Genomic DNA, 114,301 nt, shown 5'->3' with positions numbered 1-114,301 from the left:
TCCGGATCTTCTTGACCCGGTTAATGGTTATTAAAAAAAACTAATGTGCTACTTAAGTGGTTCTGTAGCATGATGCACTGCACTTAAATATTGACACTATTGGTAATTATCTAAGACCAGTCTGCTCACTTGGTGCATCTCAAAATTTGAGCTCAATCGGTCGTCGAAGTTGCCAGACAATAATGAAAGAAAAAACACAAATTCAAAATCGGAGGTCTCGAAAGAAAATTCTTGGAAAATTACTTCTTTCTCGAAAACTACGTAACTTCAGAGGGAGCCGTTTCTTACAATGCTGTATACTATCAACTAAGGTTGTCTCATAAACTCTATGTTGACTCTACTCACACCACGCGGATGCCGCGTGTGCTTGACCGACTTCTGGGTCATTTTGAAACTGTGTTCCGGGTTTTATGCTCCAGATTGAAATAGGCGTCCGGCCCCATGGAACCCGGAACCTGTGTTAATTCTCACACGGAGCGTTGTTGGATAATACATGGGTAGGTTTTTGTAGAATACAAGGTAAAATAATAGTAAATACATGTATATGAAATATTGATTCATACGATGGTTTAAATTGTACTTGAATCAAGTAGTATAAAGAACTGATTATTTGGCAAAATATAGGCCTGAGTATTTAATAATATAAACTACTTATTTAAAGGGAGGGTAAGCTTTATTTTGGTCTATTGATGACCTAGCTATACGATGCTGTGCAGCTGTTTGTAATGCACACCATTTTGAGAAATGATTCCTTTAAAAAAAAGAATTATATGGTTTTAAAGAGAGATAAATTCACAAACATTTCAATCTGAGAAACGTTTCTAATCGTGCCTTCCAAATTTACGGATTATTGCTCATGTATGGGCGAACCCGCTTTGGATTTTTGACCATCCCAAAAACGCAACTACCTTTTTGAAAAAGAAAAAAATCTCAGTCTTGTTTTATTATATAGGCCCCCTATATCTACATTTAAAGGGAAAACAAGTCATACAGACCCCAAAACCAACGGTATAAAAATTATTTGTTTGTGCCTTAAAAAATGTAGGCGATTTTGCTCGTGGAACCCCCTACCATGGAAGAACAAGAGAATTATAATGATGCAATATTGATGCAATTACCTTAATGCAATAGCAGCTATGCCTCCACCAATAGAAGCAGTTATTGTAGCAGTTGCAGATCTGTTGGTCAGACGTAAATAAAACAAAAACAAAAGACAAACACAGGAAGTTAGATTGGCATCATATCATCATCATAATAATAAATTGAGCACAATATCAAAAAAAAAAAAAATTCTGGACGTATAGAAAAGAAGAAAAAAATATGCAAAATTTTCTTGTTGGTGGATTTGGTTATCCTAAAGAGGTTACCAAACGTTTGCGTTGCATGTTTTTATATCAATTTTACACAATTTTATATTAGGTCATAATGTTTGTGCCACTTCGTTTAAGCTGAAAACACCTTTAACATATTTGTATTCAAAATATGACCCTTTTGTCTGGTCCAAACAGGAAGTTCAAAGTATAAAAACAAGAGAATACATTGAAGGGTATTTTCTTTCTTAATAAAGTACGTTACTTCAGAGGGAGCCGTTTCTCACAATGTTTTCAACAATCAACATCTCTCGATTGATTGTTCCCAAGTAAATTTGTATGCTAATAATTTGTTTTAATAGTAACAAATAGTGTCCAATGCCAAAGCATTACTACACGGAACAGCTTGTGTTGTGTATTGGACAAACTTTAGGGTTCAAGTTGTGACAGCTACGATGTCTCAATGTGCTGATGGTACCATAAACTGTAGCTTTAAAGACACTGGACACTATCGGTAATTGTCAAAGACCAGTCTTCTTACTTGGTGTATCTCAACATATGTACAAAATAACAAACTTGTGAACATTTGAACTCAATTGGTCGTCGAAGTTTTAAGATAATAATGGAAGAAAAAACACCACTGTCACCAGAAGTTGTGTGATCTAACAGATGCAAAATCTTACTGTGGTCTCGAAATCAAATTCGTGGAAAATTACTTCATTCTCGAAAACTACTTCACTTCAGAGGGAGCCGTTTCTCACAATTTTTCATACCATCAACCTCTCCCCATTACTCGTTACAAAGTAAGGTTTTATGCTAATAATTATGTTAAGTAGTTACCAATAGTGTCCACTGCCTGTTGTAGGTCAAACAGCCGGCTCGGGTGATTTGTATTGTCATTTAAACCGTCATAAAATAGTTAACAACGTGTAGCATAATTTGATAGCTCTCAAATTAAATATCTGTATTGGTTTGCATAAATAAAACAACTGCTCGAGGGGCGTTGAAATCAGATGGGCATTTAATGATCAATCTGAAAAGTAGGCCCAACTAATCAATAATTTGAACAATTGGGCTTATTGTGTCAAACACCTGCGTACGATGAGGGAGGAGATTTAACATAAACGCACTTTCTGAACCATAGCCTATAAAGTCATTTGGTGACCCCAATTTGACCTTTCTTCAGATCAAAACAGAAAGTTCAATTAGAAAATGGTCAGTTTATAAACAAAATATGGAAAGGGTACGGTCGACACAAGGGTTCATACACCCTATGGTTTAATGAGAATGAAAGGTACATTGGTTGGGCAGATTAGGTTGACAATCAGTTTTATAGTACGACGCTTAAAGTAAAAAAGGACAAAAATAAGGTCAAAATGTAATGTTTGAGTGATCAAGTTTTCATCGCCTAGTATTTTGGAACGTGGGTAATTATCTGCACACACCTGTCCTGGGAAAAAAACCGCCACACACCGGGGTCGACCCAGGGAAGCTAAACGAACGTACCCTGTATTATTCAAGTTATGATAGCCATACGTTGTCACATCGTTTTAACGTGTGTTTTGACGGTTTGTAAAACTGAGAGTAAAATGTTGTGACAACTTGTAAAATTGAGAGTTTTTGTTTTCGACGACGGATTGTTCTGCGACGGTTATCAAGACTGTACGGCGTCATCTGCGTTTTGATGAAAACGTCAAAGTTTGGCTGAAAACTACTAATACCGTCGCAGTAGAACCATTCGTCGTCGAAAACAAAAACTCTCTACACAAAAGTTGTGAAAATGTATTTTTTCACCATTAATCATCTTGAATGGTTCAAACAGCTGGTTTGGATGGTTTGTATTGTCATTTATTATAGCTAACATTTATTTTTGTTACACCACAAACGTTGTTAGCTTACAATTTAATTGTCTTTATAGGGAGGCATACAATCTATCGAGGAACGCTGCCACCAGATGGGAAATCTGGATAATGATAAATCTGAAAAGTACAAATCAATAATTGCATTAAAAGTGACTTATTGTGTCCAATAGAAGCGCACGATAAGCAAGCAGATTTCAATGTGTTTAAAAATCTAGGCTATACAAAAGAAAAATCTGAACCAAATGTCACAGATTCATCTTTGTTAAATGTTGTAGCTTATGGCACATTTTCAGTTTTTAAGAAAACGTGAATGTTTATACTAATCTATGTCCCTGTTAAAAGCTCATTGAAAATTACATGTCTGTAAACATAGGATTAAACAGGTGCGACCCGGCGCTTGGATACAAGGAAAACAAATTTTGGTAAATTAAAAGAAAACACGTACCTCATCAGAAAATGTGTACTAAAGCATAGTTGGCTTGCCTTTTGGTCGTATGTGCGGCACCTAAATGTAGGCCGAGCCCTAGATGTAGCCCCGACCTAAATGTAGCCCCAAACATGTACCTAAATGCAAGGTCCGGGCTACATCTAGGTACATGTTTGGGGCTACATTTAGGTCAGGCTACATTAAGGGCTCGGGCTACATTTAGGTGCCGCACATGTGTGCAACAGAAATACTCTTTACATAGAAATGGCCGCCACTGTCAGGAGAAGCCCACTGTACAAAATGACGATGAAAGTAAACAAAAATACGTTGCTGTACATGAAAAAAGCCCTAGCCTAAATATAGCCCATAATCATGTAGCCCTCTGTAGCCAATATATCGTATACCTAAATGTGACCCAGACCTGTGAAAATTACATGGAAACAAGGACTAAATTTCACACTCAAAGGAGACAGTTTTGTGGGTGCATTTGATGGCTTGTCTATACTCGGGACCGACAAATAATTATGCGGTTAACTTCGGAAACAAAATAAACACGAAGCGAAATTAAATTATTAAAGAGCCAATAAAGGATGATCTCAATATGTCAACTATTACCTTTTTATGGCCAAATAGACATCGCAGATACAGGTTAATAACAATTTTACTCTCAAATTTGCATTTAGTAATAAATAACTCGAGTCCAAAATGCAGCCGGCCGCGCGGCTTTTTCAGCCGAGAGTCAAAAACGGCTTATCTATTATAATGACCCTGGACGCCAGTGACGATCCCCTATTGGTTTTGAACACAGTTCTCCAGCTTTGGCATTTTCACACCACATAGCCGCCAATGACGTCACGATTCCTTTATCGCGCGGGCTTGTTTGAACCCACGTTTTTCAGAAATTCGGCTTGGAGCGTTCTGGAGAAAATCCCATTTTTACCATGTTTAACGTGAGGTAAGAGACTCGTTATATTTTGTATGTTTCCTGGATGGACTGCAGCTGTTAGAAAACTGTAATATCTATATATTTGAGATCATCCTTTATTGGCTGTTTGAACACATGCACTCAGATCTTGCTGCAGAACTGAAATGCCAAAGAGCATGCACGATATACACTTGCTTTTGAGCACATTATAAGGAGACGAAAAAGCAGGGGATCTAAGAACATGAAGACCTATGATTAGAAAATCCATCAAAAACAGGTTTCACGTTTCACTTATACATCCGAGATTTACTGCAGGGCTATGTTTGGCGTTGATGAAACACTATACCTCATAGGGTGAGTGAACGTGGGAACGTGTTGAAATAGGTTGAATTGACCTAACGGCAGGTTGTCTACTTCACCGATGTCATTCCTTTTCAAATAATTAAACATAATTTTGTTTCTTTCACGCGCATCTGGTTGAGGTTATTTTGTTGCATTTATGACAATAATAAAATACTTGTAATAATTCTTTAGGAGAAATTAATAAGAATACATGTGCAAACATTAAGCACATACACTAAAGATTAACAAAATTATAATCATTTACAAGTATTACAAAACAGAAACAGGGCAACACCAAGTTTTAAAAACCAAGTCAAACCCTATACTCATCAACAGTGAGTCCTAAGCTCACATAAAAATGCTGATAAGGTGAAACATCTAAACATCAGTAGGCCAAGGTTTTCCGGCTACCAGCAACATGGCAGGGGATGGAACATTAAACAATCCGAAACGGATTGTCGCACACTAAAAAATAATACAATTGAGTCATTAAAGCTCTTGGCTCATTTGCGTTTGGGCTGTTTTAGTTTTTCAAGTAATTTGCATGTTCGATTTGAATATTGTCTCATTCAATGACGTGCTTGATCACAAGTAAGCACATATATTTGAACTCCTCACACTATCAAGAAAGTTGAAATATCACATGAGTCGGTTTTGCTTAGTAACATAACAGACGGTGAACACCCATACACAATTCTGATTGGATGTGTATGGCACAATGTTACCATGGTTTGCTCATCTGGAAGTTGCTATGTAAAAGCTTGCATATCATGCTCCAGTAAACTATCCAAAGATATCAACAATTCGGATAACATTTACAGTGCTCCGTAATGATGCCACCCATTAAATTTACATAAGAATCTCAACAAGTCCGATAGCACTTCCAGTGCACCGTAGATAAAAAAAAAAAACGTAATTGGACAACCATACATATTTTGGATAATTATTAATTGCACAGGGAACAATCTCTTAATCAGTTGTCTTACATTGTGTTTCAAATGCTTCCCATGAATTGCACTTGATTGTTTTATAAACTGCTCATGACTGTGTTGTCACAGTCACATCCATTATTTGGTGTGTTTTTCCCCCGTGGAAGTTGACCCCGATTAAAGAAACTGGACACTTTTGGTAACTTAATTTTCAGCATAAAAACTGACTTGGTAACGAGCAATGTAAAAGTGTTGATAGTTAAACACATTTTGAGAAGCGCCCCCTGAACTTACATTATTTTTGAGATAAAGGTAATTTTCTCACTTAATTAATAGACTTCAGCTGAAACCTTATTTTATGCATCTGAAAGCACACAAAGTAATGCAGCAAGGGTGTGTTTTGTGTAACTATTCTCGTGCAACTTTGATGACCAATTGAGCCCAAATGTTCACTGGTTATGTTATGCATATGTTGATACACGTACTGAGAATACTGGTGATAACTATCAAACGTGTCCGGTGCCTTTAAGGCTAAGGGTTGTCTGTTAAGGCATACTTCCCACTCCAGGCTGTGAGTGATATTTCATTTTGCCACCCGGTCATCTCGATAGCTCAGTGTCGCCGTCTTCGTCTCGAGCACTAAATCTATTTTGAACTGCGCGCATTTTTTTCTGTGTGGAATGTAAAGGGGGTAACCTGTCAGCCCAGGAGTAGGTGGTAAAGGCCCCTGGAAAAAAATAGATTGTAGCCCACACCTTGAAGTGGGCTTCGATCAGGCCTTTTGTGTTTTGCGACTTGCATTATTAATAAAAAAGGGAACAAAAATTATATATATATATAAAATTGCCATTCTCAAAAGTTGTCCTGATTATTTTTGAAGCCTTCCCTTTTTAAAATCGGTTTTGAGAGAGAAAGAAAAAAGGAAACATTGGATAGCGCACTACGACTGTACTGACAAATTTGATGTCTAAAAAAATGCAAACCGGGTGGCAATCTCAGTGTGTACACAATCGCTAACCAGGGATCTGCGAGAAAAAAATCTAATCACAAAACTATCATTCCAATTTTCTCATGTCACGGCTTGTTTTTCTTCTTCTTCTTGGTAAATCCAACCCTATCCGATGAGACGGAGATTGGTCTGCTTATTGCTATTGCCGCTCTCCAATGCCGCACGATTATTGCTTTGGGATTAGATGCGTGTTTACACCTGTTGGCTTGTTATTTAGTGCGACGTTGACGTTTTGGGTGTAAGGCAAACAAAATCCGCAAATTAAAAGAAAACACTTCATCAGAAAATGGTTTTCTAGCAGAGTTCGGGTCGTGCATCTGATATTAAGGATCCATTTCTTTTACCGACTAAGCCTGTGAGAGTGTCATGGTTGCCTTTGTGAGGAGGAGCTCGCCATACAAAATGACGATGAAAATGACTTGTGTTTTACCTGAATGTAGCCCGATCTACAGATTGTACCCCATATTGTGTGCAAGCAGTACAGCACATAATCGTACATCTAATTGTAGCCCAGGTCAATATTTAGCCAAAATCGTATACCGAAATATGACTGGGTCTAATTATCCCATATTGTGTACCTTGATGCATCCCATTATCGTATACCTAAATTAAGCCCACTACTAAATAATTGTAAGCATGAAAGTAGCCCAGGAATAAATGTTGCCCATATAGTATACCAGGCCTTAATGTAGCCTAATTATTTATAATGTATACCTTAATGTATCCTTAACCGTACATCTTAACGTATTCCGGGACTAATATCAACCATGATATCGTCGTATAGCTAAATGTAACCCCGTAGTATATACATAGCCCCTGCCTACAAGTAGCTTATGCGTGTGCCTTTATTATGGAGTCCATGCCTAAAATGTAGCCTACGTATTGCACACCTTAATGCAGTCAGACTTAACATAAATGTGGACCAACCCCGAACCTTAGTGTATTTCGTAGCTACCTGGTGTGGATTTCACAAAGAGTTAAGACTAATCTTATCTCGAGTTAGGACGAGTTACCCGTAATTGTCAGAGGAGGCTATTTCTATAGAGACAACTTGGGGTCAACAACCTTTCATTACAGGGAATACTTCGTCAGTTCACTTGGTGCTTTTTTTCCTGTCATCGTCTTCCTAAGAGAATTCTCTGGTGGCTTTTCTCCCACATCACTTACCGGAGAATCCTAAGCCTCAAACCCAGCATAAATAAATAATAAATAATAAACAATGTTTTGCTATCAGCGGCAATTGAAATGTTGATTTTTTTTTTATCGCTTAGAACAAAGATCGTATACCGTAAATAAATGCTGGAGATGGACAACATTACCTCTATCTAATGTAAGAAAGTAAACGTACAACACGTGCGCCTTTTTGGTGAGCAGCAGTTTTGCTATAGCATGGCAGCAATGGTTATTGTCTGCACCGTATGCTGCATTTAAAGAGTTGATAAATGAAATGGCATCCATTATAGTGTAGTGGTGAAACGTCACTGATAAATTTGTGAGTTTGTTTTCAATTTTTCATCCATATTGGAACTGGAAAAATTTACCTGTTTGCTATAAGGCGTCAATTTCACACTTCACATAACAGCAAGCGTAGTCTATTTGCACCTTTTGGCGCCATAGGTTCTTTGGCTTAGACTGCTCTAATGTGCGTGTAAATTAGTTCGTGTGGCATGGCCAATATTGTATTGTTTCCAGTTCAATTCCATTATATATTTATTCCCTGTCGGCCGATTTAAGCTGCCATGAATCTGCACTGCGAATATTATAATGATTCAGTGTTGAAGGTGTCGTAAAAAGTGACAATCTAGTCTTATTTTAATCATTTTTTTTAAGGACAACTTTGACTAGATAAATGACTACTGCTTGTCGCAAAGGTGCAATACTAGGAATGGTTGACCCACATCCAGTAACGTATAAACACTCGTAGCCCTACCCATTGAACCGTGTGTGATTGCGTTCACGCCAGTTAGTACCACAACATCAACACCACGGGGGAGGGGAACTACATGGGCAATTAAACTGTACATGTGCAAAATAACATCAACTTGCATACCTTGAAGCTAATACCCACTTGTTCTGGGAGATGCCGTACGTACTGCCGCAGTTGAAACCCAGCCAACCCCACCTGTTAAAATAATAAGAGACACAGAGAGAGGGAGGAATAGAAAAACAAGTTCCAAATGTTAACGTACATGAAGTCCAGGAGAAAAAATTAAAGATCGTACAGCTAGAATAGTCACGTAAAATATCTGCCCCTGTTTATTGAATGCTGATAGTTTGTGAATATCAATCATTTTAAATTGAAGCCAGCTTCGTGGTTTTCCATGCAGTGGTTTAATTTACAATGCTGAAGGTAAACCGTACCGGCATTGTAGTTCTACACTGCAAATACTGGGTTGTTAAAATTGACACCATGGGTCTGTCACAAAGATACCGTAATAGAATCAAAACCATAAGACAAACTTCTGCCAACACAATTACGTTGATATGTTGACATCAAATGATGGTGAAAAATTTACTATCTGGAACCCTTTTCAGATTGTGTATTCCAACAATAATGGATCATTCTTCCTGATCGACTTAACCGCTTGGATGATCTCAAAAACGTTACTGAGTCTTTTGAAATAAAATTTCACAGATTGGTCTAAGCTTTCGATCCAAACCGGTCCTTCTTGTCAGAGGTACACGTCTATATTTATATAGGGTTAAAACAATTGGGCGGTTACACAAACCACATTGCATACCTTCCCTTTAAAGACCTTGGCACTATTGGTAATTGTCAAAGACCAGTCTTCTCACTTGAGTCTATCTCAACATCATGCGTACAATAATAACCTGTGAAAATTTGAGCTCAAATTTATCGTCGAAGTAGCGAAATAATAATGAAGGATAAAAACACCCTTGTCAAACGAAGTTGTGTGCTGTCAGATGCTTGATTTCGAGACTTCAAAATCAAATTCTCAGGTCTGAACCATCTCTAACAGATTCATGTATTATTCAATTGACTATTATGATGGGACTTGTTTGTGTTAACTTTGCCCATCTCCAAAATCAAATGCCTTAGGTATATGCGTTCGTGTGAATATTATTGCAAGCCCGGCTTTGAAATAACCACCAAGAAATGTGATCTCATGTGTCAGTAAAAACAACGAAGACTTTTATCGAGAACTATTGCCGGGAATTCAGAGCACGTTTGTGTCGGGGCTTGTTATTACCCGGTCACAGGTAACTGGTGTGATTGTGTCTTTGATGATAGATGCATGGAATGCTGCCACACAGTCGGAGTATGTCTTAAAGACACTGGACACCTTTTTGTAATAAAGACCAGTATTCAAACTTGGTGTATCTCAACATATGCATAAAATAAAATAAACCCGTGAAAAATAATACTCAATTGGTTATCGAACTTGCAAAAGAAAAAAAGAAAAAAACACCCTTGTTACACGCGTGCTTTCAGATGCCTTAAAAACGCCCGAAGTCTTTGAATAACTGAGTGAGAAATACCTCTTTCTCAAAATCTACGTTACTTCAGAGGGAGCCGTTTACTCACAATGTTTTATTGTATACACAACTCGTCACTGCTGATTATCATATAAGTTGTTGTGCTTAAAATTGTTTTCTGTAATTACATATTATTGTCCAGTGCATTTGGATGTTTTTAGGGCAATCGCCTTTGGAAAACCAAAAACGGGGGCAAGTTCGGGCAGCGACCATTTTTGTCAATCACTAGTCAATGTTCTATGGCATACCTATGCATGGATAATACTACCTGGGTACCAGGCAAAATCACCAAATGGTCGACTCGAGTCCCTCACTCATACTTGAGACAGGTAGAATAACAGCCAATGTCAGCCATTTTGAAAATTTAGAAAATTTTCGTTTTATTTGAATACCTTTTTGTTTTGAAAAGGACAATTAATATGCGAGGGTTTTAAGCCAGGGTTTTATACATTTTTCGTGATATGCCACTCATATATAAAATTTCATGCTTGTAGCATTAAAGGAAACACGTTGGCTCGGATTGGGCTAGTTGGTCTTGAAAAACGGTTGAAACAGTTTGTTGTGAAATGCAAACGATTAGAAAAAAGATAATTTAGAAGTAGAAAATAATGATCCTACGGCATGGCTGACAACAAGTAAACACCTTTTAAGTTTGGCGTTATAACACGCTATTAGGGCGATATAACACCTATTTTACGGCGTTATAATTGCACGGTTTCAATTTCCGTCGCGAAGAAACAGCCGACCATGTTAGTACGCGACGTACATGGAAAACCGTGCAACTATTCTACTTTTAACACATCTTTCTATCATATGCATTTTATAACAAATACGGTTACAAACACTTTTCAAAGACCAACTCGTCCGATCCAAGGAACGTGTTCCTTTAAACTCCCAATGTTCCCCGTAACCATCTTACTCTAACAATCTCGTAATTTGAAACAAATAAATAACAATGCCGGTTAGTTATAGTTCAAACAAGGAAATAGACAAGGAAATAATTTTCATAATGATCAATGAATATTGGTGGACAGGGTGAACGACATGGGTTAATTAATAAACATCACATCAGAAAGTGGAATAATAATAAGCGGACCCTTTTTTCAACTCGCAAGTAGAGTGCTAATGAGGGCGCTAGCCATAAAGCTGGTGGTAATGCATTTTTAAAATGGCGCAACAAACTTAAGTGTTGGGATACTATTTTGCATTTGAAGAAACAGTTCACTTCAAAGTACTACGGTTGTGGAAAAGGATATAACTTTTTATCCCAGAAGTTTGAATATAAAACGCTTCTCAGATCGTGTAATCTATGTTGGCCCTGAAAGGACATTGAACATAATGTATTTACGTGAATATTGACGTCAATATTCATGGGACATCATTCACCCTGGAGTTTCAGCGATATCTCCGAAACACGACCACCATTTGAAATGCAAAGTTCATTGGTAAATTGTATGTATCCAAATCCATTATTGTATAGGATTAAGCCGAAGAAATTACAATGCATTTAATGTCTTCGCGGTAGGATGGTTGGAAAAACCTGCCCGTTGTCATGGATACAACGTATTAGCATACCTTTTGTCCGAAATTGTTCTGAAATATCATCCGCGACGGTCTCAAGATCAGAGGTAAAGCAAACACGTATTCGTTTTTAATAAGGCAGTGCAATTGATCCTGACCATCTCTAGCTATAAGATAAGCCACTAAGCATGTGCTGTACTCTGTGTCCTTTGCATAACGCACGAGTAAGAGGTGAAGTGCCCCTCTCTATCCCCAGCATGAGTTTTCAATGACATGCCTCGGAATGTTCAAGACATAAATCATCTTGAAAAGATACAAATTGAATTTAACTGAGTTGTTTACACGTCAAGTATAAAAAAAAAAAAAAAAAAAAAAAAAAAAAAAAAAAAAAAATCTTCATATATAGCTTTACTTACCAAAGCATGAACATTCCAAATATAGTATTGGTAGGTGAGCCCATAGCTGGTGTCTGTGCACCAGGTTCAAATCGACCAGTCCTCGGCTTCAACATTATCGTCGCTATTAAACCCGTGACTCCTCCCACAAGATGCACTGCCCCCGCCCCAGCTATATCAACCACGCCCATGTTCTTCAACCACCCAGCGCAGTCCCACATCCAATGGGCGGGGAAGCAATATACCAGCGTGTTAAGGAATGAAAAGAGAATATACGCCTCGAGTTTGGTTCTCTCTGCCATGGCACCACTGACGATCGTGGTGGCTGTCGTCGCAAACGACGCATGGAAGAAGAAATGCGAGAAGAGCTCCCCGAATTTATCCGGGTCGCTCTCGTCCACGAAGAACTCCCCAACGGCCACGAAGGGGTTGTTCGAGGCGTGGTCACTGCCGCGTTTATCGAAGCTCAGCCCGTACCCGAACATCCAGTAGGAGATACCACCGAACAGAACATCCACGGCATTCTTTACCATGATGTTGACTTCATTCTTCTGCGAGACGCTGCCGGATTCGAGGAGCCCGAACCCGGACTGCATCGTGAAGATGATGAAGGCACTGGTGAGGACCCACGTTGCGTCGTCCCAGGGTGTCTGCATGTAGACTGGGTCCCCATATGGTACGTGGGTCGAGTTCTCCAGCGAGGCAGGTAGCTCGGGAAACGTCCTCAACTCCGATGGGTTGGGAGTGGGGACCGCGTGAGAGAGATTGGGGCACGATACGGACATAATATCCGGTTAGATTGAAATCCGTGATTCGAAATCTATAGGGAGAGAAACACAAAAACAGGTCACACATTAACCACTATGCTATCGTTGAGTTGAATGATTTACGTACGAGTTGTCTTAGGAACGTTTTTCTCCGCTACAGTATTAATCAAAGACATACGACAAGTTTGAAGAGGATGCATTGCTAAACATTAACTCAGCCGGTGACATTGACAAGCAGAAAAAAACGAGAAAAAAAAATTTTCCCGCGCGAATCACTCAAGCATTCCTGCGTTACTACCGACAAGAAAACATTTGTAACTGTTTACACTGGATGGTTTCTGCCCAATTTTGCCTGTAATTCCACGACTCTTGAATAAATTGCACTAAAACCAAGATAATTCTCTACTCTCTTAAAACTTACCAAATTGAATTAGGTTTGTTTGGCTGAACAGGAAACGCTTTCAGTGTGTGGCAGCAACTGCATCTGATAGTCCATGACTGTTGCATTTCGTCCAAAGAGCACGTTTACCTGAATTGCATGTTTCATTATTTGACGAACCCAACGGCTGTTCTGTGTTCAACATGCCGAAAAACAGAATTTTTTTTTTATTCAGGGGGTTCGGAAAGTTGGAAACAGTGGTTGAATTTAAGGGCATGGAGTAAGGGGCGTGCGCGATTCATGTGCAACCGAAAGGTTAAAATGGATTTATATTAATAATTGTTATGTTTTTAATTCAATTTCTGCTCATTATTCTTCTTCTTCTTAAAGGCAGTGGACACTATTGGTAATTACTCAAAATAATTATCAGCATAAAACCTCACTTGGTAACGAGTAATGGGGAGAGGTTGATAGTATAAAACGTTGTGAGAAACGGCTCCCTCTGAAGTGACGTAGTTTTCGAGAAAGAAGTAATTTTCCACGAATTTTATTTCGAGACCTCAAGTTTAGAACTTGAGGTCTCGAAATCAACCATCTAAACGCACACAACTTCGTGTGACAAGGGTGTTTTTTCTTTCATTATTATCTCGCAACTTCGACAACCAATTGAGCTCAAATTTTCACAGGTTTGTTATTTTATGCATATGTCGAGATACACCAAGTGAGAAGACTGGTCTTTGACAATTACCAATAGTGTCCACTGCCTTTAAGCAGTTTGATAAATGAAAACAGGTAGGCGTTCTATTCTAGGTAGACCCGCATTAAAGGCGCTGGATTGCCAAACACAAGAATTCTCACATGGTGTATCCCAACATTTGCATAAAAGAACAAATTTGTGCATTGACTTTGTCATCGAAGTTTCATCGAAGTTACATGAGAATAATGAAGAAGAATAAACACCATTGTTGCACAAATGTTTGTGTTCTCTCAGATGCCCACACAAGGCCCGAAGTCTTTCAATAACTATTTGAGTGAGAAATTACCACTTTCTCAAATACTAATGTTACTTTAGAGGGAGCTGTTTCCCGCAACGTTCAATACTACCCACAGCTCTCCATTGTTCGTTATAGTTTTATGCTAACAATTATGTTAAGTTAGCAATAAAGAGTGCCTTAAAGAGAACGAGGGGTGGCGCAGAATGGAACGTCATTGCTGCCCCAGCGGCCGTTTTGTTATTTCGTCACGCCGTTTTGGTTTTGACATTTCTATTTTGGTAATCTCTTCTGATAGTCTACAACACTTTCTCTAGCAGGGATATAGCTATTTATTATTCAATCTGCTTTTTTACCATTAAATGCGTGTATTTTATGACTTGCTTTTTGTATCTCACCATTTAGCGACGCTGTTGTTATTATTGTTTCTGCGGGTCTGGCAAATTCATTCAAATTGTCTAACATTATATCAATGCCATATATTTGAATCTGACGTAATTGCTTTGCAGTTGGAAACCTGTTAAATTTTGATGTTTGGATTCGTAAGCCTATGTCTTCAAATCGCATGGCTCGCTCTTTCCCAAAAGGATTCATTCATTTAATTATATATTTTTGTATTTTTTTGTATGTGACAAATTTATGATGTATACATGTACTTGGTTTGCGGTAAAAGCATGTGTGTATCTACTTGCCAGGTAAAGTTTGTTCTTTTTGTCTACTACCGCGGAGTAGATTGTTCGGGTGTTCGGGAGACTTCTCAGTTCTTTGATACCTCACGATGCCATGCTTCAAATCCTATAAATTTATGATGATGTTTCGAAAGAGCAAAAAACATACCCAGACTTTCACATTTGAAACGGGACAACGCAAAAGATGCATAAGTTGTTTGTACTTAGTTGATGAGACAATCTCGCCGAAAATGTTTCCAATTAAGCTTGTAATTAAATTAGCTTTGGCGATTTTTTTTGTAAATAGTCGTAAATTAAAACCCCAGAAGGTCATGTATTATTGTACCCTCTATCGAGGTACATGCCTATCATGGCATTACATCTCCCTAGCTATATGAGATCATTAGAGGTCAAGTTACTTTCTGGATTGTGCTTTTCTTTGTTTTTTTAACCATTCGGCTGTTTTAATGGTTTATAAGTTTTTATGCCCATTATTTTTTTGAGTAATTACCAAAGGTAGAGACGATGTGACCTGTGACATTACATGTTTTAAAAAGAGCCACAAGTCCTGGACTATCTGCAGGCAAAATGTGTACAAATCCTAATGGAAGAAATCATAAAATCTTGTATTTTTTTTTATGGAGATTGCACTGTCTAATTCTTATCTACTTTTGATATAATGGAAGGGAGCACATCTCAAAACTTGTCCAGCTTTTACTTTCATAACTCTTAGATTAAAGTGGAAATTATGACACAAAATGTCAACTTTCCCAGCATATGACCTGTGCAGTAATGTGCTTGCCAGAATACTCAAAGAATGTACAAGGTCACACTTATTGTAAACAAAGCTCACATGGTCTACACAATACCTTTAATTCACCTTCCCCGTTCTCGTTCTGAAAACTATCCCCTTCATTGTTTTTGGGGCATTCAATGAAGCAATTTCAATTTCAGACGTCTTATGAACTCATGCATCAAATACCCTTTCAATGTTGATTCGCAAAGAACACAGCAGCAGTGGCGTAGAAAAATAATCACCTTTTACAGAATCCGCGGTATTTGATATAACCGATGAACCACTCAAAGAGCGGGAATGAATGTCAAACTAATGGATGGGTTATACCCCGGGGCAGCAGAAGTTCAAATTGGTAAACATCCTTGCCAATTATTGAACACAATAATGGAAGACGTCCAATCTTCTTCTTTTTTAATCAGCCGCAGCAAAATTTTAGCCTAGGTCATTCGTAGCAGCTTTCATTTTTGATGATGCGACTTCCACTTCCATGTTCAAAAATAGCAAATTGAAACTCACTAAATAAAGGCAGTGGACACTATTGGTATTTACTCAAAGTCATTATTAGCATAAAACCTAACTTGGTAACGAGTAATGGGGAGAGGTTGATATTATAAAACATTGTGAAAAACGGCTCCCTCTGAAGTAATGTAGTTTTGGAGAAAGAAGTAATTTTCCACGAATTTGATCTTGAGACCTCAGATTTAGAATTTGGGGTCTCGAAATCAAGCATCTGAAAGCACATAACTTCGTGTGAAAGGGCTGTTTTTTCTTTCATTATTATCTTGCAACTTCGACGACCGATTGAGCTCAATTTTTCACAGGTTTGTTATTTTATGCATATGTTGAGATACACCAACTGTGAAGACTAGTCTCTGACAATTACCAATAGTGTCCATTGTCTTTAAAGCCATTGGACACTTTCGGTAAACAGTATTGTCCAAAGGCCCACACTTCGTGTATCACAACTTATATATAAAATAACAAACCTGTGAAAATTTAGGCTCAATCGGTCTTTGGAGTCGGGAGAAAATAACGGGAAACCCACCCTCGTTTCCGCACGTTTCGCCGTGTCATGACATGTGTTTACTATAAATCCGTAATTCTCGTTGTCGAGAATTGATAATTCTTTCAATGTTTTCTCAAAAAGTAAAGCATTTCATGGAACGATATTTCAAGAGAAGTCTTTCACCATTAGCTTCTGTAAACCCTGTAAGTTAATTTGTAAATCTGTGAACTTTTATTATTTGTTCTGTTCCGAAACTGTATAGATGGCTTTAATTGTTAAAAGGCAACAGCCGTTCGATTGTTTTAATTCTATATAAAATGTAGATATAATAAAACTGACTTGTTAACATTTCATTTCAGAAGGTGGTTACGTTTTTGAGATATCGCCGAAAACCAGGAGCGAATGTGCACGGCAGGAGGAAGAACAGTCATTTGGAATACACAATCTGAGAAACGTTTCTGACAGTATCGTTTCTCAGATTCGAATTCCGGAAGTGCAACAATTGATATGCTTTTAAAGGGAAGGTACACGTTTGGTAATTACTCAAAACAAAATATTAACTTAAAAACTGACTTGGTAACGAGCATATACATGTAGGAGAGTTGTTGATAGTATAAAACATTGTGAGAAACGGCCTCCTCTGAAGTGGCATGGATTTTGAGAAAGAGGTAATTTCTCACTAAAATAATAGAAAGACTTCTAGTCTTTAATTCCTATTTGAAAGCACATGCACATTCCACACTCTTGTCCCACAAGGGTGTTTTTCTCTCATTTTCTCGCAACTTCGATGACCAATTTAGCTCAAATTTCCACAGGTTTGTAATTGTATGCATATGTTGGGATACACCAAGTGAGAAGATAGTCTTTGCTCGGCCGAATGTAAGCAAAACAATCAATCCTGTTTAAAATAACAAGTTCAACATGATCACCATATAAGTATATTTTCAAGTGTAATAATATTTACAAACGGACTGTTTTGCTTTGCATTTATGGATTTCCATAGTTTTCTTACCTAGTTTGGCAAAAACTCAGGCGTGTAACGATGCGATAGAAAGGTCTAATCAAAAGCTGTGTGCTTTTAGTTTCATTTCATTGAATCTGTGTCAGGATGACCCAGAAATTGATGAAACTGACGCCGAGTCCGAGCGGAATTTTGTTATTTCACTGGAAAGTTGTCTGCCTCTCGATCGCCCCTCAAATAATTTATATGCCTACCCATAGAGCTAAATCACCCAGTTATATATTAGATTTCTGTCTAGACAAAAATTATCCATCTGAGAACGTCTGATATCCATTTTTTTTTTTTTTTTTTTTTTTTTTGGGGGGGGGGGGTTGCAATTTTTGCCATTAGTTGCGTTTGAAATGTTTTTCTCTTAACTAATTTTGACACAGATAAAAGATGTTCACACAAACAACATAGTGTGTAAGAAATGCATGCAATCATATACACAACTGCCTGTGTGCATGGCTGGTTGACGTGATTTCGGCTAATATCGGGGGCCCGACTGTCAGTAATTATTACTTTTAGTTGTTAATTAACTACCAAGTATTGCTTGCAAGCTACAGCGATTAAGCTTACTTATGAAGCATTCTTAACTTGTATATGTCAGATATACACAATAACAATTAATTATTTGACTTTGCGGATTTTGCTCACCCAATACCTCACGTGAAAGCTCATTCATTTTCAAAAAAAAACAAAAAAACATATCCATTAACTAACTAACTGTTGGGTTTAATTCTGCAAACCAACCTAACCTTGCACCTTCTAAAGGTAGTCAATTATCTATATCCCAGTTTTTGTAATATAATATAAGATAATATCATACAATATACTACTTGCTAAAAATGAGTTTTGCCTAATTGCATTCGTCATGAAGAGGTTATAAAAAAAAACTGCAAAATAGATTGGAAATGAAGTGCACTTTCACATAAAATTATTCCAAAGGTATTCCAATAAGCGTTACCTAATACTCACATTCAATTGAAAGTGTATCTTACATGGTTTTGTGTATAATGTATTAATATTATTTGAAACTGTGAAACTGTATTTGCATCAACGTAGAGCCCAAAGTTGCAACTAAGTTGCCCAAATTTGCCCAACATGCTGGGGCCTTATTTATGAAGGCTTCATAGGCCTTAGTAAACATGTACGTGTTACTAGGTCGTTTTTGCGAGTTGCGCCATAAAGGCCTAATTTTGTTTTGAAATGTTTGCCTATTTTGCTTTAAATATAAATATTTGACAGAATATAATCCTAGGTCATGTTGAATTAGAATGCACCCAGTAGAGCCTAAAATCACAACTGAAATAAAAGTGTTGTAAAATCTGATAAAAATGCTGGTTTGCTTTTACTAATAATTTTTGATTTAATTGTTTTGACCTATCAATATTTTCCAGACTAAAGCCGCGTGTGTTGGGTCAATCATGCACGTAATCTAATAAAAAAAGTACGTGAGGCTTTACGAGTGTAAGGATCAAGGATGCGCCATTATTAAAGGCATGTTAGGGTCAAGATTACAGGTTTAAGAAAATACTTTATCAACCAGCAATTTTATCAAATTTGTGCCAATGTGTTGAAAACAATTCATTTTAGTTTTACCAGCATTTTATGAAATTTTGGAAGTTCGGAAAAAAGGAATAGGTCGGAGTTTTAAAAGTTTACAAATCCAGCGCGCATGTATAAAATCTGGGACAAAATGTTCAAAATCGCAATGGTTAAATCAGGCATTTTTAAATAATTGAACAAAGAATTGGACCAAACTTGATAAAATGCCTGAATTGTCCCTTGTGAATTTTTCAATAAATGACCCGAATTCGAAAAAAAACAATGCTGGACTTATCCAATGTGATTTTTTCAATCAAGGGCTCGAAATTTGACAAAAATACTTGTGATTAATTGGTCAATAATTGGTTCAAACTTGATAAAAAAAATGCTGCAGAAACCCCGTTAGATTTTTCCTCTTATTTGCACAAATTTGATTAAAATGCCGGACGTACCCCTTGGGCTTTTTCAATAACTGGTCGAAACTTGGTAACAAATGCTGGACTGTCGACTTGTGATGTTTTCAATATTTTCTACCGAAAAAGATAATTGACCTAAATTTGATATAAGAAAAGCTGGACTTACCCCTTATGATTTGTTTCTTTAAATGGTCCAAGTTTGAAAAAAAAAATGCTGGACTTACCCCTTGTGATTTTTTCAGTTATTGGTCCTAATTCAAGAAACATTCTCGACTTACCCCTTGTGAATTTTCCAAGCCCGAAATTTGATAAAAATGCTGGATAGTAAAAGTTGCTATACTTTTAATATAAAAATGCTGGATTAACTTATGTGATTTTTTTTTCAATACTTGGCCCAAACTTGATATAAAAAAACCTGGATATTACCCCTTGTGATCTTTCCAGAAATGGTCAAAATTTGATCAAAAAAGCCGGACTTACCTCGTGTGATTTTTTACAATAAATGGTCAAAATTTGTTCAAAAATGCTGGACTTACCCCTTGTGATTTTTTCAATAAATGGTCAAAATTTGAAGAAAAAAAAAAGCTGGACTTACCCCTTGTGATTTATTCAATAATTGGCCCAAACTTGGTTGAAATGCTGGACTTACCCCTTGTGATTTTTTTTCAATAATTGACCTAAACTTGATTAAAATGCTGGACTTACCCCTTGTGAATTTTTTTCAATAATTGACCTAAACTTGATTAAAATGCTGGACTTACCCCTTGTGAATTTTTTTCAATAATTGACCTAAACTTGATTAAAATGCTGGACTTACCCCTTGTGAATTTTTCAGGTATTGGTCCAAACTCAAGAAAAATATTCGCATTACCCCTTGTGAAATTTTCAAGCCCGAAATTTGATAAAAATGCTGGACTTACCCCCTTGTAATTTTTTCCAATAATTGGCCTAAATTTGATAATAAAAGTTGCTATACTTTTAATATAAAAATGCTGGACTTTGCCAAAATTTTATTAAAATGCTGGATAAACTTATGTGAATTTTTTTTCAATACTTGGCCCAAACTTGATATTAAAAAACCTGGATATTACCCCTTGTGATCTTTCCATAATAGGTCAAAATTTGATCAAAAAAGCCGGACTTACCTCTTGTGATTTTTACAATAAATGGTCCAAATTTGATAAAAAATGCTGGACTTACCCCTCATGATTTTTACAATAATTGACCTTACCCCTTGTCAACTTTTCAAAATACGGTAAGAATTTGATAAAAAATGCTGGACTTACCCCTTGTGATTTTGTCAATAAATGGTCCAAATTTGATTAAAAAAGCTGGACTTACACCTTGTGATTTTTTCAATAATTGGCCCAAACTTGGTCGAAATGCTGGACTTACCCCCTTGTGATTTCTCAATAAATGGTCCGAAATTTGATACAAATGCTGGACTTACCCCTTGTGATTTTTCAATAAATGGTCAACATTTGATAAAAAATGCTGGACATACCCCTTGTGATTTTTTTTCAATAATTGACCTTAACTAGATTAAAATGCTGGACTTACCCCTTGTGATTTTTTCAATTATTGGTCCAAATTCAAGATAAATTTTTGACTTACCCCTTGTGAATTTTTCAAGCCCGAAATTTGATTAAAAATGCTGGACTTACCCCTTGTGATTTTTTCAATAATTGGCCCAAACTTGGTTGAAATGCTGGACTTACCCCTTGTAATTTTTACAATAATTGGCCCTACCCCTTGTGAACTTTTGAAAATACGGTCAGAATTTGATAAACAATGCTGGACTTACCCCTTGTGATTTTTCAATAAATGGTCAACATTTGATAAAAAATGCTGGACTTACCCCTTGTGATTTTTCAATAAATGGTCAAAATTTGATAAAAAATGCTGGACTTACCCCTTGTGATTTTTTTTCAATAATTGACCTTAACTTGATTAAAATGCTGGACTTACCCCTTGTGAATTTTTCAGGCCCGAAATTTGATAAAAATGCTTGACTTACCCCCTTGTGATTTTTTCCAATAATTGGCCTAAATTTGATAATAAAAGTTGCTATACTTTTAATATAAAAATGCTGGACTTTGCAAACATTTTATTAAAATGCTGGATTAACTCATGTGATTTTTTTTCAATACTTGGCCCAAACTTGATATAAAAAAACCTGGATATTACCTCTTGTGATCTTTCCATAAAAGGGTCAAAGTTTGATCAAAAAAGCCGGACTTACCTCTTGTGATTTTTACAATAAATTGTCCAAATTTGATCAAAAATGCTTGGCTTACCCCTCATGATTTTTACAATAATTGGCCCTACCCCTTGTGAACTTTTGAAAATACGGTCAGAATTTGATAACAAATGCTGGACTTATCCCTTGTGATTTTTCAATAAATGGTCAAAATTTGAACAAAAAATGCTGGACTTACCCCTTGTGATTTTTTTTCAATAATTGACCTAAACTTGATTAAAATGCTGGACTTACCCCTTGTGATTTTTCAATATTTGCCCAACTATGATTTAAATGCTGGATTAACCCCTTGTGATTTTTTTCAATAATTGGCCCAAGTTTTATATAAAAAAAGCTGGACTTACCCCTTGTGATTTTTTCAATAAATGGTCCAACAGAAAGACACCAACACAATTATATTTTTTGTGGTATGAATTTATTATTAACTCAATTCCTTGGCAAGAAAACTATGTGTTTGCATCATTTGTATTTACTTGAATTTGAAAGCCCTCTGCCACTGTAATTGTCAATAAACGGTATCAACACTTAATGTGACCCATAGGCATGATATTTGGTTCATGAAAAAACAAGAGTTTTCAGTTAATGTTCATGTGCATGTACCATAGACCTTTTCGCAAATACTGGGGCGCGCGCGTAAAGCTTGGAATTAGATGCATTGTGGTCTAGCTGGTAGCAAATTTGATTCATATATATCCCACAATGCACCTCATTCAACAGTCTGCGCTTGCGCATTGGTATTTGCGGTAAGGTCTATAATGGTATCACCTTTAATCAAAACATCTTCCAAGGGTAAAATGTATTTGTAATCAGACAAAAAGGCCTAACTGGAACCAAACATACCTGAATTTACAAACCTGTGAAAGTTTAAGTTGAATTGATCATCAGAGTCAAAAAGAAATAGTGAAGAACACACCATTTTCATTTCACAGATTGGATTTCGGAGTAAGGACATCAAAAGTTTCTAATAAATGTAATATTTCGGGCAAAAAATAGAGGTCATCCACTATGACCATCTTCCATACCATGAAAGTTATGCGCAAAATGTGTGACAACACACTTTCACCTTCCAGAATTCTTATACAGACCCTTTAACAATGCATTGATGTAACACATTCCCTCAAAACTTCATAAATAACTTTGCAGCAAAACCTTCATAAATGATCTGGTATTGGTTAGCTGTACAAACGCATGAATAAAAAAAAATACAAATTCATAATTTTTGTTTGAAATATTAAATTTCTCTTTCCACATTAGAAGCCCATCATCGTCCTTATGACCTTTTTCTTTCGGACGGTTGATGATAATCTATAGCTCGGAGTTCTCTGCGAGTCTGGCGCCCTCTGAATACCAGACATGTCCAGGGTCTGACTCAGACCCCCCATATCCAGAGATTCATCTTGGCAGTGGGTTGATATTTGGGATGAGGTGAGTGGCTGGGGCGTTTCACGCCCTCGTCGTCTCCATGGGGTGTTGAAAGGGGTGCTGTCCATCTATAGTGACATGTGGGATAAATGAACGGAGAGTAAGATTTCACTTGGCTTGAACATGATAAGTAAGAAAAAAGAAGCTTCAGATGCAACTTTAATTTCAATAAAAGTAAACCAGACTTTATATGCAGCCTCGATGCGCCAGAGGGTTTTCTCCCCTCCCCCCCCCCATGTTGTCATACTTTAACACACTATTTGTGTCTTTAATGTGTCCTTGGAATCTCAGGAAATCTTTAGAGCTTTCTTATTTTTGGGGAGGTGGGGGGGGGGGTAGTAAATGTATACCTCTCAACACTAGGAAAATAGTGTGTTGAAGTATGGGACCATGGGAGGAGCATAACCTCTGCCTCATATCGGGCACGGTACATTTTTATTCAAATGAATGTTGCCCCTCAAGCTTCTTGCTCTAGATGTAGACGTCTACAAGGAAACTACCCAGTGAAAGTTTTATTTAAAGGCAGTAGACACTACTGGTAATTACTCAAAATAATTATCAGCATAAAACCTTACTTGGTAACAAGTAATGGGGAGAGGTTGGAAGTACAAAACATTGTAAGGGTGAGAAACGGCTCCCTCTGAAGTGATGTAGTTTTTGAGAAAGAAGTAATCTTCAACGAATTTGATTACGAGTCCTCAAATTTTGAATTTGAGGTCTCGAAAACAAGCATCTGAAAGCTTTCAACTTTGTGTGACAAGGGTGTTTTTTTCTTTCATATTTATCTCGCAACTTTTCACAGGTTTGTTATTTTATGCATATGTTGAGGTACACCAAGTAAAAAGACTGGTCTTTGACAATTACCAATAGTGTCCAGTGTCTTTAAACACGTGGTTTCGTTTTTGAGACATTGCCGAAAATCCAGAGTGGTACATGTGTATGTCCATGCATAAAGAAACGTATCCGACAGTAAAGTTACCCAGATTCAAACTCAATGGGTTAAAAACTGATCCTTTTAAAAATCACATAATTATATGAGATACATGTATGACGTTTTACCAAACTGAGATGCCTCTGACCAAACTGAGTTCACCCCTTGTCCAAACTGAGAAACGGCCTTTGGCCACACTGAAATGCGACCTTGTTGCAGTACACACCTGACTTTGTGAATACTCCACGCCATCGTTGACCTCCTCCTCAGTGCCATCCTGGTACCCGTGCATCCATGTCTTGTACAGTAGCCGACTCATATCATCCTGGTACTCCCTTGGATAAATCCTCCATGGTAATCCGTCTTCCTCCTGGCCGTCGTCGTCAAACAAACCTCTTCTCCGTTTGAAGGGTTTTGATACCTTTTGTAGATTAGATTGTTGGGCATGCCATGAATCCCTACGCACTGTGAATGAAGATGTATGTAATATAGTTACCTGTAGAAGGTTCAGCTTCATAACATCCACATTTTTGAGAACCAAAAAAGAAAATCACAGAGCAAAGTTTTCAGGAGAGTCGCGTAAATCTGTTGTACATCAGAAAATCATTTTTGTGAAATTGTTTTACTCATTTCTTAAAAACTTCAGCACTTCAGCAAGTAATATTTTAAGGGAAGCTTTCTAACCATCAATATCTTTACTCTGTGAAAGTTTAAGCTAAATCTGTAGCCTCTTTAGTTTTGTGTCTAATAAAAAGTACGTAAACTCTTTAATAAGTATCATCTTACCATCTTTAAGATGCTCCTCCAGCTGGCTAGCATCGGATGTCTTGATGCCACAAGATGGACATATCAGGTTGGAGTCTCGACTGATCTGAAAGTCTTTGGGTAAGCAGATCTGACAAGCTTTGTCTGGTTGTGCAGGACGGGTCATGGAGTTAAAGACTAACTCAAATGGGAGAAGAAAAAAAAAAATCAGATCATTAGCAAACACAATGGTTTCTTAATTGAATAATATTTACTTAATTCAAACCAATTGCACTACAAGTTTCTAAACTGAACAACAATGATTCTGAACAAGTGCACATAATATAAGTTTCCAATATGAGCAAAAGATTTTTTAATGCAGACCAGTGGGACATGCAGAAGCTTTCAAACTGAGCATTAATGACTGAATTTAGACCATTACATAAGAAATCAAGTTTCCAATATAAATAAAATAAACTATTCAAACAGAATAATAAGCTTAAAATTAAACTTTGGGATGTGTCAACAGAGGTCGTCCTAAGTTTTACTTGAAAAGAAAAATTAAGGGCAACACATGGTTTGATGACAAAACAAAACCTAAAGGTCAGCGTGTCTTACGATAGCCTTGCTCAAGGCAGTCGAATTATTCACTCCGAAAAAAGACCGCCGCTGTATAAAAACCCACCCGAATTCACTGTGCGTAACATCGCACGACACGATGCCCCCGTACACTATCCGCATGCGGAGGCCGTCAGGCCGACAGCCTTGTAGGGTCTGTGTTGAAGCCACTGACCTCATTACTATAATAAGTGAAGAGTTCCCATGGTCAGCTCATTACCATAATGCCCGCGAAAGACGAGACGTGTTTACATCACACACCACAACCACGGACGCATGGTAGGGTCCAAAGGTCATGATAAGGGAAGTGCGTGATTGGACGTCAAAATGAATAATTCATTTGCCTGACATCCTGTGTTGTCTGATAGGTCTGACGAAAGATATACATATTGATGGGCTGCATATCCGAGAGCCCCCACCATTTTTTTCCACTTGTGGAAATTTTTCCATACAACACATTAAACCCGGAAGTTACAGACCCGACAAGGCTGTCGACCTGACGGCCTCCGCATGCGGTTAGTGGTACGAGTGCGGATGACTTGTGTGCACAGCAGTCGTACGATGTGACAGTGTGTATACGGGTGGGTCATGCAGTGTGATCGCACGCACAACGCACAGGGTATACGGGTGGGTTTACAGCGGCGTCTTTTCGGAGCGAATAATGCGACTGCCTTGAGCAAGGCTAGTCTTACGAAAGCATGACGAATAGTCTCCAATTTTTTAACATAATTGGAATGTTGGGGGGAGGGGGGGGGGGACTTACATGTACTCTTTTACTGACAAGATTTTATTGGGAAAAAAAGAGAATATGGTTGATCACAGCTTAAAACTTGCATGTGTTTATGGTTCACTTTAGTCTTGGTAAAAGACGTTCTTGTTGAGTTGGTCAACCTCTATGGTACCACTCAACACTACATACGTCGTGACTATTCCACTAATAGAGGATGCTTCTGTAAGCCGCAATCTTGCCTAAGTGTGGTAGTGGGATAATAATAATGTCAAAGTCTTATAATTATAGCGCCCGTATCTACCAACAAGGTACTCAAGGCGCTTAGTATATACATGTACGTTTATACAGAAAGAGAGGTTATTATTGAAAGTTATGAATTCTGAGACCTAATTATGTAGCACCTTATAAGGGTTTCTGGCTACAGCCCTCTCAGCAGCCACAGCCAGGAGCACAAGGGCAAACCCCTCCTTTTTTTGATAAATGCACTGGGTTATTTTACATGCGTTACATGGGACCAACGGCTTTAAGTCCCATCTGAAGGACGAAGCAAAGTGTCTTGCTTAAGGACACAAGTGTCACGGCTCAGGATTCGAAGGACACAAGTGTCACGGCTCAGGATTCGAACCCAAACTCAGAAACACCAGAGTTTGAATGTTGTGCTCTTAACCGCTCGGCCACGACACTTCCACTTATCTGGAAGTTTCCGGCAGCGCCCCCTATCATTCGATAGTAAAGTGCGCGTCGAGGAGAAGTGGAGCAGGGATCGCGAAAGTTGAGTTATAGTGAATAACAACGTCTTGCACCAAGACGTAAAGACTTGGATCACTCTTTGTCTTTTACCAACTCACCATCAATGGTAGTTTCGACATCAGCTGCTTCAAAGCCGATAGATGTCTGGCTTTTCTTAGCCTTGCTCTTTTGCTGACGTAGCACACTCGCTATCCACTCTTTACAATTCATCCATGAGTCCTTAGTGAGTTCAACTGACGGACAGCCTGGCCCAACGGATACCGTCTTGTCTTTTCGATCATTGCTTCTATCTTTCTGAGAGAAGACCTGGTAGAAAATGTCACCGGCTGCAGTCAACTATCAAAAATATTTGAAATGCATAAAAAAGAAAAAGTTAGAAAATAACATTGAATTTGTCTACCCTTTAATTTTTTCTCAAAGAAAATTTGGCTAATTCTCGTCGAGACATTATTTCCATAAAGTAGTTTATCACGTGACCAACAAAGGGCATACCGTCAAGTTATCAGAAAAAGGGCGAGAGCATTGATACATAAATTTGTTTTCAAGAAAACAGAGAGTGAATGTTTCATCCACTGTTCTGACATTCATACTTCATTGCAGGAAACTTAATTGTTCATGTGAACGGGAAAACAAGTCTGCGGGAGATTTGTAGCTACAAAAACGTTACAAATAAAGCAACACTTTTTCAGGCTTACTGGGGTACCTCAAAACTTTTACAGAGATTTGAAAACTAATTTATAAGACTGCCCATTTGTGGTTAATGTAGATTTGCTTTTTAGGCAAGTGCAAAACAAACAAGGTTAACAACCTAAAGGGCTTCATACAGTCATAAGAAAAAAACATTTAAAATGAAAACAACTTTTGAATGATCATGGAGCTGTGTTGGCACATTATTGTCCTCCTCTGAAGCGAAGTGGGCCCCATTCCATGGCTCTGCTAACCGCTGCATTCTGCGCTAGATGTTAAAGCGAAGAATACCTACATTTGTAGTTATGTGGATGACGCATGCGCACAAGGAAAAATTCGCTGCTAATTCGCAAAATACGCTTGATCTAGCGCCAATTCTTTGGTAAGCAGAGTCATAAAATTGGGCCCTGGATAAGAAATAATTATATGCCTTTACCTGGAACACGGTAACCCCTGGTCTACCTTTCTCCCATGGCTTCGTCTTAGCAGCGCTAACACCAATTAGAGATCTTTGTAGACGTGTCCTTATAGGATCAAGGTTCTGTTCGGGGTACTCAGGTAGCATATCCAACCATCCTCTGTTCAGGGTTCAAAAAAAGTTCTCATAAATTAAAATAATAATACTGAGTTCTTGTATTATGGCGCTTTATCACAGCCCTAGGGGTGTATAAATTAAAAAACACTTATTATTCGTTTTGTTTGCAGAGCTGTTTTCGAATTGTGAGACTTATTTACATAGCACCTTATAATGGTTTACAAGGTGCTGCAAAGCTCTCAGCATTTACTACCAAAGCACCGGAAAAAAAACTGTTATCGTGATAAGTGTAATTTGGTTCTTTTACATGCATTACCAAAAAAAGAACAATCTTAAAGACACTAGACACTGTTGGTAATTATTACTAAAAATCAGTGTTAGTATACAAACTTACTTGATAACAAGCAATGGAGAGCTGCCGATAGTATAAAACGTTGTGAGAAACGGCTGCCTCTGAAGTTACATAGTTTTTGAGAAAAATTGATTTCTCACTAAAATATCTTAATTGAATTTGAGACCTCAGCTGAGGTCTCATATTTAAGGCATCTGAAATCACACAACTTGTGTGGCAAGGGTGTTTTTTCTTCCATTATTCTCTTGCAACTTCAATGACCAATTGAGTCCAAATTTTAACAGATTTATATTTTATGCATGTGTAGATACACCAAGTAAAAAGACTACCGACACTTAAATATTGTTTTCTATATTTTGGGGAAGGGCGGTTTATACGCAGGGCGGTTTATAATCCGAAAATTATGGTAGTCTTTGACAATTACCAAAGGTGTCCAGTAAGCTTGGGCGATATCACGATATTATCGAACATCGCGATACTAACTTGGAAACGATTTCGATATCGGATCGATTTGTTTTTAATCGAAATATCGATATATCGCGATATCAATTAAATATCGCAATATCGGGATGTATTTTCTAGGTGAGACATCTTGCACCCCATAGGTTTGGAGTAAAACCAGAAGAACAGGTCATTAGAACACCTCTCTTATGCTGTGACTGTCTCTTCTACAACTTTCACTGGGAGTTTGAGAACTGATGATGTCAAATTTAATTAATCGCGATTATATCGAATATCACGATATATTGTCCGCGATATATCGTGAATAAAATAAATCAATATCGCCCAAGCTTAGTGTCCGGTGCCTTTAAGGACAAAGCATTTTTTTGAAAGGATCTTGGCTTACTCTGTTGAAGACACCTTCCAAGGGAGGGACGTTGATTCTGGTGTTTGTCCGTTCAGATCTGTAAAAAGTAAAACAAATTCAAACAACTGATTCAAATATCACAAGCCTGTTGTAAACCTTTTTGGTGAAGGGTCTGGACACAACCACTTTCCAACTAGGTCTATAGATCACATTGAATACGACATAGCCATTCAAATACCTGCCCTACAACATCGGGTCTGTTAGCTTGTGTGTACGTGTGCCATAGAAATTAAACCAGGAAAGCTGCGTGCTTCATTGATGTAGGTGTAAGACACACATATGGCCTGCCCTACAATATGGCCACTTTCATAGCAACAAGGGGTTACTCGATACGATCTATAGCCAGCCTCTGTCTTTATACAGATATTTTCATGGTAAACAGCGGTAAATGTGCCACCAGTGTGTCATCCTATAAAAATGTTTGAGTGCGGATTCAGGCTTTCTGCTTCTTCTCTCGCATACACTCTTGCTTTGGTGGGATGTAGAACAAAGAGCCATTCCAAAAGCTTTACTTCATGTAATGCATCTTTTTGAAACTTGCATAGTGCATGTCTCCCCTGTCCATCGATCAAGCTAGACTTGATTTTAAGGGTAAAGAGAATAGTTTTTCCAGAAGAAACAAACACCAAAATTGAAAAAAAAAATTATTGGCATCTTACCATTACATTGAAAACAATGGACTTCTCTTGACCCCTGACTGGCCACTAGAATCAGATCATCAGTATGTGCATCCGATCTCAAGGGTGAAGTCTTGGTGTCCGATGTCACAGCATGGGGTACAATATCCATATAGTTCGGAGGGGTCTGCAAAGAATGGCACCACTGCAAAACCTGCACCGTAAGAAACAAAATAGATTAACTGGTGTGTTGTGGAAGAGTCGTTTGTGGAAACGCACTGCCTTTGAGCTCTGGGCACACGTATCATGACTGCCGTGGGATTCGAACCCACTCTGTTGCTGACAACACCAGCTCTTGGGTCTAGTGAAAGCCACATAGCTCTCATACAACATGCCACAAAAGTTAAACATCTCTTCTCGTTTTCTATTCATTCTGTTATTGGCGCTATTAAAGCCATTGGACCCTTTCGGTAAACAGTATTTTCGAAGGCCCACACTTCGTGTATTACAACTTCTATATAAAATAACAAACCTGTGGAAATTTAGGCTCAATCGGTCATCAGAGTCGGGAGAAAATAACGGGAAAACCCATCCTTGTATCCGCACGTTTCGCCGTGTCATGACATGTGTTTAAAATAAATCCGTAATTCTCGCTAACGAGAATTGATATTGTTTTACTGTTCTCTCAAAAAGTAAACCATTTCATGGAATAATATTTCAAGAGAAGTCTTTCACCACAACCTTCTGTAAACCCTGTAAGTTATTTGTAAATCTGTGAACTTTTTTTTTTTTCTGTGCCGAAAGGGTCCAATGGCTTTAAGGGTGATTGATGTTGAATGTGTAATGAATATAATATAACAAACAACAACTCAACATTTTGATCAGTATGCTCTTATGTCTTTATGGTGTTCCCGCAAACCTCTCTAGATTGTTTCTCCACCATGCAAAGGATTAAATGACATCTCCAGAGTACAAAGGAGAAAATCCTACTCATATGCACAGTGTTACTGCAATCCTCTCCACCATGCAAAGGTCCTTATTGGGCTTGACTAAAATTGCCCAAGAGTCTAACTTAAAGGGAAGGTACACGTTTGGTAATTACTCAAAACAAATATTAACTTAAAAACTGACTTGGTAACGAGCATTGGCGAGCTGTTGATAGTATAACACATTGTGGGAAACCACTCCCTCTGAAGTAACATATTTTTTAAAAAGAGGTAATTTCTCACTAAATTATTAAAATACTTCTTGCTAGAAGTCTTTTATTCCTATCTGAAAGCACACAAACTTGTCCAACAAGGGTGTTTTATCTTTCATCATTTGAACACTCCGATGAACAATTAAGCTCAAATTTTCACAGGTTTATTATTTTATGCTTATGTTGAGATACACCAAACCAAGTGAGAACACTGGTCTTTGACAATTACCAATTGTGTACCTTCCCTTCAACTGCTCTGTTCACCATTCCTGAAACCTTTAGCGGAAATTAAATCCAAGGTTAATCTACTGATCTAAGGCTACAAATCCTAATTTATTTAAATTCACTAACCGCATAATTTGGAAATCTTTCGTCCAAGAGCAGCATAAGGTCTTGAGTTGCAACAAAATGGTAGGATTGGTTGCTAGGGTGTTGCTTAGCAACAAACGCAACCTGATTCTTGGGCAGAGTCTTGGATTCGAGGGACAGGAGGCAAGAATCTTGTCCAACTGGTGTCTAGAAACAGAAAGGTGATAGAAAATGAAGACGGTCATTACTGGAAAGCTCCACTGAAGGATTTAAGAGTTTGGGCACAAAAACTTGGAGTTTTAACGAGTTACATGTTTTACCAACAGGTGGAATGTTTCTAATAATTTTTCATCACCATTTAGCGGTCGCAACCGAGATTCCATGCACAACGTCACGCCAGAGGTGTTTATCCCTCATTATGTTTGGAAGGTCCACGATTTCAGCCTCTGTAATAATTTTTACTCCTACTGGTATAATTCTGCTTTTTGTTTTTTAATTTGTCCATACAATTGTACTCGTTTAGTTTTTTACTAGTGCCATGTTCAGCACTCTCGAGCATGTATTATTAATTATTATTATTATTAGTATTATTATTATTATTATTATTATTATCAAAGCATACATCCTTTTCAGTGAGTCAGTGTGTCAACATTGAATTACTTGTGTCAACTTAATGGATGAGCAGGTTATCTGCCTGGGGCATTCAGCAGCACCACTGGTTTGTGCATAATCAAAATAAGTTTGCCGATTAGAAAAGGAATTACATGGAGATGACAGGTGCGAGTTGCCGCAGGCGAAAATAATCTACATTCTTAAATAATTTTTATCAGCATTCTCAAAGTCACCTGGAAGTGGTATTTTTTCAAAATAAAGCTTTTGTCACTAATATATGTGTTTTGATGAGTGGAATGTGAATAAACAGTTAAACTAAGGTTTTAAAAAATCAGTTCTTATGTTATTTACAAATTTAAGAGTAGACCCCGACCCGAGAGGGCGCTGTTCGTGACGTCAACCGAGCAGACTTTGCCTGTAATGCGTAGAGTAAACACAATTGCAAAGTACATATACGGACCAAGTCCTGAGTTTGTACGTTTCAAAAAAATTATAAATTGTTTTTTTTCGGCAATGCCGACCAGGTGAATTGCTGCTGAATGCAGAAAAACACTTTTTGAAATGTACCAACTCACGACTTGGACGTACATGTACTTTGCACGTGTGTTTACTATACGCATTGCAGGGGCAAAGTCTGCCTCGATTGACGTCACAAAAGGGGTAGGGGGAGTCAGCCCCCCAAACAATTTTATATATTTTTTAAACATATAAACTGTGACAAACAATTACTTAAAAAAATTGTGTTATTGTTCGTAAGCATATACTCTTATGTTTGAAAGAAAAAAATTATATTTCCAGGTGACTTTAATAATAATAAGAAGAATAAATTGATTTATAAAGCGCTTTTTACTAAAGCAATTTTAAACAACTTTTACAAAAGCTCTTTATGATTTTTTTCAAGTGTTGTGGTTAGAAACCTTAACACTTTCAACATTTCTGATCATACAATTGTTGTCCAGTTGTCCTACCCTAGTGTCCACCAGGTCAATGGATTTTCTCTGCTGCGTGACAAAAAGTCTTGGATGGGCGGCATAATGACATCGACATGGAGATGGACTCTCCGACTCTAATGATGGGGCGCTCTTGATGCAGATAACTGGCCTGTATCGACATGGTTCAAGGGAAGGTATAATAATGATTGGTTACCTCTCTTGCAATATATGGCAATACAAACATTTGGTTAAGAACCCTATGTGCTTCGTGCTATGACATAGTGAGTTTTACCTCTATAAAGATGGTGGCTTGATGCCATAAATGAAGAAAGTCTTTACTCAATTTGTTTGTTAAAGCAACATTGGCATCTTGTACTTGAACAGATTTTTGTACAACAAGCAGGGAGATATTTAACATTAAATTCAACATAACAGGGAACAAGTTTTCCACAATCAGGGAGATTTTAGAATGTGTCCGTCAGAACATGAAAGATTGGTTTAAATTCATGGAACTTTGTGCAGAGTGAGGGAGAGTTGGCAACTCTGTTTGTTGTACAGTAAAGAAGTTCATTTTAAACACAATGTTAAAAATATCCACAAGTGGCAGCCAAGTGATTATTTAAACAAACCAACCAATATTCTTATATTATCAAGAATTAATATAAAAAAAGTGTGAAAAAATAAATGTCCAAAAAGCAAAAACAAACATACATACCCTCTTTCTGGATGAGCTAGCTGAACTCCACCAGTATCTAATCCCATTACGCACTCACCAAATATGTAAGGACTGGAAAACAAAAGACAAGTGTTAGTCCATAAAGGTATCAGGGAGTTGATAAAACTTGAAAATAACTTTTATTTCTGCATATTTTTATCTCATCTTTGTAAATTCAGAAATAATTTTGCCTTGGGCCACAAGTTTTGACTGATTTTAAGAAACCAGAATAATAAATGGGAACAAATCGGATAACCAAGTAACTCTACAACTGGTCACCAACCCATTTAAATTGCTACTTAGCATGCTTAGACCAGGCCGCCCTAGGAAAACATGGACAAATGTAAACACCTCTCCGGACTGGGCACTGGGTGGTCTGAGGAGGAGGCAGAAGTGGCAGCTCAAGTTGGTCTATTTGGAAGCTTCTTACAGTCAAGCAACCGGTGCAGAAATGCATGATGCTAACCAATGATGATCATGATGATGATAATGACGATTCATAAATACCTCAGACAGTTTCAGTAACCGTCCTGAAAGTGGAGAGCGAGTCACGTGGGGGTGTTTAAAAGGCTGATAATGACCAGCTGGAGCTCTGTTTATAACCGGTTGTTTCTGGATACTAGGCGCTAGTCTTGGTGCAAGACGTTTCTCGTTACGGGCGATGCAGGTACTGTTGGTGAGTTGGCCGCGCTGTGTGTGAAAAGAGAATCGTCTTGCACCAAGACTACTACGCGCACGAAGCATATCCGAAGACTGTCGCAGTCATAAAAATTTGACACAAGCGTACAGAGCTTGAGGGCGTCGGAAAACGGATAAGTTTTACAGAGATTCTTACTTTTAATCAAAAAGACAATAATGAAAGGGAATAAGGAGTAGTGACTCGTTCTAAAACTGACTGGTTTTAAACGGCTGTTTAAGACCTTGTCGCTACACTTTTATTCCGTTGTTAATGTTGAATAGGTTTGTGTTTTACCTGAGGGCAACGGATGCAATCTTCTGCTGGGAATGAATGAGGTTTGCCACTTCTGCTTTCACTTTGTACTCTGCTGGTGTTAAATTCAGCATACAGCATGTGTAGTTAGTTCGGATGCCAGCCATGATGCTTTCTGTACACCGTGTAAATTATTATCATTACATGTTTATTTAAACAAAGAAACATTTGGGTGGGCCCTGTACACTTCAAAGACACTGAAATCTTTGTTATTGTAAAAGACCAGTGTTCTCACTTGGTGCTTCCAAACATATGCATACAATAACAAATCTGTGAAAGCTTGACTCAATAGGTTGTCAAAGCTGGAAGAGAATAATGAAAGAAAAAACACCCTTGTTAAGCAAATTTGTGTGCTTTCAGATGCCTAAAAGGCTTAAGGCCTGAAGTCTTTTAATATTTGAGTTAGAAATTACCCCTTTCTCTAAAACTAAATGTATGTTACTTCAGATGAAGTAATTTTAAACTATCAACAGCTCTCCGTTGCTCGTTACCAAGTAAGTTTTTATGCTAATAATTATTTTGAGTAGTTACTTATAGTGTCCATTCAGTGCCTTTAAAGACAGTAATTCGATTGAACAACAGTTTAAAAAAAATAAAAAATGTGTAGCTCCCTCTTTGGCAGACGTGTCGTGGTCGAGTGATCTAGGTCACTGGAGCCAAGCTCTGGTGCTGTCAGCAGCAGAGTATGGGTTCTAAGCATGGTCATGACACTTGTGCCCTTTAGCAAAGACTTATACAAAATTGCTGCGTAAAAAGTTTGGAAGGTCGTTCATTCCGCTCTACTAGCCAGGCTCCTAGGGGATGATACCCATGCCTACATTCTTTAGGACTAAAACACATTTCTGCATGGCAAAAGTTTGTTTTTATATGCAAACTTGTGTGCTTATAACAGCTCTTTGACAAAGATTCCACTAGGGTTGAAATTGTAAACCAATCACAGCTTCTTGCTTATTTTGAAATTTGTCTGCATAAAATTCAAATCTGTCTTCTTCACCAACCTCTGTATGGAAAGCCAACTGCCTCAATCTGTCTGAGCGGCGCAGAGACCGCAAAACTGGACTTTGGAAACTCCAGTGTGGAGTAGATTGGCAACCTCTGAAGAGGCAGAGCTTGAACATCTGTTATAAAAGGTCAAGAGTTAAGAACAACTTGCTTATACGGTATTTAGGTTTGAAGCTAGACAAATTATAGCAATGGGTTCTAAATCCAGGTGAGCAGATCAACAAAACTGGATCAACAAAAGCGGTACCCACTGCCTAGACATACTCTACACATGCTCTACACATGCAAGGATTCGTGGCTTTGAATCCCACCCGAGTAATATACCTTTGATATTTTTACACAGAACTCAGGAAAGTATTGATTATACAGTGCAGTGCTGACACACATCGGTGTATGGGTAAAAACCAAAGTAAATAACACTACTCAAGTTAAACTACATAGTGCTGAAGTGCATGATTCAGCCATGAAGCTAGGTTGGAAAACTGTTAATGTTATGGGGCCATGCAGTAAGTTGAATCGCCTTTTACCTGTGTTCTTTCTCTGTGACATTAGATACTCCTAATCATCAGCTATGTCAATTCAATGCAGTGCACAATATTTTGATTTAATCTTAGGGAAATCTGTGCTGGGTGGCACTGTGTATTTTGCTCAGATTGCTGGGCGAAAATGTTGAGTTCTGGGCAACCGCACCTAGCGCCGCCCACTGAGGCTACAATGCTGCTTGATATATTACAGAGTGAAAATGAGATAACAGTTTATTTTGTTCCTTCTTTTGATACAATGATTGAAGCTCTGTCGTACTTGAGTGTACCAGACCAAAACCTTGGTGTTCCTGACCAGTATAGTGTTGGTTTGAGTGCTGGTCTTGACACCTGTGTCCTTGTGGCCGCAATATGCAGCCAGTTAATACATTCATAAGAAGTGCGTAATACTCTTTATTATTTATATTAAACTATTGCTGATCTAACAGTTTCATAATTGGCACAAGAACATAAACAAATTTGTCAGTCTCCAGCATTACTGTCCAAAACGTTAAGTCCACTGGTTCCATTGGAACCACACATCAAACGAGAGATTTAACACATGATGTTACCACAAACATCCCTGCGTATATCATAAAAGGATACTTAGAACTTCTAGCGTTGGCCCACTTGGGTAGAGCAATAATCCCTCATGACCCGAAGAAGGGGGAAGGTTCTGGTAGGCTAGACACCCTCCGTAGAAATCTTGATCAATGTACTGAAACAAAAAGAAAATTTGTAATTGTAGTGGGATGTCGTGGCTGACCAGATACGAGCACCGAATTCAAGCTCTGGTGATTCTGTTAAGCAGAATGTGGGTTCGAATCCCAGTCGTGACACTTGTGTCCCTGAGCAAGACACTTCACAATTGCTTTCAGTAGATTTCTCAGAATCAAGTTTTGGGATAAAACGTGATATCTTTTGTCACCCTTGTCACACGAAGTTGTGTGCTTTCAGCAGATGCTTGATTTCAGGACCTCAAAAACTAACAAGCCATTTGCGTGTTAGATTTGAATAATGTCTGGTACAATCGTGCGCTTGATCACAAGCCAACACTTAAATTTGAATTCACAAGCATGACCAGACTATAGTCTGTAACTGGTGATAAAGCACGTCATTGTACCAGACCACATTTACTAAAGTGGTCCTGTAGCATGCACTGTAATAGACCGTATCGAATAACCCTTTTGTTGCTGTGAAAGTGGCCACCTCATAGGGCAGGCCGTATGCGCGTCAAAACAACTACATCAACTAAGCACGCATCACGCAGAGTGGTCCATGTTGTAGGGCAGGTATTTGAATGGTGACGTCATATTCGATACAGTCTATTGGTTGCCTCCGAGATGCCTGTTAACATTGCCACGTATGACAAAGCCCTAAACCCTGCATGGACTTCACCTACCTGTTTCTCCATGTTGTCCTGGAACTCTTCCTTGAGTAGAGACAGTAGCATATTTGGATTGACGTCATAAATGCTAGAATCCAGACGGTCCAATAGTTTCGGCAAGTTGGCTTCGCTTTTCATTTTACTCAAACTTAAAACTGGGGCAGCTTTCTGACGTCTCCGAAACTAATGAAACAAGTGAAGGAATGCAACTGTTACTTTTTTCAAAAATGCTATCTTTAAGGTGGGGCGTTATGGCCGAGTGGTTAAGAGCATCGAATGCAAGTTCTGGTGGCTAAGTTCATTGGGGTGTGGGTTCGAATCCCAGATTGACACTTGTGATCTTGAGCAAGGCAAATGATTCTGTTCAACTAGGGTAAATGGGTATGTGAGGGCTGAGGTGGTTCTCGTGATTGATTTAGCTGAGTGCACTACATACTTGGCAGCACAGGCTGTATACTCCTCCCAAGGAGCCGAGATAGTTTAAGTAATGAAATAAATGGCCTAGTGACCAGTGGTTAGAATGTACAAGTGCCATGAGCGTCACTGAGTGACAGATTTGAGCGCTACATGTATATAAGAAGCCACTCTTATTATTACTATGGGCAACTCTGGTTCTGGATTTCAGCTGTGTCAAGCTGACCAATCAGTGGCCAAGCGGTTATTGACAGATGATGGAGGAGTGATCAAAGCACTGTAACTAAAGCACTGGTGTTTAAAGGAACACGTTGCCTTGGAGCGGACGAGTTGGTCATAACAAAAGCGTTTGTAACCGTTTTTTTATAAAATGCATATGGTTGGAAAGATGTTTTAAAAGTAGAATACAATGATCCACACAAGTTTGCCTCGAAATTGCGTGGTTTTCCTTCTACTGTGCGAACTAACATGGTCGGCCATTTATGGGAGTCAAAATTTTGACCCCCATAAATGGCCGACGTGTTAGTCGACAAGGTAAAAGGAAAACCACGCAATTTCGTGGCATGTTTGTGTGGATCATTGTATTCTACTTTTACAACATCTTTCTACCCATATACATTTTACAAAAAACGGTTACAAACGCTTTTCAAAGACCAACTCGTCCGATCCAAGGCAGCGTGTTCCTTTAAATAATAACAACATGTTCTAAAGCATCTTTTCTAGCAGTTGCAAAGCGCTATGACAACCAAACACTTGACTGCTCATGTTACACTTAAAATCCTGTTCATGTGTGTTGTTTCGAGAAAGACTCTGATAGGGTTGAAACTTCAAGCCATTAACTACCAGGTGTCTCAAAAAAAACTATAGACCTTTCTTTTGCAACGTCACCGCCCGAGTTTTTGCCAACCCAGATTGGAAAACTATGGAAAGCCATAATGCAAATCAAGAGAAGATCGCTATTTTTTGTAACAATGTAACAAAATTAACGTATTATGAGAGATTTTTTTATTTAGATGAAAGTTTGCAGAAAATTTTGAATTTTGGTATTTTACCGACCATGCCAACCAAGGCGGTTTGTTAATCAACACAAGAAAAAGTCTAAAGGGCCTACACTTTTGAAATGGTTGCCGAATAAAATACACAATTCTGGGGGGAAAGGTTTATATATATGTACATTTATGGATAGCTTATGGTCTCAACTTTCATATGACACCAAGGGGTCCGAAAAACAATTTGCCCCCAGAATCACTTTTTATTTGGCAGCCATTTCAAAAAGTGTTTAGTTTTTTTTTGGAGACACACAATACAGTGAAGGTCTGTCTTCTCAGAACTGTCGCAACTCACACAGAGCGAGTTTGTGTTCATGGTGTCTCTACAAACCTCCTAGGACATTTCATTAAGGACATAACATTTCTTAAAGGGGAGGAGCGTTTGTTCTAAGAACAACAGGGGGTTGTGATAAAGTAGGAATTCGCATTTCCTCTTCTTTAGGTCATAAAAGTCATCTTACCTTTTCTGTTCTTGTGTGCTTGTAGTCAAATCTATCTTGATAAGAATCTCCAAGAAATTCAAGTGCTGATCCCCAAGCAAGTTTGGGAAACTTCCGATAGAAGTAGGTCACCTGAAGAGAAGAAATTAAAATGAAAACATTGTAGTGTAACCCAACAATTCTGGCCAAAACTGCTTGGGCCACCTGACACCAAACACACCCTCCACTGTCCACCGCTCAATCATTTAAGATTCATTTGTTTTTGACTCTTTTCTTTTTTAACGATAGGATTAATAATAGCTTTCAAGTCACAGTGGTTTTGTTTTAAGGCAGTGGACACTATTGGTAGTTACTCAAAATAAATAAAAAGGTAAAACCTTACTTGGTAAGGAGTAATGGGAGCTACTGATAGTATAAAACATTGTGAGAAACGGCTCCCTCTGAAGTAACGTGGTTTTCAAGAATGAAACATTCCAGCATTCAAAGAATGAAAATATTGCAGTATTGCACAGACATAAGGAAATAAGACTGCATCCTTACCTGTTCAACTGCCCTGTCTTCAATCACATTGAACTTATCAATGACTTTTACTCTTCCGAGATCTTGTAGGGTCTGAAGAGGGACACTGCTACCTGCATTCATTAAAAAACAACCAATTATCAAAAAATGAATTCTCTGCAATGTTCTGGATAAATAATGTTGGTGCTATCTTATCCAGTGACACTGTATCTGATGACTTGTTGGAATTTGGAAGGTGTACTGTACAATGTATTTGTGACAACACAATTCCAAATAAAATTGGCAATCTGTGCTGGACTGTTTCCACTTGTGTCATTTTAATAGGCGAACTGGTGGGAAAATATTTAAACAGACATATTCATATTAGTGTTATCTTTTTTTTGAGAGATAAAATATATTTTTGCAGATTTTTTTAAATAGGAGGGTATTGCTGCCCTGCTCGCACTCAGCAGCCACTGCAAGAAAACCTTCACTTCCAGCTAATTGTAACTGGGTTCTTTTATGTGTTTACACAACACTACGGCTTTACGTCCTTTCTGAAGGACGCAGCAAAAATGGAAAAATGTCGTGGACACTATTGGTAATTACTCAAAATAATTGTAAGAAAAAGAAAACGCTCTTCGGCAATGAGTAATGGAGAGCTGTTGATAGTATACTGGTATAAAACATTCTGAGAAACGGCTCCCTCTGAAGGAACATAGTTTTCGGAGAAAGAAGTAATATTCCACGAATTTGATTTCAAGACCTGTTTTAGATTTTGAAGTCTCGAAATCAAGCATCTGAAAGCACACAACTTTGTGTGACAAGGGTTTATTTTCATTCATTATTATCTTGTAACTTCGACGACCATTGAGCTTAACTTTTCACAGGTTTGTTATTTTATGCATATTTTGAGATACACCAAGTGAGAAGACTATAGTTTTTGACATTATCAATAGTGTCCGGTGTCTTTAAGGACACAAGTGTTAAGGACCAGGATTCGAACCCAAACTCTGCTGATCAAAAATCAGCTGGACCGCTTGATCACGACACACGATTTAGCGGCAATTACAAGATTTCCCGAGCAGTGAGCTGCAAAATGAAAATGGAAAAAGAACCCAGTCAATTTAAGAAAGTCTCTTAGTCTTACAATCATTCGGCATGAACAGTGGAACTGTTGGTTCTTTCGCCACTAAGCTTCCCCTCTCTCTCACGTCACCATGGTGATACTGGAATGTAAAACGTTGCCCTTTTCTCCCCTTGTCAGTGAGATCGATGTTCGTCGCGTTGAAGCAGCCATACCCAGCGGGGAGTTTGACTCTCTCCTTGTTAGGGAACGATTGACATGGGAAGTGGAATTCAGGAAATGTCGCCTCGGACATTATTGGTTGGTCCACCAGGAGATGAAGGCACTAGAATCTGTTCACAAATAACATGTATAATGACAAATATGATGAATACAATTGATTATTTGAGGGAAAAAGGGAACGCTGTCAAAAAAATTTTGTTCACATTCACGGTCCGAGTAAAATTGGTTTTTTAATCGGACAAAGCAGATGATCCGGTTTCAAAAGAGAACTCCAGGTGCTTGAACAAGTAGTAGAACTAGAAGGGTAAACAGTTTTGAATAGGATTTGCTACATGATGACTACTCCTAGAACTATTTCGGTTTCGTCCGGCTATCGTACGGGAGACGATAGCCGGACGAAACCGAAATAGTTCTAGGAGTACACGATGACCTACCACTCCAGTAATGTATCATGAGGTTAGTTGAGAGGTCTACCTCCATGGTTGAGGATGATAGCAGAACAGACCTCTTAGGTTCTACGTAGCTAGAGGAGCGCCCCTACCTATACAAATTACAAGAGGAGGGGGGTACAAATAGGGGGCCTCTAGCCCCCTCCCCTCTGGGGCCTAGCCACCCCTCTTGCCAACAAACAATGAACAAGCTTGTGACCTAACCATGCACGATAGGTTCACACAGCAAAGGCCCCTTCATTTATTTTAAAAATTTATCGTAATGCCAATGTTTTTGCCCCAGCTTGCCAACTATGCCAACCCCATCCCCCCCCCACCCCGCAAACAAACAAAACTAATAATTATTCGAACTTTGATTTGAAGTTCATTCAAGTTAAGTTTGCTTTAGTGCCAAAGGGGGCTTTCGTGACTGCTGATTGCAAAAGAAAACATTCTGACATTCATGATCTTCTAATTCTACTAGTCTTTTGCATATAACTTTTTTTTGCCGTTGTTAATGTTATTGTAATGTTATGTGTTACACTGTTACTAGTTAGTGTTACTGTGTTAGAACTACTGGTTCAATTCATCGAAACACAACTAACTTCAACAATTAGACAACTTCTTATTCATCCATGGCTGACCACTAGAGCTCACCTAAGTCCCGTCAGTGTAATCACAGGGTAGTAAGGGGTTCACATGGTCAGTTTACAACAAAACACACCGACAAGTTGGATGTGACGGAGAACAGCAGCCAGGAAACACCAGAACAGAACACATGTGTCAACTAAAAAGTTTACCGTAAAACAGACACAGCGCCACCAAGCGACAAGACAAGGAAATTATACAATTTTCTTTAGAGATAGGGCATGCAGGGTGCAAAAAGTGGATGCCGAACAAGGTAACACAAAAATCCGCAATAAATACAGGTTTGTGGTTTATTTAATTAATGGCGGATAAATTGGTGGCGACGTGCGGAAAATTATCCTGATGTGGGTCAGGGTGTTCCATTAAAACAAACTTCATTGAATTTTGTTTTGAGTTGACATTCTAAATCTAAATTGAACATTTTTTATTTTATTATTTAATTTTTGACAATATTAAATGTTCGATGCAACATGTTGAACATGTTGCATTGAACATCATGAATAATTTGATTTGTTTTGTTATTTACACCTTGTTCATCATGTTGTTGTCATTCTAAAATCTGCATTCATGATCATTCATTGTAAATCATAGCCCCACTTGTGTGGCCAAGGATAGCTGAATCCTTATTTTTTAAGGATTCAGCTATCTTTGGCCACACAACACAAGTGGGGCTACATGTATGTAAATCAATGATCGTGGTTGGTCAGTGTCTCCTGTCACTTGTATGTAAGTAAAGTTTTAAGTTACAATCGTCATCAGGATCTAGCCATTTTTTTCTAATGCAGTCACACAGTCATGATAGTTGCGATAACGTAACCCTCCTCCCAACGGAGGAGGGTTACGTTATCGCAACTAACAGTCATGAGTGCACTGCAGCTGTGTCAGCTGGTCTTGGCGTCCCTGTCACTCACTCAGTCAATATGTACACTAGCCCCACTTGTGTGGCCAATTTAGCTATCCTTGGCCAGACAAGTGGGGCTATGCGTACACCAGTCACAGACAGTGCAAGTGAAATTGTTTTGGAAAGCTATCCGTATCCTGCCAACCTATCCTATTATTTATTTTCATAACGAATGATAAGTCAGATAAGTGGTTGTGGGATACATTGTTCTCATGATCTTTTTTACATTATCCTTTTTTTAGATAGATGGATTTAAAATGGCAGACACTGATGACAAGATCAAATTAAGTGATGCGCAGAGAGCTAAGATAGAAAGGAACAGACAGAGGGCGCTGTTGCTACGCCAAGCCAGACTCAGCAGCAGGCCGTACCCAGAACCCAAACTTTCAACAACTGTAAGGTTAGTTTCTTCAGAACGCAAAAAATCACTTTTATTTTTCAGAGATCTTTGATGCAATTTTTAAACCGAGTACCCAGCAAGTAGTTAGTTGTACCTGAGTTCAAATTGGCATCTCATCAAAAGACCAGACTCAGCGGTCTAGTAGGTAAGACAACTGAATGTAGAGGTCATGGGTTCGAATCCCGACTTGGAAGCCTAGATTACTTTTTTCCTTCTTTTTTTTCTCTCGCAAGACGACATGATGATCAGATGATCAAGATGACAGTCCCCTTTCGAATGTGACATTGACACATTACTCTCATAAAACTTTGTCAACAATAATATATTTTTGTGTCATTTCTGTTTGAATAGGACTGAGAAATCTTGTTCCAGTCGAGTAATTGACACCGGAGCTGGGTTTCTGTTAGAAGAAGATGAGGAAGAGGAGGCGTCCAAGCAAGTAGCTATAGTTCATGAGCCAGGTACGTAGTCGTCTCTCCATTGGAATATTGTCATCTGTGTCTGCTGTGGACATAAAATATCAATTTAGACATCGGCCCTTTTTTAAGCTTCATCTTTGGATTCGGCTTCAGGCTCCGTCCTCTCGTCTGGTTAAACCCTGGGTGGTCATGTGGTACCCAAAGCACATGCATTGTCAATACAACCCTGGACCAAGCTAGCCTAAGATCATGAAGATGAATCTGAAACAGATGCCATTGGAAGTCGTTGATTTGAATAGGGCCATAGAATACTAAAAACGCTGCGTTTTGTTGTTGTCTGTGCACGCCCTCTATGTCAGCTGTGAACCAAAAACACCGGGGTTACCTGCTCTTTCCCAATAATTGTTCTTTTATGGACAATACCACTCCTAGGACACATGAGCTATGTCAGCTTATTATCCTATCTGGACAACAAAACAATTTGAGTCAAGCGTCTTTCTCAAGCACTCAAGTGCGAGAACTGGTACTCGAGCCAACACTCTGCTGATTACGAAACATCAGAGCTTGAGAACAGTGCTCTTAGCTGCTCGACCACGACTGTACACCTCAAAACGACTTCTACCCTATTAATTGCACTGATGCCTAATTTCACACTGCTTCTGTTATTTCTATCATAGGTCCTGTTTTAGGAGGCGATCGGGTCGTTTGTGTCGAGTGCAATAAAGGATTCCAAGATTCGTTTATTTACAGAACTTTTGATTATCAAGTGTGCGATGAATGCAAGTAAGTAATTATGAACCACTTCAGGCCTGTGATTTCTCAGAGTTTTTCCTGGTTTCAGTATTTTGTTATATCTCCATAATTTTCTTGAAAGAACAGTATAAAACCACATACAAAATTTGTTAAAAATTAATTTTTTGTTCACCCTCTCATCACTCAACAGCTACTGGAAAGCCGGTTGTGCCACAAGCAACTATTTTTTTTTGTATCACACATGATATTTTACTGTAGTGCAATAAATGTTTAAAGGATTCGGGTACTTTTTGAAAATGTCCACAGATTTACATTAAACTTACAGGGTTTGAAGACAATGATAGTGGAAAGCTTCCCTTCAAATAATACTAACTAAGGTTGAGTAGTTTTTGAGAAATGAGTAAAACAAGTCACAAAATAAATTTGGTCTCACTAGACCAAAACTATTTTAGCATGTAAAATCCCCTTAACAAGTTATGATATTATACCAAAACCATAGCATAACTGGTTAATACGATTGTACATGCTAAAACTGACAGCTGAGACGAAAATTGTTACTTTTACTCATTTAACAAAAACTACAGCACCTCAGTAAGTAAAATTTCAAGGGAAGCTTTCTACTATCATAATATTCAAACTATGTAAGTTTAATGTAAATCTGTTGACATTGTGTTTTTGTTAGGAAAAAGTACATAGACCCTTTAAAGGATAAAACTTCTTCTCTTCTCACCTACAGAGATAATGAGGACAAGCATTCACTGATTGCCAAGACTGAAGCCAAGCAGCTTTACCTTCTCAAAGATGTAGACTTTGACCGAAGGGAGCCAATCTTGAAGCACTTGGTCAGGAAGAATCCACACAACCCACGCTGGGGAGAGATGAAACTGTACCTCAAGTTACAGGTTCGTTTGTAACATCTTCGTTTTCTGATTGTTTTACTCTTGTGAAAAATCAGAACAACTGAAACTTCTTTTATTGTCTTCTCTCAGTTGGGTTCTTGGCTGTTTTCCGTTATTAAGTTCCAATTTTTGAGAGTCCTTGGCTTCACAACCAGAATTAATAAATGAAATCAAATGAACAAAACTGAGTAAAATAGCCTGAACCAGTAAGTTAGCCCTTGCGATCTAAAATGTTTTCCTACATATTTTCAAGGACCCAATAGCATGCCTGTTTATGAGAACACTTTTAAAACTGCTGTTTTCCACCTTCCTACTGTGTGACTTTTTAATATAATCCAACTACATGTAGGTTTAAATGATAGACAAACTATGCCTGACTGCAATAGAATACATGTACCTTGTGGTGAATGCATCTACACAGTACATGTACATAGTCAACCCTCCTACTTTCTGACCATTCAATATCCTAAAATGATACATAAACCTTGGCAGTCTGCAATTACCTCTCTATGAATGCTGGTTTGTCTTAGGTTGAACAGCGAGCATTCGAGATCTGGGGTGACCAAGACAAAATAGAAGAAGAAAAAGAGAAACGGGACGAAAATAAAGAAAAGGCCAAACACAAGAAGTTTGACAAGAAGGTTAAAGGTGAGGACATAAAGTATTCCTGAGCAGTGCTGAGTGGTGTTTATTAAGTTAAAATATTATGAGGTTTGGGATAAAATACCCGACTTCAGTTAGTACATGAACTCCGACAAAGAGCAACATACACTGTACCACCATGACCTTCCAGCGCCCAATTTCCAAGAGCTGCTTAGCGCTGCTAATCGTGAGCACACTAAATTCCATGTTAAACTTTCGGCGCTTACTGTATGAAAATGAATGAGGCAACAATGTAAATTCATGGTGAAAGCACAAACTGGCCTCCTATATATGTCTTCCCTGGACGGTTGGGTTGGTAGAGCATTGGGACCTTAAAGGCCCGGTCACACAGGCCCCGATAACGAGAACAAAAACGATAACGATACAAATGCACGCCCTCGATTGGTTGAATGAGCGTGGGCGTATTCTGCGTGGATCAATTCAACCAATTGCGAGCGTGCATTTTTATCATTCTCATTTTCATTCAGGTTATCAGGGCCTGTGTGACCGGGCCTTTATCCATCGGTCAAGGGCTCAAATCCCTCTGTAGTAAATAAATTTGACTTTGTTTAAACCAAACGCAAGTTACTAAGTAAATTTTTGCTGGTTTTCCTTTTTCAATTATTTCATTCAGATAACTTAATTTTATTTCTTGATTCCCAGAACTGAGACGAGCTGTCCGCACAAGTCTATGGACAAAGGAATTAGGAGGTCACGAACATGGTTACGGGGAAGAAACATATGATGAGGACTCCGATATGTATTCAAAAACATGCACATCGTGCGGACATTGTCTCTCCTATGAGAAAATGTGAGCATGGCATGTGTAAATCATTGCTCTCAGTCTTCAGGGAGTAGGGTGTCGTGGCCTAGCAGATGAGATCCCGGTCATGACACTTCAAACTTGTGTCCCTGAGCAAGACACTGAACTATAATAGACCGATCCACTTAGCTCTGCCCCATTGCGTATTGACCAATCACAACGCAACGAAGGTCCGACAAATAAGGTCCGACATGCGTGCGCGAATCTTGGCGCGCGCGGCAGAGTTGTGCAGAAAGGCATTGGAGAGCCCCACGTGTTCTTGCTCACATGTGTGTCGTGGGCGGAGCCTACTGGATCGGTGTATTGCTTAGCTCTCCACCAAGGGGTAGATGGGTACCTATGAGGGCATTGATTGTTCTGGTGGTCGATTTAGCTTAAGTAGTGCATATTTGTTGCACAGGCTGTACACCTATACTCCCCAGGGGGCCGAGATGGTTTAAGGAATGAAATGTCTGGTCCAGTGACCAGGGGTAATGATGTTGGAGAGCTTTTAGAGGCCCTTCGGGTGTGAAAAATGCAGTATAAAAACATATTATTGTTACATGTATAGTTATTGTTATTATTCAAACATAATCTGAGCCGAGTGGTTTATTGGTGAAACACTCTTCAAGGGGCAGGCCTTAACTTTGTTATAGAAGGGGCGCAGTAATTATCCTCGGGTAAGGGGCACTTCTAAGAGGGCACCACAAAAAAAAAACCACAAGGGGCACCACCCTGTGGGCGTCGCAGGTTATTTTGAGGCCAGAAACCTGCAAAAAGCAGTACTCGTCTGACCTAAGCAAGTTTTTGTACTGGGCCCTGATGGAGTACGTGTGTAGACCACATTGCGTGCAGGTCACGACAGCCATTTCCCAATTTGTCAAATATGATACAATATGAATTCAATTAGTGTTAGGGGGAGGGTTAACAAAATACAGCCAAGATATTCAGATGTAAATATTGTATTGGTTCTTGAATCACTTTCGTTATTATGTACAATTTAAATTGGCGATATTTATTAAATGAATCATGGTTTTTATCAGAAATGTTTCAATAAAACATTATTTTGTAAAAAATACACATCTGGCTCATTTGTCACTGCTTTAGGAAATTTACATATAAAGTCAATTGCATAATTACATAAACAGTTACAGAATAACCTTAAGAATATATGTGCTGTTTTATTCAGTACTTCAGTTATTCACTGGTGTGGTAGTTACACAACCACACCACAGCTTGAGTCCACTTGGGCTTATGCTAAAATATGTAAAAGTGCAATAAGTTATAAACAAAATATAGAGTAAAGGGAAAGTATACAGTAACCTTTGATTTCTCGATTCGCTTAACATTTTTTTTAAAATACATTACAAATAAAGATATTATAAACAATAAAACTAACCTGTGAAAATTTCATTTCACAAGTTGGTAATTTTTATGAGATAATGATCAAAATCCGTAGTGATTTTGTCCACCAGGAAAAATAATCGGTAACTGGATTACACTATGTATATTTGGTTTGCGGTAACACCATGTGTGTATCTACTTGCCAGGTAGAGTTGTTCTTAGGGAACTGTCTTGCTTTATTCTACTGCCGTGGAGTAGATAATCGGAGATTACACTATATCAGATTCAAAATTTGTGGGATAAAAAGTTAAATACTTTTCCATAACTTTGAAGTGAAATGATTCAAAATAAGGTTATACTATTAAAAGCTGCACTGTACTTCTAAACATGAAAGTTTTTATTGCAATTAATTTAAAGAGTAATTACCAAATGCATACTTTCCCTTTAACGCAGCGTACAATATAATTATTTCAAAGGCTAGAAAGGAAATTTTGCATTTGCACATGCAAACTCTGGAAAACGTACCTTGCTAAATAGGGCTAACTCTAGAAGCTGAGAAAGGTAATTGTAAGCACAGAATCCATGCTTAGCAAATACTTTCATGCTTTATATCTTTGGCACAGGTAGATATTTTCCTGCAAGACCTAGACTTGGGGGCAAGTCTTTAAAAAAATGTATATCGCCATGAAAGCAAAACGGCTGTTTTGCAAGTTTCTTGGGCGAGGACTGGAATGCCTGAGACAACTGCTCTCAAGACTTCAGGGAAAATAGTTTGGCGCAGAGAAGCCCTCTTGCAAGAAAGTTGTGAGAGAACCATTTTGCTATCACTGCGATAGACATGTAATGAGTAGGATTTGAAACTTTGCATGGTGGAAATACGATACAGAAAGGTTTGCGGTAACACCATGTAATGACTATCTCTAATGAGTTGGTGTGATTCTAAAAAGAACCGTTGGTTTCAACTCGACGTTTTGAACAGTATGCTCTGATCGTCTTCTGGAGAAGAGTTGTCCACACGTCTATGCAGGACCCGGTGGTAGCATTGAGTGTCAGGCCAAACTGAAATATAACTTTCTACCCCTTTAGAAGGTTGGCACTGGAATCCTCTTGAAAGTCCTCAAGCATTGCTTGGAGCAACATAAACCCGCAAATCCAATGCTGCCTGGTGATCGCTGCCACGGTTGAGCCCATTCTAGCTTGAGTAGATGAACCCAGGCTGCAGTGAAGATAGGTTTCTCACAGCAGCTTGGGGCCATGCAGTGGGCTGTGGGACACGTCACCAGCTCAGCTATGGTCCTTGGTAGGGACGATATATCCAGACGATCTGTTCAAAGTGAGACATTGACGAGATGTTAGTTTTGCGACGGGGATAAAGAATTATAATTTGCTTTATACTATTAAAAGCTGCTGGACAATGTAGGCTTCTAAACCAAAAGGTTTTAATGGGAGACTTTCAAGACGCTTGGTGGCAGCAGACTTACCAGGTAAAATCCATTTTTCTCGGTAATGTGTGCATGCTCAGAACTTCGTAAACAATGGAAATTTACCTAGTAAGTCTGCTGCCACCTAGCGCCTCAAAGTCTACCATTGTCATTAGTTTTAAGACTGATTACTACATGTAGATGTATACCTTCCCTATAAGCACTGTACACTCAGTACTTTCCCAGAATTCTGTTCTTAAAATTGTTGTGGTACATGTACCTACTGCTAACACATAGGATTTGAACTACCACTAGCCACCAGGCTAGTTAAGTGGTTTAGTGGCAAGACTTCTGCTCTGGCAATGCAAAGGTTGTGGGTTCACCCGAGTAATTTGACTGTATACCTTTTTCAGAGAAGTTGGGAAAGTACTGAGTACAGTGCAAGGGGTCTATTTGGGGTCGATGTTACAAAACTCTCCCTTAGTTAGGGTGGATCCTAGGATTTAAGACGTGTCCCAGCTGTAAGTTTATTCATAGGGCGTGTCTCAAGTTAGGACGAGCTACTCGTCTTTACTCGAGATAGAAGACAAGTCTTTAACTCTTTGTGAAATCTTCCCCTGGTACACAAGTTATTAACCAACTGTCCTTTACCGTTAAGGCGATGTACTACAGCAAGAGAAATTTCAAGCAAAGGGAGGACCTCTTTGTGCGGTTCACTGCCGTCTTTAACAAGCCTCAGCTCAGGTGGTAGGATTGCTGTCAGACTATTGGCCTGTATTGTACGCTTGCTACTGCACTGTTCTGCTGATAGAGTCTGGGTTCCACACCTGCAAGATGACAACAATAATATTCACATTTTGATCAAAAGACACTTTTGTTTTAAAGGCAGGGTAAACTTTTGGTCAGGCTTTCAAAGACCAGTATTTTCAATTGGTGTAAAGCGCTTTGTTCTCCGTAGAGCGCTATATAAATGCTTCATATTATTATTATCCCAACAAAGCTTGTAATGCATATAATGCATAACAAGCTTGTTAAAATTAGGTCAAGCTTGTGGAAATGTTGACTCAATTGGTCATTATGAAAGTGGAAAAAGATGTTGCAGTCTGCAGGAAAATTTTCAAAATGTTGTTTGGACTAAATATAGCAGCTATGCACTATGTTTTTGCTTTAGACCTTAGAACTCTATCGTCAAAAATAATATACATGTATGCCTGACAATTTTCTGCCAGGCCCCCCGACAAGGTCACAGGGGTTGCTCAAGATTTGCTTACCTTGTTGCACCGATCTTCTTCTGCCATAAGCTGAAGGGTAAAGCGTGTAGCATCGGGTTGTTATCAACGTACACTGTAGATAGGTGCTCCTGCCATAGTCCAAGATCTACAGTACCATGATAAATAGTTAACAATCAGACGATTTGTTACACAGTTGTAAGATTTGCAAGGAGTTTGAAAAACGGTGCAGCTTAATTAATTGTGATTTTTCTCTAAATAGGTCTTTTTTTATACTGTGAACGAGATAGGTCATTTTGTGGAAGGGTACAACAAAATGTAACAACAGATTTGCAGAACTGTGTAGATGGGTTCACAACCTGATATAATATTGCAGGTTGGCTTATCATGCAAACATTCTCAAAAATGCATCCTCGTAGAGAGTTCTCTCGTTCTTTCCTCAATGTGCAACAAGGGTGTTCTTCCTTTCATTATTCTCCAACTTAGATGACCAATTGAGTCCAAATTTTCACAGATTTGATATTTTAAGCATATGTTGGGGTACAAGTGAGAATACAAGTCTTTGACAATTACCGAAGGTGTCCAGTGCCTACAAATATGAAAAGTTCATACACTTACCCATCGGTAGGTAGACTAATCTATTTCCGTTGGCGGTTAGTTCCTTTAAGAACGGCAGATTGATGATCTGCCGAGGTAAACATCGAAGCTGGTTATTGGTGACATTTATTGATTGAAGCTTGTTGCAATGGCAGAGCTCCGATGGCAAGGAGGTGAGTTGATTAGTACTGGCTTCAAGAACACTTAGCTCCTGCAGCTTACCTAGCTCTGTGGGATTTAAAGGAAAGATGTTTGATAATCACTATTAAAATGGATTCAAAATTAATAATAACAGACAGTTCTTATATAGCGCATATCACCGTAAGGTCACTATGCGAAATTTAGAGAGAAGGAAATAATGTTAATAAAGGCAGAAAAGAATGTAATGTAACATTGATAGCACAAAATGTGTTTTAACCCGGGTTTAAAATTGATAGTTTCAGCCAGTTTGACATTGTGTTTGTGTGGTTATCTTATGCACAGGTACCGTAGCAGCTGATGGTACAAACTTTTATATGCAAAGTTGTAAAGTTGTAAAATGTTAGTTCTGTTCTTTTTTACATCAAGTTATCAATCACAAGGGAAACTGACTAAGCAAATTTCAAATATTTTTTTGTTAATTTCTTACTCAATTTTGGGTTTGAAACAAAGACATTAATGGCCTGAGCAAGATTTAACCCAACAACCTACAGTTTAACGCGCCCTTGCTCAACCAACTGAGCTTTCTAGCTAGCCATGTTGCCGGTCTCCCTATTTTGTCACTTCAGACGCCAGACAAACATTAGCTACCGTGTAGCCAGGAATCACACCCACGTTTTAAAACTCAACCTGAGAAGCGGCAGCCTGGAGATCACCCAGGTTGTATCGTAAACGTGGGTGTGATCCCTGGCTATACATGAACATCAGCCAACAGTTGTACTACATTTCGTATTGACCAATCACAACCAATTGCACAACCAAAAGTCCCACTTACGCGTGCACATATGCTTGGTGCGCGTGGAAGAGTTGTGCAGAATGGCATTGGAGAGGCCCACGTGTTCTCGCTCACACATCTGTGTGGGCCGAGCCTAATGGATTGGTGTGTTGTTAGATCGCATGCACTGTTCCAGAATAAGTTGCAAGAGGTGTTTTACAGGGCACAGTACGCTGGTTCACAGTGCCGATGACATTGGGCCCACAGTCTGACCTTATGACCATACCTGGTGGCAGGGTACCAAGGAGGTTATCTGACACTAAGAGTTTCTGCAGCGTTGAGAGTTGTCCAATAGTAGCCGGCAAACTCTTCAGTTGGTTGTTGCTGACGTTTAAAGATTGTAAACAAACTAAGGTGTAGATTTCTAAAGAGAAATTTACAGACAAAAAAAACACATCATTAATTTCAGGTTTTGATAACCAGGTAAGATATTTGAGAATTTGAAAAGGGAAAACAATAACTTTTTCAAGGACAAAAGCAACGTGCCATACAAGGATTTGATGGGCTTCATCCAGGGGCTAAAACATGGTTGAACACCTGTGTTGAAGCCAAGGTGGACGGTGAACTAACAAATTTCACGCGGTACTCTGAGCAAAATACACTGTGCTGCCCATCAGCACAGATTTCACACAAAGTGCACTTCGGCAATGATGGCCCCATATCTAAATTTGAATAATTTTGTTGAACTGCTCTGATTTAGAGCCCACCACTAAATTTGGTCTAGCTACAACCTGACAACACAGTTGAACACCTACATGAAAATATGCAATTTGGTTGAGCATTAGTTGATCAGATTTTATACACGTAATCATTTTTTTCTGCATTCAAGACGACTAGCAATATGGATACTCTGGCAATCCATCATGGTAGCTTACAATCCATCGCGTCGTGTAGTTAAAATTCATCGTGGCGTGTAGGAGATTTGCTATAGGACTATCTGTTGTATTACTCCTCTTTTTTGTAACATTCAACAATATGAGCTACATTTATATCTAGAAGGACATTGTGAACAGCTCAAACTGTGCACATCCAGATGTGTAGATGCATGCACCACACTTCTAGACATGTGGACAAGTCTTTAATGGTTTGTTGCGGTGAGATAATTGAGTCGTGGTGGTAGCGTAATGATTTTACATGTAGGTCTTCGCGATAAAATATTGCTCTCGCGAGATCACTGCTCCCTCGCAAAGCTGCTGGCTGCCGACTACATGAGACTGCACAATGTGAGAGTAGTTGTCTCCCGGGGACCAACAGTCTCGCGAGAGGCCCGCCTTTGACGGGAGAATACCACCAATCGCGGAGAGAGTTGGAACGCTAACACGGTGACAGACATTTAACGACTTGTCCACAAGTCTACTACATTTCCAGCTGGCATAGTTTTTCTATGGTTCAAAACTACAACCTGTACAATGGATGATGTTGATTAGTCAGACAGTAGGAGGGTTAACTTACCATCAGGCAATGTGGTGAGGCAGTTTGAGTGGAGGTATCTGGAATAAAAAAAAAAGTTTGGTGTCAATTTTTTTTTCCAGATCTTGCAGTTTTAATTAACTCCCTAGTATTACCAGATTAATTAAACCAATAAGTTCCACCCCTAATGGTGACTTGTAAGTTAAAACCGACACGTCTCAGTCATGAATGTACCCCAAACCAAAAGTCTGACACTATTGAAGGGCTGGAATCTCATCCTTGGGAAGGGCAAGGCCAACTTCATTACAATATGCAACTAATAATACTAATGTCAGAATTCTTCAGAATGGAACAATTAACACGAATAGACAAATAGTTTTGTATTCTTGAACTTACAGTTCAACAAGTCCAGTGAGATTGCCGATGTTACTTGGCTGGAATAAAATAACAGACAAAGGCATTAATGTAATCCACTGGCTACCGGTACTAATAAAAAATTAGTACAAGGTCAGTAGGATCTGAAACTTTGCATGGTGGACGATATGGAAAGGTTTGTGGTAACACCATGTCATGACTATCTCTAATGAGTTGGGGTGGTTCTGAAAACTCATTACAAAAAGTCAGAAAACTTTCGGAACAGATGATCCAAGGTTTTAAAATACGTACCAAGGTTTGGATCAGATTTCGTTTCAAGAACAAGTGTTTCAGGTTTTTGAATGTCTCATCGTTATCAACAAGTTCCGATGGGATATCAGTTAAACCCTTGTAGTTCAGGTAGATACTATGATTTTGGTTCTCCGTTGCTTCAAGTAGAAGTTCCGCCACACTACTCGCTTCACTATCCTCAGCCAGGATGGATGCAGACCGGGTTGTTGTTGCCATTGTTACTGCACTGAGTAGAAAGATATTTGAAATAAATTTGTACTTAAAAAGGCACTGGACACTATTGGTAGTTCATCAACATAGTTATTTACATAAACCTTATTTGGTAACGAGTAATGGGGAGCTGTTGAAAGTATTAAACATTGTGAGAAACGGTTCCCTATGAAGTAATGTTTTTTTTGAGAAAGAAGTAATTTTCCGCAAATTTGTTTCCGAGACCCAAGAATTAGATTTTAAGGTCTTGAAATCAAGCATCTGAAAGCACACAACTTTCGTGTGACAAGGGTGATTTTTCTTCCATTATTATCTCGCAACTTCAACGACCAATTGAGTTCAAATTTTCATAGGTTTGTTATTTTCTACATCATGTTGAGATACACCAAATCAGGGCTGTATGCTTCGTTTTTGAAAGGGCAAGGGCACCAAGGCATTTTCTCTTTGGCAAAGGGCACCCTATGAGGAAATTGTAAATTTCTACTGGAGCATTTCAAGGGCACCAAGGCAATGACAAGGGGCAACGGAGGCAATCGCCTCCGTTGCCTCCGTGAAGTATCAGGCCTGCCAAATGAGAAGACTGGTCTTTGACAATTACCAATAGTGTTCAGTGTCTTTATTAACTTTGTTGATGTAATTTCGTTTGGCACTATGACGTTTTTCTTTTTTATACATCAAGTTTTTGTAGTCCTTCCTTGGACTTTTAGTTCCGTTGTGTTTTCTACTCTAAGATTGTTGATTATATTCTAAGTAAGATTTACTTACTAAGTAGGATGCTTTTTATTAATTTATAAGCCATACATAAATAGCGCACTCTTGTTCTGTTTTGTGGCTTCAAATGATTTCATTTCAGGGAAATCAAGTCCTAAACTCAAGTACATGTAATAAAACTAACATAATTAATATTATGGCAAACGTCTTTGACTGAACACCCAGCCCAGCTACATGTACACTGTACTTGAAATGAATCTAGTAATATCTGATTGCATTTACTACGCTACATGTCCCGTGACTATATCAAGAGCACAAGTGTCATCATGGTCGAGTGGTTAAAGATCATTGAATTCAAGTTCCCTGTCACCGGAGTGTGGGTTCGAATCCCGGTTGTGACACAAATGTGTCCTTTAGGCAAGATACTTTTAAACTTTAATTGCTTCTCTTCATCCGGGGGTACTAAAATCCTAAATGGGTACCTGCGAGGGTAGAGGTTGATGAGAAAGCCTTCGGAGCACCATGGCAACTCGGGCTGTATCCCAGGGAGCAGAGAACGATTAAAGGAACACGTTGCCTTGGATCGGACGAGTTGGTCAAAACAAAAGCGTTTGTTACCGTTTTTTATAGAATGCATATGGCTGGAAAGATGTTTTAAAAGTAGAATACAATGATCCACACACATTTGCCTCAAAATTGCGTGGTTTTCCTTCTACTGTGCGAACTAACATGGTCGGCCATTTATGGGAGTCAAAATTTTGACCCCCATAAATGGCCGACGTGTTAGTCGACAAGGTAAAAGGAAAACCACGCAATTTCGAGGCATGTTTGTGTGGATCATTGTATTCTACTTTCACAACATCTTTCTACCCATATGCATTTTATAAAAAACGGTTACAAACGCTTTTCAAAGACCAACTCGACCGATCCAAGGCAACGTGTTCCTTTAAAGGAATGTTTTGGGCCCAATGAGGCAGGGCACTTAATATATAGGCCTATTAATGACTAAGATGTATTTGATATGGTTATTGTGAACAAATGAGCAATTATAACTTAGAATTTGATGGAGACCCCCCATGCATGCTATATTAGTATTACAGGTAGACCCAGTAACTTGTGCGCTGGACTGTATTTTTTTTTTCGAAATCTTGACATACTAGCATTAGAGGACCCATCCCATGAATTTCAAAAATTCGAAAAAAAGCAATATGGTACATGTACGACTATATATGCGAGTATGACCGATAATAACAAAGTTTCGAATAAAGGGAATATACAGCGCCCCAGTTACTGGGTCTAGGTAGTAGTATAAGTTGTTATTATACCACAACACCATCATCATCATTCATGGGTCCCCATCATCATCATTTTATTTGGAATGTCGGACAGTCCGTGTGTGCATGGAGGTAGAAATGTCGATGTCAATCAGTGATCTGACGTACACACGTGTCAACTGTGCTTTTTCAACTTGTTGCATCTTTTGACTTTTTCTTTGGTTGGTTGGACTTGGTCATTTTATATTATATTTAATTTCTTTCCATATATACAAGTACAAAATCATGACACGGTACATACCTCAGCAAGCCACCAAATGACCCCCAGATACACAGAATACCGAGAATGAGCAGACAACGATTATTTGCACCAAGACACTTCGTGCATGCACTTGCTTGTTGTTAATTGCAGCTGAATTTTGTTTACATCCGTGAGTGACCTCCTTGTTACCGCCCTCTCGCGTTCATCTTGTTTGTTTCCGTGAAGATTTATTCCTTCCTCTCTCCAACCCCCCCCCCCCCCCCCATCCCATGTATAGTAGGGGGAAATCCTGTTGAAAAAACAAGTGGTGGTCCAGCAAGCCACCATGTTTCCCCGTCTTATTAAAATTTGATCAATGGAACATGATTTTCACCAGTAAACAACACGATTCATTTCTGGAGTCAAACGGGAGCAAGCAAAACCAAAGTTGATTTTTACAAATGAAAAACAAACCTAGTTTGCTTAGAAATTAATTGGAACAAACAGATTTTTATTCCCCCCCCCCCAAAAAAAAAATGAAGTTTTTGCATAAAATTATGATTTTTGTACAAAATGAGGTACATTAAAATATAAATAAATATACGTTTTTGTTCAGACATTTGATACAAGTGTATGTACCAACTTTGGGCCTTGAAGGGCAATGTTTAAGGACACAAGTGTCACGGCTGGGGACTCGAACCCACACTCTGTTGATCAGAAACACCAGAGTTTGAGTTATGTGCTCTTAACCTGCCGGCCATGACACTTCCATAACAAAGATAAACTCTTTGTTATGGAAGATCAATGAGTAGCCCTGCGTTTCCAGCAGTAGGTGCCGGATGTGCAACATCACCTTGGTGCTGCTACTTTCATAAGTATTATTATTGATTATTACCAGTAAGTTGATCGTAGATAGTCAGGGTCCCATCTCGATGCCCGATATAGCGAGAAGTGAGGTGCAAGAGGAGACGTGGCTAGGCAGGTGATCCCACTGGCATAGGGCCATACGAGGTCTGGGTTGTGTTCCAAAGCTACAGAACAAAGAAATCAAAGATGAGAAGACCAAATTTACTGCATGAACAAACTGATAGCAAACTTAATTGCAGGTGCAACTATGTTTAAAAAAGTATACTCTGCTCGATGAATTTTTAGCCTTTTTTCTGTAAATTAAAACGATTGTAACTTCGCTGTCGAAATTTCAACATTATTTCTTAGTGAATAATTACCCTTTCAATTTACATTTATAAATACCTCAGACAGTTTCGCTATTCCTATTGGAGGAGAGCGCGTCGCGTGGGGGTGTATAAACCTTTGATTATGACCAGTTAAAGTGTTGAAGCACCATGTGCTTATAAGACAGTTTCTTCACGGACGCGCACAGCATCTCCTTACAAGGAGTTGTTTACCCGAGGTCCTTACCATTTCATAGCTGGAGTGGTGTTGTGTTGAAAGAAATCATTGAAAATTACATTTTTTTCGTTTATTTTACCTTATGACCGAAAAGTGTTGATGTTTTTTGACTGAAAATATATTCATGAATGGGAACCAAAGTGTGTTGAATCGGTTTTCAACGAGTGGTTTAAACCTGCTGAGGCCTGGTTCTTGATAATTTACCTCGACTTCGTCTCGGTAAAATTATCAAGAACTAGGTCTCGTTGGGTTTAAACCACTAAAGTTTAAAGGAACACGTTGCCTTGGATCGGACGAGTTGGTCAAAACAAAAGCGTTTGTAACCGTTTTTTATAAAATGCATATGGTTGGAAAGATGTTTTAAAAGTAGAATACAATGATCCACACAAGTTTGCCTCGAAATTGCGTGGTTTTCCTTATACTGTGCGAACTAACATGGTCGGCCATTTATGGGAGTCAAAATTTTGACCCCCATAAATGGCCGACGTGTTAGTCGACGAGGTAAAAGGAAAACCACGCAATTTCGAGGCATGTTTGTGTGGATCATTGTATTCTACTTTTACAACATCTTTCTACCCATATGCATTTTATAAAAAACGGTTACAAACGCTTTTCAAAGACCAACTCGACCGATCCAAGGCAACGTGTTCCTTTAAAACCTCTTCACCACACATTGATTCCCTTATTAATTTAAAGGCAGTGGACACTATTGGTAATTACTCAAAATAATTATTGGCATAAAACCTTGCTTGGTGACGAGTAATGGGAGAGGTTGATGGTATAAACACTGTGAGAAACGGCTCCATCTGAAGTGCCATAGTTTTCGAGATAGAAGTAATTTTCCACGAATTTGATTTCGAGACCTCAGGTTTAGAACTTGAGGTCTCGAAATCAACCATCTAAACGCACCCAACTTCGTGTGACAAGGGTGTTTTTTCTTTCATTGTTATCTCGCAACTTCGATGACCGATTGAGCTCAAATTTTCACAGGTTTGTTATTTTATGTATATGTTGAGATACACCAAATGTGAAGGCTAGTCTTTGACAATTACCAATAGTGTCCATCCACTGCCTTTAAAATCACACTGACGTGCATTTTTTGGGGGGTTTAAACTGCCTAGGCGGCACCCGAATGCCTGACATACTGGAGCGTAACCTTTTATATAATTTTTTTACCAGATTAAATTTGTATTTATATAATATTAATTTAGGGTTTTTTTCTTAAAAGTTTTCTTTATTTGTTTATTTATTAATTATTGTTGTTATTATTCATCACGTCAATTGTATTATACTGGTATACGTATCGGGTGTTTGATAACTAGGTCAGAGATCAGTTCAATTAATTTGTATTGGTCCTACCATAAAGAGGACATAAGTTATGCATACATGCACAACATTGGAAACTCGTGTCTTGTTTGTGTACAGAATAGTGTATTTTCTTGTTTAAAAAAAGGGGCCCTTGATCAAGGTTTGATTGTGATACAATGGTTAATTTTGTCTTTAGGTTCCATGTTGCAGATAAAGGTATCACTTTCGCAAGACGCGCTTCAATTGGTTTTCACTTTGATGCACAAACTTCTCTCCCAAATATTAGTTGTGAATTCTTTTTTCATCAAGATGAGTAAACATAATTGTATTTATTTTTTCATTTGTAAATGAATAGAGATAGGGGATTCGAAGTTTTCGCATTATTTTGTTTAAATTTAGTTAAAACAACAACATTATTTTATCAGTGTAGGCCTGAGTGTCATGGGGATTAGACAATAATATATCATCGGTGTGATTTACAGTCACATTGGGCAGTAATATATCATCGGTGTGATTTACTGTCACATTGGGCAGTAATATATCATCGGTGTGATTTACTCTCACATTGGGCAGTAATATATCATCGGGGTGATTTACTGTCACATTGGGTGCAAAGGCCAAGTTGTGTGTCGTTGTATCTCGTGAAATCAACAAGGTTAAACCGAAGCATATGCCCTTTGGTTAGACTTGACTCAAGTCGAAACACTCAACGAAGGTCTGGTAAAGAAGAACGCCAGCTGAACTTGACCACTGTAATAGTGGGTCACAGCTAGCTGCCAAACACTTGCTTACTTATCAGTCAGTGGAGGCTTCTGACGTATTTTTTTCAGGGCAATGATCAACTAAAAACTGAGCGTACACACAACAAAAAGTCATCTGGATAACTCAACCAAAGCGCCACCTTTCGGATTATCTATTAAAAGCAATAAAACAACATGGCTGCACCTACAGGGAGTGGAAACAGACCAATGTACGTTTATTCTTTGGTGGTAATTATGTTGTGTTTAACCGATTTGTTTGAGCTGAATGACTGTGTCACTTAAGATATAACGAATAATATCTGTGCTCGCACTCAGAGCTGTCATGAAAGGGCACGTTTAAATAGTCGAACTCATGACAAGTTTAAGAGCTGACGAGGCTAATTTCATTGCACTGCTAACCAGTAAGCAAATTTTAGTGCCCACTAGTTCAAAAAGATTTGCTTACGCGTATTCCCAGCTTAGCAAGATAATTCGGCAGCCAGCTTTACGTGTTAACCATGGGTTTATACGTGGTTACCTCATGCCTTTATATTATACGTATAAGCAACGGAATGTACATTGTGTTACTGTGCTATTGGAAACTCGCGCAGTAAGCGGAAAAAAAAAAACGGCCGCTAAGCAGCTATTATGGAATTGGGCCCAGTTGTCTTGGCATAATATAAAAGAGCAGCCATGCAGCTAGCACGTTCAAAGGAATTAAGTGCTGAGTGAGTGAGTGAGTGAGTGAGTGAGTGGGTGAGTGGGTGAGTGAGTTGGGGGAGCTGGTGAGTATTAATACAACACGCGACATTTTTTAGTTAGCGGTACTAAAGGGACACGTTGCCTTGGATCGGGCAACTTATGGTCTAAGAAAATGTTATACAATGCATTATGGTTAGAAGTACGTTTTAAATTCAAGAATTATATCCACACAACAAACCATGTTAGTTTGCAAAATGAGAGGAAAACCACGCAATTTCGAGGCATATTTGTGTGGAAGCATAATGTATTATACCTTTGAAACATCTTTCTAACCATAATATGGATTTTATTTACAAACAGTTCAAATGGTTTTCATTACAGACAAACTCGCCCGATCCAAGGCAACGTGTCCCTTTAATGCAGCCAATTATCATACTTTTGGTAGCTGCTGTTCAAAGTAGATGCATGATCGGTCTAGTAATTTTATCTCCACTGTCTAGGCATGATTAGATGCTAGGTCCGTGTAAAACAAAAACTAATGTGTCCACGATATTTGTTTTTAAACAAAAATGCAAAACTGAAACTGAAATGAACGGCACAGAACAAAAACGTTATACCAAACGACCTATAATAATAGCAAAGTTCAAGTTAAAATATTATGTGCAAGTTAGAGTAAACATCAGTTCTGCATTATCTTGTGAACACTGTATGCAGTTTGTACCTAAATAGTTGTAAATCTCTCTTGCCTAATGGTGTTTTTGGTCGTTATCGAAGTCCATGTTTGGGTAAGAGTCCGGGGTCGGGTTATAGGGGTCGACTAGTCTCCGTTCAAGCCAGGCTTGGCTGATTGGATCTGATTTACCAAGTCAGCAACAATCATGGCTTCACTTTGTGTTACAAAGACACCGAGTGAAAAACAGAATGATTATAACTCTGTACTGTGTACACACTTTTCCAAGTTCTGTGAAAAAAAAATTCACAGGCAATTTACTTAGTGGGTTTTGAACCCACGACCTTTGCCACCAGAGCAGTGGACGTCTCATACCAACTATCAAAACCAGGGAACCCGGTAGCTAGAGGCAGTTCAAATACCAAAGTCTTGTTCCTGTTGTTCTGATCTCATGGATATTCTTCGTGTAAGCATGGGTTATAGCTCCATGGTGTAAGTCACTCGTTGATAACCTGTTTATTTATTTGTTTGTTTTTATTTATTTTCCTAAATAAAGACTCACCTACGAGGAGCTGGAAAGATTTGCCAAATGTGTAGAAGATAAGTCATCAGGTTGCAGGCCAACTGTCGGAATAATTACGCCCTGGCTGAGCGAATTGAAGCAAAGTTTGGAGGAGCGAATAAAGATACCCTTCAGCAGCATACCAGATTTCCCTCTTAGTTGTGGTAAGTATTTTGAACCATTCATCACGACGCGCAGAGCACTAAGTGCATGTCATGTCTGCCATTTTGGTATTCAATTCAAAATGCAATAATAGACCTTCACAACCGAGATCGGACAATTATTAAAAAGCAATAAAGACAAAGAAAAACAGACAGCTAGTCCTAATATAATGTTACACAAATATTCAGAAACAGTTTTTAATTTGTTTCGAAGCAAAGCATCATGGGATGTATTTTGTGTTTTTAGTTGAAAGTTTGCAGAAATGTTGAATTTGGTTAAAACACGATTGAGTGTTTCACTATTATTCGGCGGCCCCCCATGCCAACCATGCGCGGTTTGTTTATCTTATTGGAAAGGTCCACTAAATGACTAAAACAAAATCCCTAGACTCTGTTTGTTAGTTAGCGCTGTGTAACCATCTTTTGATGAGTATGGGCGCGCTATAAAGAATCCATTGTCCTAAAATTGTATTGTATTGTATTGTACTACGGTATATAGTTTTATGATGGATACATTTCTGATAAGAGGTACCATGCACTAAAAATATATCTATATTTTCACACCTTAGAGGGAGCAGAGGATGATGGGTTTGTTATTGGGAAACTTGGTGGGAAGACGGTCATCTGTGCTGAAGAACACCTCCATCTCTACGGTGGATACCCGGTGTGGCAGGTATATAAGTTTGCAATATTCATGCTGTCTAAAAGGATGGCTTTGAGGGCAATCACTGTCTGTGATACGACAGAGCTTTACATTGGCGCGCGGTTGTCAACGTTTTTTTGTTTTTATACAGCAACAAATCTGTGAACATGTTGGCTCAATTTATTGATAACCGAAGATGGTAAAACAATTAATGAAAGAAAACAATCTTCGTTGCATAAAATTAGTTTGTGTGCTTACATCTTCCGGAAAGGCCTGAAGTAAGGTTCATATAATTTAACTGAGATACAAATTTTTTTAAAAACCCATTAATTTAGGGGGAGCCGTTTCTAGTGTTGTATATCAAGCTTTCCGCTGCTCATCAAATAGGCCTGAATTGTTTTGCTTAGTTTTGAGTATTACCTTTAAGTCTCAAGTGCCTTTAAACCAACGTTTGAAAGTGTCGTTCGGTAATTTTGGCGTCACAGTGGTATCATACGCTCATCATTGTGTATAATAGGTGTTTGTTATTTCTATTTTAAAGGTAGTAGCATCGACCCGAGTTATGATCATACTTGGCATAAAATCACTGGTCATAACAAACTACGCCAGCAGCTTGAATAAGAGTTATAACATCGGGGACATCATTATCCTTAAGGATCACCTGTTCCTACCTGGTTTAGCGGGACACAATCCCCTGAATGGACCCGCCATGGAAAGGTAAGAGTTATCAATTAAGAATTAATTTATTGATTACACGAAATACCCCTCTCTCAAATTAGGTTATACCCGAAAACTGATGAAATATTTGAAAAACGATTCCCTTCTACAAGGAATATGGTTTTAGGGAAATGCATACATTATATGTGATTATTAATATGATAAGCGTTTCTGCATAACACGTTTATTCTCTTCTACAAGGAATATGGTTTTAGGGAAATGCAAACATTATATGTGATTATTAATATGAAGCGTTTCTGTATAACACGTTTATTCAAAAATTGTGTATTATTCCAACTACGGCTATTCCTGATTTTCGGCGATAATATTATTATCTTGAAACGCCACCTGCCACCTTTCGTACTAACATTTGCACATGTTAGTTTGATTTCCATTCTACTTTTACATATAGACGATGTGACCTCTGACGTCAGACGGAAACCATAACATGATTCGCGCGCATACCTCCGGGCAAAACCTTTGTGTTTTGGCAGCCAGCTAGAAAGTGTATGCAATCTCACCACAAAACTATGGGTTTTTTTGCCCGGCGAAACATGACGTATATACAGTGTTTTTTCACCAGAGGGCGGTTTGAATGTTAACATAGGTCACATCGTAGGAATACAAACAAATCGAAAGGTTCCAAAAAGCAAAGGTTACGGCATTACCTCTGCAACATGAGGTTCAAACTAATGGCTGGCGATTGGTGGATCAGCCGCTGTCGGGTGCCTCGTTAGGTCTAGTTTGTGGAGGGCTCATTTTTAAACAACTGCAAGATATCGGGCATGAAGGCCAGGGCCCAATTTGATATCGCTGCTTAACGCTAAGCAAATTTGCGTGCTTACTGTAGCAGCACAATCTGCTTAAGTCTTAGCGTATTTGACATGTTAGCAGAAAAATTGGGCGGCCATATTGCGTGTTTACCGTGGATTTGCATTGTGACGTCATTTATTTTCGTGCGGTAAGTACCGGAAGGTTAGCTTGCCTTTTCGTGTGCTTACGGTTAGCAGCGCTTTTAAATAGAAATTGCACACACAGTAAGCACAAAATCGGCCGCTAAGCAGCCCTATGGAATTGGGCCCTGTTGTGTTTGATTCTCAGATTTTTGTTCAAGTTCCTATTTCTTCCCTAATATAAGTCCCAAAATTAGTCACCGATCGGTTTCAAAATCTTGTTCTTCGATGTATATAGATTAGGCGAACGATTCGTAAACGTCACCAACCTGTACGATACTGGCTTCAGGGAACTTTGCCTGGACATCGCTGGTGAGTTGGACTATCTGGACCACGTGCTGGAGGGAAGTTATGCCATGGTGTCCGGCCCGTCAACGGCTACACCAGCTGAGCTCAAACTGCTGGTCAACGCTTCGTGTGATGTTGTTGGTAAGCTTCAAAACAAAAGTATGAGCGATCTAGCCATAAGGGGTGCGACTGCGAGTATCAAAATAATAAACGACAAGGGAAGCTGAGTGTGTAAATAAACCCCTTCCCAGTTTGTCGTAAAAATGTGGGTGTGATCCATCGAGGCAGTTATCTGACTGGTACCTCGTCAACAAAGATTGACTGTCTAAATGAAGACTGCTAACATTATGCCCATAGATAGCTCAGTTGGTTGAGTTTGTTGGTTCAAACTCCCCCTTTTTGTGGGTTAGAATCCAACCCGAGTATAATGCATGTGATTTTATTTATCACAGAACTCGGGAAAGTAATGAGCATCAGTGCTAACACATATCGGTGTAAAGGCCTGTGGGTAAAACCAATAATGAGTATTCTTTTTCTTTCTTTATTTCTCATTTGTAAATAAGCTTTATAAATACGCATACTTTGTATTGATATCTGAAATAATAAAACTAAAACTTTATCACTGACAGGGATGGACACGTGCCCACTGACCATCGTTGCGAAGCAAGCTGGAATAAAAACACTTGGTCTTTCGCTGGTGATCAATCGAAGCAAAATGGACTACGATGACGAAATTCAAGAGCATGAAGACGAGGCTGTGATTCGAGAGATAATGCCCGTTGTTAAACTCATGTTAATCAAGTTTCTTTCTCGGATATAAGGGACAGCACAATCCCACAGAAAGGAATGTTATAATGTCGCTCAGATGTCACGAAAAGAAAAATGCGTTCGCTCTAATTATCCGAAAACCCCATGTAATTTGTTCGCTAGTTTAGTTTGTTCTTATATTTGTTTCTAACCACATTTGCCTTAATTGTACCCCCCTCCCCCCATTTTTGTTTCTTCATACGTTTTATGTAAAATGGCGCGGCCGTATTGTATTTAAAATGTAAAATGTACAAACATTGTAGGACAATTTTGGCTGAATCGGTCTCTGAATTTTGTTGTCAATTGGAGTTTTTTATAGTTTCGGGGGAAAACGGCGGCCATTTTGTTCCCCCCCCCCAAAAAAAAAAAAAAAAAAAAAAAAAAGGGTATTCATGTACACCATCTGATTCATGCTCACGGGTCTAATGGCACATTTTCATGTATAAATATTTGCATGTGAAGTTTTACCATATTGTTCAAGAGGGTTATTCAGAAACGTTGTTTTTTCCCACTATATAACAAAAAGGCGTCCCTACTGAATTGTGAAATATTTAAAATGGAAATAGTTTTTTTGTTGCCACTTTGGAGTGGTGACACGTCAAATAGAACCACTCAAGCAATCTCACATAAATAAACAACGTTTCCAAGTGTTAATTAACTCATCTCGATACAAAAAAATACACTTAAATTGGGCGAGAAGTGTGTGCATTAAAGTGAAAACCACATCTAGAATTGAAGTTCGTCTTGCGATAGTGATATATTGAGTTTGATTTTCCCAATCTGAGTTTGATTCCCGTCTTCATGAAACAAATTTCTTAAACTGAAACACAACAAATGTTGGATTACCTAGTTAAAGTCACCTGGAAATAGATTTTTTTTTCTTTCAAACATAAGAGTATATGCTTACGAACAATAAAACAATTTGTTTAGTAATTGTTTGTCACGATTTATATATTTAAAAAATATATAAAGTTGTTTGGGGGCTGACTCCGCCTACCCCTTTTGTGACGTAAATCGAGGCAGACTTTGCCTGCAATGCGTATAGTACACACACGTGCAAAGTACATGTACGTCCAAGTCGTGAGTTGGTACATTTCAAAAAGTGTTTTTCTGCATTCAGCAGCTAGACACCTGGTCGGCATTGCCGGAAAGAAACACTTTTACAAACTCACGACTTGGTCCGTACATGTACTTTGCAATTGTGTTTACTCTACGCATTACAGGCAAAGTCTGCCTCGATTTACGTCACGAACAGCGCCCTCTCGGGTCGGGGTCTACTCTTAAATTTGTAAATAACATAAGAACTGATTTTTTTAAACCTTAGTTAATTGTTTATTCACATTCCACTCATCAAAACACATATATTAGTGACAAAAGCTTTATTTTGAAAAAATACCACTTCCAGATGACTAAAGTGTGTTTTTACACAACTTTCGGAAATGGGCTCCATAACTTATCCCCTATAGGAATTGGCCTCTGACAATTCAAATTTACAACATTATTGATACACATACAATAAACAGGTTCACAATTAACTACGATTGCAAATTGTTTGCCCTTTTCGGTAATATATAGTAATATATATGTTTTCAAAGTGTTGAAATTATCCTGTTTTTCTCCATAAAATGTTTTTGGGAGAACAAATTCAACATCGGGTGCACAAACTTAGCAAGAAAAAGGAGGGATAGATTTGTTTATCCTTTGGTGCCCTAATCAAGCTGAAAAGTGGAAGGGATAGACTTGTTTTTCTTTTTCTGCTCAAAACCAAACAAAAAGTAGGAGGGGTAGATTTGTTTATCCCTTAAAACTCAAACACGGCAAAATGTGCGATAACATTCTAACAAATAAGTGGAATTTATCTATTTATCTAGTGGAATGTGAATAAACAATTAACTAAGGTTTTAAAAAATCAGTTCTTATGTTATTTACAAATTTAAGAGTAGACCCCGACCACCTACTGGGCTATATATATGCAAGCTCTTATACTTAACATTCCAAAAATAAAATAAAAATAAAAAACAAGGCGTGACTTAAAACTTCGAACCAAGTCTATAACTATTGGTGCTCAACACTTGTTAGGAATTGTCTCTCTTTCTCCATATAGGTTTTTGACGGCAACACTGACGGCACCACGGAGGTGACCACCTCCTTCCCGCAACCGGTCATAGCTAGCATCATTCGGCTGCTGCCGGTTGCGTGGGTTTCACAAGTCGTACTTCGTTTTGAGCTGCTGGGATGTTTGCAGTCTGCTGAAACTACACGTCTAATGACGCGCCCCTTGGCTCCCATTGATCAAGGAGACTACATGCCCGTAGACTGAACATCACGTCACACTTCGAGGCTCGTGAATAACACCAGAGAATGACATATTTAAACCTTTCTCACGCTGTCACCATCTTGGCCATGTTCCATTCAGAGTACATTAGTTTACCTGCACTGACTTATTTACACCTTTTCTGATTTTTAACAAAGTTTCGGTAATTTTAAGTGCTGTTTTTCTAATTTTAATTATAGTTGTTTTAAATTCCTGCGTCATTGTTCTGTAAGTTTTTTTTGTGGTAACAGTTAAATTGTACTAGTTGGAATCGGACCTTGTTGTACACACTAATAAAGGCAATGGACAATAATATTATTGGTAAGGTCAAAGACCAGTCTTCTCACTAAATAATATTACCCCTACTACTAAATTAATCGGCCAACAAAGATAACCTCACGCGTAAGGTGTCGAAATCAATTCAAATATTATACTGATAAAATTACTTCTTTCTTTAAAAAAATGCGTTACTTAAGAGGGAGCCAATTTTCACAATGTTTTATACTACCAACAGCTATACATGCTCGTTACTACCGGTAAGTAAGTTTTGTGTATGCATATAAGCATACATTTATTTTGAGTAAGTACCAATAGTGTCCAGTGCCTTGAAATAAACTAAATTCAGTTTAAATTAGTTCAAATCGAATTTGTTGCCCCTTGTATTCAACACTCTGGACACTATTGGTAACTATTGAAGTCCTCTCAATTGGGATTTTTGTGCACATAACTGTCGGACAGAACATCTACAGTTACAACTGGTAAACTCGACCCCGTTTTAATGCTCAATCTTAACAAGTTTGGCACCATCGGATGGCAATTTTCAATGTTTGTTTTTTTCTCGTTTAAAACGTATAATGTATAACGAGTTTTCAAATTGGTGCCAGCGGCCAGGGAGTGGAGCTACTACCCCCTCCAAAATTGGCGCATGCGCTTTGTGTATAATGGTCCATCAAACACAGGACACTGTGACGAATATAAATAATGAAAAATATTCACTGGGAAAAAATGGCCGCGGAGAATTTCTTTTCGACGAAACTCTTTAATAACTCTGGAACTAAATTTGCTAGAGAAACGCAGTTTGCTCCGGAGTCATCCTGGAATATCCCTGCATCATAATTACAAAGTTTATGGCGACTTCCAGCCTTCTTGATGGCGCAAATGACAAGTAGGCGGGTGTGCTTCAAGACGATCTCAACAAGCCTCTAAGGGAATTTTGTGCGTAGAGCTGTCGGTGAGGAAATCAAGTTACAACGGGTCAAATCGACCCCACATCATTACTTAATCTAAACAAGTTTGGCACCATTAGATGGACATTTCCAAGGGCTTTCCACTCGTATAAAACTTCGTATTTCAAGGCGAGGCATGGAGTAGAGTCAGTAGACCCGACACCCCAACAATTGGGGCATTTAAAGGAACACGTTGCCTTGGATCGGTCGAGTTGGTCTTTGAAAAGCAGTTGTAACCGTTTGTTATAAAATGCATTTATGGTTCTAAAGATGTTTTAAAAGTAGAATACAATGATCCACACACATTTGCCTCTAAATTGCGTGGTTTTCCTTTTACTTTGCGAACTAACACGGTCGGCCATTTATGGGAGTCAAAAATCTGACTCCCATAAATGGCCGACCGTGTTTGTCGACAAGATAAAAGGAAAACCACGCAATTTCGAGTGATGCTTGTGTGGATCATTGTATTCTACTTTTAAAATATCATGTTAATCATATGCATTTTATAACAAATAACTAAAAACGCTTTTCAAAAGATCAACTCGACCGATCCAAGGCAACGGGTTCCTAAAATGCAATACATGGGGCCCCAAACTCACGGCGCGTGTGATGAATGAACAAAACAATAATTTAAAACAAGCCCGGACTTATTAAAACTTCAGCCGAACTCTTAAATAATTCTGGAACTAAAAATGCTAGAGAGAGTCATCCTGGCATGTCCATGCATCCGATTTTCAAAGGTTTGAGGCGGCTTTCCTGCATTCTTGATACCGAAAATGACAAGTATGCGGCTGTGCTCCAAGACGATCCCAACAAGTCTCTCTAGGGGAATTGTGTGCACCAATTATGGATGTACCTTTTTTTCGATATATTTCCAGCCTCAGCATTGTATGTATAGAAATGGATTAAGCTGAGACGAATTTTGGCAAGGTGGTGATTTGGGTACGTATTTGAAGTCATGGTGGTAAAGAGTGAACCTGGACGTTACATAAACGTTTTAAAAGAACTATTCCCAAAATTTGCATTAAGTGAATAATTAACTTAACGCTAGGTTTCTGAAAACTACTTGCACACCATGACTAGAACTACGCTCTCCTAATCACCTTGCAAAATTTGCGAAAACAATGGGTGCGTTCGTTTAGCTTCTCTGGATCCCCGGTCTGCCCCGGTATTTTCGAATAGCTTTGACAGGGCTCACCGGGTCAGCCACCAGTGCCCTGCTTGTGGAGTGGGTCACTTGGGGGTGACATGTGGTGCATGCCGTCACCACAAGAGGGCGAGTGTGATCGTTCGATTAGCTCTTTTTATGGGCTCACCCGAGTGAGCACTGCGGGTTCGACCAAGGGAAGCTTATCGAACGCACCCTATATGACAGGTAAAACATGTTTGACGGTGTGTCGGGTATTGACGGTGTGTTGGATTTGTTTGATGGTGTTTGACGGTGTGTATGGTGTGTTGACGGTGTGTTGGGTGTGTTGATGCTTTTTGATGGTGTTGACGCTGTTTTATGGTGTGGTGACGCTTTTTTGGTGTGTTGATGCTGTTTGACGGTGTATTGGGAGTATTGACGGTGTTTTGGGTGTGTTGACGCTGTTTGACGGTATATTGGTGTGTTGACGCCGTTTCTGTGACGGTATATTGGGTGCGTTGACGGTGTTTTGGGTGTGTTGACGCCATTTTGTGACGGTATATTGGGTGCGTTGACGGTGTTTTGGGTGTGTTGACGCTGTTTGACGGTATATTCTGTGTTTTGGGTGTGTTGACGGTGTTTGACGGTATATTGGGTGTGTTGACGGTGTTTTTGGTGTGTTGACGGTGTTTTGGGTGTGTTGACGCAGTTTGACGCTATATTGGGTGTGTTGACGGTGTTTTTGGTATGTTGACGCTGTTTTGGGTGTTTTGACGCTGTTTGACGCTGTTTTTGGTGTGTTGACGGTTTTTTGGTGCGTTGACTGTATATTAGGTGTGTTGACGGTGTTTTGGGTGTGTTGACGGTGTTTTTGGTGTGTTGACGCTGTTTGACGGTGTTTTGGGTGTGTTGACGGTATTTGGGGTGTGTTGACTGTATATTGGGTGTGTTGACAGTGTTTTTGGTGCGTTGACGGTGTTTTGGGTGTGTTGACGGTGTTTTGACGCTGTTTTAAGTGTGTTGACGGTGTATTGGGTGTGTTGACGCTGTTTGACTGTATATGGGGTGTGTTGACGGTGTTTTGGGTATGTTGACGCTGTTTTGGGTGTGTTGACGGTGTATTGACTGTATATTGGGTGTGTTGACGGTGTTTTGGGTGTGTTGACGGTGTTTTGGGTAAGTTGACGGTGTATTGACTATATTTTGGGTTTGTTGACGGTGTTTTGGGTGTGTTGACGGTGTTTTGGGTATGTTGACGCTGTTTTGGGTGTGTTGACGGTGTATTGACTGTATATTGGGTGTGTTGACGGTGTTTGACGGTATATTGGGTGCGTTGACGGTGTTTTGGGTGTGTTGACGGTGTTTTGACGCTGTTTTAGGTGTGTTGACGGTGTTTGACGGTATATTGGGTGCGTTGACGGTGTTTTGGGTGTGTTGACGCTGTTTTGGGTGTGTTGACGGTGTATTGACTGTATATTGGGTTTGTTGACGGTGTTTTGGGTGTGTTGACGGTGTTTTGTCGCTGTTTTAAGTGTGTTGACGCTGTTTGACGGTATATTGGGTGCGTTGACGGTATATTGGGTGCGTTGACGGTGTTTGGGTGTGTTGACGGTGTTTTGACGCTGTTTTAAGTGTGTTGACGCTGTTTGACGGTATATTGGGTGCGTTGACGGTGTTTTGAGTGTGTTGACGCTGTTTTGGGTGTGTTGACGGTGTATTGACTGTATATTGGGTGTGTTGACGGTGTTTTGGGTGTGTTGACGGTGTTTTGGGTGTGTTGACGGTGTTTTGGGTGTGTTGACGGTGTATTGACTGTGCATTGGGTTTGTTGACGCTGTTTGACGGTATATTGGGTATGTTGACGCTGTTTTGGGTGTGTTGACGGTGTATTGACTGTATATTGGGTGTGTTGACGGTGTTTTGGGTGTGTTGACGGTGTTTTGGGTGTGTTGACGGTGTATTGACTGTATATTGGGTTTGTTGACGGTGTTTTGGGTGTGTTGACGCTGTTTGACGGTATATTGGGTGCGTTGACGGTGTTTTGGGTGTGTTGACGGTGTTTTGACGCTGTTTTAAGTGTGTTGACGGTGTATTGGGTGTGTTGACGGTATATTGGGTGTGTTGACGGTGTGTTGACGGTGTTTTGGGTGTGTTGACGGTGTTTTGGGTGTGTTGACGGTGTTTTGGGTGTGTTGACGGTATATTGGGTGTGTTGACGGTGTTTTGGGTGTGTTGACGGTGTTTTGGGTGTGTTGACGGTATATTGGGTGTGTTGACGGTGTTTTGGGTGTGTTGACGGTGTTTTGACGCTGTTTTAAGTGTGTTGACGGTGTATTGGGTGTGTTGACTGTATATTGGGTGTGTTGACAGTGTTTTTGGTGCGTTGACGGTGTTTTGGGTGTGTTGACGGTGTTTTGACGCTGTTTTAAGTGTGTTGACGGTGTATTGGGTGTGTTGACGCTGTTTGACTGTATATGGGGTGTGTTGACGGTGTTTTGGGTATGTTGACGCTGTTTTGGGTGTGTTGACGGTGTATTGACTGTATATTGGGTGTGTTGACGGTGTTTTGGGTGTGTTGACGGTGTTTTGGGTAAGTTGACGGTGTATTGACTATATTTTGGGTTTGTTGACGGTGTTTTGGGTGTGTTGACGGTGTTTTGGGTATGTTGACGCTGTTTTGGGTGTGTTGACGGTGTATTGACTGTATATTGGGTGTGTTGACGGTGTTTGACGGTATATTGGGTGCGTTGACGGTGTTTTGGGTGTGTTGACGGTGTTTTGACGCTGTTTTAGGTGTGTTGACGGTGTTTGACGGTATATTGGGTGCGTTGACGGTGTTTTGGGTGTGTTGACGCTGTTTTGGGTGTGTTGACGGTGTATTGACTGTATATTGGGTTTGTTGACGGTGTTTTGGGTGTGTTGACGATGTTTTGTCGCTGTTTTAAGTGTGTTGACGCTGTTTGACGGTATATTGGGTGCGTTGACGGTATATTGGGTGCGTTGACGGTGTTTGGGTGTGTTGACGGTGTTTTGACGCTGTTTTAAGTGTGTTGACGGTGTATTGGGTGTGTTGACGCTGTTTAACTGTTTATGGGGTGTGTTGACGGTGTTTTGACGCTGTTTTAAGTGTGTTGACGGTGTATTGGGTGTGTTGACGCTGTTTGACTGTTTATGGGGTGTGTTGACGCTGTTTGACTGTTTATGGGGTGTGTTGACGGTGTATTGACTGTATATTGGGTGCGTTGACGGTGTTTTGGGTGTGTTTGACGGTATATTGACGGTATATTGGGTGTGTTGACGGTGTTTTGGGTGTGTTGACGGTGTTTTGACGCTGTTTTAAGTGTGTTGACGGTGTATTGGGTGTGTTGACGCTGTTTGAATGTTTATGGGGTGTGTTGACGGTGTTTTGGGTGTGTTGACGGTGTTTTGGGTGTGTTGACGGTGTTTTGACGCTGTTTGACGGTATATTGGGTGCGTTGACGGTGTTTTGGGTGTGTTGACGGTGTTTTGGGTGTGTTGACGGTGTTTGACGGTATATTGACTGTATATTGGGTGTGTTGACGGTGTTTTGGGTATGTTGACGGTGTTTTGGGTATGTTGACGGTGTTTTGGGTATGTTGACGCTGTTTTGGGTGTGTTGACGGTGTTTTGGGTATGTTGACGCTGTTTTGGGTGCGTTGACGGTGTTTTTGGGTGTGTTGACGGTGTTTTTGGTGTATTGACTGTATATTGGGTGCGTTGACGGTGTATTGACTGTATATTGGGTTTGTTGACGGTGTTTTGGGTGTGTTGACGGTGTATTGACTGTATATTGGGTTTGTTGACGGTGTTTTGGGTGTGTTGACGCTGTTTGACACCGTCAACACACCCAAAACACCGTCAACGCACCCAATATACCGTCAACACACCCAAAACACCGTCAACAAACCCAATATACAGTCAATACACCGTCAACACAGTCAATACACCGTCAACACACCCAAAACACCGTCAACACACCCAAAACACCGTCAACACACCCAATATACAGTCAATACACCGTCAACACACCCAAAACAGCGTCAACATACCCAAAACACCGTCAACACACCCCATATACAGTCAAACAGCGTCAACACACTCAATATACAGTCAACACACCCCAAATACCGTCAACACACCCAAAACACCGTCAAACAGCGTCAACACACCAAAAACACCGTCAACACACCCAAAACACCGTCAACACACCCAATATACAGTCAACGCACCAAAAACACCGTCAACACACCAAAAACAGCGTCAAACAGCGTCAAAACACCCAAAACAGCGTTAACATACCAAAAACACCGTCAACACACCCAATATAGCGTCAAACTGCGTCAACACACCCAAAACACCGTCAACACACCAAAAACACCGTCAACACACCCATTATACCGTCAAACACCGTCAACACACTCAAAACACAGAATATACCGTCAAACAGCGTCAACACACCCAAAACACCGTCAACGCACCCAATATACCGTCACAAAATGGCGTCAACACACCCAAAACACCGTCAACGCACCCAATATACCGTCACAGAAACGGCGTCAACACACCAATATACCGTCAAACAGCGTCAACACACCCAAAACACCGTCAATACTCCCAATACACCGTCAAACAGCATCAACACACCAAAAAAGCGTCACCACACCATAAAACAGCGTCAACACCATCAAAAAGCATCAACACACCCAACACACCGTCAACACACCATACACACCGTCAAACACCATCAAACAAATCCAACACACCGTCAATACCCGACACACCGTCAAACATGTTTTACCTGTCATATAGGGTGCGTTCGATAAGCTTCCCTTGGTCGAACCCGCAGTGCTCACTCGGGTGAGCCCATAAAAAGAGCTAATCGAACGATCACACTCGCCCTCTTGTGGTGACGGCATGCACCACATGTCACCCCCAAGTGACCCACTCCACAAGCAGGGCACTGGTGGCTGACCCGGTGAGCCCTGTCAAAGCTATTCGAAAATACCGGGGCAGACCGGGGATCCAGAGAAGCTAAACGAACGCACCCATTGTTTTCGCAAATTTTGCAAGGTGATTAGGAGAGCGTAGTTCTAGTCATGGTGTGCAAGTAGTTTTCAGAAACCTAGCGTTAAGTTAATTATTCACTTAATGCAAATTTTGGGAATAGTTCTTTTAAAACGTTTATGTAACGTCCAGGTTCACTCTTTACCACCATGACTTCAAATACGTACCCAAACCACCACTTTGCCAAAATTCACCTTCAGCCTTAATCCTTTTCTATACATACAATGTTGAGGGCACTGGGGACTGACCGGTGAGCACCGTCAAAGCTATTCGAAAAAACCGGGGCAAGACCGGGGATCCAGAGAAGCTAAACGAACGCACCCATTGTTTTCGAAATTTTGCAAGGTGATTAGGAGAGCGTAGTTCTAGTCATGGTGTGCAAGTAGTTTTCAGAAACCTAGCGTTAAGTTAATTATTCACTTAATGCAAATTTTGGGAATAGTTCTTTTAAAACGTTTATGTAACGTCCAGGTTCACTCTTTACCACCATGACTTCAAATACGTACCCAAATCACCACCTTGCCAAAATTCGTCTCAGCTTAATCCATTTCTATACATACAATGCTGAGGCTGGAAATATATCGAAAAAAAGGTACATCCATAATTGGTGCACACAATTCCCCTAGAGAGACTTGTTGGGATCGTCTTGGAGCACAGCCGCATACTTGTCATTTTCGGTATCAAGAATGCAGGAAAGCCGCCTCAAACCTTTGAAAATCGGATGCATGGACATGCCAGGATGACTCTCTCTAGCATTTTTAGTTCCAGAATTATTTAAGAGTTCGGCTGAAGTTTTAATAAGTCCGGGCTTGTTTTAAATTATTGTTTTGTTCATTCATCACACGCGCCGTGAGTTTGGGGCCCCATGTATTGCATTTTAGGAACCCGTTGCCTTGGATCGGTCGAGTTGATCTTTTGAAAAGCGTTTTTAGTTATTTGTTATAAAATGCATATGATTAACATGATATTTTAAAAGTAGAATACAATGATCCACACAAGCATCACTCGAAATTGCGTGGTTTTCCTTTTATCTTGTCGACAAACACGGTCGGCCATTTATGGGAGTCAGATTTTTGACTCCCATAAATGGCCGACCGTGTTAGTTCGCAAAGTAAAAGGAAAACCACGCAATTTAGAGGCAAATGTGTGTGGATCATTGTGTTCTACTTTTAAAACATCTTTAGAACCATAAATGCATTTTATAACAAACGGTTACAACTGCTTTTCAAAGACCAACTCGACCGATCCAAGGCAACGTGTTCCTTTAAATGCCCCAATTGTTGGGGTGTCGGGTCTACTGACTCTACTCCATGCCTCGCCTTGAAATACGAAGTTTTATACGAGTGGAAAGCCCTTGGAAATGTCCATCTAATGGTGCCAAACTTGTTTAGATTAAGTAATGATGTGGGGTCGATTTGACCCGTTGTAACTTGATTTCCTCACCGACAGCTCTACGCACAAAATTCCCTTAGAGGCTTGTTGAGATCGTCTTGAAGCACACCCGCCTACTTGTCATTTGCGCCATCAAGAAGGCTGGAAGTCGCCATAAACTTTGTAATTATGATGCAGGGATATTCCAGGATGACTCCGGAGCAAACTGCGTTTCTCTAGCAAATTTAGTTCCAGAGTTATTAAAGAGTTTCGTCGAAAAGAAATTCTCCGCGGCCATTTTTTCCCAGTGAATATTTTTCATTATTTATATTCGTCACAGTGCCCTGTGTTTGATGGACCATTATACACAAAGCGCATGCGCCAATTTTGGAGGGGGTAGTAGCTCCACTCCCTGGCCGCTGGCACCAATTTGAAAACTCGTTATACATTATACGTTTTAAACGAGAAAAAAACAAACATTGAAAATTGCCATCCGATGGTGCCAAACTTGTTAAGATTGAGCATTAAAACGGGGTCGAGTTTACCAGTTGTAACTGTAGATGTTCTGTCCGACAGTTATGTGCACAAAAATCCCAATTGAGAGGACTTCAATAGTTACCAATAGTGTCCAGAGTGTTGAATACAAGGGGCAACAAATTCGATTTGAACTAATTTAAACTGAATTTAGTTTATTTCAAGGCACTGGACACTATTGGTACTTACTCAAAATAAATGTATGCTTATATGCATACACAAAACTTACTTACCGGTAGTAACGAGCATGTATAGCTGTTGGTAGTATAAAACATTGTGAAAATTGGCTCCCTCTTAAGTAACGCATTTTTTTAAAGAAAGAAGTAATTTTATCAGTATAATATTTGAATTGATTTCGACACCTTACGCGTGAGGTTATCTTTGTTGGCCGATTAATTTAGTAGTAGGGGTAATATTATTTAGTGAGAAGACTGGTCTTTGACCTTACCAATAATATTATTGTCCATTGCCTTTATTAGTGTGTACAACAAGGTCCGATTCCAACTAGTACAATTTAACTGTTACCACAAAAAAAACTTACAGAACAATGACGCAGGAATTTAAAACAACTATAATTAAAATTAGAAAAACAGCACTTAAAATTACCGAAACTTTGTTAAAAATCAGAAAAGGTGTAAATAAGTCAGTGCAGGTAAACTAATGTACTCTGAATGGAACATGGCCAAGATGGTGACAGCGTGAGAAAGGTTTAAATATGTCATTCTCTGGTGTTATTCACGAGCCTCGAAGTGTGACGTGATGTTCAGTCTACGGGCATGTAGTCTCCTTGATCAATGGGAGCCAAGGGGCGCGTCATTAGACGTGTAGTTTCAGCAGACTGCAAACATCCCAGCAGCTCAAAACGAAGTACGACTTGTGAAACCCACGCAACCGGCAGCAGCCGAATGATGCTAGCTATGACCGGTTGCGGGAAGGAGGTGGTCACCTCCGTGGTGCCGTCAGTGTTGCCGTCAAAAACCTATATGGAGAAAGAGAGACAATTCCTAACAAGTGTTGAGCACCCTACTTGAACTTAAAGAAACCCGTTGCCTTGGATCGGACGAGTTTGGTCTTTGAAAACTGTTTGTAACTGTTTGTTATAAAATGCCAAGGCTATGATGAGAAAGTTTTAAAAGTAGTATATAATGATCCACTCCAGTGTCACTCAAAATTGCGTGGTATTCCTTATACCTGGTCGACTACCACGGTCGGCCATTTATGGGAGACGAATGTTTAACTCCTATAATGGCCGACCGTGTTAGTTTGCAAAGTAAATGAAAAACCACGCCTTTTCGAGGCAAATTTGTGTGGATCATTGTATTATACTTTATGAATCATCTTTCTACCCATATGCATTTGTACCAAACGGTTACAAACGCTTTTTAACGGTCAAGGGCAACGTGTTCCTTTAACTCTATTAAACTATAGGGTATTTCGGAAGAACTGATATGCTAACACTTTATACTATAATATAACCGGTGGGTTATCAGATAGAAAGTACACACAGTTGTTTTGGGGGTTATTTTTTTCGTTCCCCCTCCCTTTTTTTTAATTACTTTTTTTAGAGGTGGGGGGGGTGGTCATTAATTTAATTAAATTACCCCTACTTTAACACTATTGGTTATTACCCAAAATAACTGTTAACATAACAACTTACTTGGTAACGAGCAATGGAGAGCAGTTGATGAAATTATTTTGACAAACAGCTCCCTCTGCAGTGATTTCTCATAATTAAAACATTTATATGCCACGTTATTTGAACGTTATTTTTAACTGATAGTTTGGGGGAAAAAAGGAAGAAGAAAAAACTGTCCACGTTAAAAAGTGGGTTTCAACCACATCTCTGACAAAAGCATTATTCTAACCACATTCATTATTCACGTGCAACTTCCACGACCAACTTTGTCAACATTTTCACATTTCAAAAAATGTTTTATATAAAATTATGTACAGTTACAAAACGTTTTTGCAGTGGACCCCGTTTGAACACAAGGTCTTTATGCTGTTCCTTGGCGTTTAATCATGCATGTTATAAATTTATTATTAATTGTACTGTGCTGAATATCTTCTTGCTCGCTAATCCTACTAATTATTTAATAAATGATAATTTATTGATAGTGCTGATCGGAGAAAAGGGCCGGCCTTGTCATAAAAGCTTTATTAAAGTGTTGAAACTACACGACAAAAACTGGGGGGGGGGGGGGGCTGACGTGTTGTTGTTGTGGTTTTATGTGACTGGACTTTTTGAATACCTCTTTTTTAAATTCACAAGGACTGCATATAACTTAAATTGTTGAATGTGATTTACAGTATGTTGCACTTTATAATAATTGTCAATAGTTTTCCCAGGCATTATCACCACTGTTGATAACGAACCTTATTATTGACATGGTGTAGGCCTACGGCAGCCAGTAGACCGCCAGGAAATGTGGTTAACTCATTTTGTAATCTTGATTTCAAACTTTTTTTTTCTTTTTCCCAAAAGCTTACAGAAGTGAATATAGACAAATCATTGAAAAACAAAAATTACATGTTTTGTTGTGTGATTAGTTTTTGTTTTAGCAATTCAAAATTGCATTATTTTTTAGTGTAAGGCTATTCCCCGTAAGCGTGGTTTCCTTTGATTCTGGATATTCAGAGTCCATGGGTCATACTGCCTATAAATGTTTATTTTATAACTGTCGATCGGGCATGTCTGAGAATAGAACTTACAAGTACCTTCGTTTGACAAAGCATCAGTTCATCCCTAAACAATTTGCCATTTTCCAAGGTCCGTTTCCCTTTAATGAACTATGCTCTTAAAATTTAATAACATAATGCTCTTCTACCTCGTGGCAAATTGATGACTGCTTTTTAACAAAATTATAGCATTAATAATTTTAACATGCGGGAGTAACACGAACACTGAACACATAAACTAATAATTATACGAAATTACCGCGGTAAAGTTCTGGTAGTTTCATTCCGAGTCACCAAGAGGCATTTTGTGCATTGTATTGTTTGGGTGTATTTCTTCGTATTGCTGACAATATTTGTAAAAATGCCTTTGTGAAATTTCAGCACACAGTTTTCAAAATGGAATAAAAACAAATTCTACTCTGCAGATAAATGAGCAGACAGCTTAAAGGCAGTGGACACTATTGGTAATTACTCAAAATAATTATTGGCGTAAAACCTTCCTTGGTAACGAGTAATGGGGAGAGGTTGATGGTATAAAACATTGCTGTGAGTCAGCTCCCTCTGAAGTGACCTAGTTTAGGAGAAAGAAGTAATTTTCCACGAATTTGATTTCGAGACCTCAAGTTTAGAACTTGGGGTCTCGAAATCAAGCATCTGAAAGCACACAACTTCGTGTGACACGGGTGTTTTTTCTTTCATAGTTATCTCGCAACTCCGACGACCGATCGAGCTGAAATTTTCACAGGTTTGTTATTTAATGCATATGTTGAGATACACCAAGTGAGAAGACTGGTCTTTGACAATTACCAATAGTGTACACTGTCTTTAAACCCACACCCAAGTTTGGCTTACCAGAAAATAAATAGAGAAATATTTACAAATAATTACAAAACAATTATTGTTAACACACACAAACAAAGTACCCCTCCAAAATACTCCTTTCCCGCAGTATTTTTTTTTTTTTTTTGCTGGTTTTTAGCAATGAGATAAGAATTCATACCTTCACTGTTTGCGGGCAGCAGCATGCGGGCTCCAAGCCCAGGTTGTACACCTCCTCTGCATGACTAACGTCTATCCAGGGCTGGCGGGCTCCATGCTGCAAACAATTATTGTTCCGGTCAGCCACACTTTGTAGTGATGTCAAATACACCCCAATGATCCGTAGATTTCGAGTGCGGTTTTTGTCTGGTTAAATACATCAATACGCTTTCTGACCTCTTCCTCCAGACCCGATACGGAATAAGTCAAGTTTTTACAGTTCAAAACGGCAAACCTGCTCAAACTATGTTGGAACATTCCAAACTTTTAGTAGACCTCCGGTACTCACTCCGAGCTGTTCATGCGGGCCGCCATTTTCTGTTATGACCACGTGATCGTGTCCAAGTGTTCAGCTACGGTGTCCGCTATTGGTCAGTTAATTTTGTCATTTGTACCTTTACTTTTGGCTTTTGCAGCTGAACGATATAAACAACAAAAACTTGCTCCTCACAACCTCCATTGGAATAAAAAACGTGTGTCGGAAGGACTCCTTGTAATTAACTTGGGTCTGATTGTTGTATATCGCACTATTATCAAGTATTACGTGAAAGCAAACTTGGGTCTTTTTACAATTATATTTAAGTTGCATGAAAGAATTTAATCTGAAGTACCATTCAATGTAAGGGCCAACAATGGAAATTTTTTTTTTTTTTCTATTAAAGTAAAGTAGTGTACTCGCGTTTCAAATATATATATTTATTATATTTTTTATTTCAGCTCTAAAGCTATTCAAAAATGGTTTTGCCATTAATCAATTTTATTCGACATATAATGTATTCACCGCCAACCTAAGGGCTTGGTCAAGTGTAGCCGAGGTGATTGTAGTGATATTAAAAGTCAAGTTATTTTGGCCACATAGTTTTCGGAATGTTTAATGTCATCTCCTTTGTTTTTACCAGGTATCAAAATGGTCGAATCGGAGCAAATCTGCTTCATTGAGACTGTGTACGGATCATCCGAATGGGTCTTACCCTACGAGGATCCATGCGTCTGTAGTGCCGTTAGACCAGGTGGAATCATGCCCGACAATGAACCAGCCATTGGCCATTATTTGGACGGGCTCTTCTTAAGCGAGGACCCCGACGAGATTCAGACATTCTTCGATTGTCCAGGTAAGCATCCTTTAATGTAATTATATCAGTGGCCCTCTTCGATATTTGGTTTTTGCATTGGCTACGGCTTAAGCTCCCTTAGACTGTCAAAATTTAATGACTCATGCCGAGAACGCCTGTCAACGTCTTTCAAAACAACACACTGATGAAGCCGAAGACACTGATGAGCCGTGGTTTTGAAAAGGGGAAAACAAGTATTATTAATTTCAAAAGGGGTATATATAATAAGTGGTCTCCTCTCTTCCAGTTGCCTGGGATCGCGGCGGCTTCTCAAGCCACGAAGGCATTGACAAAAGGCCATCCGACACTTGGATTTGTGTTTCATGATTCCCTTTGCAATTTGTATTATTTTTACCAGTCGGTCCTCGGTGTGATGCGGCCGACCGTCTGGGCATTGAACACGGCACTCCTCTGAACATCCCGGATGAAAATTTTTCCGCGTCGTCCACCGACAGCACGGGATATCGCTATAGCACGCCCTCTTCGGCTAGGTTGAACTTTCCGGGTTCACATCCTCTGATTGGTGGATGGAAGGCTGCCTCCACCACCGTTGGCTCCTGGATACAAGTGAAACTTGGGGTGGACGCAATCGTAACGGGAGTCATTACACAAGGTCGCAATGTTGACGAGAGCAGCCATTTGTGCTGGGTGACCCGATTTCAAGTCAAGTACGCATCAATGGCAAATGTGAACCTTGTTGATGTTACGAGCCAGGATGGCACACCCAAGGTAGGATGATGTTGATGTGCTACGGGTCAAGTTCATGCTACTCTCCCGTCAGACTTTTTAATGCATGACGGACACTAGTACAATTAATGCAATGTTTGCTTTGGGTACATTCAGACACAATTTACCCAAACCCATGAGTTTCATATGAATGTGTTCACCATTATCTCAAAATGGTTGTCTATAGACGATGTGACCTATGTTTACATTCAAACTGCCCTCTGTTGACAAAATACTATACACGTCATGTTTCGCCAGGCACTGAGTTGCGTAGTCATAGTAAGATTGCGTACACTTTCTACACAAAGGTTTTGCCCGGCGGTATGCGCGCGAATCATGTTATGGTTTTCGTGTGACGTCAGAGGTCACATCGTCTATACTTTGTAATAATCGTAAGGGCCTTGTCACACCGGGAAACGTTTACAGGCAACTTGGAGGCTTCAAATTGCAGTGTAATGTTATACCCTACCGGACTACTTCAGCAGCAAATGAGTAGCTTTTCAAACAATGTGTTATTATTCCAAATAATAGTATGTGGACTTTCAATTATGAGTGGCCTTTTTCCTTAGGGGTTGCCTGTAAATTGCCTCAGTTACGGGGCAACATGCAACCAAGCAATCTCCATGGAGAAAATGATTCATTTACATTTGAATGTTCACATTCTTCTTTGGGATCGTATAAGTGAAAATTGACTCATGTGCTACAAAAGTGCCCCTGTAGCTGCAGTTGGTTGCATAAAGTTGCCTCCAAATATTGTGACAAGGTCACAATACATCATGAACGGATCAATTGTGAGCAGAGGCTCGTGCCTGCCACAGGAATGTTTCGAAACAAAAAAGGGGCTAAGGTCCAATAAACCGTGTAAAATCTCACGACAATAAGCTCGCCCTTGATCTCTGGGCATCACTGAGCCATCAGCTATGGGAAGTTGACCATATGTATGTTCTTGTTATTGCTGTCAAATCACTTGTTTCAACCTCCTTAATGTTGGTGGAATTATTACTTTTAAAACTCAGTTGTACTGCTTGTTGTTGCTGCACAATTCCCGCCACCAACTGGGCTATATATATATGCAAGCTCTTATACTTAACATTCCAAAAATAAAATAAAAATAAAAAACAAGGCGTGACTTAAAACTTCGAACCAAGTCTATAACTATTGGTGCTCAACACTTGTTAGGAATTGTCTCTCTTTCTCCATATAGGTTTTTGACGGCAACACTGACGGCACCACGGAGGTGACCACCTCCTTCCCGCAACCGGTCATAGCTAGCATCATTCGGCTGCTGCCGGTTGCGTGGGTTTCACAAGTCGTACTTCGTTTTGAGCTGCTGGGATGTTTGCAGTCTGCTGAAACTACACGTCTAATGACGCGCCCCTTGGCTCCCATTGATCAAGGAGACTACATGCCCGTAGCCTGAACATCACGTCACACTTCGAGGCTCGTGAATAATTATTGGTAAGGTCAAAGACCAGTCTTCTCACTAAATAATATTACCCCTACTACTAAATTAATCGGCCAACAAAGATAACCTCACGCGTAAGGTGTCGAAATCAATTCAAATATTATACTGAGAAATTACTTCTTTCTTAAAAAAATGCGTTACTTAAGAGGGAGCCAATTTTCACAATGTTTTATACCACCAGCAGCTATACATGATCGTTACTAAGTAAGTTGTGTGTATGCTTATAAGCATACATTTATTTTGAGTAAGTACCAATAGTGTCCAGTGCCTTGAAATAAACTAAATTCAGTTTAAATTAGTTCAAATCGAATTTGTTGCCCCTTGTATTCAACACTCTGGACACTATTGGTAACTATTGAAGTCCTCTCAATTGGGATTTTTGTGCACATAACTGTCGGACAGAACATCAACAGTTACAACTGGTAAACTCGACCCCGTTTTAATGCTCAATCTTAACAAGTTTGGCACCATCGGATGGCAATTTTCAATGTTTGTTTTTTTCTCGTTTAAAATGTATAATGTATAACGAGTTTTCAAATTGGTGCCAGCGGCCAGGGAGTGGAGTTACTACCCCCTCCAAAATTGGCGCATGCACTTTGTGTATAATGGTCCATCAAACACAGGGCACTGTGACGAATATAAATAATGAAAAATATTCACTGGGAAAAAATGGCCTCGGAGAATTTCTTTTCGACGAAACCCTTTTAATAACTCTGGAACTAAAATTGCTAGAGAAACGCAGTTTGCTCCGGAGTCATCCTGGAATGTCCCTGCAACATAATTACAAAGTTTATGGCGACTTCCAGCCTTCTTGATGGCGCAAATGACAAGTAGGCGGGTGTGCTTCGAGACGATCTCAACAAGCCTCCCTAAGGGAATTTTGTGCGTAGAGCTGTCGGTGAGGAAATCAAGTTACAACGGGTCAAATCGACCCCTCATCATTACTCAATCTAAACAAGTTTGGCACCATTAGATGGACATTTCCAAGGGCTTTCCACTCGTATAAAATTTCGTATTTCAAGGCGAGTCATGGAGTAGACAGGACACCCCAACAATTGGGGCATTTAAAGGAACACGTTGCCTTGGATCGGTCGAGTTGGTCTTTGAAAAGCACTTGTAACCGTTTGTTATAAAATGCATTTATGGTTCTAAAGATGTTTTAAAAGTAGAATACAATGATTTACACACATTTGCCTCGAAATTGCGTGGTTTTCCTTTTACTTTGCGAACTAACACGGTCGGCCATTTATGGGAGTCAAAAATCTGACTCCCATAAATGGCCGACCGTGTTTGTCGACGAGGTAAAAGGAAAACCACGCAATTTCGAGTGATGCTTGTGTGGATCATTGTATTCTATTTTTAAAATATCATGTTAATCATATGCATTTTATAACAAATAACTACAAACGCTTTTCAAAAGACCAACTCGACCGATCCACGGCAACGGGTTCCTAAAATGCAATACATGGGCCCCAAACTCACGGCGCGTGCGTGTGTGATGAGTGAACAAAACAAATATATGTATTAATTTAAAACAAGCCCGGACTTATTAAAACTTCAGCCGAACTCTTAAATAACTCTGGAACTAAAAATGCTAGAGAGACGCAGTTTGTACCTGAGTCATCCTGGCATGTCCATGCATCCGATTTTCAGAGGTTTGAGGCGGCTTTCCTGCATTCTTGATACCGAAAATGACAAGTATGCGGCTGTGCTCCAAGACGATCCCAACAAGTCTCTCTAGGGGAATTGTGTGCACCAATTATGGATGTACCTTTTTGTCGATATATTTCCAGCCTTAGCATTGTATGTATAGAAAAGGATTAAGCTGAGGCGAATTTTGGCAAGGTGGTGATTTAGGTACGTATTTGAAGTCATGGTGGTAAAGAGTGAACCTGGACGTTACATAAACGTTTTAAAAGAACTATTCCCAAAATTTGCATTAAGTGAATAATTAACTTAACGCTAGGTTTCTGAAAACTACTTGCACACCATGACTAGAACTACGCTCTCCTAATCACCTTGCAAAATTTCGAAAACAATGGGTGCGTTCGTTTAGCTTCTCTGGATCCCCGGTCTGCCCCAGTATTTTCGAATAGCTTTGACGGGGCTCACCGGTCAGCCACCAGTGCCCTCAATATTGTATGTAAAGAAAAGGATTAAGGCTGGAGGTGAATTTTGGCAAAGTGGTGGTTTAGGTACGTATTTGAAGTCATGGTGGTAAAGAGTGAACCTGGACGTTACATTAACGTTTTAAAAGGACTATTCCCAAAATTTGCATTAAGTGAATAATTATCTTAACGCTAGGTTTCTGAAAACTACTTGCACACCATGACTAGAACTACGTTCTCCTAATCACCTTGCAAAATTTCGAAAACAATGGGTGCGTTCGTTTAGCTTCTCTGGATCCCCGGTCTGCCCCAGTATTTTCGAATAGCTTTGACGGGGCTCACCGGTCAGCCACCAATGCCCTCAATATTGTATGTAAAGAAAAGGATTAAGGCTGAAGGTGAATTTTGGCAAAGTGGTGGTTTAGGTACGTATTTGAAGTCATGGTGGTAAAGAGTGAACCTGGACGTTACATTAACGTTTTAAAAGGACTATTCCCAAAATTTGCATTAAGTGAATAATTATCTTAACGCTAGGTTTCTGAAAACTACTTGCACACCATGACTAGAACTACGCTCTCCTAATCACCTTGCAAAATTTCGAAAACAATGGGTGCGTTCGTTTAGCTTCTGTGGATCCCCGGTCTGCCCCGGTATTTTCGAATAGCTTTGACGGGGCTCACCGGTCAGCCACCAGTGCCCTCAATATTGTATGTAAAGTAAAGGATTAAGGCTGAAGGTGAATTTTGGCAAAGTGGTGGTTTAGGTACGTATTTGAAGTCATGGTGGTAAAGAGTGAACCTGGACGTTACATAAACGTTTTAAAAGAACTATTCCCAAAATTTGCATTAAGTGAATAATTAACTTAACGCTAGGTTTCTGAAAACTACTTGCACACCATGACTAGAACTACGCTCTCCTAATCACCTTGCAAAATTTCGAAAACAATGGGTGCGTTGGTTTAGCTTCTCTGGGTCGACCCCGGTCGGCCCCGGTATGTTCGAATAGCTTTGACAGGGCTCACCGGGTCAGCCACCAGTGCCCTGCTTGTGGAGTGGGTCACTTGGGGGTGACATGTGGTGCATGCCGTCACCACAAGAGGGCGAGTGTGATCGTTCGATTAGCTCTTTTTATGGGCTCACCCGAGTGAGCACTGCGGGTTCGACCATGGGAAACTTATCGAACGCACCCTATATGACAGGTAAAACATGTTTGACGGTGTGTTGGGTATGTTTGATGGTGTTTGACGGTGTGTTGGAACTGTTTGATGGTGTTTGACGGTGTGTATGGTGTGTTGACGGTGTTTGACGGTGTGTTGGGTGTTTTGATGCTTTTTGACGGTGTTGACGCTGATTTATGGTGTGGTGACGCTTTTTTGGTGTGTTGACGCTGTTTGACGGTGTATTGGGAGTGTTGACGGTGTTTTGGGTGTGTTGACGCTGTTTGACGGTATATTGGGTGTATATTGGGTGTGTTGACGGTGTTTTGGGTATGTTGACGGTGTTTTGGGTATGTTGACGCTGTTTTGGGTGTGTTGACGGTGTTTTGGGTGTGTTGACGGTGTTTTGGGTATGTTGACGCTGTTTTGGGTGCGTTGACGGTGTTTTTGGGTGTGTTGACGGTGTTTTTGGTGTATTGACTGTATATTGGGTGCGTTGACGGTGTATTGACTGTATATTGGGTTTGTTGACGGTGTTTTGGGTGTGTTGACGCTGTTTTGACGCTGTTTTAAGTGTGTTGACTGTATATTGGGTGTGTTGACGGTGTTTCGGGTATGTTGACGGTGTTTTGGGTATGTTGACGCTGTTTTTGGTGTGTTGACGGTGTTTTGGGTATATTGACGGTGTTTTGGGTATGTTGACGCTGTTTTGGGTGCGTTGACGGTGTTTTTGGGTGTGTTGACGGGGTTTTTGGTGTATTGACTGTATATTGGGTGCGTTGACGGTGTATTGACTGTATATTGGGTTTGTTGACGGTGTTTTGGGTGTGTTGACGCTGTTTTGACGCTGTTTTAAGTGTGTTGACTGTATATTGGGTGTGTTGACGGTGTTTCGGGTATGTTGACGGTGTTTTGGGTATGTTGACGCTGTTTTTGGTGTGTTGACGGTGTTTTGGGTATATTGACGGTGTTTTGGGTATGTTGACGCTGTTTTGGGTGCGTTGACGGTGTTTTTGGGTGTGTTGACGGTGTTTTTGGTGTAATGACTGTATATTGGGTTTGTTGACGGTGTTTTGGGTGTGTTGACGCTGTTTGACGGTATATTGGGTGCGTTGACGGTGTTTTTGGTGTGTTGACGCTGTTTGACGGTGTATTGGGAGTGTTGACGGTGTTTTGGGTGTGTTGACGGTGTTTAACGGTATATTGACTGTATATTGGGTGTGTTGACGGTGTTTTGGGTATGTTGACGGTGTTTTGGGTATGTTGACGCTGTTTTGGGTGTGTTGACGGTGTTTTGGGTATATTGACGGTGTTTTGGGTATGTTGACGCTGTTTTGGGTGCGTTGACGGTGTTTTTGGGTGTGTTGACGGTGTTTTTGGTGTATTGACTGTATATTGGGTGCGTTGACGGTGTATTGACTGTATATTGGGTTTGTTGACGGTGTTTTGGGTGTGTTGACGCTGTTTTGACGCTGTTTTAAGTGTGTTGACTGTATATTGGGTGTGTTGACGGTGTTTCGGGTATGTTGACGGTGTTTTGGGTATGTTGACGCTGTTTTTGGTGTGTTGACGGTGTTTTGGGTATATTGACGGTGTTTTGGGTATGTTGACGCTGTTTTGGGTGCGTTGACGGTGTTTTTGGGTGTGTTGACGGTGTTTTTGGTGTAATGACTGTATATTGGGTTTGTTGACGGTGTTTTGGGTGTGTTGACGCTGTTTGACGGTATATTGGGTGCGTTGACGGTGTTTTTGGTGTGTTGACGCTGTTTGACGGTGTATTGGGAGTGTTGACGGTGTTTTGGGTATGTTGACGGTGTTTTGGGTATGTTGACGCTGTTTTGGGTGTGTTGACGGTGTTTTGGGTATATTGACGGTGTTTTGGGTATGTTGACGCTGTTTTGGGTGCGTTGACGGTGTTTTTGGGTGTGTTGACGGTGTTTTTGGTGTATTGACTGTATATTGGGTGTGTTGACGGTGTTTTGGGTATGTTGACGGTGTTTTGGGTATGTTGACGCTGTTTTGGGTGTGTTGACGGTGTTTTGGGTATATTGACGGTGTTTTGGGTATGTTGACGCTGTTTTGGGTGCGTTGACGGTGTTTTTGGGTGTGTTGACGGTGTTTTTGGTGTATTGACTGTATATTGGGTGCGTTGACGGTGTATTGACTGTATATTGGGTTTGTTGACGGTGTTTTGGGTGTGTTGACGCTGTTTTGACGCTGTTTTAAGTGTGTTGACTGTATATTGGGTGTGTTGACGGTGTTTCGGGTATGTTGACGGTGTTTTGGGTATGTTGACGCTGTTTTTGGTGTGTTGACGGTGTTTTGGGTATATTGACGGTGTTTTGGGTATGTTGACGCTGTTTTGGGTGCGTTGACGGTGTTTTTGGGTGTGTTGACGGTGTTTTTGGTGTAATGACTGTATATTGGGTTTGTTGACGGTGTTTTGGGTGTGTTGACGCTGTTTGACGGTATATTGGGTGCGTTGACGGTGTTTTTGGTGTGTTGACGCTGTTTGACGGTGTATTGGGAGTGTTGACGGTGTTTTGGGTGTGTTGACGCTGTTTGACGGTATATTGGGTGTGTTGACGGTGTTTTGGGTGTGTTTACGGTGTTTTGGGTGTATTGACGGTATATTGGGTGTGTTGACGGTATATTGGTTGTGAGCGTCAAAACACCGTCACCGCACCTAAAACACCGTCAACACACCAAAAACACCGTCAACACACCCAATATACCGTCAACATACCAAAAACACCGTCAACACACCCAATATACCGTCAAACAGCGTCAACACACCCAAAACACCGTCAACAAACCCAATATACAGTCAATACACCGTCAACACACCCAAAACACCGTCAACACACCCAAAACACCGTCAACACACCCAAAACAGCGTCAACATACCCAAAACACCGTCAACACACCCCATATACAGTCAAACAGCGTCAACACACCCAATACACCGTCAACACACTTAAAACAGCGTCAAAACACCGTCAACCCACCCAAAACACCGTCAACGCACCCAATATACCGTCAAACAGCGTCAACACACCCAAAACACCGTCAACAAACCCAATATACAGTCAATACACCGTCAACGCACCCAATATACAGTCAATACACCAAAAACACCGTCAACACACCCAAAAACACCGTCAACGCACCCAAAACAGCGTCAACATACCCAAAACACCGTCAACACACCCAAAACACCGTCAACACAACCAAAACAGCGTCAACATACCCAAAACACCGTCAACACACCCAATATACAGTCAACACACTTAAAACAGCGTCAAAACAGCGTCAACACACCCAAAACACCGTCAACGCACCCAATATACCGTCAAACAGCGTCAACACACCCAAAACACCGTCAACAAACCCAATATACAGTCAATACACCGTCAACGCACCCAATATACAGTCAATACACCAAAAACACCGTCAACACACCCAAAAACACCGTCAACGCACCCAAAACAGCGTCAACATACCCAAAACACCGTCAACACACCCAAAACACCGTCAACACACCCAAAACAGCGTCAACACACCCAATATACAGTCAATATACCGTCAAACACCGTCAACACACCAAAAACACCGTCAACACACCCAATATACCGTCAAACAGCGTCAACACACCCAAAACACCGTCAACACTCCCAATACACCGTCAAACAGCGTCAACACACCAAAAAAGCGTCACCACACCATAAATCAGCGTCAACACCGTCAAAAAGCATCAAAACACCCAACACACCGTCAAACACCGTCAACACACCATACACACCGTCAAACACCATCAAACAGTTCCAACACACCGTCAAACACCATCAAACATACCCAACACACCGTCAAACATGTTTTACCTGTCATATAGGGTGCGTTCGATAAGTTTCCATGGTCGAACCCGCAGTGCTCACTCGGGTGAGCCCATAAAAAGAGCTAATCGAACGATCACACTCGCCCTATTGTGGTGACGGCATGCACCACATGTCACCCCCAAGTGACCCACTCCACAAGCAGGGCACTGGTGGCTGACCCGATGAGCCCTGTCAAAGCTATTCGAATATACCGGGGCCGACCGGGGTCGACCCAGAGAAGCTAAACCAACGCACCCATTGTTTTCGAAATTTTGCAAGGTGATTAGGAGAGCGTAGTTCTAGTCATGGTGTGCAAGTAGTTTTCAGAAACCTAGCGTTAAGTTAATTATTCACTTAATGCAAATTTTGGGAATAGTTCTTTTAAAACGTTTAAGTAACGTCCAGGTTCACTCTTTACCACCATGACTTCAAATACGTACCTAAACCACCACTTTGCCAAAATTCACCTTCAGCCTTAATCCTTTACTTTACATACAATATTGAGGGCACTGGTGGCTGACCGGTGAGCCCCGTCAAAGCTATTCGAAAATACCGGGGCAGACCGGGGATCCAGAGAAGCTAAACGAACGCACCCATTGTTTTCGAAATTTTGCAAGGTGATTAGGAGAGCGTAGTTCTAGTCATGGTGTGCAAGTAGTTTTCAGAAACCTAGCGTTAAGATAATTTATTCACTTAATGCAAATTTTGGGAATAGTCCTTTTAAAACGTTAATGTAACGTCCAGGTTCACTCTTTACCACCATGACTTCAAATACGTACCTAAACCACCACTTTGCCAAAATTCACCTTCAGCCTTAATCCTTTTCTTTACATACAATATTGAGGGCACTGGTGGCTGACCGGTGAGCCCATAAAAAGCTATTCGAAAATACTGGGGCAGACCGGGGATCCACAGAAGCTAAACGAACGCACCCATTGTTTTCGAAATTTTGCAAGGTGATTAGGAGAGCGTAGTTCTAGTCATGGTGTGCAAGTAGTTTTCAGAAACCTAGCGTTAAGATAATTATTCACTTAATGCAAATTTTGGGAATAGTCCTTTTAAAACGTTAATGTAACGTCCAGGTTCACTCTTTACCACCATGACTTCAAATACGTACCTAAACCACCACTTTGCCAAAATTCACCTCCAGCCTTAATCCTTTTCTTTACATACAATATTGAGGGCACTGGTGGCTGACCGGTGAGCCCCGTCAAAGCTATTCGAAAATACCGGGGCAGACCGGGGATCCACAGAAGCTAAACGAACGCACCCATTGTTTTCGAAATTTTGCAAGGTGATTAGGAGAGCGTAGTTCTAGTCATGGTGTGCAAGTAGTTTTCAGAAACCTAGCGTTAAGATAATTATTCACTTAATGCAAATTTTGGGAATAGTCCTTTTAAAACGTTAATGTAACGTCCAGGTTCACTCTTTACCACCATGACTTCAAATACGTACCTAAACCACCACTTTGCCAAAATTCACCTTCAGCCTTAATCCTTTCTTTACATACAATAATGAGGGCACTGGTGGCTGACCGGTGAGCCCCGTCAAAGCTATTCGAAAATACTGGGGCAGACCGCGGATCCAGAGAAGCTAAACGAACGCACCCATTGTTTTCGAAATTTTGCAAGGTGATTAGGAGAGCGTAGTTCTAGTCATGGTGTGCAAGTAGTTTTCAGAAACCTAGCGTTAAGATAATTATTCACTTAATGCAAATTTTGGGAATAGTCCTTTTAAAACGTTAATGTAACGTCCAGGTTCACTCTTCACCACCATGACTTCAAATACGTACCTAAACCACCACTTTGCCAAAATTCACCTTCAGCCTTAATCCTTTTCTTTACATACAATATTGAGGGCACTGGTGGCTGACCGGTGAGCCCCGTCAAAGCTATTCGAAAATACTGGGGCAGACCGGGGATCCAGAGAAGCTAAACGAACGCACCCATTGTTTTCGAAATTTTGCAAGGTGATTAGGAGAGCGTAGTTCTAGTCATGGTGTGCAAGTAGTTTCAGAAACCTAGCGTTAAGATAATTATTCACTTAATGCAAATTTTGGGAATAGACCTTTTATAACGTTAATGTAACGTCCAGGTTCACTCTTTACCACCATGACTTCAAATACGTACCTAAACCACCACTTTGCCAAAATTCACCTCCAGCCTTAAAGGAACACGTTGCCTTGGATCGGACGAGTTGGTCAAAACAAAAGCGTTTTTAACCGTTTTTTATATAATGCATATGGTTGAAAAGATGTTTTAAAAGTAGCATACAATGATCCACACAAGTTTGCCTCGAAATTGCGTGGTTTTCCTTCTACTGTGCGAACTATCACCGTCGGCCATTTATGGGAGTCAAAATTTTGACCCCCATAAATGGCCGAAGTGTTAGTCGACGAGGTAAAAGGAAAACCACGCAATTTTCGAGGCATGTTTGTGTGGATCATTGTATTCTACTTTTACAACATCTTTCTACCCATATGCATTTTATAAAAACGGTTACAAACGTTTTTCAAAGACCAACTCGACCGATCCAAGGCAACGTGTTCCTTTAATCCTTTTCTTTACATACAATATTGAGGGCACTGGTGGCTGACCGGTGAGCCCGTCAAAGCTATTCGAAAATACCGGGGCAGACCGGGGATCCACAGAAGCTAAACGAACGCACCCATTGTTTTCGAAATTTTGCAAGGTGATTAGGAGAGCGTAGTTCTAGTCATGGTGTGCAAGTAGTTTTCAGAAACCTAGCGTTAAGATAATTATTCACTTAATGCAAATTTTGGGAATAGTCCTTTTAAAACGTTAATGTAACGTCCAGGTTCACTCTTTACCACCATGACTTCAAATACGTACCTAAACCACCACTTTGCCAAAATTCACCTTCAGCCTTAATCTTTTCTTTACATACAATATTGAGGGCACTGGTGGCTGACCGGTGAGCCCGTCAAAGCTATTCGAAAATACTGGGGCAGACCGGGGATCCACAGAAGCTAAACGAACGCACCCATTGTTTTCGAAATTTTGCAAGGTGATTAGGAGAACGTAGTTCTAGTCATGGTGTGCAAGTAGTTTTCAGAAACCTAGCGTTAAGATAATTATTCACTTAATGCAAATTTTGGGAATAGTCCTTTTAAAACGTTAATGTAACGTCCAGGTTCACTCTTTACCACCATGACTTCAAATACGTACCTAAACCACCACTTTGCCAAAATTCACCTCCAGCCTTAATCCTTTTCTTTACATACAATATTGAGGGCACTGGTGGCTGACCGGTGAGCCCCGTCAAAGCTATTCGAAAATACTGGGGCAGACCGGGGATCCAGAGAAGCTAAACGAACGCACCCATTGTTTTCGAAATTTTGCAAGGTGATTAGGAGAGCGTAGTTCTAGTCATGGTGTGCAAGTAGTTTTCAGAAACCTAGCGTTAAGTTAATTATTCACTTAATGCAAATTTTGGGAATAGTTCTTTTAAAACGTTTATGTAACGTCCAGGTTCACTCTTTACCACCATGACTTCAAATACGTACCTAAATCACCACGTTGCCAAAATTCGCCTCAGCTTAATCCTTTTCTATACATACAATGCTAAGGCTGGAAATATATCGACAAAAAGGTACATCCATAATTGGTGCACACAATTCCCCTAGAGAGACTTGTTGGGATCGTCTTGGAGCACAGCCGCATACTTGTCATTTTCGGTATCAAGAATGCAGGAAAGCCGCCTCAAACCTTTGAAAATCGGATGCATGGACATGCCAGGATGACTCAGGTACAAACTGCGTCTCTCTAGCATTTTTAGTTCCAGAGTTATTTAAGAGTTCGGCTGAAGTTTTAATAAGTCCGGGCTTGTTTTAAATTAATACATATATTTGTTTTGTTCACTCATCACACACGCACGCGCCGTGAGTTTGGGGCCCATGTATTGCATTTTAGGAACCCGTTGCCGTGGATCGGTCGAGTTGGTCTTTTGAAAAGCGTTTGTAGTTATTTGTTATAAAATGCATATGATTAACATGATATTTTAAAAGTAGAATACAATGATCCACACAAGCATCACTCGAAATTGCGTGGTTTTCCTTTTACCTCGTCGACAAACACGGTCGGCCATTTATGGGAGTCAGATTTTTGACTCCCATAAATGGCCGACCGTGTTAGTTCGCAAAGTAAAAGGAAAACCACGCAATTTCGAGGCAAATGTGTGTAGATCATTGTATTCTACTTTTAAAACATCTTTAGAACCATAAATGCATTTTATAACAAACGGTTACAAGTGCTTTTCAAAGACCAACTCGACCGATCCAAGGCAACGTGTTCCTTTAAATGCCCCAATTGTTGGGGTGTCCTGTCTACTCCATGACTCGCCTTGAAATACGAAATTTTATACGAGTGGAAAGCCCTTGGAAATGTCCATCTAATGGTGCCAAACTTGTTTAGATTGAGTAATGATGAGGGGTCGATTTGACCCGTTGTAACTTGATTTCCTCACCGACAGCTCTATGCACAAAATTCCCTTAGGGAGGCTTGTTGAGATCGTCTCGAAGCACACCCGCCTACTTGTCATTTGCGCCATCAAGAAGGCTGGAAGTCGCCATAAACTTTGTAATTATGTTGCAGGGACATTCCAGGATGACTCCGGAGCAAACTGCGTTTCTCTAGCAATTTTAGTTCCAGAGTTATTAAAAGGGTTTCGTCGAAAAGAAATTCTCCGAGGCCATTTTTTCCCAGTGAATATTTTTCATTATTTATATTCGTCACAGTGTCCTGTGTTTGATGGACCATTATACACAAAGCGCATGCGCCAATTTTGGAGGGGGTAGTAGCTCCACTCCCTGGCCGCTGGCACCAATTTGAAAACTCGTTATACATTATACGTTTTAAACGAGAAAAAAACAAACATTGAAAATTGCCATCCGATGGTGCCAAACTTGTTAAGATTGAGCATTAAAACGGGGTCGAGTTTACCAGTTGTAACTGTTGATGTTCTGTCCGACAGTTATGTGCACAAAAATCCCAATTGAGAGGACTTCAATAGTTACCAATAGTGTCCAGAGTGTTGAATACAAGGGGCAACAAATTCGATTTGAACTAATTTAAACTGAATTTAGTTTATTTCAAGGCACTGGACACTATTGGTACTTACTCAAAATAAATGTATGCTTATAAGCATACACACAACTTACTTAGTAACGATCATGTATAGCTGCTGGTGGTATAAAACATTGTGAAAATTGGCTCCCTCTTAAGTAACGCATTTTTTTAAGAAAGAAGTAATTTCTCAGTATAATATTTGAATTGATTTCGACACCTTACGCGTGAGGTTATCTTTGTTGGCCGATTAATTTAGTAGTAGGGGTAATATTATTTAGTGAGAAGACTGGTCTTTGACCTTACCAATAATATTATTGTCCATTGCCTTTATTAGTGTGTACAACAAGGTCCGATTCCAACTAGTACAATTTAACTGTTACCACAAAAAACTTACAGAACAATGACGCAGGAATTTAAAACAACTATAATTAAAATTAAAAAAACAGCACTTAAAATTACCGAAACTTTGTTAAAAATCAGAAAAGGTGTAAATAAGTCAGTGCAGGTAAACTAATGTACTCTGAATGGAACATGGCCAAGATGGTGACAGCGTGAGAAAGGTTTAAATATGTCACTCTCTGGTGTTATTCACGAGCCTCGAAGTGTGACGTGATGTTCAGGCTACGGGCATGTAGTCTCCTTGATCAATGGGAGCCAAGGGGCGCGTCATTAGACGTGTAGTTTCAGCAGACTGCAAACATCCCAGCAGCTCAAAACGAAGTACGACTTGTGAAACCCACGCAACCGGCAGCAGCCGAATGATGCTAGCTATGACCGGTTGCGGGAAGGAGGTGGTCACCTCCGTGGTGCCGTCAGTGTTGCCGTCAAAAACCTATATGGAGAAAGAGAGACAATTCCTAACAAGTGTTGAGCACCAATAGTTATAGACTTGGTTCGAAGTTTTAAGTCACGCCTTGTTTTTTATTTTTATTTTATTTTTGGAATGTTAAGTATAAGAGCTTGCATATATATATAGCCCAGTTGGTGGCGGGAATTGTGCAGCAACAACAAGCAGTACAACTGAGTTTTAAAAGTAATAATTCCACCAACATTAAGGAGGTTGAAACAAGTGATTTGACAGCAATAACAAGAACATACATATGGTCAACTTCCCATAGCTGATGGCTCAGTGATGCCCAGATATCAAGGGCGAGCTTATTGTCGTGAGATTTTACACGGTTTATTGGACCTTAGCCCCTTTTTTGTTTCGAAACATTCCTGTGGCAGGCACGAGCCTCTGCTCACAATTGATCCGTTCATGATGTATTGTGACCTTGTCACAATATTTGGAGGCAACTTTATGCAACCAACTGCAGCTACAGGGGCACTTTTGTAGCACATGAGTCAATTTTCACTTATACGATCCCAAATTTGGGGATTAGTCCTTTTAAAACGTTAATGTAACGTCCAGGTTCACTCTTTACCACCATGACTTCAAATACGTACCTAAACCACCACTTTGCCAAAATTCACCTTCAGCCTTAATCCTTTTCTTTACATACAATATTGAGGGCACTGGTGGCTGACCGGTGAGCCCCGTCAAAGCTATTCGAAAATACTGGGGCAGACCGGGGATCCAGAGAAGCTAAACGAACGCACCCATTGTTTTCGAAATTTTGCAAGGTGATTAGGAGAACGTAGTTCTAGTCATGGTGTGCAAGTAGTTTTCAGAAACCTAGCGTTAAGATAATTATTCACTTAATGCAAATTTTGGGAATAGTCCTTTTAAAACGTTAATGTAACGTCCAGGTTCACTCTTTACCACCATGACTTCAAATACGTACCTAAACCACCACTTTGCCAAAATTCACCTTCAGCCTTAATCCTTTTCTTTACATACAATATTGAGGGCACTGGTGGCTGACCGGTGAGCCCCGTCAAAGCTATTCGAAAATACCGGGGCAGACCGGGGATCCACAGAAGCTAAACGAACGCACCCATTGTTTTCGAAATTTTGCAAGGTGATTAGGAGAGCGTAGTTCTAGTCATGGTGTGCAAGTAGTTTTCAGAAACCTAGCGTTAAGATAATTATTCACTTAATGCAAATTTTGGGAATAGTCCTTTTAAAACGTTAATGTAACGTCCAGGTTCACTCTTTACCACCATGACTTCAAATACGTACCTAAACCACCACTTTGCCAAAATTCACCTTCAGCCTTAATCCTTTTCTTTACATACAATATTGAGGGCACTGGTGGCTGACCGGTGAGCCCCGTCAAAGCTATTCGAAAATACTGGGGCAGACCGGGGATCCAGAGAAGCTAAACGAACGCACCCATTGTTTTCGAAATTTTGCAAGGTGATTAGGAGAACGTAGTTCTAGTCATGGTGTGCAAGTAGTTTTCAGAAACCTAGCGTTAAGATAATTATTCACTTAATGCAAATTTTGGGAATAGTCCTTTTAAAACGTTAATGTAACGTCCAGGTTCACTCTTTACCACCATGACTTCAAATACGTACCTAAACCACCACTTTGCCAAAATTCACCTTCAGCCTTAATCCTTTTCTTTACATACAATATTGAGGGCACTGGTGGCTGACCGGTGAGCCCCGTCAAAGCTATTCGAAAATACCGGGGCAGACCGGGGATCCAGAGAAGCTAAACGAACGCACCCATTGTTTTCGAAATTTTGCAAGGTGATTAGGAGAGCGTAGTTCTAGTCATGGTGTGCAAGTAGTTTTCAGAAACCTAGCGTTAAGATAATTATTCACTTAATGCAAATTTTGGGAATAGTCCTTTTAAAACGTTAATGTAACGTCCAGGTTCACTCTTTACCACCATGACTTCAAATACGTACCTAAACCACCACTTTGCCAAAATTCACCTCCAGCCTTAATCCTTTTCTTTACATACAATATTGAGGGCACTGGTGGCTGACCGGTGAGCCCCGTCAAAGCTATTCGAAAATACTGGGGCAGACCGGGGATCCAGAGAAGCTAAACGAACGCACCCATTGTTTTCGAAATTTTGCAAGGTGATTAGGAGAGCGTAGTTCTAGTCATGGTGTGCAAGTAGTTTTCAGAAACCTAGCGTTAAGTTAATTATTCACTTAATGCAAATTTTGGGAATAGTTCTTTTAAAACGTTTATGTAACGTCCAGGTTCACTCTTTACCACCATGACTTCAAATACGTACCTAAATCACCACGTTGCCAAAATTCGCCTCAGCTTAATCCTTTTCTATACATACAATGCTAAGGCTGGAAATATATCGACAAAAAGGTACATCCATAATTGGTGCACACAATTCCCCTAGAGAGACTTGTTGGGATCGTCTTGGAGCACAGCCGCATACTTGTCATTTTCGGTATCAAGAATGCAGGAAAGCCGCCTCAAACCTTTGAAAATCGGATGCATGGACATGCCAGGATGACTCAGGTACAAACTGCGTCTCTCTAGCATTTTTAGTTCCAGAGTTATTTAAGAGTTCGGCTGAAGTTTTAATAAGTCCGGGCTTGTTTTAAATTAATACATATATTTGTTTTGTTCACTCATCACACACGCACGCGCCGTGAGTTTGGGGCCCATGTATTGCATTTTAGGAACCCGTTGCCGTGGATCGGTCGAGTTGGTCTTTTGAAAAGCGTTTGTAGTTATTTGTTATAAAATGCATATGATTAACATGATATTTTAAAAGTAGAATACAATGATCCACACAAGCATCACTCGAAATTGCGTGGTTTTCCTTTTACCTCGTCGACAAACACGGTCGGCCATTTATGGGAGTCAGATTTTTGACTCCCATAAATGGCCGACCGTGTTAGTTCGCAAAGTAAAAGGAAAACCACGCAATTTCGAGGCAAATGTGTGTAGATCATTGTATTCTACTTTTAAAACATCTTTAGAACCATAAATGCATTTTATAACAAACGGTTACAAGTGCTTTTCAAAGACCAACTCGACCGATCCAAGGCAACGTGTTCCTTTAAATGCCCCAATTGTTGGGGTGTCCTGTCTACTCCATGACTCGCCTTGAAATACGAAATTTTATACGAGTGGAAAGCCCTTGGAAATGTCCATCTAATGGTGCCAAACTTGTTTAGATTGAGTAATGATGAGGGGTCGATTTGACCCGTTGTAACTTGATTTCCTCACCGACAGCTCTATGCACAAAATTCCCTTAGGGAGGCTTGTTGAGATCGTCTCGAAGCACACCCGCCTACTTGTCATTTGCGCCATCAAGAAGGCTGGAAGTCGCCATAAACTTTGTAATTATGTTGCAGGGACATTCCAGGATGACTCCGGAGCAAACTGCGTTTCTCTAGCAATTTTAGTTCCAGAGTTATTAAAAGGGTTTCGTCGAAAAGAAATTCTCCGAGGCCATTTTTTCCCAGTGAATATTTTTCATTATTTATATTCGTCACAGTGTCCTGTGTTTGATGGACCATTATACACAAAGCGCATGCGCCAATTTTGGAGGGGGTAGTAGCTCCACTCCCTGGCCGCTGGCACCAATTTGAAAACTCGTTATACATTATACGTTTTAAACGAGAAAAAAACAAACATTGAAAATTGCCATCCGATGGTGCCAAACTTGTTAAGATTGAGCATTAAAACGGGGTCGAGTTTACCAGTTGTAACTGTTGATGTTCTGTCCGACAGTTATGTGCACAAAAATCCCAATTGAGAGGACTTCAATAGTTACCAATAGTGTCCAGAGTGTTGAATACAAGGGGCAACAAATTCGATTTGAACTAATTTAAACTGAATTTAGTTTATTTCAAGGCACTGGACACTATTGGTACTTACTCAAAATAAATGTATGCTTATAAGCATACACACAACTTACTTAGTAACGATCATGTATAGCTGCTGGTGGTATAAAACATTGTGAAAATTGGCTCCCTCTTAAGTAACGCATTTTTTTAAGAAAGAAGTAATTTCTCAGTATAATATTTGAATTGATTTCGACACCTTACGCGTGAGGTTATCTTTGTTGGCCGATTAATTTAGTAGTAGGGGTAATATTATTTAGTGAGAAGACTGGTCTTTGACCTTACCAATAATATTATTGTCCATTGCCTTTATTAGTGTGTACAACAAGGTCCGATTCCAACTAGTACAATTTAACTGTTACCACAAAAAACTTACAGAACAATGACGCAGGAATTTAAAACAACTATAATTAAAATTAAAAAAACAGCACTTAAAATTACCGAAACTTTGTTAAAAATCAGAAAAGGTGTAAATAAGTCAGTGCAGGTAAACTAATGTACTCTGAATGGAACATGGCCAAGATGGTGACAGCGTGAGAAAGGTTTAAATATGTCACTCTCTGGTGTTATTCACGAGCCTCGAAGTGTGACGTGATGTTCAGGCTACGGGCATGTAGTCTCCTTGATCAATGGGAGCCAAGGGGCGCGTCATTAGACGTGTAGTTTCAGCAGACTGCAAACATCCCAGCAGCTCAAAACGAAGTACGACTTGTGAAACCCACGCAACCGGCAGCAGCCGAATGATGCTAGCTATGACCGGTTGCGGGAAGGAGGTGGTCACCTCCGTGGTGCCGTCAGTGTTGCCGTCAAAAACCTATATGGAGAAAGAGAGACAATTCCTAACAAGTGTTGAGCACCAATAGTTATAGACTTGGTTCGAAGTTTTAAGTCACGCCTTGTTTTTTATTTTTATTTTATTTTTGGAATGTTAAGTATAATAGCTTGCATATATATATAGCCCAGTTGGTGGCGGGAATTGTGCAGCAACAACAAGCAGTACAACTGAGTTTTAAAAGTAATAATTCCACCAACATTAAGGAGGTTGAAACAAGTGATTTGACAGCAATAACAAGAACATACATATGGTCAACTTCCCATAGCTGATGGCTCAGTGATGCCCAGAGATCAAGGGCGAGCTTATTGTCGTGAGATTTTACACGGTTTATTGGACCTTAGCCCCTTTTTTGTTTCGAAACATTCCTGTGGCAGGCACGAGCCTCTGCTCACAATTGATCCGTTCATGATGTATTGTGACCTTGTCACAATATTTGGAGGCAACTTTATGCAACCAACTGCAGCTACAGGGGCACTTTTGTAGCACATGAGTCAATTTTCACTTATACGATCCCAAAGAAGAATGTGAACATTCAAATGTAAATGAATCATTTTCTCCATGGAGATTGCTTGGTTGCATGTTGCCCCGTAACTGAGGCAATTTACAGGCAACCCCTAAGGAAAAAGGCCACTCATAATTGAAAGTCCACATACTATTATTTGGAATAATAACACATTGTTTGAAAAGCTACTCATTTGCTGCTGAAGTAGTCCGGTAGGGTATAACATTACACTGCAATTTGAAGCCTCCAAGTTGCCTGTAAACGTTTCCCGGTGTGACAAGGCCCTTACGATTATTACAAAGTATAGACGATGTGACCTCTGACGTCACACGAAAACCATAACATGATTCGCGCGCATACCGCCGGGCAAAACCTTTGTGTAGAAAGTGTACGCAATCTTACTATGACTACGCAACTCAGTGCCTGGCGAAACATGACGTGTATAGTATTTTGTCAACAGAGGGCAGTTTGAATGTAAACATAGGTCACATCGTCTATAGACAACCATTTTGAGATAATGGTGAACACATTCATATGAAACTCATGGGTTTGGGTAAATTGTGTCTGAATGTACCCAAAGCAAACATTGCATTAATTGTACTAGTGTCCGTCATGCATTAAAAAGTCTGACGGGAGAGTAGCATGAACTTGACCCGTAGCACATCAACATCATCCTACCTTGGGTGTGCCATCCTGGCTCGTAACATCAACAAGGTTCACATTTGCCATTGATGCGTACTTGACTTGAAATCGGGTCACCCAGCACAAATGGCTGCTCTCGTCAACATTGCGACCTTGTGTAATGACTCCCGTTACGATTGCGTCCACCCCAAGTTTCACTTGTATCCAGGAGCCAACGGTGGTGGAGGCAGCCTTCCATCCACCAATCAGAGGATGTGAACCCGGAAAGTTCAACCTAGCCGAAGAGGGCGTGCTATAGCGATATCCCGTGCTGTCGGTGGACGACGCGGAAAAATTTTCATCCGGGATGTTCAGAGGAGTGCCGTGTTCAATGCCCAGACGGTCGGCCGCATCACACCGAGGACCGACTGGTAAAAATAATACAAATTGCAAAGGGAATCATGAAACACAAATCCAAGTGTCGGATGGCCTTTTGTCAATGCCTTCGTGGCTTGAGAAGCCGCCGCGATCCCAGGCAACTGGAAGAGAGGAGACCACTTATTATATATACCCCTTTTGAAATTAATAATACTTGTTTTCCCCTTTTCAAAACCACGGCTCATCAGTGTCTTCGGCTTCATCAGTGTGTTGTTTTGAAAGACGTTGACAGGCGTTCTCGGCATGAGTCATTAAATTTTGACAGTCTAAGGGAGCTTAAGCCGTAGCCAATGCAAAAAACAAATATCGAAGAGGGCCACTGATATAATTACATTAAAGGATGCTTACCTGGACAATCGAAGAATGTCTGAATCTCGTCGGGGTCCTCGCTTAAGAAGAGCCCGTCCAAATAATGGCCAATGGCTGGTTCATTGTCGGGCATGATTCCACCTGGTCTAACGGCACTACAGACGCATGGATCCTCGTAGGGTAAGACCCATTCGGATGATCCGTACACAGTCTCAATGAAGCAGATTTGCTCCGATTCGACCATTTTGATACCTGGTAAAAACAAAGGAGATGACATTAAACATTCCGAAAACTATGTGGCCAAAATAACTTGACTTTTAATATCACTACAATCACCTCGGCTACACTTGACCAAGCCCTTAGGTTGGCGGTGAATACATTATATGTCGAATAAAATTGATTAATGGCAAAACCATTTTTGAATAGCTTTAGAGCTGAAATAAAAAATATAATAAATATATATATTTGAAACGCGAGTACACTACTTTACTTTAATAGAAAAAAAAAAAATTTTCCATTGTTGGCCCTTACATTGAATGGTACTTCAGATTAAATTCTTTCATGCAACTTAAATATAATTGTAAAAAGACCCAAGTTTGCTTTCACGTAATACTTGATAATAGTGCGATATACAACAATCAGACCCAAGTTAATTACAAGGAGTCCTTCCGACACACGTTTTTTATTCCAATGGAGGTTGTGAGGAGCAAGTTTTTGTTGTTTATATCGTTCAGCTGCAAAAGCCAAAAGTAAAGGTACAAATGACAAAATTAACTGACCAACAAGGAGTCCTTCCGACACACGTTTTTTATTCCAATGGAGGTTGTGAGGAGCAAGTTTTTGTTGTTTATATCGTTCAGCTGCAAAAGCCAAAAGTAAAGGTACAAATGACAAAATTAACTGACCAATAGCGGACACCGTAGCTGAACACTTGGACACGATCACGTGGTCATAACAGAAAATGGCGGCCCGCATGAACAGCTCGGAGTGAGTACCGGAGGTCTACTAAAAGTTTGGAATGTTCCAACATAGTTTGAGCAGGTTTGCCGTTTTGAACTGTAAAAACTTGACTTATTCCGTATCGGGTCTGGAGGAAGAGGTCAGAAAGCGTATTGATGTATTTAACCAGACAAAAATCGCACTCGAAATCTACGGATCATTGGGGTGTATTTGACATCACTACAAAGTGTGGCTGACCGGAACAATAATTGTTTGCAGCATGGAGCCCGCCAGCCCTGGATAGACGTTAGTCATGCAGAGGAGGTGTACAACCTGGGCTTGGAGCCCGCATGCTGCTGCCCGCAAACAGTGAAGGTATGAATTCTTATCTCATTGCTAAAAACCAGCAAAATAAAAAATAAAATACTGCGGGAAAGGAGTATTTTGGAGGGGTACTTTGTTTGTGTGTGTTAACAATAATTGTTTTGTAATTATTTGTAAATATTTCTCTATTTATTTTCTGGTAAGCCAAACTTGGGTGTGGGTTTAAAGACAGTGTACACTATTGGTAATTGTCAAAGACCAGTCTTCTCACTTGGTGTATCTCAACATATGCATTAAATAACAAACCTGTGAAAATTTCAGCTCGATCGGTCGTCGGAGTTGCGAGATAACTATGAAAGAAAAAACACCCGTGTCACACGAAGTTGTGTGCTTTCAGATGCTTGATTTCGAGACCCCAAGTTCTAAACTTGAGGTCTCGAAATCAAATTCGTGGAAAATTACTTCTTTCTCCTAAACTAGGTCACTTCAGAGGGAGCTGACTCACAGCAATGTTTTATACCATCAACCTCTCCCCATTACTCGTTACCAAGGAAGGTTTTACGCCAATAATTATTTTGAGTAATTACCAATAGTGTCCACTGCCTTTAAGCTGTCTGCTCATTTATCTGCAGAGTAGAATTTGTTTTTATTCCATTTTGAAAACTGTGTGCTGAAATTTCACAAAGGCATTTTTACAAATATTGTCAGCAATACGAAGAAATACACCCAAACAATACAATGCACAAAATGCCTCTTGGTGACTCGGAATGAAACTACCAGAACTTTACCGCGGTAATTTCGTATAATTATTAGTTTATGTGTTCAGTGTTCGTGTTACTCCCGCATGTTAAAATTATTAATGCTATAATTTTGTTAAAAAGCAGTCATCAATTTGCCACGAGGTAGAAGAGCATTATGTTATTAAATTTTAAGAGCATAGTTCATTAAAGGGAAACGGACCTTGGAAAATGGCAAATTGTTTAGGGATGAACTGATGCTTTGTCAAACGAAGGTACTTGTAAGTTCTATTCTCAGACATGCCCGATCGACAGTTATAAAATAAACATTTATAGGCAGTATGACCCATGGACTCTGAATATCCAGAATCAAAGGAAACCACGCTTACGGGGAATAGCCTTACACTAAAAAATAATGCAATTTTGAATTGCTAAAACAAAAACTAATCACACAACAAAACATGTAATTTTTGTTTTTCAATGATTTGTCTATATTCACTTCTGTAAGCTTTTGGGAAAAAGAAAAAAAAAGTTTGAAATCAAGATTACAAAATGAGTTAACCACATTTCCTGGCGGTCTACTGGCTGCCGTAGGCCTACACCATGTCAATAATAAGGTTCGTTATCAACAGTGGTGATAATGCCTGGGAAAACTATTGACAATTATTATAAAGTGCAACATACTGTAAATCACATTCAACAATTTAAGTTATATGCAGTCCTTGTGAATTTAAAAAAGAGGTATTCAAAAAGTCCAGTCACATAAAACCACAACAACAACACGTCAGCCCCCCCCCTCCAGTTTTTGTCGTGTAGTTTCAACACTTTAATAAAGCTTTTATGACAAGGCCGGCCCTTTTCTCCGATCAGCACTATCAATAAATTATCATTTATTAAATAATTAGTAGGATTAGCGAGCAAGAAGATATTCAGCACAGTACAATTAATAATAAATTTATAACATGCATGATTAAACGCCAAGGAAAAGCATAAAGACCTTGTGTTCAAACGGGGTCCACTGCAAAAACGTTTTGTAACTGTACATAATTTTATATAAAACATTTTTTGAAATGTGAAAATGTTGACAAAGTTGGTCGTGGAAGTTGCACGTGAATAATGAATGTGGTTAGAATAATGCTTTTGTCAGAGATGTGGTTGAAACCCACTTTTTAATGTGGACAGTTTTTTCTTCTTCCTTTTTTCCCCCAAACTATCAGTTAAAAATAACGTTCAAATAACGTGGCATATAAATGTTTTAATTATGAGAAATCACTGCAGAGGGAGCTGTTTGTCAAAATAATTCCATCAACTGCTCTCCATTGCTCGTTACCAAGTAAGTTGTTATGTTAACAGTTATTTTGGGTAATAACCAATAGTGTTAAAGTAGGGGTAATTTAATTAAATTAATGACCACCCCCCCCCCACCTCTAAAAAAAGTAATTAAAAAAAAAGGGAGGGGGAACGAAAAAAATAACCCCCAAAACAACTGTGTGTACTTTCTATCTGATAACCCACCGGTTATATTATAGTATAAAGTGTTAGCATATCAGTTCTTCCGAAATACCCTATAGTTTAATAGAGTTAAAGGAACACGTTGCCCTTGACCGTTAAAAAGCGTTTGTAACCGTTTGGTACAAATGCATATGGGTAGAAAGATGATTCATAAAGTATAATACAATGATCCACACAAATTTGCCTCGAAAAGGCGTGGTTTTTCATTTACTTTGCAAACTAACACGGTCGGCCATTATAGGAGTTAAACATTCGTCTCCCATAAATGGCCGACCGTGGTAGTCGACCAGGTATAAGGAATACCACGCAATTTTGAGTGACACTGGAGTGGATCATTATATACTACTTTTAAAACTTTCTCATCATAGCCTTGGCATTTTATAACAAACAGTTACAAACAGTTTTCAAAGACCAAACTCGTCCGATCCAAGGCAACGGGTTTCTTTAAGTTCAAGTAGGTCTACTGTAAACAATCTGAATTGCCAAACTCAAACCCCAAATCAAGCCAATCTTTGGAAATTCAAATGCTCGTGGTTTTCGTTAATGAATGATGTGGTCAGAGATGTGGTTGATGACACCCGCTATTCAAACGTTTTTCCCCCAAAAAACTGTCACTTTTCAGCTGAAACGTTCACATGTTACTTTTATGTAAACAAATATCCAGATAGTTTTTTGTATTTAATTTCAGCATATGAACATATACCTTGCATGACAATACAAGTCCATGACCCTGCAAGGTATACAATGTTTTGGCTGATCTGACCCGAGATTTTAAATTGTTATGCTTTAAAGATGCTATGTCAGATTTTTGGCCCCAAACATTAAAAATTGACTTTTTTTTGTGAATGGTATTTCAAAGAGTATCACCCGCTCTAACGAAAAAAGGTTTAACTTTTACTTTTAATGGTCAGGAACCATGACAAAAATTTAAAACGTTTCTTATAAAACACATAAGAATTTGTCACGTGATATATTGTCGGGATCCAGACAAAAAACTAGTTTTTAGCACTTTATTTCACTGCTTCTATAAAATGGCGGACTTTTTCGAGCAATGGCTCAAATGAAAGCTTGTAACTTTCTCGACCCCCATCAAAATACCTATTGAATTTCAAATCAAAATTTGTGGGTCAAATTGGCCAAAAAACTGACATAGCATCTTAAAATAGTTATTCTTATATAAAGCTTTCATTCAATTTAATATGATCAATTCAATGCAGTTCATTTAGCTTTTATATTTTTCAATTAAACAAAACTATAAAACAGTAGTGTAAACAAATAAAAATTACGTGTTTATATTGATTAAAAAAACGTTTAAATTAAAAAAATGTTTTTAAACATTTTTAAAAACATTATTATTTAAAAATAATAATGTCTGTAATACAAACGAAACTGACATTCAGAAATTTATTTCTGAAGTTATCTCGAAAATAAATTCTTACCCTGTATAATGATTGCGACGGCACTTATGAGCAAGAGACGCCACATTTTGCACTGTTGAAAAATGAAAGAAATCTTAATTTTACAAAAATATGGGGAATACAAACATATTAGTGTAGAAACAAACCGCATGTAGAGTAAATTTTAACTGATTTGTATACTGACTTCTTACTGCCCTGCAAACTATTTAATATTGGTTAATATTGGGGCGCGATCATAACAAGATACGGTTTTTAGGTCTCAGTCTTAGGATTGCGCGCAAGATTTCCGTCGCGCGACCTTCGCGAGACCGACTATAAACCGGCCTTAACTCAGTCGATAGAGCGCTGGAATGTTAAACCGGAGGTCGCAAGTTGTTATTCCGCGCTAGTCAATTTCGTCTTTGTTAAACCCACAACAGGTTGAAGGCAGTGGACACTATTGGTAACTCAAAATAATTATTAGCCTAAACCTTACTTTGTAACGAGTAGTGGGGAGCTGTTGATAGTATAACCGGTGTGAGAAACGGCTCTCTCTGAAGTAACGTAGTTTTCGAGAAAGAAGTAAATTATTTACATGAATTTGATTTCGAGACCTCGCAACTTCGACAACCGATTGAGCTCAAATGTACACAGGTTTGTTACTTAAAGGCAGTGGACACTATTGGTAATTACTCAAAATAATTATTGCCATAAAATCTTTCTTGGTGACGAGTAATGGGGAGAGGTTGATGGTATAACACATTGTGAGAAACGGCTCCCTCTGAAGTGTCATAGTTTTCGAGAAAGAAGTAATTTTCCACGAATTTGATTTCGAGACCTCAAGTTTAGAACTTGAGGTCTCGAAATCATCCATCTAAACGCACACAACTTCGTGACAAGGGTTACTTTTCTTTCATTATTATCTCGCAACTTCGATGACCGATTGAGCTCAAATTTTCACATGTTTGTTATTTTATGCATATGTTGAGATACACCAACTGTGAAGGCTAGTCTTTGACAATTACCAATAGTGTCCACTGCCTTTAATGCATATTATTTTGAGATAAACCAGCTGAGAAGACTGGTCTTTGACAATTACCAATAGTGTACCTTGTCTTTAAGAAGAATGGACGAGAAAGTATCGATTCGTGCATAAAATGTAAGGGAATGATTTTGTCAGTAATGCCGTTGTTTTACTAAAGTAAATTAATTAACTTCACGGTTTTTTTTTAACTGCACGTATAACATGTTTTCAGCTGTGTTTTGCCACATCACTTATTTCAATTTGGGAAGACAGTCATTTCAAGTTGAACTATCACCTAAGTTTGTAACGAATATACAGTTGTTTGTTGATTCGTAAAAGAGAATAGTTGCTTTCATCAATAGACTGACGTCACAGAAATAGTTTTCAAAACAAGTATAGTGGCTGACGCATAAAACTGTCGCCAGGTTGATTTGAACCTCTCATGTTTTAAGCATTACTTTCATTATTGTATCCGCATCATATCATAGCACTATTTTATGTATCCTTCAAACTTAAATTGGGTCTTATCCATATACACACCAGTTGTGTTAGCACTTTATAATAATCAATACTTTGCCGAACTCTGTTGACAAAGAAATCACACTTATATTTCTCAGGAGGTATTCGAACCCACAACTTTCGCAAAATCTAGAGCAGTGTTTTACAATCGCGATTGCCTGGGAGCTATAGACAGTTCGAATCATGTAACAATATTATTGTTAAAGGATTTGGGTACCTTTTATAACAAAACACGATGTCAACAGATTTACATTAAACTTACACCGTTTGAAGATAATGATAGTAGAAAGCGTACCTTAAAATGTTGTTGGCTGAAGTAATGTAGTTTTTGAGAAATGAGTGAAACAATGTCATGAAAATACGGTTTTACATGCTAAAATGATTTTCGTCTCATATTCAGTGAGATGAAAATTATTTTCATGACACTGTTTTACTCATTTCTCAAAAACTACAGCACATCAGCAAGTAATATTTCCAGGGAAGCTTTCTACTATCATTATCTTCATACTGTGCAAGTTTACTGTAAACCTGTAAACATAGTGTTTTTTTGTCCAACAAAAAGTAAACTCCTACCTGACAAATTGATGCATTCACGTCCAGTCAAGTCAAATTACTCTTTGGGTGAAACGCTTGTGTTCTCACTACTTGAGGAAAGCCGTGTTGTATACGGTTGGACTAAGAAAACCAGACCCCTGCAGGTGACCACCCTTGGTTTGCGTACCATGGAACCATGGAAACCTCTAACAACAAAATAAATAATGAATGCATATTGTTTAGAAATTCATCCGATGGCTCCCAATTAAAAGCGTTTGGCATCATGGTTCAAAGCATTATATGATTAATTACTTTTTTTGTAGGGGGGGGGGATAATGAGTTTAAAGGCAGTGTACACTATCGGTAATTACTCAAAATAATTATTATCATAAAAGCTAAACACTTGATTACGAGTAATGGGGAGAGGTTGATAGTTTAAAAGATTGTTAGAAACAGCCCCCTCTGAAGTGACGTAGTTTTTAAGAAAAAAGTAATTTTTCACGAATTTGATTTCGAGACCTCAGATTTTAATAGAATTTGAGCTCTCGAAATCAAGCATCTGAAAGCACACAACTTCGTGTGACAAGGGTGTTTTTTCTTTCACTTTTATCTCTAAACTGCGGCGACAGATTGAGCTCAAATTTTAACAGGTTCGTTATTTTATGCATATGTTGAGATACACCAAGTAAGAAGACATGGTCTTTGACAATTACCAATAGTGTCCACTGTCTTTAATTATTGAAGCACTGGCCTTTGTTTTAAAAGGTCGTTTAGATTATTCCAGTCGGCTCCCGCCTTCGCGCATCATTGAGCTACAATTAATCCCGGTCAAAAATGCCTATGCCACGTGACAACCTCACCTGTGCACCCCCCTACCTGTCACATTACTAAACTCGGGGCTATTAAAATTTACACCACGGGTGTTATCACTGGGAGAGAATAAACATCACATTAAAAGGTGTTAACATAACTTCAATGTTACTATATTAGAAGAGACCAGTCCTATTATTTACACCAAAAATATTGCAAATTGTGATTCTTTGGGGGTTATCTGACTTATAACAGCACCCACGATGTCAACTTTTAAAAACTCAAGTTTTCGCTGTATATTCTGAAGCTGAGACTATTAGTGAGTATTAAAATGCATCACTCATTTTGTAGAGTGTCGTGTAGCCCACGCCATGGAAAAGACGTCACTTTGAGACTTGCAAATAATGTATCGTCTAGTTCGGTTCTTTATAAGTACACTAGTTATACAAATGTCAAAGAAATGTCAGAAATCCACTGCATGACCGTTTTTGGTCGGCCTCGCTGACGGGGAGCTGTGAGCGTACCACCTTTCCATGACGTCATCCAAGGAATCAATGTCTTCAATCCATCGTGTGATAAAAGACGCCTTTAAAATACATATTTTTTTTTTAATTTATATGTTGGGGTTTTCGTTATAATGTACATGCTGTTCGTAAGAATGTATTGCATGGTGTGGTGTTGAATGTATTTTCAACCTGTAGTAGTCACTCATAATTATTAAAAAAGGATGAACCCAAAAGTAATACAGGAAGTTCGGATGTAGTTATTTATTTTAACCCCAAGAACCTTGTCTGGAGAGATTTAAAAGCTCTTAAAAGGAAAGCAACGCTAATAAAAATGTCAATGTAAAATTGCTATAGAGTGTGGGTATTTTTGTACTAAGCTAAAAAGTAGAAACTTCATTACTGTAGGCCTAGTTATTTGTCCACCGTCACAATAGCAGATTTCCACTGTAGGCCTAGTTATGAAGTGCACACAATTGTCCACCGTCTCAATAGCAGATTTCCATTGTTGCGCGTGTTTAAAGTACATGAAACAACCCAAACAGTGTTTCAATTGTGACTGGAAATCGATTGAGTTGCCTTTTTTTTTATTTATTTTTTAATCCCCCATCACTTTCCAACGCGAAAAAAATATGTTTTAGTCTTTCGGTATTTGTTTTGTATTGAAATTTTAGATTTAATACTCAAAATTTGTTGTACTAATCAACTCAAATTACTTTCAGTGTTTATCATGAGAGTCCATTCAGATGCTGAAACAGTTAAAGGTGTTTCATAGTTACTTCAAAACAGTTGAGTAATACCATGTACACAGTTTTAAGAACAAACTGAAAACTTGCGGACAAGGTAGACCGATTGTAACAGTGGCGTACACTTTATAAACGTGCTTCCTTTCAATCGGTACGTGCTTATCGACAACGAATACAGGGACCAATTTCATGTACTATATGGAGAAATGAGCAGGATCCCAGTCACATATTTGTGTGCAACTGTACATTAGTTTGGTTGGTAACCATATTCTGGTAAGCATAATTCTGTTGTGCTTAGCTAATTGTTGTACTTAAGCAACT

General features: G+C 39.5%; 7 protein-coding genes across 11 annotated transcripts in view; 3 read left to right on the top strand and 4 right to left on the bottom strand.

The window, feature by feature from the left end:
• The window catches only part of LOC139941946 (putative ammonium transporter 2), a 27,329-nt gene extending 13,894 nt beyond the window's left edge, over positions 1 to 13,435 (bottom strand). The window contains exons 1-4 of the mRNA XM_071938592.1: positions 13,407 to 13,435; positions 12,240 to 13,038; positions 8,855 to 8,926; positions 1,119 to 1,178 (exon numbers count right to left, since the gene is read on the bottom strand). Of these exons, the coding sequence (XP_071794693.1) occupies positions 1,119 to 1,178; positions 8,855 to 8,926; positions 12,240 to 13,003 (896 nt within the window). The 5' untranslated portion in view covers positions 13,004 to 13,038; positions 13,407 to 13,435. The remainder of the gene's footprint in view (positions 1 to 1,118; positions 1,179 to 8,854; positions 8,927 to 12,239; positions 13,039 to 13,406) is intronic.
• Positions 13,436 to 22,469: 9,034 nt separating this feature from the next.
• On the bottom strand, positions 22,470 to 42,886 carry LOC139941689 (uncharacterized). Of its 2 annotated transcripts, none has more exons than XM_071938288.1 (18): positions 42,767 to 42,886; positions 41,523 to 41,791; positions 40,415 to 40,506; positions 39,896 to 40,006; positions 37,987 to 38,154; positions 37,191 to 37,302; positions 36,060 to 36,179; positions 35,044 to 35,176; positions 34,071 to 34,142; positions 33,392 to 33,524; positions 31,854 to 32,018; positions 30,347 to 30,518; positions 29,667 to 29,724; positions 28,369 to 28,510; positions 27,344 to 27,581; positions 25,190 to 25,345; positions 24,630 to 24,868; positions 22,470 to 23,540 (listed from the first exon to the last, which is right to left on the bottom strand). In XM_071938288.1, exons 2-18 carry the CDS (start codon positions 41,752 to 41,754, stop codon positions 23,301 to 23,303), a joined length of 2,583 nt encoding a protein of 860 aa, XP_071794389.1. In that variant the 5' UTR covers positions 41,755 to 41,791; positions 42,767 to 42,886; the 3' UTR covers positions 22,470 to 23,300. The 2 variants fall into 2 exon arrangements, with proteins under 2 accessions (XP_071794389.1, XP_071794390.1); XM_071938289.1 differs by having other exon boundaries at positions 42,715 to 42,873.
• A 72-nt stretch (positions 42,887 to 42,958) lies between these two features.
• Positions 42,959 to 47,586, top strand: LOC139941691 (DNA repair protein complementing XP-A cells homolog). 4 transcript variants are annotated; one of them, XM_071938294.1, is made up of 7 exons: positions 42,959 to 43,038; positions 43,901 to 44,058; positions 44,410 to 44,519; positions 45,155 to 45,260; positions 45,967 to 46,132; positions 46,660 to 46,777; positions 47,435 to 47,586. In XM_071938294.1, exons 2-7 carry the CDS (start codon positions 43,916 to 43,918, stop codon positions 47,584 to 47,586), a joined length of 795 nt encoding a protein of 264 aa, XP_071794395.1. In that variant the 5' UTR covers positions 42,959 to 43,038; positions 43,901 to 43,915. The 4 variants fall into 4 exon arrangements, with proteins under 4 accessions (XP_071794395.1, XP_071794393.1, XP_071794392.1 ...); XM_071938292.1 differs by having other exon boundaries at positions 42,976 to 43,010; XM_071938291.1 differs by having other exon boundaries at positions 42,976 to 43,038; positions 43,905 to 44,058.
• A 2,413-nt stretch (positions 47,587 to 49,999) lies between these two features.
• On the bottom strand, positions 50,000 to 57,831 carry LOC139941690 (uncharacterized). The gene is made up of 9 exons (XM_071938290.1): positions 57,710 to 57,831; positions 55,214 to 55,439; positions 54,944 to 54,981; positions 54,590 to 54,627; positions 53,364 to 53,501; positions 52,186 to 52,392; positions 51,610 to 51,715; positions 50,990 to 51,165; positions 50,000 to 50,241 (listed from the first exon to the last, which is right to left on the bottom strand). The coding sequence occupies exons 2-9, from the start codon at positions 55,427 to 55,429 to the stop codon at positions 50,000 to 50,002; spliced, it is 1,161 nt and encodes a 386-aa protein (XP_071794391.1). The 5' UTR covers positions 55,430 to 55,439; positions 57,710 to 57,831.
• Positions 57,832 to 61,058: 3,227 nt separating this feature from the next.
• On the top strand, positions 61,059 to 67,650 carry LOC139941834 (purine nucleoside phosphorylase-like). The gene is made up of 6 exons (XM_071938459.1): positions 61,059 to 61,337; positions 63,036 to 63,205; positions 63,772 to 63,875; positions 64,387 to 64,562; positions 65,754 to 65,944; positions 66,433 to 67,650. The coding sequence occupies exons 1-6, from the start codon at positions 61,303 to 61,305 to the stop codon at positions 66,621 to 66,623; spliced, it is 867 nt and encodes a 288-aa protein (XP_071794560.1). The 5' UTR covers positions 61,059 to 61,302; the 3' UTR covers positions 66,624 to 67,650.
• A 15,330-nt stretch (positions 67,651 to 82,980) lies between these two features.
• LOC139941806 (retinoschisin-like) lies at positions 82,981 to 85,244 on the top strand. Its single transcript, XM_071938427.1, has 3 exons — positions 82,981 to 83,098; positions 83,457 to 83,827; positions 85,029 to 85,244. The coding sequence occupies exons 1-3, from the start codon at positions 83,005 to 83,007 to the stop codon at positions 85,242 to 85,244; spliced, it is 681 nt and encodes a 226-aa protein (XP_071794528.1). The 5' UTR covers positions 82,981 to 83,004.
• A 17,376-nt stretch (positions 85,245 to 102,620) lies between these two features.
• LOC139942337 (retinoschisin-like) lies at positions 102,621 to 105,092 on the bottom strand. Its single transcript, XM_071939169.1, has 3 exons — positions 104,975 to 105,092; positions 104,246 to 104,616; positions 102,621 to 103,044 (listed from the first exon to the last, which is right to left on the bottom strand). The coding sequence occupies exons 1-3, from the start codon at positions 105,066 to 105,068 to the stop codon at positions 102,829 to 102,831; spliced, it is 681 nt and encodes a 226-aa protein (XP_071795270.1). The 5' UTR covers positions 105,069 to 105,092; the 3' UTR covers positions 102,621 to 102,828.
• Between the last annotated feature and the right edge of the window lie 9,209 nt (positions 105,093 to 114,301).

The sequence above is a fragment of the Asterias amurensis genome, chromosome 9 (assembly GCF_032118995.1).
Source record: "Asterias amurensis chromosome 9, ASM3211899v1".
Taxonomy (NCBI): Eukaryota; Metazoa; Echinodermata; class Asteroidea; order Forcipulatida; family Asteriidae; genus Asterias; species Asterias amurensis.
This window is presented reverse-complemented; position numbering and strand designations above follow the sequence as displayed.

What these genes read in the sequence shown, in the direction of transcription:
- LOC139941690 (XM_071938290.1), bottom strand. Translation starts at nt 55,429, where the DNA reads ATGGCAACAACAACCCGGTCTGCATCCATCCTGGCTGAGGATAGTGAA. An exon ending in CCTTGGTACCCTGCCACCAG is followed by an intron (nt 52,393 to 53,363) that starts GTATGGTCATAA and finishes TAAATCCCACAG; the next exon opens with AGCTAGGTAAGCTGCAGGAG. An exon ending in TGTAGTACATCGCCTTAACG is followed by an intron (nt 50,242 to 50,989) that starts GTAAAGGACAGT and finishes CACTTTGAACAG; the next exon opens with ATCGTCTGGATATATCGTCC.
- LOC139941689 (XM_071938288.1), bottom strand. Translation starts at nt 41,754, where the DNA reads ATGTCCGAGGCGACATTTCCTGAATTCCACTTCCCATGTCAATCGTTC. An exon ending in GCCAACGCTAGAAGTTCTAA is followed by an intron (nt 36,180 to 37,190) that starts GTATCCTTTTAT and finishes CTTTTATAACAG; the next exon opens with ATGTTCAAGCTCTGCCTCTT. An exon ending in AAAGATTTCCAAATTATGCG is followed by an intron (nt 30,519 to 31,853) that starts GTTAGTGAATTT and finishes CTTACGGTGCAG; the next exon opens with GTTTTGCAGTGGTGCCATTC.
- LOC139941806 (XM_071938427.1), top strand. Translation starts at nt 83,005, where the DNA reads ATGCCCGACAATGAACCAGCCATTGGCCATTATTTGGACGGGCTCTTC. An exon ending in GACATTCTTCGATTGTCCAG is followed by an intron (nt 83,099 to 83,456) that starts GTAAGCATCCTT and finishes TATTTTTACCAG; the next exon opens with TCGGTCCTCGGTGTGATGCG. An exon ending in GCCAGGATGGCACACCCAAG is followed by an intron (nt 83,828 to 85,028) that starts GTAGGATGATGT and finishes TTCTCCATATAG; the next exon opens with GTTTTTGACGGCAACACTGA.
- LOC139941691 (XM_071938291.1), top strand. Translation starts at nt 42,999, where the DNA reads ATGCCGAACAAGGTAACACAAAAATCCGCAATAAATACAG. An exon ending in CAAGTGTGCGATGAATGCAA is followed by an intron (nt 45,261 to 45,966) that starts GTAAGTAATTAT and finishes TCTCACCTACAG; the next exon opens with AGATAATGAGGACAAGCATT. An exon ending in AACTGTACCTCAAGTTACAG is followed by an intron (nt 46,133 to 46,659) that starts GTTCGTTTGTAA and finishes GGTTTGTCTTAG; the next exon opens with GTTGAACAGCGAGCATTCGA.
- LOC139942337 (XM_071939169.1), bottom strand. Translation starts at nt 105,068, where the DNA reads ATGCCCGACAATGAACCAGCCATTGGCCATTATTTGGACGGGCTCTTC. An exon ending in GACATTCTTCGATTGTCCAG is followed by an intron (nt 104,617 to 104,974) that starts GTAAGCATCCTT and finishes TATTTTTACCAG; the next exon opens with TCGGTCCTCGGTGTGATGCG. An exon ending in GCCAGGATGGCACACCCAAG is followed by an intron (nt 103,045 to 104,245) that starts GTAGGATGATGT and finishes TTCTCCATATAG; the next exon opens with GTTTTTGACGGCAACACTGA.
- LOC139941834 (XM_071938459.1), top strand. Translation starts at nt 61,303, where the DNA reads ATGGCTGCACCTACAGGGAGTGGAAACAGACCAAT. An exon ending in GGGAGTGGAAACAGACCAAT is followed by an intron (nt 61,338 to 63,035) that starts GTACGTTTATTC and finishes TCCTAAATAAAG; the next exon opens with ACTCACCTACGAGGAGCTGG. An exon ending in AATGGACCCGCCATGGAAAG is followed by an intron (nt 64,563 to 65,753) that starts GTAAGAGTTATC and finishes CGATGTATATAG; the next exon opens with ATTAGGCGAACGATTCGTAA.